The following is a 110523-nucleotide window of genomic DNA, read 5'->3' on the forward strand; positions in this document are numbered from 1 at the left end:
TATTGAAATGCCCCACTTTGCCTGTCCTGTGTCCCCTGCAGCCACTCTGCTTCAGGGCTGCAGCTCAGCTCCATGCTTCCTGCTGTCAGCCCCACAGACCCCACCCAGACCCAAGCACCTTGTCCTCTGTAACCCCTACCCCGGTGAGTCTGTTCTCAGCACCCCTGCACCCCACCCCCGCCAGGAACTGATCCACCAGGCCTGGATGATGCTTTCCCTGATGGCCTCACCAGATCATACAGTTCTGGTTTTGCTTGGTGGTCTTCAGCCCCTGAAACACAGTACAGAAAATGGTACCACACAGAAGAGGAGGCTGGCAGCTCCCACGGACTCCCCTGCCCTCCAGGCCTAGGCTCCCAGCCCAGCCTCTTCAATCCACCACACCTTACTACCCTGACATCTTTGCTCCTCACCCAGCTGGTGACATCCCTAGAAACTGTGAACCCCACCATACACAGCCTTGACTGCCAAATACCCTGACATCATCCTTCTTGGCGCGCCCAGCCTCCTGCCCGGTCCCACAGGTCCTGCGGAGCTCTGCGGCCGGCGTTCTGCTGCTGCGAACGTGCAGCTTCCTCTCCTGGCCCCCCAGGTCCACCTCACATGGCTTCCACCTTGACTAAGAAAGGGCCAGCCAGCAGCCTTCGCCCCAGGGCGGTCTGTGGCAGTCCAGGCATCCTTGCTTTGAGGTCTCTTATGTTGGCAGTGCCTAGATGCAGGGCTGTAAAGAAAATCCTGGGGGTGGGGGTTGGGGGGTGGAGAGATGGCTCAGTGGTTATGAGCACAGACTACTCTTGTGAAGGATCTGGATTCAATTCCCACCACCATCATGGTGGCTCACGATCATTACTAACTCCAGTTCCAGGTGAGCAAGAACTCTCTTCTGGTCTCTGTGGGCCCTAAGCCTGGAGGGAAGGGAATGAGGGAGGATGGACAGACAGACAGACAGCAGGGCTTGGGCTCTGTCGATGAAGAGCGGGCTAACATGCATGGAGGCCAGGATGCCAATCCCAGCACGCAAACTAAGCTTGGTGGTACATATCTAAAGAAGTTCAAGATTAACTTCAAGTACATACACAGAACAAGTTGGTGGCCAGCCTGGGCTACAGGAGACTGGAAAATACATCAAAGGGCACATATGCCAGGAATGACAAACCTTCAGGTCATAACAGTTTGTGATTACAATGTGAGCAGAATCTGGTGGACTCAGGACTGCCCACTGAGAATGTTCTGGAACCCAATCTTTATCTCACTGGTGTCTCCTGTGTGCAGTGTTCTACAGAGAAGGGGGAACCTCCCTGAGAGGCGGCTTGACAGAGACGACCACTGTCCTGGCTGGTTTAGTGTGTCAACTTGACACAGGCTGGAGTTATCACAGAGGAAGGAGCTTCAGTTGGGGAAGTGCCTCCATGAGATCCAGCTGTGGGGCATTTTCTCAATTAGTGATCAAGGGGGGAGGGCCCCTTGTGGGTGGAGCCATCCCTGGGTTGGTAGTCTTGGGTTCTATAAGAGAGTAGGCTGAGCAAGCCAGGGGAAGCAAGCCAGTAAGGAACTTCCCTCCATGGCCTCTGCATCAGCTCCTGCTTCCTGACCTGCTTGAGTTCCAGTCCTGACTTCCTTTAGTGATGAACAGCAATGCAGAAGTGAAGTGTAAGCGGAATAAACCCTTTCCTCCCCAACTTGCTTCTTGGTCATGATGTTTATGCAGGAGTAGAAACCCAGACTAAGACAACCACCAAGGTCTGGTTATTGAATATGTATTTTTTACTGAAAAAATCATTCATAAATTAACATACAAAAATGTACAAACACACGAGTGAACAATGCAATGACAAGGACTGTTTCTGTGAAAAGTGTTTTTAAAACATCTTTAGGTTTCAGTGCAAAAATGTACCCCTGGCACCTTTTAAAACAAAGAGCAAGCTCTAAACAGAGAGAGCATTGATGGGCTAAGCCAGCTGCGGCAGCCCAGTCGGTGGTGGCGGTCAGTGTATGCGCCGGGCTCTGCCGCTGTCCTCTGGGGAAGGGAAGCGATGGCAGAGCCCCCGTTTTAGCAAAATTAGTTTTGCAAATACCCCCTCCCCCAAAGAAACCGCGTGCAGAGAGGGGCCTTGTACACACCAGGCAGGCAGTCAAGGGCAGGTTGTTTACGGGTCACTCATCTGGAGCACTCTCAGCTGTCAGAGTACACCAAGCTCACACTCGATTCTCACTGTCATTTTCTTCAAGCAATGACCTCACGTGTGACCCAGTGGTATGGCTCTGGCTGTGACATTTCCCACTCAGTACGTGACTGGGTGACCAATGACCAACAGTGCCCACAGAGTCCACTCTAAAAAAACAAACTTGGACATGATTGCAATAGAACAGAAGCAACCCTACTTGAGCAGTAAAAAGACCTTTTTCTTTGTCCCCAAATCTGCATTTTCCTTCTTCAATAGGCTCCAATGGTGCCCTGTGGCCGGCGTGACTCTCAGCCTGGACACATGCCGCGTGCCACATGCCGTGTGCACCGCTGTCCCTCCAAAGGACACCACAGCTCTCCCATGGTGAAAGCATTGCCGGCCTTCGGTGTGGAAACACAACAATGGGGGAGATGGCTGGGCCCGTGACTCAGTGGCAGGGCTCGTGCCCAGCCCTCGGGCCATGGGTTTTGTTGCCAGCACTCTGAAACTAACCAAGGGAGGCAGAGGGTAGAGCCAGGCGGGCGGACCCGCCTTTATTGCTGTGTGTACCGTAACAAAGGCAAGTCAAGGCAGGGTGCTGCTCCTTGCCCAGTGCAAACAGAGGACGCGGCTCCCAGCGCTCTCAAGGGCGGCACCTGCCCTCTCATACGAGCGGGCGGGAAGCACTCCGCGATGCCATCTGTTCCCTAGATACCACACTATTCTACAAAAAGAACAAAAAACAAGGAAAAAAAAAAAACAACCAAGGCCTGGCCAATCACTCCCACAGTCTGTGGGGATCATCTGTCCTCAGAACCAACTGTGTGATGCAAACCCCTCCCCCACCCGCACATATCTACACCCCTCCCCAGCCCACCCCACCCCACCCACCCATGTAAACCATGAACATCGAGGGCTAAAGGCCAAGAGGCAAAGAGCAGAGGCCAGAGAGAGCGCCCCTCCCACAGACCCTGCCTGAGGGACAGAGGACAGGGAAGGAGGCGCCCTGCTCAGTGCACTTCATGAGCTGCTGAGGGAAGCAGGGGCCTGCTGGGCTGCCTGTCTGAGCTCTGGTGACAGCTCACTTGGCCCTGGCCACCACAGGGCCACCTGCTCTCGGGCTGAGCCCCTCCCAACCCACTGCTTCTCAGCCCAGCCCAGCAGCTTCCTAGAAACTAAAAAGGGAAAACTGAGAAATCACTGAAGCCAGCTGGTCATACACGCACAGCCCAGATAAACTGTGGCCAAGTTCCAAAGGAAAAAGGGAACAGTCACTCAGCAGCCACTGTGTGTGATGGGGTAGAGAGCTGGAGTGTGCCACAGCACAGGTTGACCTGGAACCTGTGACACAGCTCACACTGGCCTCAAATCTCTTGGTCTCCAGCCCCTGCCATCCACCCTGGAGTGACGCGCCCTGGGGCTCTGCCTCCCCTCCCCTGCACATGGCGGATGGCTCAGCAAGGTCTGTAAGAGGGGAGAGCACTGTGCCCCTAACAGCAGTTCCAGCTCAGCTGCTGAGTCTCTAGGAGGAAGATGGGGGTGGGGTGGGGGGCGGGAAAGGAGGGGCAGGGCAGACAGGAGGGGCTGTAGTGACCAGAGGTTCTTTGTTTGCCCTGCATACACTTCCTTCCTAGATGACAGGGACTTGGGAGATGACACTCAACTTCGTGGGAACTGAGCTGGGTTTGCCACCCACGGTGATCTGATATATGAAGCCCTCACTTTGAAGTGGAGCCAGCTATAAAATTAAACTTTAAAAAGGCATTTTACATGGCTTATTTACAACTGCACTTCTTCAAGAAGTGACTGTTACGTGTCTATCACCAAGTCCCTCCCCTCTACCCTCAGTCCCCACCCAAAGCAGAAAAATTTTCTTTAAAAAAACCAAAAAAAAAAAAAAAACCAAAAAAAAAAAAACCCCAAACAACCCCCCCCCCCCAACTAAGCCAAATGAAAACCAAAGAGAACTGCAGAGATGCAGAGAGGGCGCTGCAGCCATCTGCTTCAGGCCAGCGAGCTGACCGCAGGCGGCGGCCCCTGGGCCTGGCCATCCTTCTACCCAAGGGGCACCAGCCCGGCTGGCCCTGCAGTTCTACAGCTGCAGCCGAGCCAGGGCCTGGGTGGGACGGGAGAGAGCAGCAGGGCGGACGTCCGTCTGTGGAAGAGAAGCCAGTGCTGATGACAGCTGTCCTCCAGTCTCCTGTCCCCGTTGGGCCCTACAGGGAAGGCCTCTGTGCGTGTGCTCTGTGACAGTTTTCTGGAACCCTATGGTCGTCCTGTGCTGACCCTCAGGACGGCGTATCACAGCCCATCTGAGGGAGTGGTGGGTCCGCAAGTGTGGCTTCTCCAAGCATCTCAGTATTCCGTCACCTGAGCCAGCTCGGGTGTCAAGTTGACAGTTATGTTTTTATACAAGGCGTCGTATGTGACATTAGCAGAGTAGTTCAGGTTGTTGAGACCGTCTAGTCCTTGCCGCTCCTTTGACTTCCTGAGCAGAGCGTACCTGCAAAGCCAAGGACAGAGGGGATGAGAGCTGACACCCAGCTTCTCACGTCGAGGGCAGTCGCCCGGGCCAGCCTATAGCATCTCATCTAATGCCTCTTAGGCCCCAGGAAGTGTAGGCTCCTGAGACTAATCTAAGGTCAGAGCTGCAAAGCTCCAGATATTACAGAGGAGGGGCAAGAACAGTCAGGCTTAGAACCTGCCACTCCCTGGTAGATCTCCTCACAGCGCAGGGTAGAACAGAAGGTGACCCCAACTCTGTCTGCAGAGGAGATCCGAGTTATCTAAATCTCGCCAAGGGTCACCTAAAATGTCTCCCTTGGCTAATCAGAGCAGATGCACACCCAGGATGTCCAGCCACACACTGGGCAGAGGGTGGTGCAGACAGTGATCTCAGCATGGGGGAGGGGGGTCAGAGGCAGGAGGATGGGGAGCTGGAGACCAGGCCAAGCCACAGAGACACGGCCTCAGATGACAAACACAAGAGAACAGGCCCGGCTGAGAAAGGTGAGGGAAGAAATGAGCCGAAGGCACCGTGAGGACCAATAAACAGCACCAACCTGCCGAGGAACTGGACCTCGCCTCGATGGTGGTGAGGGATGGACTTGTATTTTCCTGTGTCCCCTTCTGGCCGGCTCACAGAATAGCCTGCATTTTGTACCCTGCCCAAATCCAAAGGAACAACAGTGAGACGCTGAGACCCAGAAACTAGTAAACGTTAAGACACCCAGAGACCTCTCCAGCAACACTGTCCAAACACCTCACGAAGCTAACGGATCTGATGGCTACTCAATAGTTAACATTTCATGTGTGTATGTGTGTGTGTATGCACACGTGTGTGTTTGTGAAGGTCAGAAGACAACCTTGCATGCCACCCTTCAGGCACCATGTGTCTTCTTTTTGGAGACAAGGTCCCTTTCTGGCCTCGAGCTCCCACACAGGTGGGCAGCCAAGGAGACTTGAAGTGTCCACTTCCCATTGCTGGGATCATAGGCACGTGCTGCTGTGCTGGTTTCATGACAATGTACCCATAGGCGTCACTATCTGAACCCTTAGTCCCCAGCTGACAGTGCTGTTGGGGAGGCTTAAGAGACGTGGTCTTGCTGGAAGGGGTCAGTCACCGGAAGCAGGCCAGAGCGTTTACAGCATTTCCAGTTTGTTCTCTCTGAAGATGTTTGTGTTTGAGGCTGAAGATGTGTGCTCTCAGCAGCCTGTCCCCACTACATGCCTGCTGCCTCTCCATGGCCACAGTGGACTCTAATCCTCTGCAGCCCTAAGCCCAGGTACACTCACTCCTCTCTAAGTTGCCTTGGTCTCAGTGGTCTGTCACAGGACAGAAAAGTAACTGATACAGACAGCCACCACTCTAGGTGCCTTTAAAAAACAAAAACATGGTTTCAGAGATCAAAGTCAGTACTTTAACAACTGAGCCATCACCTGGCTTTCTCTCTGTTTTTAAGAGAGAGGGAGGAAGGGAGGGAGGGGGAGAGAGAGAGAGAGAGAGAGAGAGAGAGAGAGAGAGAGAGAGAGAGAGAGAGAAGTCAGGGTCCCTGAACCATACCCCAGTACCCATCACAATGTGTTTTTGACTGTGTAGTCACATTACATATTTAATTAATCTGGAGAAATGCTTGCACACTGAGCACAGGACGGCACACTCACTCCATGGATGCTCACGGCAGACTAACTAGCATTTCTGTCTGAGGGACTGGGAAGATAGCTCAGGTGATAAAGTGCCAAGGTTGCAAGTCTGAGGACTTGACTTGGATCTCCAGGAACCATGTAAAAGTCGTCCCAGTGCTGTGTCTATAACCCCAGTACTGGGCAGGGGAGAGAGGGCCGGAGGGTGTCCGCCTGGAGTTCGGTGCTGGCTAGCCTGGTTCAATCAATGAATTCCAGGTTCACTGAAAGCTCCTGAACACTGCAGGGACACGCCTGGGCAGGTCAGTAGGCAGTCCACCCTCACTTGGGGAGGGAGGTTCCCTGACACGGCCACTTAGCTCAGAGAGCCACAGGGCACAGGGAATGTCATAGCACTGCCCAAGAGCCTTAACCACTGCATGCTGACCGACTCCACTTCTAGGGTCTTTTCCAAGGCCCAGGCAAGTGAGCCAGTCTGCTTGGCCACGCAAGCACACAGGAGAACACTAACCACACCATGAGGAAGGGGTGTATGTGTCATACGGTATTCCACACAAGTCCCCAGCAGGGACGCTCACGCTGAGACTGAGGCGCTGCCACTACAGGTTTGAGAAACTGACAAACACATCTGTCATGACCCGCTCACCATAGTTTAAAGACAAACTGAAATGGTAATGGTGCTGTTTCGGGGTGTGCAGACTGAGGACACTGATTTCTGTCCTTAGGAATTTTGCAGTAAGCATACTTCTCTCCCCTGCTCTATGGACAAGAGTCTGACTGGTAGCCTAGGCTGGCTTTGAACTCTAAGAACTCTCCTCCACAGCCTCCTAAGAGCTGAAATTATAGGTCTGAGAAAACACCATACCTGGCTGTTACCTTATTTCTTTCTAACATCTGAGTAATGAAAACATCTTTTGCTTTCTGTGCACGGGTGTTTTGTCTGCATACATGTACATGCACTTTGTGCATGCCTGGTGCCCTTGGAGGCCAGAAGAGGGCGTGGGACCCTTGGAACTGCAGTTATAACAGACAGCTGGGAGCCGCTGTGGGCGCTGGGGATTGAAGCAAGTCCTTAGCAAGAGTAGCAAGTGTTCTAAGGCACTGAGTCATCTCTCTGGCTTCGAATTAACCTTCAACGTTTTAGTTCTGTGTATGTTTATATGTGTATGTGTGGCACACGCGTGTGAGTACATGTGCACTGGCTCCTCCAAGCTCGTTACACACAGCAGGGAGGCAGACACAGGAGTTGGGGAAGCCGCATGTACTCTGGACTCGGGAGTCATTCCTCCAGGCCCCATGTTCATTACAGAAAAAAGGTGTTAAGCTATTATTTTAAGTTTATTCTTACATGTCAGAGGGGAAAATGTATAGTTGCCTTAATGGGAAATAGAAATTATGTTGTAGCTTGAGTTAGCAGGGTTTTCTGCTGTTTAATGTCATAGCTGTATAATTTTAAAACAAACTAAAAATACTCATCTGACTTCCAATGTTCATCTCCATCATGAAAGAAAATTAGGCAGCCACCCTAGAACTCAGTCAGGAAGGCTGTGCAGGTGCTGGCTGCTCACATGGGGTAGGGTGGGGTGGGGGAAGCTGGGCATGAGTGTGTGCAAAGGGGTGGGAAATATCCTTAGCCTTACACTGACTGCATGTAGAAACGTTATTCTGTGAGCTTTCCAATGTGGCTTCAAGGGTGCTAAGTGACACGTGTGGATCCTGGCCTGTGAGACTGGGCAGTGCTGGGTTGTGCTAAGGTGGGTGTGGTTCAGGGCATAGGGGTGGAGTGGTGTAGTGGGTGGTGCTCCGGTGTATACCTGTTCCACAGGTCGTCATCTTCTCCGCCCCAGCCCCAGAAGGCATTAGGAAAGCCATTGATTTTCCGAAACTGTTCTACAGTCAGACCGCTCACTCCGCCAAAAAACTCTGTGTAGGGAAGCCTGAAAAGGACAATCACCAGGTTAGAGATATAGAGCTGAGTTTCCTCATGAACTTGTCTTTGTTTTCTTGTAATGCTGGGGATGAAACTCAGAAGCTCACCAGCCAGCCGGGCAGGAGGACTGAGCACCAGCCTAGGCTGCTAACTGGTTTGCAACAAGCTCACTGCACAACGAGCACCAGCACAGAACTCACTCAATGTCCAGCTGAGGCCACAGTTACTGCACTACCACCATGGGCTGTTACTACCCGACCACTTCACACCCAGTCACAATATGACCCACTTTCCACTTCACACCCCAGTCATAATATGACCCACTTTCCACTTCACACCCAGTCACAATATGACCCAATTTCCACTTCACACCCCAGTCACAATATGACCCACTTTCCACTTCACACCCCAGTCACAATATGACCCACTTTCCACTACACACCCCAGTCACAATATGACCCACTTTCTACTTCACACTCAGTCACAATATGACCCACTTTCCACAGTGAGCAAAATGGTAACAACTGGCCCCATGCCTGCTCCCTGCTGACTCTGTATCCGGGACCACACTGTGCAGCCGCTCAGCAGCCTAGACTGGCCGCAGGGAGGAGGAGGAGGCACTTACAGGTACATGTACTTGTCCAGTTTGGTTGCAAAGTGCCTAGGCATCTGTCCACAGCCATAGTAGTTTCGGTCGCTCTCAGGTATGTGATCGACATCATGGAAGATCAGACAGTCCCAGTCCAAGTCCTTCATGGCTTCTTGAAAACCAACATTGAAAAGCATGGCTCGGTTAAAGGGCTGGGTGCCAACCTGAAAGAACAACGCGTTCCTTAAGCGAAGACCTCACTGCCTTCTCTGCACACCGCAGGGCTCCTAGGAGCCACAGGGAAAGGCCTGTGGGCCCACGGCCATCAGGAGTCTGCTGGGCTGTGCCAGCAGTCTTCAGAGAGCACTGTGGCAGCACATGCTGTAGCTGACGACGCAGCCACAGGTTATACAGGGGCCGGCCAGGCACGACTGCACTCTAGCCTGCAGACTCACACTGCCCTCTCTGTCACACACACACACACACACACACACACACGAGGCCCACCTGCTTCACAAACATTAAAGAGGGCGGGCCTCCTGCTCATCTCAGCCTGGTTATTCTGAAGCTCCCTCCACAGCAGTAACTGGGTTCTCCAGGGACAAATGTCTGAGGACTACGACCTCTGTGGCAGATAGAGATTCCTTGACACTAGTTATGGCCTAGTTGACTGCATATTAACCTTCACTCTGGCTAGTACCAGAACACAGGCTCAGGAGAGCCCCAGGATAGTGCTGGTTGGTTTTTGTTGACTTGAGTCAGGAGAGGAAAGCTGGAGGAGGGGCTCCCAGCTGAGAGTAGCCTGTGGGGGGGAATCTCATCCCAGCTGAGACCAGCCTGTGTGTGTGTGGGGAATCTCATCCCAGCTGAGACCAGCCTGTGTGTGGGGGGGGAATCTCATCCCAGCTGAGACCAGCCTGTGGGGGGTCTCAAGAGCGCTTTCTTGGTTAATGACTGCTATGGGAGGGCCCAGCTCATCTGAAGACAGAGTCACCTGCACCGGTCTAGATTTCACGCTCAGAAGACAGACAAAGGAGCTATGGCCACTCACTTGCTCAATCACATAGAAGGCGAACTGCAGGCGCTGGCGCTGAAGCATGGGCAGCAGGTGTCGCAGGAGCACTGGCAGGTGCTCATGGCGGTTCCGGAAAGGGATGAGGATGGCCACCTGCAGTGGATCACAGGGAGGAGGTCATCAGTTGGCTGCTGGCTCCAGCTCACCAGCGAGTTCTCTGCAGTGTTACAAAGTTGTGCACCCCTGGATGTGCAACTCTTGGGGAACCTAAGAGGCCCCTGATGTCCTTTAACACTGACAGTGCAGGCACGGCCACCCTGGAACTACCTGGATCCTGTCTAGACTGCAGCTCGGGAAGGCATACACACCCATGGCGACCCAGCACAAAAGTCCCTCGAGAGGCATGCAAACAACAAGTAATCAAAGCTCTCCCACTGCACACAGCAACTTCCACACTGTGTCTGTGGACACCTGCAGCCACTGCTCTGACCTTATATGCCTGGCTCCTGTCAAGACCCTTCCCTTCACAGGGCCAGCAACACACAAGCGCTCTATTAAACACTGCTCAAAGAATGTCGGTAAGTTGCTGTCTCTTTCCCAATGCAGCCATCCTGCAGAGAGAGGCCTCCGTGTCTAGCTGGAGACCTGTACCGCAGCTCACGTATCTATCCTCTAGGAAGCTGGGAGGTCAGACAGGAAGCCGTCCACAGTGTGTCAGCTGACCTGCTGGCCCTCCCTCCTGCAACTAATCCTGCCTGGGAACAAAGGGGCTCAGTGCCCCTAGACAATATCAGGGTGTCGCCAATATCTATGGCTACAGCAGTCCTTGGGGAAAGCATTTCTCTAGAATGAGAGGCAGGATGCACACGCCCTGACATCATGGTTTTCGAACCCTGGCAATCCCAGATGGGCTGGTTTCCAGCAGCTGGGTCTGATTCCACCCACCTTCCACCGAGGCACGCAGTCCGCAGGCTTCCAGTGCCCGCCGAGCTTGATGGCCGGGTCTCTGGAGAAAAGCTCGTGAACATCGTCCATTCTGATCTCACTCATGTTTATGTCTATTGGGCCCTCTGCACAGAGAGGGAGGAGAGATGATTAGCGTTTCCCAGCAGCCTGTCATCCCTCTGCCCTTTGGTGTGTCACTACCATCTGGCAAGGAAGCATATCAAAGGGATGGACCTGCTTCTGCCAAGGGGGAGACAGGAAGAAGGCTTTGAGGCTGAGTGCAGCAGCTCCCGGGCCCCCGCCCCCACAGATGCTGGTCCTTCGGAAAGCCTCTTCGGTGGGCACTGAATTCATCAGAGAAGGAATGGAAGAGCACCACAGCTGGCTTGTCAGCTCTGTCATGGGCTGGGCCGGTGCCTGCCTCGCCTCCTCTACCAGTGAGCAGGGACTCAGAGCCACACTCAGAGCATTCATCTTTGACAAACCATGATCATCAGTGCTACAGAAGTCAGGCACAGGGGCTTTAATCCCAGCACTTGGGAAGTAGAGGCAGGAGGATCTCTGTGAGTTCCAGGCTAGCCTGGTCTACACAGTGAATTCCAAGACAGCTAGGAATACTATTACTGGGATTAAAGGCATGACTACTATGCATGACTTTAATTTTTTTTTAAGATTTGTTTGTTTTATATAAGCACACTGTTGCTGTCTTCAGACACCTGAAGAGAGCATCGGATCCCCATTGCAGATGGTTGTGAGCCACCATGTGGTTGCTGGGAATTGAACCCAGGACCCCTGGAAGAGCAGCCAGTGCTTCTAACCACTGAGCCATCTCTCTTATCATTTTTTTAAAGCAGAATTTTGTTAAGAAAATGACTTCTAGGGTTGGAGAGCTGGCTCAGTGGTTAAGGGCACTTGTTGCAAGGACCCGAGTTCAGTTCCTAGCACCCCGTGGCGGCATACTACCTCAGGCACATGTGGTGCACACACATATGAAGGCAGAGCGCTTGTACCATGGGGCAACAGCAACAGGGTTAGCTAAGAGGGGCGGGGTCATAAGGAGTTCCTACGGCCCCACTCTCAGGACAAGGAGGCCCAATGGTCATGCTCTCCCTTCCCGGGTAGCAGAAACCTGCCCGGAGCAGGACGCAAGCCGGAGCTACTTACTCATGGAAGGGAGCCTCTCCGGGCAAGGGTGGTTGGCAAAGTAGGTGAAATCTTCAGGAAGAAAAGTCGTGGTTGGGGGCAAGGCTTCACTGTGGTTCAGGTCCAGATGAAAATCTAGGGAAGGAAGAGAAAGGCAGCTCGATGGGATGGGCCCGGCTGCTGGTTCCTCCCTCCAGCCCTCAGACTGCTCTGCAGCTGTGGAGGAGGTGGTTCAGCGTGGGAGCTAAGACTAAGAAGCCATCCACACGAAGGAGGAAGGAGGCAGGGGGGCAGCCTCGATGGGACTGCTAACCCAGAGCAGCAGCCTTTAGCCTCCACAGCGAAGCACGCCAGACCTGCGGACCTGCTTGGCCACCATGATTCTTGGGCTCACAGAGAGCCACACTGCGCTTCCTTTCCCAGGCCTCCGCCTTGCACCTTCCAGTCCTACAGTCTCCCAGTTACTTGTCGTAACTGGACATTAGTTAGTGTTCAGTGTTAATCTGAAGATGCCATGAACACGACTTGCTGAGGTGTGAAAGTGGTGCTGGGTTTGGTAGGACCAGTCTCATCCTCTGCTTCTTTGGTTTCACACGGAATTGTTCCTGGTTCAACACTGCCGCCCTCTACACTGCCTCCCAGAGTAGGGTGAGCACTTCCTGCTGAGGGAGCCCCCCCTAATCACCAGGGCCTCAGGACAGCCCTCACCCCACATGCAAGACTCAACCTCATTTTGAAAGTTACAGTTTCTTCTCACCATGGAGCAGGTGCTCCAATTGCTTCCTGGGGGGAGGGGATAGAGAGACAGCCCAATGGTTAGCGCACTGGCTGCTCTTACAGAAGCCTCAGTCAGTTCCCAGCACCCACAGCTCACAACCATGTGCAACTCCAGTCTCAGGAATCCAACATCTTCTTGCCTCTACGGATGCCATTAGGTTCCAAACCTTGAACCAGAGGTTGGGGTCCTATCAAACATTAAAGAGGCCCTGGCCTCCAGGACCTCCCAGCATCCCTCAGTTCCTACCTGCTACAGGTCCCTATACAGTCCAGACACTGTGGTTGGTCCCCTTCCACACCTTGGGCCTCCTGGCTGCTGTGCGTGGCTCCCCACTTCCCCTTCCCTTTCCCCACACAGCTCAGGTCAGGACCACTCAGACTCTCCAGATGTGCCTGCCTCTGGCTATGCTCACCCACACGTCTACAATAAACTTTCTCCTCCACCACACCTAGGAGCATTTATGTCCTTTCCTTTTTATTTATTTTTTGTTCATTCAAATACCAACACGAACATGGCATGCAGACACACATGCAAGCAAAAACACTCAAATATACAAAATAAACATTAAAAAAAAGTTAAAAAAAAAAAACAAAAAAACAAAAAAAAGAGGTGGAAGAACCTGATGGTAGCGCATGCCTTCAATCTCAGCACATAGGAGGCAGGAGGATCTCTGAGTTCAAGGCTAGCCTAGTCTACAAAGCGAGTTTCAGGATAGCCAAAGCTACATAGAGAAACCCTGTCTGGAAAAAAGTGAAGGGGGAGGAATATATGATTCTGAAACCTAGGGCATGTGAGAGCATCTGTTGTCACGTGGTTCATGGTACTTGGCTACACACTGCAGGCAGGCGACCTCCCGAGGCCCTTGAGACAGCGGCGTCATTCACCACTTCTCTCTGAAAGCAGAGAGCTTGCTTCTCGTTCAGGAACTGCAGATGGTTCTGCCGTGCTGGGAATCTACTTCCAACCCTACGGCCACTCATGGTCTTTCAAACCAGGAAACTCAATGCTCTCTGGTTCTGGAATGCTCACAGGTCTGCTTTTCCTTGTTAGAAGGGGAAGTCAGGCAGCTGTCAGAGTGTGGACGCGAGGTCACACGGCAGTGTGTCCTGGCAGGGTGCTGTGGCTCAGTGCCCCTACTGCCTTCTTCAGGTGTTCCACTAGATCTTCTAAGATAAGACTCGGTGGTGCACGCCTTTAATCCCGACAGAGGCAGAGGCAGGTGGATTTCCAAGTTCGAGGCCAGCCTGGTCTACAGAGTAAGTTCCAGGACAGCCAGGGCTACACAGAGAAACCCTGTTTTGAAAAACCAGAAGGAAGGAAGGAAGGAAGGAAGGAAGGAAGGAAGGAAGGAAGGAAGGAAGGAAGGAAGGTAGGTTCTCTAGAGAACTGTGTTCCAGTCCTGGGCTATAGCCGCAGTCCTGCCTTAAGCACCCAGGCACAGCGCATAAGCGAGCACACACCCTCCTGGGAACTACTTTACACGTGTGAGGTCCTCGGCAGGCTGGGCACAAGGCTCTGGGTATCAGGCTGCTTAGCCAGTTCTGGCTTTCCTAGATCTTGCTTTCTAGGCTGGTCCTCAAACTTGCTACGTGACCAAAGAAGACCCTGAACTCCTGACCCCTAGCTCTCTGAGGTGCTCTGGGGACAGACACTATGGACAGCGCGGCTCCCGTTACATTACGGCATTCTCAGCCCTTCACCCACACCTAATTTCCCTCTGCGCTCTTCTTACTCTTAAGGTTTTGCACCTGTAACACAGTCGCGCATACACCACACATGCACATGCTGTTCCCATCATTTGAGTGCGATTAGGAGCGTGTCAGCAGAGGACTCTTGTGTGGGGACTGATACTGCCACACTGGAAAAGGCCCTGCCATCTTCCTCCCACAAGGCTCAACAAAAGCACCAAGCGGAAGACTCCATCCAGGATCCAGGACTGGCCTCTGCACATCCCTGTCTTGTGAGAGTGGCCTCTTGTTCCAAGCCTGTAGATTCACACAGGTGCTACAAACACTAAAGGTGGCTCTCCTTCATTCTGTGACTAGACTGGAGAATTTTCAACTCAGGCTGTTTTTTATTGTTCTTTTTCTTTTTTCTTAAAAAACACTGAGAGGCTTCCAGTAACCTAATGGCTGATACATTTAAGTCTTTAATCCAGGGACAAAACTCAGGGAAGCGCAGCTTGAGCACTGGGCCTGTCCTGGGAACTGGAGTGAGACAGAGAGTGCTTGGCTTTATTTAAGTTTTTTTTTTTTTAATGTTTGTGGGTGTTTGCCTGCATGTGTGTCTATGCAGCACAGTGCAGATGTGCCTGATGTTTGCAGAAGTCACCAGAAAACTCTAGTTAGAGGTGGTGGTGAACTTCCACATGGGTGGGAAGTGGATCTGAGCACCACAAGAGCAGCTGGTGCCGCTCTCCCTCTGCTGCACCAGCTCGCTCACCCAACACGCCCGGCGACTGTGCCTTTGCACACCAATTTCCACACTCAACAGGAGAGCAGCATTTCTGCCTGGTGCTGGGGATAGACTTGGGGCTTTATACACAGAGAAAGCATTTCAGGTCAGTACGTCAATAACTGCCATTATTTGAAGTGATTGAGAGCTATATTATTTCTCTTTAAAAAGAAATGAAGCTGGAGAGATGGTTCAGCAGTTAAATGTGCTAGACACTCGTCCAAGTTCAGTTCCCACCCACTTGTAACTTCACAGGGACCTAACACTCTTTTTCTGGCCTTTGTGAGCAGCTAAACAAATGTGAGCTCTCGAAATAGACAGACAGATGATAGATAGATAGATAGATAGATAGATAGATAGATAGATAGACAGACAGACAGACAGACAGATAGTAAATAGATCTTGAAAGAAAGAAAGCAGCTGAGAGTAGTGAGGTGATTTAAGAAGATAAATTGCAGGCTGGCGAGATGGCTCAGCGGTTAAGAGCAGTGACTGTTCTTCCAGAGGTCCTGAGTTCAATTCCCAGCACCCACATGGTGGCTCACAACCATCTGTAATGGGATCTGATGCCCTCTTCTGGTGTGTCTGAAGACAGCAACAGTGTACTCATATAAAATAAATTCTTTTTTGTTTTTGGTTTTGGGACTTTTAAAATATGGCTTTTTGTTCATTTTGATTTTGAGACAAGGAAGGAAGGAAGGAAGGAAGGAAGGAAGGAAGGAAGGAAGGAAGGAAGGAAGGAAGGAAGGAAGGAAGGAAGGAAGGAAATGCAGTCTTCTAGTCACCTCACGCATCCTGAACAGAGCTGGGGTGCCCTCTGGACCAGCCTTGAACTCAGAAACCCGCCTGCCTCTGCCTCCCAAGTGCTGATTAAAAGCATGCACCACCACTGCCCGGCTAAATAAATAATTCTTTAAAAAAAAAAAGTCAGTTGCTGAAGGTCACAGAGTCCTCAAGGCCAAAGGGCAACCCAAAGAGATGGATCAGTCATTGTCCTGCTGACTGGTTTAGACTAGAATGTGGCTTTTTGGAGAATAAAGAGCGGAGGCTGGGCTGGGGCAGAGGCAGGGAGGAAGGCTGGGGAGATGGACCAGTCAGAGGGCACAGACTCAGGGACAGGAGAGGAAGGTGGCAGAGCCACACAGCAGGCGGTCGGGCTAAGCTAGACCACCCCAGCAAAAGGCCAGGAGCCTCATCCTGTATAAAGGTCTCTACATCTTTACTATCAAACCTTCTGCTGGGAGCAGGTCCCCCAAACGCCCTTGCAATAGCTGGGTGTAATGGTGAACACCTTTAATCCCAACACTTGGGAAGCAGAGGCAGGTGAATTTCTATGAGTTTGAAGCCAGTCTGGTCTACACAGAGGGACGTTGTCTCAAAATCAAAATGAACAAAAAGCCGTATTTTAAAAGATAATGTTGAATTCAGAATAAAAATCCCAGTATTTGGGAGGCAGAGGCAGGGAGATCTCTGAGTTTGAGGCCAGCCTGGTCTACAGAGCAAGTTCCAGGAAAACCAGTGTCACACAGAGAAACCCTGTGTTGAAAAACAAATCAAACACACAGGGAAGGAAGGAAGGAAGGAAGGAAGGAAGGAAGGAAGGAAGGAAGGAAGGAAGGAAGGAAGGAAGGAAGGAAGGAAGGAAGGAAGGAAATGCAGTCTTCTCGTCACCTCACGCATCCTGAACAGAGCTGGGGTGCCCTCTGGACCAGCCTGTCTTTCAATGCCTTCTGTGGCGATGTCTCCTGAGCCCCCGCCCCTTCCCTGGCGCCCTCTGCTGGCTCACCGGAGTCGTTCAGGCTGCTGTTCCTCTTGGCGTAGGCGCTGCGGACCACCTGCTCATACACCTGGGCACCGATGGTCCTCACATTGTCCCGAAGCAGGATACCCTGAGCCTGCACCATGAAGAGGTAGGTGTTCACTGTGGAAGAGGGTGGAGGAGAGGTGACCAATAGCACGGGCCAACGCGTCTGTCACACAATGCTGGGGCATTCTCGCCTTCTGAACCTTTAAAGCCTCTCAGCTCTAAAACCTTCCCGGTCCATCCCTGGATTCAGGGTACTCAGTTCCTGGGTGGGGTTCAGGGGACTTCCAGCCACCCCCAAGCAAGCGCAGGAAAGCTTAAACTGCAGTTCTGTCCCCCTGATCTGCAAACATTCACAGCGCCTTCCAGCACCATGCTAATCAGAACCACCTCTGCCAATCAACCAACGAACACTTTCTTTTCTTTTTTTTTTTTAAGGTTTATTTATTATTATATGTAAGTCTTCAGACACACCAGAAGAGGGCATCAGATCTCTTTGCAGACGGTTGTCAGCCACCCTGTGGTTGCTGGGATTTGAACTCAGGACCTTTGGAAGAGCAGTCAGTGCTCTTAACCGCTGAGCCACCTCTCCAGCCCCCCAACCAACACTTTCTAAGGCCTCGGCGTGCTCGTGCTCTCAGCATGCACCCACTTTACACTTGCTCATCGCTCAGAATGAAGCTACAGGCCACTCTTCCCCACCCCCACCCCAGCCCTGAAGTCTGTGCAGAATGACAGAGTAAGACGTCCTGCCCACCCCAGCACCCAAGGCAGTAAGGCGCGCACAGGCAGAGTACTCTCGGTAAGCTGGGTAAACGAAGGAAGATGTACTGTGGTAAATGGGCCTGTCACCCTCAGCGTCACCCTCACTATGAGCTAGTGTGACTGCTCAGTCAGGTTTACAGGAGGCAGCCACACCCCAGAAGTAATAGCCTCTTTCCTGGCCAGCTACTCCAAGTAACTCAGTCCCTGCCACAGGCTTCCAAGCCTCCCCTGCCAGTGTCTGAGGTGGAATCTTTACCACTTGGCTGGCCGCCAGCGTGGCCTCAGGCTGTTGTGCAGGTTTACTGTCTTGGCACTCCTCCGTGCTCAGCACACATGGCCTTGGGCTGCCAATTCTGGCTTAACAAGCTGTATCCAATTGACATGCCTTGTTATTATCACTGTGCCCCACACGTAACAGGCGGTAAGAGCCCAAGGGATGCCAGGTCGCTGCACTCAGCCAGGGTCTGATGCGACCTACCCTGGCAGTGGGAATGGCATGGGACACAGCATCTCAGTGTGGGGACCCCAGGCACTCAGCAGAAGACTGCTCCACACTGACAACGCTTCAGCATTGAGGCCACAACGTGCAATGGGCTCTGTACTGGAATACACACACACACACACACTCGCCCCAGCCTCCAAAAACAGAACAGATGCAGGGCTTGTTCTCCCGGGCTGTTGAACGTCAGGGTCGTGAGGATATAGCTGAGACACGTGCGCATAAGACCAGCGCCTCCTTTTCCCTCACCCTGCAGTGGGGGTCACGGCAGGAGGGCACACACAGCTCCTCACCCTGCAGTGGGGGTCACGGCAGGAGGGCATGCACAGTTCCTCACCCTGCAGTGGGGGTCACGGCAAGAGGGCATGCACAGTTCCTCACCCTGCAGTGGGGGTCACGGCAGGAGGGCATGCACAGTTCCTCACCCTGCAGTGGGGGTCACGGCAGGAGGGCACACACAGTTCCTCACCCTGCAGTGCAGGGTCACAGCAGGAGGGCATGCACAGTTCATCTGTTACACACAGGACTTAACCTTCCCAGGAGCTCTCACACTTGCTTCTGGGGCATTTTCTATGTTCATGCAACCCAGTCTGCCCTCATTCCAGCAACTGTTACACAGCTGTTGGAAAGTATCTTTAAAACAAGCTGTTCTTTCATGGGTGGGCCGGGGGCGTGTATGCACATGTCTGTGAAAGCTACAAGAGGACAGGCCGTGAGTGCTATCCTCGGAACATCACCTGCCTCTATTCAGACGGGGCTTCTCGCTTCTCTCTGGCCTGAAGCTCACCAACTAAGCAAGCCTGGCTGACTAGTGAGTGCTAAAGACCTCAGGTCTCCTCTGCCTCGGGCTAGGGTTAGACGCACAAGGCCTCACGCTCAGCATTTTCACATGGGCACTAATGGATGGAACTCAGGCTCTTTGGAAGCACTTTACCAGGTCTCTCTCTGGCCCTGGACACATGTTTAGGGAAGGGCAGAGTACCTGGGACTGCAGACAATCCTCTCACCTGTGCTGCAAGGGCTCTGCCAACAAGGGGCCTCCGTCCCCTGGAGTGCCATCCCCAAGGAGGGCTCAGAAAGCCAGGTTCTTGTATCCCACCCCACCCCCAGGCACTTGAACTAGGGCAGTCAGGGTTGGACCTAAAAGTTGTATCAAGCTCACAGGCAACACCAACGTGGCTGGCCCAAGGGCACACCTGGAGGAGGACACAGTGCTATGAGGTGCACATTTACTGCGCCTTCTTTGTCTCTCTTCATCTTCCTAAGGAGCGCACGCCTTTGATCCCAGCACTTGGGAGGCAGAGGCAGGCGGATTTCTGAGTTCGAGGCCAGTCTGGTCTACAGAGTGAGTTCCAGGACAGCCAGGGCTACACAGAGAAACCCTGTCTCGGGGGAAAAAAATAAAATAACCCCCCCCCAAAGAAATCTTCCTAAGGATTCAAGAAGTTGAGACATCCACCCAAAGTACAGTGACTTCCGAGCACCCTCGGCAGTGACAGAGGGAGGATAAACCACTACTCCCTACTGGCTCTGCCACTAAAAGCTTTTGTTTGGCTTGGATTTGCAGGGGACGAGTAGTGCATCTGTGGAGAGTAGTGCATCTGTGGAGGGCAGCACCATGTCTTCATCTCCCATCTCTAAGGACGCGGTCTCTAACTGGACCTAGCACTCAGCAGTTCCGTAGGCCGGCCAGCCAGTGAGCTCCGGGATCAATCCCGTCTCTGCCAGCTGAGTGCTGGGATTACAGGCCCACACCAACCACACCCAGCCTTCATGCAGGTGCTAAACTGAGGTCCTCACTCTTGCAACAGAGTGCTTTATCCAGGGAGCATCTCCCCAGGCAGCCCTGCTTTGGTTCTTTTGAGACAGGATCTCCCTAAAAACCCAGACTGACCTTAAATTGGCTGTGTAGTTCAGGCTGGCCTTGAACTCACAACCCTCCAGCCCCAGCCCTAATACTGAGACTGTGCCACCCTCAACTACAGTTTTCTATTTTTCTCTTACACGAACACCCTGCTGTTGTACTGTCACAAGGTAACCCTGCGGCTTCCATGAAACAGTTACGACCGTCAGTGTTCCCATCCTGCACAAAACTAGATGGAGCTTTCTAAACTTAGTTGTACACATCCGCTCCACTGTGGCTACAACGGATCCACAATGGTCTCCTCTCTGACACATAAATCTCGAGAAACCTTCAAACTCAGTCAGCACAGAGTTCTTGGGGAAGCCAATGCCAGCCTTCCCTTCTGGTCCCAGCTGCGTGCCTGCTGTTGTGATAAAAACCACCCTGACCAAAAAAGACAAGCTAGGGCAGAAAGGTTTCGCTCTGCTTACAAGCCCTGCTTTTACAGTCCGTTGCCTTGAGGAGGTCAGAGTGAAGCAGCTAGGAGAGAGAAGTGAGTGTGTGTGCTGGCTGGTTAGTACTCAGCCACTCTGGACTCCTCAGGGTCCCCTCTAGGCCTGGCTTTGGGGTCAAGATGACTCACTGGATAAAGGTGCTCTGGTCAGTCTTGACCAGTAGGGGACCTGACTCTGGAGAACTTCCACCCCTCATAAGTAATAAAGCCGGGCGGTGGTGGTGCACGCCTGTAATCCCAGCACTTGGGAGGCAGAGGCAGGCAGATTTCTGAGTTCGAGGCCAGCCTGGTCTACAGAGTGAGTTCCAGGACAGCCAGGACCACACAGAGAAACCCTGTCTTGAAAAAACCAAATCCAAAAAACCAAAAAAAAAAAAAAAAACAAAAAAAAAACCAACCCAAAAAAACAAACAAACAAAAAAAAAAAATTAAATTGCTTGGCAACCTGTTATATTAATAGTTTGTGAATACTGTCTCCTGAATGAGTCTTGCCATTTGACTAAGAAATTCACGTATACACACTCACTAAAGCTTTTCTGTTTAACCACAGGAACACGCACAACCCTGAAAAAAATGAAAAGAACAAGAAGGCAAATATTGCCAAACAAAGAGAAACAGTCACAGATCCAGACGCAGCCTGCCTGGGATCAGCACCATCTAACAAACACCATCCAGAAAGAGTAATTTCCAAGAAGACAGGCAATCTGTAGTACATTGCCATCTGCAAAGAAAATTCCACTTTGGACTGGGTCCAAAATGTTACCCAGTGATGTTCGACACGATTTTTTTCCTCAACTTTCCCCAGCCCTCCAGACAACCCCACTTCCATGTGTGTCCCTCCTACAGTGTCTTAGCCTCCAACTCAGCTGTGCTAAGGACAAACCCAGCTGTCCACAATGACAACACTGGAGCCCATGCTGACAGAGAGTCCAGGTGCAGAGGGCAAGCTGTTCATCTGCTACCCAAAACCTGCCAACTGAAGTGCCCCCCATCAGAAGGCTTCGCAGCAGACAGCGCACGGCTCCTGCTCCTCGCCAGTCCAGCCCCTGGCCTCGACATGTCACCAGCAACATCAGCGGATTGTCTGAGAAGCGGATGGAGGAACATCTGTTTGGGGTATTTCTAGTAATAAACCTACCATTGCTTGACTAGACTCACTAGAGATCTGTTAAATATTGGTAAAGATCAGCCATAGTGTGTTATTAATTCTTACTAAGCTTGCTGGAGGCAAAATCCCCTTAATCTTATTAGAGAAGCTAAGTACCCTCTGTCACACACAAAGTGACCAGCAGTGACAGATTATACAGCACCCTACAAGTGTCCCAGCCTTCTGTTACAAGTCACCAAAATGAACTGTATACAGAAACTTTTAAGTCATTACTAAACTTAGTCACACAAGCTAATGTCCAAGCAGACACACGACCTCCCGTTTAAACCCCTACTCAGAACTTCGCCTTTGTGAGAAAATATTGTCTTGACCCTTTTTCCATACCAGTAAATTTGAAATTTAGTTTCAAATTACTTCCGGAGCATCGGCCATGTGGTTAGTGGAGTCAGAATCTCCTAAGTACAAAGCCCAGTGCTCTGGGACATTAGAGTGAACTTCACATTGACAAGTAGTACTTTCCACCACCATGGTCCTGATCAACACTGGTTGAACTGCAGTTAAAAGCCAACTTTAGCCTGATATCCAACTGTGAGGGGCCCACTGGAGAGAGCAAATGCCTCCCATAGACTTTAGCCTTCTCTGTGGAAGCAGGCGCATGCACGGGGTTGGAGGAGGCTGAGACAGCACAGCACAGGCTCTGTGTGGGATGCCGCTGCCATGTGTGGGTCGCTAACGTGACACCCAGCACAAATCAGCCTTGCTGATGGATGACACTGTAATTATTACCCAGCCCCATGCCTACTCTGAGGAATCTCTTAGAACCATGACACAGATAAGAAAAGTAAACTCTTGCACGCAGCGCAGCTGTGGCTTACTCAGGGCATTTCCAGGCAGAGCTGGCATCTCCTCTTTCCTCCTGGGTTCTAATCCACCTGCAGTTGTCTCTTGAAAACATGGGAAAATAATCCCTCATAAAACTACCAGATTGGAAGGAAAATAATGGGACATAACGAACCCAAGAGGAAAAGAAAGATCAAGAGCAAACACACCGAGGAGGACTTGCTGTAGCCCTGGAATCGAGGCGCAGCACGGGGGGAGCTTTCTGCTACACTGGGGGTGTGAGTGCCACGCTGAAAGCCATGGCCTTGAACAAAGTGTCCAGTACTAGACTTTCAAGTGGGCCAACTAATATATACTCAGAACAAATAAATCCCCACCCCACCTAAACACCAACGTTCCATCCAAAGCCAAACCCAGGGACTTGCTTCTTCCTGCAAAGCTGCCCTTTGAAGGCTGAGGCAGGAAGAGGCCGTCCACACAACACAGTGAGTTTCTAACCACCCCTGCAGAAGCAGGAAGATGGCCTTGAGTTCAACCTGGTCTACACAGCAATAATGCTCAGTCTTGGCCTGTATGATGGGTAAATGGGTAAAAATCCCAACAACTTGTTTGATTTCCAAGGCCTATACTCTGGAAGGCACCAGGGGTGATGTCTCTGTCACCTGGGTAACACAGAGGACAAAAGCGCACATGTCGAAGACAGTAATGTGACGCCAGCGTGCTGGAATTCTTTCGAAGTGCACTGACTTCTATACCTGACATCAGCCATGGTTCTAAATAACTGAATCACACCCTAACCACCAGAGCTCACAGAGTTGTCAGGGAAGAAGGAACCCATTGATCCTGCTTCTCCATGGCTTCCTATGGAGTTCCTGCTGCACTAGTGAGTTTCCTAATGCCTGTGTGTGAGACCTCTGAGGTCACTGACTTGCAGGCTGTTGCCTTTGAGTCAGAGCAGCAGGAACAGAGTCTGCCTAAGTCATCTGACCTGGCAAAGCAAGATTTCACAACAGGGCTCTGTCTCTGGAGTCCAGATCTCCCAAGTGCCCCAAACCATCCTTGTGTCATTCCCTGATATTATCTTTTTAGTAGTAACATGCCCAACTGATTCCCAGTATTCTTCAGTGCTGGGCACCAATACAACATGCCAGGAGATTTATTTACTTATTTTTAAATGAATTTTATTTATTAATTATATATACATGAGCACACTGTAGCTGTACAGATGGTAGTGAGCCTTCATGTGGTTGCTGGGAATTGAACTCAGGACCCCTGCTCGCTCCAGGCCCATTCGCTCCAGCCCAAAGATTTATTTATTATTATAAGTACACTGTAGCTGTCTTCAGTCACACCAAAAGAGGGCGTCAGATCTCATCACACATGGTTGTGAGCCACCATGTGGTTGCTGGGATTTGAAATTCAGACCTTTGGAAGAACAGTCAATGTTCTTAACTGCTGAGCCATCTCTCCAGCCTAACCTTCAGAGATTTATAGTTTTAAAAATTTGGTGCTTGAATGAGAGTCACTGGCTTAAACATTTCAAATCTACTCACTGTACACACTGAGACAACGTAGAGATAGGTTATGACAAACATGAAGTTTCTTTTTAAACAGAAGCTATAAAGCTAGAGTGTGATGGCTTAGCAGTTAGTGCTCCCTGAACAGCCGTGAGAACCAGGATTCAGATGCCAACATCCCCGCAAGGAACCTGGCACTCCAGCTCCGTAGTGTGCAGAGACAGGGCGAGCCTTGGGGTTTGCTGGCTTTGAGTCTAGCTGTGGAAACCCAAATGCTAGGTCCCTGGAAAAGGCACAGGGGAAAGTGACAGAAGAGGATGCTTGGTGCCACCTGACACAGACGCACATGGGAGCACACAGGCCCATGTGCACTCATACACAGACACTTAGCTGGGCAGAGTGGCACACACCTTTAGTCCCAGCACTTGGTAGGTAGAATCAGGTGGATCTCTGTGAATCTGAGAACAGCAGGGGCTACATAGTGAGAGCCTGTCTGGGGGCGGGGGGAATCCTCAAACACACACAGACATTTACACATAAATAAATCTTAAAAAAAAAAAAAAAAGAAGTACTGGGGTTTGCAACCCCATAGGAAGAACAACAATAACAACCAACCAGATCCCTCAGAGCTCCCAGGGACTAAACCACCAACCAAGGAGTACACATGGCTCCAGCTGCATATGTAGCAGAGGATGGCCTTGTCAGGCATCAATGGGAGGAGAGGTCCTTGGTCCTGTGAAGGCTCAATAGATGCCCCAGTGTAGGGAAATCAAGGGCGGGGAGGTGGGAGTGGGTGGGTGGGTGGAGGAACACCCTCATAGAAGCAGGGGGAGAGAGGATGGGATGGGGGTTTCCAGGAGGTGAGAAGCCAGAAAAGGGGATAACATTTGAAATGTAAATAAAGAAAATATCCAATTAAAAAAACATTAAATATTTTATGAGTAAGAGTACACTGTTGCTGTCTTCAGACACACCAGAAGAGGGCATCAAATCCCATTACAGATAGTTGTGAGCCACCATGTGGCTGCTGGGAATTGAACTCAGATCCTCTGAAAAAGGAATCAGTGCTCTTAACTGCTGAGCCATCTCTTCAACCCCCACAAATAAATTTTTCTTTCTCTCTCTCTCTCTCTCTCTCTCTCTCTCTCTCTTTCTTTCTTTTTAAGGCTATAAGAAGCCGGGCGGTGGTGGCTCATGCCTTTCTGAGCCTTTTTGGCACTTGGTAAGTTGAGGCAGGCAGATTTCTGAGTTCAAGGCCAGCCTGGTCTACAGAGTGAGTTCCAGGACAGTCAGGGCTACACAGAGAAACCCTGTCTCGAAAACCAAAAAAGAAAAAAAGAAAAACAAAGGCTCTAAGAAGTAAGTGCAGCAGCTCATGCCTGCAATCTTAGCAGAGACCTGGGTCGAGAGGATTGGGAATTCAAGGTCAGCCTTATCTTTATAACTGTTTGAAGCTAGCCTGGGCTACAAGGGACCCTGATTTGTTTTGGTTTTGTTTTAAAGCCGAATATTCCTGTTAACCTTAGGAGGCAGCAGAATGCCAGCCAAGGCCACAGAGTGAGACCAGAATATCAAAGACAGGTAACCAAACAAACCAAGAAAAAGATTGGTTTTTAGAAAGGAAAAATAAAAAGTTACATTTCTTTCCTCTAAGATGCAAGGAGACTTTTGGCTGCAGAATATGCACGCATGCACTATTGCATCCTTTAAATGCTTTGGAGCGACAGCAAGTGTTTAAGGAAACTGGAAGAGGAATCAATCACAGAACAAAAGGCAAACAGGCTTTCATTACAGGCTGACTCCGGAGAAACTGCCTTTTGCTCTCCAAGGCCTTCCGATACCAGACATAAAAGCCACTCAGTCCATCACAGGTTATTTCCAGTCAACTTATTTCCAAATATTAAAAGATAAAATAAAGTGGTAAAAATCAACAGCCATGTAGTGTCTTGCAAACAATCCTACAAACTTGCCAGTCTTTTATTAAATGGAACTCGATTAGACATGCGCAAATCTAAACAAAGTTCACTGGGCAGCCCAGGACAGGCAGGCAAGCCACAGCTCCCACTCTTATAGATGTTGTTTATAAAAACAAGTTCTCTGCATATTTATATAGGTAGGAATATAAATTCTAACTTTAAGAATTTTAAATTCTGAGCAGCATGATACTGACCAGCCCCCAGAAGTCCCCACACCAGGCACATGCTGCAGACAGCTCAGCAAAGATGCTCGTCTCATACTACATGGCCAAGGGACCCTGGGTCACAAGAAACCGCACACATGTGTTGGCCAGCACCCAGTGTGCCCTGGAAATAAATAGGAAGATACTGTGGGAGGTGCAGGCACCTGCAAGGCTCTGTGTGTCTGGTTTTTTGCCCCAGCCTCTCTCTCTGACTACAGCCTTGGTCTGTCCTGTGGTCTCGGGTCCCTGCTGCCCCCTGTTCATAAGTTCTTACCTTTCCTGATGCCCTTCCATCCCATGGCTGGCACTGCCCACTCCTATCTCTGATCTTCCCAGCTGACATGCATACCACGACCCTGCCTGCTTCACCAAGAGGCATCTTGCCCTTGAGTAAGCTGAAGCCTGCCACAGCACATGCTGCCATGGGCACCTGCCACTGCCATACAAAAGTCAACAAGGGATGCCACCCTCAAGTCATCCCTCAAGTCACTCTCCTTGTCTTGAGACCCAGAAGAGCTTCCCAGAACCAGAACTATCTAAAAAAACCATAACTCAGTACTGACAAAGGTTCCAGCACCGCTGTCCGGAAAGTGGCACTTACACCACACAAACGGCAGACAGGAGTAGATGTCTGGCTCTGTGTGGTGAGAGAGCACACCTATAACCTTAGCACTTGGGATGTACCAGACAGTCAAGGCTACACACCAAGTTTGAGGCTAGCCTGGACTGTGTGGGACCCTGTCTCAAAAGAAAACAAAACAAAACTTCCTCCTAAGGGAAAATGAACACAGGCACAGAGAGATCTAGGCTGAGGAGACATGGCAGCCCAGCATATGCATCCTGAACAACAGAAACAGCTGCCCGGGGGCAGTGAGATGGCTCAGTGTGTGAGGCCACCTGAGTTGGATCTCTGGAACCCACCTCCATCTATGGGCCATGGTATTCACACATCCACAGATACAAGAACACACAAACAAAATGACAAGTATAATTTAAAATTAAAACGCAGCTTCTACACAAAAGAGAACAGTAGAACGGTAGAGAGAGTTCAGAGTCAAAGATGCTCTGTAGCATGCTGGTCTCTGTTGCACAGGTCACTGAAATTTTACAGATTCAGTAGCAAGAAGAGAAAGCAAAGGAGAGAGAAGGAAATATATCTATCCATTTTTCCTTTCCTTTCCCTTTCCCTTTCCCTTTCCCTTTCCTTTCTTTTCTGAGGCAGGGTCTTACTATGGAGATCTGGATTGCCTGGAACTCTCTGCTTGGACCAGACTAGTCTCAGACTCACAGAGCTCTCCCTGCCTTTGTCTCGATTGTGGGGATTAAAGGAATGTGACACCACTATTGCCTATTAAGAGAGCTGTTTTTTGTTCTTGTTGTTTGTTTTATTATTTATTTATCTGTTTGTTTTCTTTCTTTCTTTGTTAAAAGAAAAAAGGGATAAAACATTTTACCACCCCTATGGAAAACTGTTGTATAACAAAGGCTTCTATGTCAAACTTCACCAATTTTCTGCTCTCTATTATTTCTCTTAGGTGACCCATCCCCCTGCAGCCCAGGCTGGCCTTAAACTTGCATCTTCCTGCATCACCTTCTCATTAAGGTTCCAAACATCCTCCTACTCAGCTTCTGCACTGACCCTCTGTCAGAAGGCCGGCCATCCCTACTTATGTCTAGTGAGGATGATATTATAATCTTATTACCGTTAGCCTAGAGGAGCCTACAGATTAATGGGTTATCCCAATCTTTGAGAGTTTTAGTTTCTAAGAAGGCATCATCCCAGTTTATATTAACACCCAACTTGCCAAACATTTGCGATCAGAGGCAAGTTTTCATCAGAATAGCCAAAAGTCCAGAGAAAGCACCAGAAACTGCCCAGTCTGAGACATACACACAAGGCTTTCCAGAGCAGTCTGAAGGTGGAGGCTTCCCTCCAATCTAGACAAGAGGCTGCAGCTAATGCTTGCCTGCAGCCCCAGACAGCAATGCATAACATACAGAAGACAGAGGCCACCCAAGATAGGTGGCATGCCTCTCCTGTGATCTGACAGTTGATGGATGTAGTTGGTGCTTGCTTTCAATACTAGTACTTGGGAGGCAGAGCCAAGTGGATCTCTGTGAGTTCCAGGCCATCCAGGTCCACATAGTGAGACCCTGTCTCAACACACAGTTACAGGAGAAGTTTGATTTTAAATATATCTAAATTGCCAAATAAACCCAAGTCAAAATGTATTTAAACTAAGAATCCTGTTAACGAATCAAGGATCATGATTCAAGGGTATATATAGGCCCCAGTTGGCTATGTAAGAAGTTAAGGCATCCAGTGACTATCTCATGTCCCCCAAATCATTGTTTGGTTTATAGGATCTGCCATGCCATGTATTGGGCTGGAGAGAGATGGCTTAGGGCTTCAGAGCATGTATTACTCCTACAGAAGGACCCAAGCTCAGTCCCCAACACTCACTTCAGAGGGCTCTCAAACGCCTGTAACTCCAGCTCGAGAGTCTAACACCTCTGGCCTCCAGGGGTATACCCCACACATGACATACACAAACATGATTCAAAGGTAAAATAAATCTTAGGTCCACGTCCTCATGTTTGGCATGACTTAGAAGAGAGCCCATGAAACCTTTAGGTACTGTGGTACACACCCACAAGTTCAGAGTTCACAAGACTGAAGGCTCAAGATCATCCCTGGCTTTGTAGCAAGACCTTTAAGACCAGCCAGTGAGTGGGATCTTGCCCCCCCCCCCCCCACACACACACAAGTACCACACACCTGAGTGGAAAGGGAAAGCCTTGACCATTTCCATTCTTGCCACTGCAACACCTATCACAACACTCTATAAGCAGCTCTGTAAGGGTCATGACCTCAGACAATGCTCTGCTGTACCCTAGTCTTTCAGAAAGCAACACGTCTCTATAACAAAGTATTCGCTCTGGAAGCAGAGTGGGATGGGGAGGAGGGACAGCCAAAGTCACCTTTGCAGGCATACCCAAACACAAATTACTCATTCCCAAGTTAGTATTCCAGCCGCTCTCAGCAAGGCCGTTCTCACACAGCAATTACAAGAAAGAAAGGAAACACACAAGCGAGGTAGGAAATGGATGAAGGAAGAGGCTGGCAGCTGAAGCCCAGCCCATACTGACACCAGGCTGGCAATCATATCGCTCAGAAATGCAGCAAAAATTAAATTACAGTGGCTGTAATAGATTTGGCACTTTATTTTTAAATATTAACAAGACTGCCAGGGGGAGTGCATGTATCAAGGGATGGCGCTCAGCCGCAGCCCTGCTCACTCAGAGGCCAATTAGCATTTCCCATCTTGCCTGACAACAGCATCTCTGGGTGCTCAAAGCCTCTTGGGATTCTGGATTTGCAACTCTGCCCTGTGCTGTGCCAAAAGATCAGAGCACCAGGAGCTGGGCATGCAGGAAACCTGTCTGGCTTTTAGTTTCTTTTCCTGTCTGAAGATTAAAACTAGACATGCTGAACTGAGTCTGGTGGTACATGCTGGTGATCCCATCCCATAGCAGGTAGAGGTGGGAAGTTTAAGGGTTCAAGGTCCTTATCAAGGCCAGCCATGGCTACATGAAACCCTGTATCAAAATACCAATGAGGCTGGCAAGATAACTCTGCAAGTAAAGGAACTTGCCATCAAGCCTAATAATCTGAGTTTGATCCCCAGAACCCATACAGTAGGAGGGAGTCAATTCCTACAAGTTGTCCTCTGACTTCCACAAGCACACCAAGGCATATGCATGGTTATAGGAATGCTTTTGTTTTAGTCCCAGGCGCAGGCAGATGGGGCTGCTTTGGACTATCCACAGCAGCTGATTATGATTTGCCTCATGCTCCAGCAGGGGCATGATTTGGCCAGCTGAAGATCATTTCTGCAAGTGTATAATGTTTGGAATTCCGAAGACTCTCGAAAGGTTATATAAACGCTAGACAGCGCCCAGAGAGGCTGTGGCTCCTCCTGCTGCTGCCTGCAGTCGGTCAAGTTGCTCTGCACAACAAGATGAGAAGAAATGGATATCCTAGTGGCAAAGGTCAAGCTTGTCCCAAGGAACTTGTCGCCCCTAGTCAGCAGGAAGCAGTCCAAGGGCCTTGACACCCCCTTTAGCTTTCTCTCTCCTACCTAGGCTGGGGGCTGGAAGCTGGAAGGGTGGGATAGGGTGGAGAAGGGTGGTAGGAAAGGGAACCAATAAAGAAGCCAAAAGTGGAGCCTCATGCATGCATAAATAAATTAATGTAAAAACCTCCCCAGAAATAAAATAATAGACAAGGGGCTAAGGGGCTAAGGGGCTAAGAGGCAGGGAAGCATGCAAACTTTGACCTCAGTGCCAAGTGCTCACATTAAAAAGTCGGGTACTGGCGTGCACCTGCTACCGAGAGCCAGAGACTGCAGTCCCCCTCACTAGTCTACTTGGAAAATCCAGGCCAGCGAGAGGCCCCCCCCCCCTCAAAAATAGGGTGGGCGGCAACTAAGCCGAGCACATGCGCGCACACATACATAACACATGGCTACTTGATGCTTAGTTTCTCTTCTTGCCTTGTCTTTCCTTCCTGACTCATCTTTAAAGTCAGCCAGAGCTGGATCTGGAGAGATGATTCAGCAGTTAAGAGCACCGGCTGCTCCTCCAAAGTCTGAGGTTCGGCTGCCAGCACCACAAGGTTCTTACCATCTATAGCTCCAGTTCCAGGGCACCCAACATCCTCTGCTGGTCTTTGGGAACCAGAGGCCCACATGGTACACAGTCATACATGCACGCAAGATACCCTACAGAATAAAGGAGGAAGCAGGCAGGCAGGTCAGCTGAGCCTCTTGGTTCAATGTCAGGAGTTAGTGGCTGTGGGCTCCGTTCTGCCGCCTGGAAGACCTCTGAAGCTTGGGTAACCCCTCTCATATTAAGCTGCCTCGAGGCGATCCTAAATCATTCCTGAATTCAAACACCCACAGGCCGTTCCAGAGCCTTAGAGTCTGTGTCTGCTATGTTTTAAGTCAAACCCAGTTCCATACATACACTGCATACCTCTGGAATCCTCCCACAGAACAGCTGTCTACTGAAGGGCCAATGCCAAACCCTTTAGGAATTAGAACACAAACAGGTGTGCCAGTGTTTTCACACCTGTAATCCTGACACTCAGGGGCTGACAAAGGAGCTGACATGCTAAAGCCCAGCCTGAACTACACAACAGAAGTCTATCTCAACAAAACAACAGAATGTTGTGTGTTCCAACCACAACAGCCTACCCCAGACACCCCTCTAAACAAGCTTTCTAGAAGCATCTTGCTAATTTGCAGTTAGAACAAACACACTTAAGAAAATGATGTTCCCAGCAAGACACCAGTGCTCCCTGCGTGGGTGAGAACATGTCTGCATTTTGGCCCAGGAACTGGTCCTGGGAGCCACAACACAAGCAGAGATGAAGTCAGGCTACTGGCCGGAGACTGAGCTAACTCTGCCACAAGACAAGACAGCTCTAGGCAGTCGTGTCAGCCCATTCCAGCCACGAGCTTTAAGAAGATGATCAGCCCACACAGTGGCATCAGCATCACTGAGCCCAGGAGCCAGCTAGGGTTGTACAGGGCTTCCCAGACGTCCTTCCTGCGCACATCCTAGTAACAAACAAAGTTAATTAAGACTTCAGTTTTGCCTGGGGGGGGGGGGGAGGGTGGGGCAGGCACGCCTTTAATCCCAGCACTTGGGAGGCAGAGGCAGGTGGATTTCTGAGTTCGAGGCCAGCCTGGTCTACAGAGTGAGTTCCAGGACAGCCAAGGCTACACAGAGAAACCCTGTCTCAAAAACAAACAAACAAAAAAAAAAAAAACCCAAAAAAACAACAACAACAACAAAAGACTTCAGTTTTGTCTAACTTTGATAAAAGAGGCTTTTTGGAAACAGGACAAAAGCAATTATTACAGGGGCTGCTAAGACTTGGAGAGCCTTGACCACCTATCTGCCTGTCCATCTACCTCATTGTGAGCACTGCTGATGCTGTGACAATGGTAGAAAGAGTTCTGGAAGCCCGAGCAGAGCCCTTCCAATCTCCTGGACAGACTAATCTAACTCCATGCTTACTGTGCGAAGACCAAGGCTAGAGGCAGAGACAACAACGGAACAAAGGACACCTCATCTTTCTTGCCCTCCCCTTCCATAGCTACCTCAGAAATGCTGGGATGACTCAATGGATTATGGGAATTGACCAGACTGTCTCTTGGACAGTAGTCTAGGCCCAGCTCCATTTGCACTGTGTATGTGTGCACATGCATGTGCAGACAGGGTCTCACTATGCAGTCTAAGCTGTATTGTAACTCTGTAGACCAGGCTAACCTCGAACTCAAGAGGTCTGTCTGCTTCTGCTTTCCCAGTGCTGGAATTAAAGGTGTGTGGCTTGACCCAATTTCATTTTTAAAAATGATCCCTTGCCTCTAACTTTCTTTTCCACCCTTTAAAAACCTGAACGGGACTTCTGTGAAACTGCTAGTCCTGATATGAAACTGAGCATTAATCTTTACCTGCCCTGCTACTCCAACACTGCCAGGTCTTAGACAAGATGAATGCTGCCTAAACAAACAAGTGTCCTGTTCCTGTTTGTGCGTTCTGCGCTGGCTTGGACTGCAGTCAGGAGTCCCAGAGTCAAGTTTTCCATGGCACATGGTCACAATGCCACTGCCAGCAGGCAGGCAAATGGGAGACGGGGAAGATGTGGCAGGCCACTCAGTCAGGCTGCGAGGCAGCACAGCAGAGTACTTACCCGGGACCTAGGAGGCCCTGGGTTCAAACCCGAGCACTAGTGCCAAACCCAAACAAACAAACAAACAAACAAAAAACTGTGAACTAAATAAACCTTGGGTCTGAAAGGCTCAGATGTTAGAAGTAGTAACTGCCCTCAGAGGACCTGGACCCAGCCTCTGAGGGATTGCTTTTTGTATCCTGTTATTATTACTGCTGTTATTATTGTTATTGTCCTTAATATTACTGTTATTATTTATTAGGTAGGGTCTCATGTAGCCCAGGTTAGGCTGGCCTTAAACTGATATATAGGTGAGGATGAATTTCTGTTTCCCTGTCTCTTCCTCCCTTGTCCTGGGATTATAAGCATTTACCACCACATCAAGTCTATGCAGTACTGAGGACCAAGTCTATGCAGTGCCAAGGATGTAAGCCATGCATGTTTGTTTATCTGGGCTCCTCAGCAGCCCCTATCTGACTTCTTAGCATCTTTTTTAGTCATCAACATCTGAGTGTCCACTTAGGTAAGCAACAGTACTCCAAAGGCACATGCACACTTAATATGTATACAGTAAGTCTGGTCTCCAAAAGGACACCTGGACATAAACACTGGCTTTGCTTCAAGCTAATGGGGCAATCTGGCAAGTCATTTAAGCTCACTGACAATCTCCCCACCTACACAATGAAAAAAGCAATAGTCCCTTGGGTTAGTAAGGGAAATCAGCAGACATGAGCAGTACTCACACAGTCTCCATAGAGAGCTCCAGGACAGCCAGAGCTACAGAGGACAACTGTCTCAAAACAAAACAACTAAAATCACAACAGAAGTCAGACACAGACATGATGGCTTACACCTGTAATCTCAGCATTCTAGTGGCTACCGCAGGAGGACTGCCGCAAGTACAAAGCCAACCTGGGCTACAGACATCCTCCTGCCTGGAATACCAACAATGCTGAGACCCAGAGACCCTGTTTTGGATGGAGTGTTTAACTTCCTATGTTAACCTCAGCTTTTACATTAGGCCAGGCCAGCTAGAGTTGGGTAGGAAGTCTGACTCACAAGCTGTGAAGCCGAGTTCAATTCCTAGGTCCCAGGCTGAAAGAGAGTGGACTCCCCAAAGCTGTCCTCAGATTCTCACTGTGTAAGCATGAAGACCTAAGCCCAATTCCCTCCCGGGAATATATACCTATCATGCCAGCAATGGGGAGGCAGAGATCTGCTTGTCTCTCATAAGGACAGTGTGAAACAATTTGTGATTTTATTGAGCAAACTGGAAACTCAGGAAAGTCATGTTCACACCATACTAGAAAAGTCATACAATAACCGCAGCCAACTCAGAAATCACATGCAGGTCACTGTCTAGATGAAGTTTTCAGATTTACTAGAAACTGTGCATAATTTTTTAAAGCTTTTCGAGACACAGTTTCACATAATCCAGGCTGGCCTTGAACTTCAAATGTAGCCAAGAAAACAAAACAAAACAAAACCTTGGACTCTGGATGGTCCTGCTGCAGACTTAAGAAAGTAAATGAGTTTGTCTGTGACCTGAGAGCTGGGATTACAGGTGTGTACCACCAGGCTGGGCTTGTAAAGCCTCAGTCTGTTGGAAACACACACACACACACACACTCACACACACACACACACAAACCCACATGCTTCCAGTCAAAACATGCATGAAAGTGATCAGTCTGTACAGAGATCCCGGATCTCTGACTCGGCACCCGCAAGGCTCCATGGGGCCAGAGAACCACCAGGAGAGCCATGCATTACTAATGACACCTTTGGGCAAAACAGAATTTGGAACCTGGAAAAAGCTTATGGAGTAAGAGAAAGCAGCATCCGCCTGACCCATGCAGCAGCAGCACAGCATGCAGGAAGGCCTGGTGTGGTTCTGATCTCTCCCTCCCTTCCAGCCCCTCTCTCCACAGTCCCCAGACCTGTTCAAATCCTTTCTGTCTTCCAGTTCTTAATTTTAGCCCTAATTCTGACTTCTTTTTGTTGTCCCTCTTGGATTCCAATGCTATCTGTTTACCTTCTCCACACTGATCCCCGAGCCAGCGTCAGGGATCCGGTTCATGCATGAGACTGAGGTGGAGACAGAAGGCACAAAGAAGATCAATGCCAGCCCTGCCCGGAGCATGCATGCCCCCAGCACTTTGAGACTGCTAAGCTCTCAGGTCACAGACACACACTACTTCAGTCTGCAGCAGCCCAGGCATCTCCTCTTAGCTGTCAGTCCTGAACGACAGGTACGAGGGTAGCAGGCACACTAGCCAGAAAGCCAGTCAACAACTCAGGACTCAAGTCTACTTCTGGGAGTAATAGGAAGTTAGGACTGGTAACGTCTCACATGTCGCCAGCAAGTCTTAAATGGAGGTGACTTTGCTTCTCAGGGGGCAGCAAAGCAGTTCTCACAGCCATAGGAAAGAATACTACTGCTCCCCAGGAAATAAAGGCCAAGAAGGCTACCAAATGTCCTGCAACTTCCCAAGACAGACACCATCCTGCCTGGACTATCAGCAGGGCAGAGACCCAGGGACCCTGTTTTGGATGAAGCTTTAACTTCTCTGTATTAGCTCCACCTTTTAAATTAGGCCAGTCCAGAGCTACAGAGTGAGGCCCTGTCTCAAAAAGGGGGGCTCGTCTCACAAACCCGTGCAGCTGAGTTCAATCTCCCTGCCCCAGGCTGAAGGAGAGAACAGACTCCTGAAAGCGGTCGTCTCGGTCATCTCATGCTCACAGAAAGGCTGTTTTGTGGCTGCTTGGGAACCGAGCAGCTCCAGGCCAAGGACTGTGCTGATGATCTGTGTGAGGACTCGGAGGCAGCTCCCACAGTGCTGTGAACTGTCTTAATTGCGGAGGCTCTTTCCAGGTTCCACTGGGTAAAGACTTGTAGAAAGCAGCCTCTGCTTCAGGGATGACTGAGGACCTATGACAGACCAGAGACTCCTCAGAGAGCTTGACCAACCAGGAAAAACCTACGGACTCTGGAGCACTGCCAAGGCTAACACCGGCAGAGTCGGACTTCTGAAGGAGAATTGGCTGCTCTGCCCTGGGGCTTCGGCCAATTCCACAGGCTACATACCCTGGCACAGGACCAAAACCATTAATGACAGCGAAGAGCCTTGCAGACCTGTGATCGCATCTCAGGTCTGAAGAAACAGACAAAAGGGACAGGAGGTTCCATTGAAGTGCTTCAGGGACAGGCGAAGTGTCAGGGGACTGGCCAAGAGAGCATTCAGGTCCTCTGTTGGCAATCGCAGGGCCACCAGAAGGGTGCCAGCAAACCAGAACAAAAGGAGCCTTACAAAACCTCACTGTGGGGTCGTGGGGTCAGCTGGGCTGCTGCCAGTCAGCTTTCCATCCTTATAACAAACTTCTTTAGACAACTGGTTGATAAAAAAGAAAACAGTTCTCCTACAAAAGAAGTTAAGGCAGGAGAGTAGAATGTTCTAGACCAGTCTGGGCTCCAAGCAAACCAACAATGGCAGTGAGATGAACTCACTGCCCAGGCTGAAGACCCGAGTCTAGTCCCAAAGGAGAATTGCCTTCTGACCTCTGCACTTGTGGGTGGCACATCTGTGCCTGTACACACAAGCTAACTAAAAATTAATGTTAAAAGACAGTGATACCAGCCAGGTATGGTAATACAGGCCTTTAGTTCCAGCATTCAGGGGGCAGAAGCAGGAGATCTCTGTCAGTTCCAGGCCAGCACAGACCATGTTTCAGGACAACCAGAGCTACACAGAGAAACCCTGTCTCACCTTTCCCACTCCCCCAGAAGAGTGCTACTAGGAACATAAGTTAATTGGTAGCCGCCTGGCTAGCATTTTTATGAAGCCCTAAGTTCCACCTACAGGACTGTAAACTGGGCTTGGTGGCAGCACAGGAGAGGTGAGGCAGGAGGGCCAGGGTTAAAGGTCATCCTCCCAGCTGGAGGAACAGCTGAGTACTTAGGCGCAATCCCTGCTCTTATAGAGGACCCGAGTTCAGTTCCCATCACCTACATCAGAAGGCTTGAAACCATCCTGTAACTTCAGCTCCAAGGGATCTAACACATCTTCTAGCCTGTGAACACCCATGCATGCATGACATTTCCTTGGATACACACATCTAATAAAGTAAGTGTCTATCCTTGGCTACACGGTGAGATTGAGGCCAGTCTGGGATATATGATATCCTATCACAAAAATACATACATATATGCATACAATCTAGAATTCAAACTCAAATTAGAAGTAGATTTTTTTTTTATTTGTTTTTTTCAAGACAGGGTTTCTCTGTATAGCCCTGGCTGTCCTGGAACTCACTCTGTAGACCAGGCTGGCTGCGAACTCAGAAATCCACCTGCCTCTGCCTCCCAGAGTGCTGGGATTACAGTCGTGCGCCGCCACCACCCGGCTTAGATTTATTTTAATAATGGACTATATAGGGGAAAAGGATGATTTATCAAAGTAGAAGAAAAAAAATCCTCGGAGAACATACAGACTGAAGTTTGGAGAAAACCAGAAAACTGACTTAGCAAACCTGCTTTTCCTCCCCGTCTTGATACACCCAGAGATGTACCTGCTCCTTGCCATCATCAGTACAGTGTATCAGAGAAACAACCTTGTGACTTTGTAAAAACAGGGCTCCTCACTCAGCTCCCACTCTGTACCCTCAAAGCCCCCAAAGCGAACCTAACCATGGGTTTGACAAGGTTCACACACCTTCCTCTCCATCTGCAAGACTACAGCTCCGGCCTTCAAGGAACAAACTGCCAACATTAAGCCCAATACTTAGCTAGGTTGAAAGAATCTTTAGTTTTCTCTAAATGGCTAAATGGAATCCTTGGGCGCAGACCATGGCAGGCTCGGTCTCTGCCGTGACATTATTTAACATAAATCAGCTGAATGGGCCGTGGACTCCGACATAGATAACAAGAGTGTTGGAAAGGATTCAAATGACAAGCTGTCCCAGCAGGAGTTCCTTGACGTGGGTGATGTATTTATGCTGTTCACTCTTGGGACAACCTACAGATGGGAGACGTGAGTCATTCCCATGAAAGCAATCTCACAAAGAGGAGATATTACCATGCTATCACGTACACGAAGAAGCTCAAAGCTGAGCTCTAAGGTTCTGTAGATATGGGATCCTGGTCTCCTCAGATGGAATGGAGAGCTGGACAGGGTGGCTCATAAACTGAGAGGAAAATAGCCTTCAGTGCTTCCAGGAACACAGTCACACATGGGACAAAAGCCTAACTGCAATTACAGTTCTGGAAGATCACATACATTCATTGTGTGATAACTATGTGTGTAACAATGGCAGACAACAGTTAATGGACCATCTAAAATACAGATGATTTTTACTGTTTCCACAGTATGGAGGCAGCAGATGGGCCAATTATATGCCAACCACACATTGCATACACAAAATTTTAAGTAAAAAAAAAAAGTTTTAAATTTGCATACCAAAATAAAAAGAGCATCAAAATATCAATGTGTGTTTTCTAGAGTTCATGCTTTGTCTTGTTCCCAAAATTTCACAGCAGGTTATTGGCCTTGTTTTCTATTATCTTCAGTTACACTGTTATACATATAGGGGGTAAGCACCTTTGAGCCATTATAGTAGCTCTGAAAATATTGGTTTTTGTTCCAAAATAACTAATGGCTACTGCGGGGGAGGGGAAGCTGAAGTCACTAGTTGACCTGAAATAACCCCTATGTGGATGATTTTAGCACCTTCCTCTTCAGGCGCACCCATGTCCTTCCTACCCGATTTACCCAACCAGGCTCTCCCAGCCACAAATGCCCTGGCACTACAGCTAGCTGCTCCAGGAGCTGGACAGTGGCTAGCCTGTTTAAAGTTGTGCCCGACAGTTTCACTTTCTATCTTCAGTGTGTTCTCACCTGCCAAGCTTTTCTTCTGTTTGTTCACTGAAGACTGAATTCTAGATAGCGGGTATGTCCAGTGTGCTGTTTCTAGTCATGCCAAAGCCCTCTGCCTTACCCACACCCATCTGATATCACCACCGTCACCCACTGGCACTGAGGACGGACTGCCAAGTTCCTGAAGGGGGACAAAGACACAAAAGCAATCAATCCTTGTCCTGGAAAATACCCCCCAACCACAGATGGATGGATGCTTATCTAGTCACAAGGCAGTGACAGAGTGGAGCTGGAGACACTATCTGGCCCTCCAGCCATTAGGACTCTTAAAGAGCAAGCCAGGAAGTGTGCTGTAAGGTTCATTTCGGCCGTTTCCAGACACGTTAGGAAGTTCTGTTGCTCTCACTTCAAAGCCGCTTTCTCAGCACAGGAAATGGCCGTGGACAGACAGCACATGGCTATCTGGGCTCCGCTGAACGCAGCCAGGGCTTATTAGAGGGCACAGCAAGCCAGCGCCAGCGCTTCTACACACTGCAGCATCACATCTGCTTTTGTTTTTCCAGAGTTTAGACTTCTTTCTAATCAAAAGGCTCAAACCCAGCGACAAAAGCCCTGCACTGGGTTAACATCCGGTTCAAGTCTCATCAACGGAGACCGCAGAGTAGGGGTGGGAAGGGGGGTCGGACGGAGACGACCTATGAAATTCTGTAGCAGCTCTGCCCCATGCAAGTCAGAGGGGAAACCCTAGTGGGAAATTCCCTGTAACCTCTGGGACCCAGGCTGCTAGGCTTGCGGCATTTACAACCCCCGACAGATGCAAGCACTCATGAGGGTCTCACAGCAAGCAGGCATCAGGAAGGTAAACTGACAAGGAACAGCGAAGCCACAAGGCAACCTAGGTACAAACAAGACAGCTTCTCATACCTGTAAAGCTCTTTGAAAAGGCTTGGGCTAAATGGTTTCTTTGTTACTTCGAGGTGACTAAAGGTGAGCAGTCCACAGGAAGCAATCAAAACATCCAGGTCACCTAGAGACACAGGAAAGTCTACAATACTCCCAAGCATGTTCAGTCACAGTGCCTCATGCCTTAACACACCCCCAAGCATGTTCAGTCACAGTGGCTTGTGCCTTAACACACCCCCAAGCATGTTCAGTCACAGTGCCTCATGCCTTAACACAGACAGGAAGTGGAAGGAGAAGGAGCATGTGAACTCAAGGCTCACTAGAGATGTCCTGGGGAATTACTGAGGCCGGGTGACCAAAACAGAATGCCCATTTCAAGCGAGACTAGTTATGATTGCACACACCTGTTATCCCAGCTGCTGGGCGTCGGAGGCCGATTACCGTTACACTTGCACATTAATCTAACCCCAGAGCACCACGACATTCAGTGGAATCTGAAAGTCTTCTCAGTGTTTTCAATAGGAGGAATGAAATTAAGCAGACTTGACACCAAAGGGTCACACGTTTTACACAGCAGTAAAGGCAGCAGGCCTTCTCTATGGCTCCCACGCCCCTTACCAGAAACCGTCTTATATCCAGCACTGTGTTTATAATTACAAAAGACAAACACCTATCCCAGAAAAGAAAGACTACAGCAAAGATGCTGTTTTGGAGGGCAGAGCCTAGAGGATCTGGAGCTCAAGCCTTGACTTCAGAAGAAACAGACAGACACACACAGAGACACACACAGACACAGACACACACACACAAACTGTAGTATTCTCTAGAAACCCCGCCCTGCCACTCTTGCTGCCCTTCCTCACCCCTCAGCCTTCTCAAGTACCTGTGTTCATAGAAAACAGAAATTAACAAGGCAAGGTAACAGAGATGATTATGAATAAATTAGTGTCACTTCCCTTAACCACTCTTAAAAGTTGACTTAATGGTTTTAAAATTATTGTTGCAACAGAACAAGAATGGCAACATGTTAAAACCTAATCAAACATGATTCACTCCAGAATGTTCCATGTCTGATAACAGCTTACATCAACAATCTGCTGGCAAGCGTCACAATCCAATGAAAAGTCTGTTTTCCAACACACAATTCATACCTGAACCCTCAGCTCTGATCCCGCCAACTGCTTTACTGTCTTAATTAATACTAACAGGTTACCAGAGCTAAGAAAACTAAAATTAGATCTGTGTTTAACTGGTAGCCACCCGGCAAGCCACCGGGCAGAAACCACAAGGGCGGAGCCGGCGGAGCAGGTGCACTGGCAGGCCTTTCCCCTCGCAAGCCGACTTGGCCCTGCCCTAGGCTACTATAAATTAAGCGCCTCAGAAATTAGCAACAGCTTCTCAAAGAAAAGGCCAAGGGCTTGCCCGCACATAGGTGCTGTATATACTCCAAGCAGTGCCTCTCTTTAGGTGTGCCACAGCCTGGGAGACACGGCCCCTGCAGAAGCTCTACATTGCAAAGATTCAAGTGAAGGACTGCGGTGGTGAGAATTTCACTGAGATCAAGAGCTTCGGGCCCTGCATGCGCCACTCACTATAGATTCTAATCCACAGGCAGGCAGGCAGGCAGCTTTCCCCTCCCCATCCCTCTTCCCTTTGGGCATGGTAGCTAGGGCACAGGGACAGGAAGGGGACACGTGTCTGAACTGGTGTGGACTTCAAGCATCCACACACAACAGATATCTCAATCCTCCCCGTGGGCGTGCCCACTGCCTGTCATCCTTTTTCACAGACAAGCACCTGAGTGGGCAGGTCTTACAAAGCCAGGCACTCAAAAGTTCCAAAGTCCAGGTCACAGCCAAGCAGACCCCGACTTGTGCTCTGCTTTCTGCTGGGCAGAGGGGAGCTCTTCGGACCCTTCCACTTTGTTTCACGATAAGGTCCCTCATCACGTCCTGAACTACGCTACTGACTTTATTGAAGCTTTGAAGTTTTCTATAATAAAGTAATTACTAAGGAAACAAATTAGCTTGACCCCAAAGTAGCTCTTAACCTCCAATTAATCTTCCCTAGTGCCAAGTGAAATTCAAACAAATCCAAATATTCTAATTCCTACAAATCTTAATATTCCTAATACTTTAAACCAGAGTGAAAAGAAGCCAGGCTCACCAGCTTGACCACAAAACAAAGGCAAACGAATGCCAGCCAATATCTGACCCCTCCCACGTCTCACAGGCTCATCCTGGTAGCCCAGCCAGGACCTTGCAGTGAGCGGTGAGCTGATTCAGCAGCCCCTGCAGCTAACACCACAATGGGCCCTGGCCTTGCTGCAATGAAATAGAGCTCCTCTTATCTTGTGCTCATTACTATGGGGCCACGGGGCACTAGAGCCAATGAAGGGCTGGCTTCCCATGTGGCTGTGCAGCCTCCTAATGGGCTCGGTTCCTCACTCTACTCCAGAGAAGCACAATGGAGAACTCCAGAGTCTAAGCAGAAATTGTCTCCTGAAGCAAACTTTGAGCTAGGCATGTTGCGGTACATCTATAATTACATCACTCTAGATTCTGAGGCAAGAGGATTGCCATGACTTCCAGGCCAGCTTGAACCTTAACTAAAAATAAACTTAGAGGGAAGACAGGCAGCATGTCTGAGTCCCAAAGACAAGCCTGAAAACACTGAAACATGGGACATCAACTGAACTAGAAATGATGCCCACAGCAGCTGGTGGTCTAAGTCAGGGCAGACTGCTGCCCTACCTTACGTTTACCGATTATTTTACCGAAAAGACTGGAGCTTAAGGATCAAACAAAGCACTACTGCATCCACTTGAGATGTGCAGTATCACAGTTTCATACACTGAACATGCGCTGTGCTTTACTGCAATTTAAAGTATGGTTAAAACCCATCTTGAATCCTAAATTGGAAGGAGGGATACCTCCCACTTGTCAACAGCCCACAGACCTGTCCCCATAGAGCCAGCAAGCATCTGACTTCAGTGGGCATGACTCTGAAACTGTGCTATGAGTCATACTTTTGATCATAGTCAGCATTTTACTAGATCTATAATGTTCTTGTTTGAATCCCAAGTCCCTTGCCTTGAAGGTTACTAGTAGAGAAAGCATCGACGTACTTGAGCAGTAAGAGGGAATACTCAGCGTCTCAGACGGACGCCCCTTCCCTCCCCTTTCACTTGCCAGCAAGTCCTTCTAGAGTACTGGGTGTTATGGGGGCCAGGGCTACAACAGTGACCAGCAGCACCAAGGCCCAGGAACTTGATTCTGAATGAGAGCTCTGGGGACGGCACAGAGCTGGTACAGAGAAGCCATCCCGAGCGGTCTGTGCTGGAAATGTGCTGGAGGGACAGGAAACAGGTTCACGATGCAAGACAAATGCTTGACAAGTTTTCTGAACACCTACTAAGTGTTACACTTCAGGAGCTGGAGGTGGCTCAGTGGATACAAGCGTGCACTGTTGCTCCTGAGTTCAGTTCCCGTCACCCATGCAGGGTGGCTCACAACAGTTGGTAACTCCAGCTCCAGGGGATCTGATTTCCTCTTCTGCCTCTGCACACATAAATCAGACATATATATGCATACAAATAAATAAAAAGAACGAAATCTAGAGAGTGCTAGAGAGGTGACTCAGGGTTAAAGGACTTACTGTTTGGGAAGCAGGCAAACCAGTATTTTCCAAATCTCACTGTATTTGTTTAACCCAGAAACTGTACTGTCTCTCACATAAAAAATGTAGTAGGAGCCGGGCAGTGGTGGCACTCTGGGAGGCAGAAGCAGTCGGGTTTCTGAGCTCGAGGCCAGCCTGGTCTACAGAGTGAGTTACAGGACAGCCAGGGCTACACAGAGAAACCCTGTCTCAAAAAACCAAAAGAAAAAAGAAAAAAAAAAAAGATGAGTGGTCACAGATGCTTCCGACACTTGAAACACTGGATGGAACACTTTTATTTAAAAGAACACTAGATGAAGGTCAGGAGTGGTGACACTTGGCTTTAATCCCAGCATTTGGGAGGCCGAGGCAGGCAGATCTCTGTGAGTTTGAGGACATCCAGGGCTAACAACAGAAACACTGTCTCAAAAAACAAAAAACCTAAACCAACCAACGCTCAGCAATCTCAGCGTCTGGGCAAAAGGTCAAAGTCTGAGTACTGCCAGAGCAATGAGAACAGACTGGGGGACACCTGCTTGGGGGGACACCTGCTTGGGGGGACACTTACTTAGCTGCTTTTTCAAACAGGGTCTTACTCCGTAGCCCAGTTTCCTTACTCGGGCCTTGAACTGGAAATGGTTCTGCCACAGAGGTGAAGGTTGAGATCAGCAGGTATAAGTCACCGTGCACGGGTAGTAGGCTCTAGATTTAAGTCCTAACAGCAAAATAAAATTAAATTATCTTTTGTGCCTCCAAATACTCTATTAGGGAAATGACAATGGCCAGCCACAGAATAACAGGAAATATATAAAAATCTATGTCTCATAAAGGTTTAATAGGCCAGGCAGTGGTGGCACCCGCCTTTAATCCCAGCACTTGGGGGGCAGAGGCAGGCGGATTTGAGTTGGAGGCCAGCCTGGTCTACAGAGTGAGTTCCAGGATAGCCAGGGTTACACAGAGAAACCCTGTCTCAAAAAAACAACAACAAAAGGGTTTAACAGTACTCACAGCGTTACAGCGGCAGACCAGCACAGAAAATGCTGAGTGTTACCTAGGAAAAGTAAGCTAAACCAGAGCAAGATGCCACTTTACTCCTACCACTGACCTCTTCTTTTGGAGACAGGTTTCTTGTAGCCCAGGCTGGCTCTGAATCCACTATGTGCTCTTGACCTTGAACCTATGATGCTCTTGCCTCTCTCACTTCCCACCACGCCTAGTAATTCTTTTCTTAAAAAAAAAAAAAAAAAAAGGCTGGGCTCCGCGGCAAGCAATTCTAATCCTAGCTCGAGAGGCAGAAGCAGTTCAGTCTTTGTGAGCTCCAGGCCACCTTAGTACAGAGTGAGACTTCTGGGTCAGACATACCAGACCTCAAAAAAAGGATGGGTCTGTAGACGATTGGTAAAGTGTTTGTCCACCATGCATAAAGTCGTGGGTTCAATCCCCAGCAGCACATAAAAGCAGGCATGGTAACTCACGGCCACCATTCAGCACTTGGAAGGAAGGGCAGGAGAAAAAGGACACCATTAAGTCCCTATGACATTCCTGGCTGACCTAGAACTCACTACCTATCCAGGACCAGACTGCTTCACACTCAGAGCTCAGCCTGCCTCTTGCTTAGGGAGCGCTTGAATCACAGACCAGAACACCACTTGGGTACTTAACAGTGTGTTCCTTCCTCATTAACCAGGGAAATTACAAAGCAGAAAACGGCCCTATCATTACTCTGAGGGATATGGAGAAAACCGAGTGCTTATTTTAAAAATTAAATGCTTTTACATACAATTCCTAGAGGGCAGATGTGGTGGCTCCTGCCAGCTCTCAGAAGGTATAGGCAGGAGGATCAGGAGTTCAATGCCAGCCTCCACTACCCAAACTTAGAGGCCAGCCTTGGGGTCAAAAAGAAACAAACATAGGCAGTACACTGTGAATTGTGGAGTATCCTGTGGCTGTGCCTTGTGGCTCAGGAGTGGAGCTCTGGCTGCCCACTGGAGCCCTGGGTTTGATGGGGTGGGGAGGGGGGTAACCTGTCTTTTCTAGTCTTCCTCAGCCAGGAACCTTCAGTGAGTCAAGTCGGAAACGATGTAGAACTCCGCTAAGGAAAAATACAAAATGGAAATCCTAATGGAGGAACTGAAGAGATGGAGCAGGAGGGTGGACAGGGGCATGAGGTAGGGGAGGGAGGGAGGGACCGGGTGGGGTGGGATGCTTCAGTGGCTAAGAGCATGTCCTCTCTATGTGAGGGCTGAAGTTGGGCTCCTAGCACCACATCAGGTGACTCACAAATGCCTGTAACTCCAGCTCCAAAGGATCTGATGTCCATGGACACTCTTGCATAGACAACGTGTGTGTGTGTGTGTGTGTGTGTGTGTGTGTGTGTGTGTGTGTATGAGTGTATGTGTGTGTGTGTGTGTGTGTGTGTGTGTATTTTATATATAAGTTTCCATCCAAATACTTTATTTCAGAACTTTCCAAGGGCTGTGGATATAATAGGATAGTAGAACACCAGAGTGAAAAATCAGGTACTCTCAGAATAAGACAAGTTAGGCTTTTAAATTTTTATTTTATTTTATTTTAGAGACAGTTTCTGTGTAGCCCTGGCTGTTTGGGAATTCACTCTATAAACCAGGCTGGCCTCAAACTCCAGAGATCCACCTGCCTCTGCCTCTGCCTCTAGAGTGCTGAGATTAAAGGCATGTCCACCACCGCCTGGCTTAGACTTTCTTAAACCAACAATTCTGTTATTTTCCTGAATGATAATAAAGGTTTAGCTAACATAATTGTGACAACAGTGTAGAATATAAGAAGATACTATTTTCTGACCATCACAAATGGTCCACTGATCTAAAATCTAAACTGAGCAAGAAAACTCTAGACTTCATGCTTAAAGGACTTAAAAGCAGAATTCCACACCTCGATGTGGCTCTCTTCAGTCTGTCTCTCGATGGGCTTACCTCAGGAAGCCAGGGCACAGCTTCCAGGTTTGCTGTTTCACATGGGAGAATAAGAAAACAGAAGCACCAAGTGAGCAGGATGAATGGCAGTTTTATTAAGGAATCGTGAGAGAACATTCCCAGGAGTGGGAAGGGCTCCAAGGGAGGCCTGCTGTCCAGCTGCCCGCCCAGTGGGTTCTACAGGTTTTATGGTGGGAATTACTAGGAGACAGGTCATCTGCATATCAGGTACCCAAAGAGTCCACAGTTTCAGAGGTCACCTGTGTTTCATGAATAATTATTTCATCATCCTAACCCTGTCCTTACTGCCTAAGAGAAGCCAAAGCTAGTTCCTGTATAAAGCTCGAAACAGTGGTTCACACCTATAATCCCTGAAGAGATGGGAGGATCTTGAGTTCAAGGCCAGCCTGATCAACACAAGAAGAGCACATTTAAAAGGTGTGTAGTTCATTGGAACTGTGCTTGTCTAGCATGCAAAAGCCCTGGGCCAGACATGGCAGCACATACCTGCTAAGGAAAGGGCATTGAGGACTGGGAGTTCCGTCAAACTCTCCCACACAACAAACTCCAGGCCAGCTTGAGCTACACGAAACTACCTCCAAAATAATTTTTTAGAGCATAACTTCTAGGCTCAGTATGGTGACAAACACCTTTAGTTTAAACACCTGGGAGAAGAAGAGAATCGTTGAGTTCAAGGGCAGTCTGATCTACACATCTGTTTCACAAAAACAAACAAATAGCAAAGCCCTCACAATCAGCAGTTTTATAAGGTGAAAATATATTTTCTCTTTTCTCATCTTTCCAAGGTTCCACTTACTAGACACAGAATTAATAGGTTTAAAAGCCTATAAATTATAGTGTTTAGAACACCTGGAGGGTGGGAAAAAAAAGTCCTCTGTACTGATATTTATTACTACGTGTTTGAATTTTTATTAAAATAACAAAGACTTGTGTCCAGTAACATACAGAGAATAATTTACGGCCCAATTCTCTGCTTGCCTTTTTACCACTCCACACCCACAGCCAAGGCTACTCCACCCACCGTACAGCTCATCTCCATCAGGAGGCCACGCCCTACCTCAAAGAGCTGTTCCTAATTGATGCAGGTAACCAAGGCACCTGGGAACAATGTCCAGGCTCCTTCCACAGGCAGTCTGTGTCACCAGAGAGGAACAATACCCCAGGGCAACCAACTGCTTACTCTAGCTAACAAAGGGAAAGGGGGAAAGAGGGGAATTCGAGAAGGGACAGCTCTCTGAATAATTTAAGGTGCCACCTTGCTTGGGGAAACTGAATTCGTGGGAGGACCGAGAAAGCTCCTCACACAAAAGCACTGTATAAAAAGCCTGAGTCAAAAGGCAATGCTCTTCACTTCCACTCTGCAGACAGAAGCCCGAAGGACCCTGTTTGCTGCTGAGACCCTGGATGAGGGATTGGAAAAAAGCAAGACTCCTCTGCGTATTAAAACATGAAGGATGACCCCAGGGCAGAGTCCAGACAGATACCGGCTGAGGGGTGTCCAAGCCATGCTTTTCAATGCTTCCCCGCCCACACACACACACACACACACACACACACACACACAGAGGACTGAATGACTTTGCCAGTGTTTTCTAAGGCAGACGGTGTAGATTCCAAGTCTTGGATGCAGAATCAACGTCCTCAAGCAGCATCACTGTGTAATGCATGGGACCCAGACACAAACCCCTGCTCAAGCTTGCAGCACAAGTTTTACAAAAATTGCAGCAGGGCAACAAGGCTTTAAACATAGGAGTTCCGGGGCTCTCTCCCCAGCACCACAGAAAAGGGCGAAGGGCATGCAACCTCAGATCAGAAGGTGACTGTCCTGTAGTCTAGTTCCTTCAGCCCTCAGGTTGAAGACCGGGTAGTCTGGCCCCTCAGTCCATGGTGGCCAACCCCAGCAGTCTAGAGCAGGGCAAATGTAATAGCTATGGCCCAGCTTTACGCCAAGCCCTTTGTCAGTCACATTCAATTTGATTCTGCCGAGCAAACAGAGAGGCAGTTTCCTCTGAGACAGGTAGGGAAAGGGAGAACAGAGTGCCCTGTGAGTCAAGGCTGACTGGAACAAAGACATAGCTGCCACCTCGACTGGGTGCAGTCTGCCACAGCGGGGCCTGCACAGGTCCCACACTGGTCTACCACCCTCACCCATCAGGGCCCTCCATCCTAGTGTTCTAGCACTGCAAGCCCCGCCCAGGACCAATGACTGACAGTATTAGTCAGCTTTCAACAAGGCTTTCTGGTCGCCCTCAGGATCTTAAAATCCTCTCGCATGTATCCATCCCCAATCGGAACAGAAGCACAAAACCTTCCCCTAGAAGGGACCACAGGGGCGGAAATGTTCTGTCCTCCTCACTTCCAGGCTATCCCACAGCTGAACGTGCACAAGGATGCCACCTCAGGACCTGCTGACTAGTGAGTGAAGCCTCTCCATCTCCCTAGCTGAACTGCTGGGGACACGCCGGCTTAGCCCTCCAGGACAGTCTTCCCTTTCTATGTGTTTCTTCCAACTAAGTGTGCCATCATCCCTTAGCCGTGTGCCCTTGAGCCTTCACAATTCCTAACTCTGGGCAGGCAAATGGCGCAGTCTGGCTGATCCAACGTCTTTGAAAGAAAAGCTGTAGTCAGAACCGATGGCATCTGGGAACCAGACAGACATGCAAACACCAATAATTTGCTGAACCACTTTCCTAATTTTCTTTGTCTTGGTGGTCTACAAAAAAACTAAGTAAGGTGAAAGGTGGTTGCTGGGACCTGGGGACGCCGCTGACTTCTCTAACAGCTCTTGATGGGATAGCTGAGGCTCCTCTCTGCTCACACCCAGCCTGCTGGCTTCTGATTAGCCCTTATCTACCCAGCCTCACCTCCACTCCTGACCGCAGCAGCTCTCCATCTAGATGGCTATGTGGCTGTCCCTCCTGTTTACGTTTGCAGTCACAAAAGCCCAAGCCAAGGGAGCAGGTGAGTCGGTAGTCTTGTGCCTTGGCCATTGTGGCTTTGGGTTGTCACTCACTGAAAGAACTCTAGAAGACATGGCAAAAGAGCCTCTCCTTCCTGGCTGTCATGATTTCAGCTCTAGTGACCTGACCAGTCTGGGGGGAGCAGCAGATCCACCTGTTCTCAATGCCAAAGACCAGCTCAACTCCAAACCTAAGGCCTTTCCTTGACAGCAAGAACTCTCCAGAGAGGACAGAAAACATGGTCGGAACCCTGACAGCAGCAGCACTGTTTTTTCCGCAAGTCAGTCTGCCCTCTATATAGGCTCCTCCAAGGAAGGGAGGAGGGGCATTATTCAACATGTCTAGAACTTGAGACATGAAGGAAGAATGATCAAAATTCTGTTCAGTTCATCCTTGACCACATGGAGGGTTTGAGGCTAGCCTGGGCTACATGAGACCATGTCTCAACAGAACAACATCTGTGAACCTAAGATGGAAAAGGAACACTGAAGGGGAAAGTGTCCTAGCAGGAGATGTTTAATTTCCTAAAGCAATTAGATTCCCCAATCTGTATTTCCTCCAGAAAATTCATATGGTAAGGATATGGAGACATTCAGAAGGCATTTTTAAGGCAGAAACAACAAAAGGCTTGTCCTGCCTGCCATGACAAACAAAGTGTTCATGATAAAAACATCTATTTAACTATGTAGCCCGTGTATAATCTTCAGTCTAGTACTTCTTTAGAACATCAACAGACCACCAGCATTCCATATACTAAATCATTCATTATCTTGATCGAGGTGTAACTGTCTTCTGACACACAGGCCTCTCCCATAGGCTCAAGGGGCATTGGCAGAACAATTCAAAGTTCAAAGCCTGTCTAGGCTACAGAGTGAGTAAAACCTTATCTATTGTTTTTAAAGATCTGTTGATTTTATGTATATTAGTGCTCTATCTGCACGGACACCTATACGCCAGAAGAGGGCATCAGATCCCATTACAGATGGTTGTGAGCCACCATGTGGTTGTTGGGAATTGAACTCAGGACCTCTGGAAGAAAAGCCAGGGCTCTTAACCACTGAGCCATCTCTCCAGCCCTTGACACCCCCCCCCCCCTTAAATTACATTTACTTATTTGTTGTATGCCCCAGGGAGACTGTAAAAGTCAGGGTTCCTTCCACCATGCTGGATCAAACTCAGTCATGAGCTTTACTCACTAAACCAACTCAACAGGCCCTTAATTCACACCCCCCACACACACACACTCATGCACATACATACACACACGTACTCATTCAAACACGCACTCACACACACATATACACACACACATGCACTCAGACACACACACCCAAATGAGGGAAACCAAATGACTTCCTCAAAAGTTATTTGGTCAAATCAGAAGGGATTTGAACAATTGGCTCCTTCTTGTCTTTCAAACACTCGCCACAAATAAGCCCTTCCTTGGGACTAAGTGCACAGAACCGGGAAAATCACTCACTTCCTTTCTTCAGCAGTGAAAGAGGCAGAGAGAAAACCATCCGAAACGGCAAAAGCAGAACTCCAAATAGTAAACTTTCAGTAGAGAGCTAAGTTAGCCTTAACCGCAGGCAGGCAACACCACTCTCAAAGAGATCCTGCTGTGAGATCAGCAGAAGTCAGCAGCCTCTGCACATCTTGCCAAATGAAGGACCATAAAATTATTAAGATGTTTTCCCACCAGCACTTCATGCCAGCGTCTATTACCAGCTCACATCCTTTCTCCTTTAAGAGACCTGGTCAGGCTGAAAGCACTCTGAGGTCTGAAATTCCTCTAGTCAGAGGGTCATAAATAAGATCAAAGTTTTCTCCGGAAAAAAGAGGGCATGTCAATAACACAGGTAAGAGATAAGAAACAAACATTCCTCAGGCTGTGGAGAAGGGCTTCAAGGAAAAGGTAGCTCAGAATAACGTCTCCCCCTCCTCTTCTTTTTCTACTCTCAGCCCCACTCCCAACAGGGATTGCAGCTGGGACCTCACACATGCTAGATGAAAACTCAGGCACTGAAATACTGCCGTGAGCTTTTTAAAACAATTTTGTTTATGAGCAGAGATATGTCTCTGTGTATATGCATGTGCCACACATGTGAAGGAACCTAACAAGACGAGAAGTGGGCTTGAGATCCTCTAGCGCAGGGGTTCTTAACCTTCCCAATGCTGTGAGCTTTAATACTGTGGTGACCCCAACCATGAAATTATTTTTTGTTGCTACTAGTTCTGTTCCAGGACTCTACACAGTGAGTTCCAGGACAGCTATGGCTACATAGACCCTGTCTCAAAAACTTTTTTTAAAAAATTAAAAATTGAATGTGTATAGGTGTTTTGCGGACATGCCTGTCTATGCATCATGGACGTGCACACCAGTGCAGAGGACAGAAGAGAGCGGACGGGTCTCCTGGAATCAGAGTTATGGGTAAGCTGCCATGTATCTGCTGGGATTTGAACTCAGGTACTCTGAAACAACCAGTGCTCTTAACTGATGAGCCATCTCTCCAACCTTCTAGGTTTTTTGTGTTTTTTAAAGTCTTTGAGACAGGGTCTATGTAGCCTTAGCTGTCCTGGAACTCACTATGTAGACCAGGCTGGCCTCAGACTCACTGAAATCCTCTTGCTTCTGCCTCCCAAGTGCTGCGATTAGAGGCATGTACCATGATACAAAGTTTAAACTCCTTCTTAAAACCATCTCAGATAAGGTTTTTATATCCTAAGGAACAAAAACCCTTACATTATCTAGACTGCCTCAACCTTTGGGAAAGATTCACCAGGCACAGTGGAAAGCTAGACACTTGAGAAATTAAGTTCGTTAACAAGAAAGGCATGGAAGGGGCTGGTGAGATGGCTCAGCAAAGAAAAACACTTGCTGCTCTTGGGGAGGAACCAGGTTCAGTCTCTATCACCAACAGGGTGGCGCCTAACTATGTGTAACTCCAGTTCCAGAGGATCCAATGTCCTCTGTGCTGCATGCATGTGGCACACAGATACACACACATGCACAACAGACATACACATAAAATACATATCTTTTTAAAAGGCAGGATAAATGAAATAGCCGAATAGTTAAACGTAAGTGCAGTAATGTGAACTATAAAAGAAAGGTCTCCTCTTATCACTCCCCTCCACCCTCTTTTCTTGTTTGCAGTGCTAGAAATCAAACCCAGAACCTTGCATAATGCTAGGTACCACTCTACTACCCAGCCACATCCCAGCAGCCGTTGGTTCTATCCTTTGCCAACAGGCTTTGAATGACAATGGATCTGTTCCCTCAAACACTGCTAAAGTCACTAATGAAATCCCAAGAGAGTCTTGCAGTGACACAGGGTTTGGGATTCTAAATGTGGTGGTGGCACACACAGGAGCTCCACTGACCTACAATCTACCACAGAGAAATCTGGTAAGTTTCATTTCTGTTGGAGAGTCTGGTTCTATTCTTTCTCATCAAAAAAGGTTGATCACCATGGAGATACAGGAGCTACCAGACCCAGATCAGAAACACTTGTCACTTTCACAAAAGGACAAGAAATAGAGGGTCTGGCTGGAAGATGCCTGTAGGTTTAAGTTTAAACCCATCACTTCACACCCATATTATGAGAATCTAATATCCTATTCGCTAATGAGCTCTCTTCTCAATTAATTCCACTAATTAGTTATCTATTCTTGTTCAGCCAGAATTCCTGCCCTTCTACTTAGCAAGCCTAACAAGCCACAATAATTATACATCCCTAGTGGGATGCCACTCACCAAGTCAGTTAGGACAATCGCAAGTTAGCTTTTCCATTTTCCCAGTTCAGGCTGACTGCATGAAACACCAGCTTTTAACCATCAAGTGAAACAAGCTTAAAAAAAAATAACCAGGGGAGAACCTCCCACTCTCTCTCTCATTCTCCCTCTGGAAATTTCTCTGCCAGTTCAGAGTTGCCAGGTCAACAGGGAACAGCAGCATTTACTACTACGATCTCAAAGGCACTTCCCCTAAGCGGCACCCATCCCAACTATCCAGAATTCTCGCCCTCGGCCCCACCCCCAACAGCATCTTCTCATTTTCCACCAAGGACTGAAGTTTTCGCTAGCACCCCAAGACCATGCTAAAGCAGGCAAGTTGCATTCCTTAAACCTCCTTCCTTCTGCTCTCCCAAACTACCTGTAACAGCAAATATTATTTATTTGTTTATTTACTTATTTATTTACTTATTTATTTATTTATTTATTTATTTATTTCGAAGACTTTGGGCGTCCTCTATAGCGATAAAAGCTTAAAGGCCATTTACGGCCCCCTGGTCTTTAAAGGCTGGGATTCGTGCCCCCATTTTACAGAGGAGAGAAGCCAAGGAACCAAGGTCATACAGGACACCTGACCTCAGTGTCCTCTACCTTTAACCCTCCCGCTGCCTTTGCCTTCTCATCGGCGTCCAGTCTGTTCCGGGAAGGGCTCGTTTTCTCTCCAGGCAGGTCTCCCCCTCTAAAGGGCGGGCCCTGGAGAACTGCTACCCATCCCATTCGTTTCTTCTCTGAGCGACCCCCTCCCTTCCACCTGGCACTGCTTCTCCAAGGCCCCTGTCACAGCACCTCCTCCTCCAGGGCCAATTCAAACTTCCCATCGGTCCCCAGAGCTGGTCGGGTCCGCTATGAGGAGCCGCGGGCGAGGGCGGGCTCGGGGAGGAGGGGGCAGAGGGGGAGGGGAGAGGGGCGCGCAGCCCGCAGCCCCGCCGGGTCTGGGCAGCCAACGCGCGGCCGCGGGGGGCGCGGGCGGCTGCGTCAGGAAGGAGGCCGCGTGTGCGGGCGGGCTGCGGGGTGGCGCGGCAGGAAACGGCGAGTCACGGAGCGCGGGGCGGCCGGGGCGGCGGCGCGGGCCGCAGCGGGAAAAGGCGTGGGGTGGCCGCGGGGTCGCCTTCCTACCTATGCCGGGCGCCACATAGACGAAGTAGAGCAGCGAGGACGACAGCGAGAAGAAGAAGAGCGCGGCGAGCAGCGAGCGGCGCGGCAGCCGCAGCAGCCCCCGGCGGGCGCGCATGCTGAGCCGGCGGCCGCTCGAGGGCCGACCCGGGCCCCGCTCCCGCCGCTCCGGTCCGCCGCCTGGGCCTCGGCTGCCGCCTTCCGGGCTTCGCGCGCCGCCGCCTCGCCGCTTTCAGCCGCCGGCCGCCGCGGGCCGGGCCACATGAGGCGGGAGGGGGCCGGCGACCAGAGGAGCGCAGCGGCGGGGGCGAGGCGGCGGGGGCGGGACCTGTTAGGAGGGCGGGGTGAGGGGCGGGGTCTGATGCTGAGGGCGGGGCGAGGGCAAGGGCCGCAGTCCGAGGAGCAGATAGGGGTACCAGACTTGAGGCAGGCTGATGGGGACCGAATAAGGGCGGGGCCTAAGGTGGGGGCCGGACGAGGGCGGGGCCTCATGTTAAGGGTGCCGCCGCGAGCCTGAGGAGCACACCGGCAGGGACGGGCCTGAGGTCCGATGGGGAGGGGGATAAGGGCGGAGCCGCGCGCATAAGAAGCAGGCCTAAGGCCTGACCGGGAGGAGAGAAGGGCGTGGCCTGAAGCAAGGGGGCGGGAATGGGCAGGGCCTACAGTCCGGGGAGCGCATCTGTGGGGCGGGGTTTGGATATGGGGGCGGGGCGGGGTTCACGCGCGAGCTCTCTAGCCGCAAGATCCTCGAGCGGCCGCCGCCCATGCTGGCAGGAAGCATCTCGCTAAGAGTTGGTTCCCGTGCGAGCACCCCACGCGGGGATCGAGGAGTGGTGGACCATGTGTGTGATAACCAGGTAGCCCGCCGCTGCAGGAGAGCAAGGATGCAGAGGTCGGGGCACTCGTGTTCGCCCTGATTCATCCATTCATTCCAGACACCATTTATGATAAAGTGGCAGTTACGGGTCCTGGGGCCGGGGATGCTCCACGGAGCAAAGATTCCTCTGGGAGCCTGTATTAATGTGGGTAAGAAAAAACCAATATACAGATGATGATATAAGATATGAAAACAATTACACATGAAAATATTTTGGATGCATTCTGCTCTAGTCTGGGATTGAGAGAGAACCCCCCCTCCCCACTTCGTAGGTGGCACAAGAGTGAAAGTGCCCGAGGGAGAAAGAGAAGTCCCGCTAAGGGCAATGACAAATACAAAAGCTCGAAGGAAGAAGGGGCTTTTTCGGCCTTCAATGAATCCAAGGCCAACATGGATAAAAATCCCAGGAAGGAAGGAGAGATCCAAACAAGGTCACATCCTACAGGATGGAACAGTGGTGGCAACTGTCAATGTGAAGACACCGAGAGAGGGAGGGGGGCTTCTTAGCCTGTAACAGCCTCTCCAAGTCCTCAGGTGGTGGCTCTCCTCCCCCTCCTAGCTGCCACTTTGGCCCTATTGCACAGATGAGAAAACAGAAGTTTCTGTAGAGAAGCAAGTCGTCTAAGTTGTGAAGTAAGGGCTCACATCGAAACTGGCCTGCCACCCAGGCTTGACCGCTAACCCCATTTCTCTTTCTGCACTGTCATGTGTACTTCCCAGCCCCGACTTTCCCAGCATCTCTATAACCTTGCTTTGCTTTGTGTTCCTTTTGGTTTCCCAGACCCCTCAGGGCTCCACAGGACAGGGATTTCGTTTCATTTTCTGCTGTGTCTGTGCACAGAGCTCAGTGCTCCTTAACCCAAAAGAGCAGGGGAGGGGTGCAGAGCATCCGCTAACCCCAGAGGCAGTAGAGATGGCTAGTCCCAACGCAGACTCCACAGGAAAGGAAGTGGGCTCGAGGCAGGATTCCTCAGAGGGATGGCATGCTAGGAAATTCAAGAGGGAACCAGTCACAATGACACATTCGGCTGACCTCTACGCTTGCGCACCAATGTATACAAGATAAGTAAAATATTAAAAAAAAAAATTTAAGCCGGGCTCTGGTGGCGCACGCCTGTAATCCCAGCGCTTGGAAGGCAGAGGCAGGCGGATTTCTGAGTTCAAGGCCAGCCTGGTCTACAGAGTTCCAGGACAGCCAGGGCTATACAGAGAAATCCTGTCTCAAAAAACCAAAAACCAAAAGCCAAACCAAACAAAAAAAAATTAAATAAAAAAAGCATAGAAAGTCGAGGTAGGTTCAGAAGGGGTGAGATGGATCTTATCAGGAGGAAGCATCTGGTCCAGGTAAGGACAGGGGCATGACCAGGGGCTCAGCAGGACCCTAAAGACATCTAGTCTTGCTTCTCCACTTGCTTCTTGCCGTGTCCTTGTCCTGTCCTGTGACCCCCACTCAGTAAAGCAGAGACCTTTGCAAACACGAGACTTATGAAATGGTCTCTGTACAACAGAGGCTCACCATTCCTCCTCCCTGGGGTGCCACGGTGAGGACTAAGGGCAGAGGCTCTGAAAAGGGTCCAGCCTGTAATAGGTAACAAAACAATTTGAATCATCAGTGTTCTTAACATAGGGAATCCACGGTCAGCCTGGGTGAAGCGAGACCCTGTGCCTGTGTCAAAGAAAAATCACAAGTAAGGCGCCCTAACTTTTCTTCAAACACCCTGAAGGTTCCACATGCCTGCCCTGAGGGGGCCATTACACAATGCATAAATGTAGGAGTGAGATAGCATCTCTGGGCAGGACTGTCTCAATTCAAACTCCCAGAGGCAGAAAACGCCTTTGTAAAGGTCACTCAGGTCCAAGAGCGGCTGAGTGTTTCTCCAGCCTGAAACCTATGAAGGCTGAGTGTTGTTGACTGGGTGGTTCCTGTGGTCAATACACTCCCTTTCAACAGAAACGAAACTCAAGAGTGAAAAGGAGGGGTAGCACTTGAGGCAGCTGCTTTGAGAGCTGGTAAATCCTCAGGGTGACACCAGCCAGTAATGCCAACACTTGAGAAACTGAGGCCAGTCCAGGAGCTGCTGTTTACATCAGTACAGCCAGGCCTATCCTAACTGATCAGGATTAGGCTACATCGAAGTCTGATTCCTCAAGCCATTTCAAAAGAAGATTGACTTAATTATGTGTATGTTGCAGGGGCGGGGCGGAGTGGGGTATGTGCGCATAAGTGCAGGTGCCTGCCAAAGCCAGAAGAGGAAGTCAGATCCTTCTGGAACTGGAGTGACAGGCAGTCCAGAGGCAAGGGGATTGCCACAAGTTCAAGACCAGCTGGGGCTACATATAATAAGACCCTGTTTCAAAAATTGACAAGCTTAGAAAGGTTAACACATAGGCTTCAGTATAAGCCTGAGGATCTGGGTTTGAACCCCCAGAACCCACATAAAAACTGGATGCACAGACTAAGCGTTTGTTTTTTGTTTGTTTGTTTGTTTGTTTTTGTTGTTTGGTTTTTTTTGGATTTTTTTTTCAGACAGGGTTTCTCTGTATAGCCCTGGCTGTCCTGGAACTCACTCTGTAGACCAGGCTGGCCTCAAAATCAGAAATCCGCCTGCCTATGCCTCCCATAGTGCTGGGATTACAGGCATGCACCACCACCGTCTGGCAGCCTAAACATTTGTAATGTTGGTGCTACTGTGGAAAAGTGGGAGGCAAAGACAGAAAAGTCCCTAGAAGCTTACAGGCCAGCTAGCTTAGTGTGCTCAACACGCGCACGCACGTGTGCGTGTGTAGATCCCCAGGACCTACATAGAGAATCCTGCATGTTCTTTGGCCTACACACACACACACACACAGATATACACAGAGGCACACACATGGGCACACAGAGGCATGTAGTACTGTGATGGTTTGTATATGCTTGTCCCAGGGAGTGGCACTATTAGAAGGTGTTGCCTTGTTGGAGGAAGTGTCACTGTGGGGATGGACTTGGAGATCTTCCTCCTAGATGCCTGAGCATGCCCAGTCTGTTCCTGGCTTCCTTTGGAAAAAGATGCAGAACCCTCAGCTCCTCCTGCACCATGCCTGTCTGGATGCTGCCATGCTTCTGCCTTGATGACAAAGGACTGAACGCCTGAACCTGTAAGCCAGCCCCAATTAAATGTTGTCTTTTATAAAACTTGCATTGATCCTGGTGTCTGTTCACAGCATTAAAACATTAACTAAGACATGTACACACACGCATATGTATACACATACAGGCACGCATATGCATAAACATGCATACATACATGCATATACCCACAAGTATATATGGATGCACACACATGCACATATTATATACACACACATGCTTGCATATACAAATGCCAAAAAAAAACACTTATTTTGTTTAGGGTGTGGGGGGAGCACTTTTGAAATGGTCTCACGTAGACCAGGCTAGACTGAAACTCTGTTAGAGGGTGACCTTGAGAACCAGATCCTTGAGACAGATACGGCTCAGTTAGTCAGGCCTCATATCACCAAACTCACTTCCCACTTGGCGGCTGGAGAGAGCTGACTCCTGCAATCAGCTCGTGGCATGTGAAACGAATGTAACTGTTCAAGTCTTTTCACTTCTTTATGTATTTGATGTGTATGGATGTTTTACATGTATGTCTATGCATCACATGTGTGCAGTGTCCATGGAGGTCAGGAGAGGGTGTCGAATCCCTGAGAACTGGAGTTACAGGTGATTGTGAGCCACCCTCCGTGTGGGTGCTGGGAACTGAACTTGGGTCCTCTGGAAGGGAAGTTCTTAACTGCTGAGCTGTTTCCCCAGGCCCAAAGGCTGTTTCTGGGAAGTGTCACACACCCCTTCCTGAGCTGTCACTGACTAATGGAGCACAGTGTGCTGACTGGCCAGACCTTGCCAGAAGCCCATGCCAGAGGGCCCTTCGATGTCACAGGAAGCACATGGCGGAAAAATAGGAAGGGTGCCTGTCTCTAAAGAGAAACACTATTGCTCTGGTGGAAGGAACAGAGAGTAATAGCAAATGCCTGGGCCCAGGCACCTCTTTAATATTCCTTTTATGGTGCTGGAAACATGGTTTCCTTCCCTCTTCAACCTAAGATCCAGTTCAAATATTTCTTCCACCAGGCAGTGTCTCAGAACTAGAGTGCTAGATTCTATTTACTTTGTAGCACTTTATTATTCTGTCTCTCTCTCTCTCTCTCTCTCTCTCTCTCTCTCTCTGTGTGTGTGTGTGTGTGTGTGTGTGTGTGAGTGTGTGTGTGTGTCTAGGCCAAAGAACATACAGGATTCTCTATGTAGGTTCTGGGGATCAAAGTTATGAGGCTTGGCAGCAGGTACCTTTACCCCTGGGCCCAGGAGTTCCTGAATAGATGCTCCTGCACACCACCCGCTTCTCCACTAGAACAGACTCAAAAGCTTCCTAAGGTATGCCGCTGTAGGCTGCTGCCGCCACTGCCAACTCCCCTGCAACTCCAAATGAAATCTTTTGTTCTTCTGGGTTTCTGATACAGGGTCTCACACCATAGCTCCTGCTTTCTTGGAATTCACTGTGTAGCCCCAGTTGGCTGTGAACTCAGCAGTCCTGCTTCAACATCTCAGTACGCACTGTCATCCAAGTGAGGTCCAGCCAGTGAGATGGTCAGAGTGCTCGTCCTGTGTGTAAGTTGACTAGCCAGTCCTCTTAGATGGGAGAGGCACCAGACAGGCTATGGAAGCGCACGCATTTAATCCCAGCACTTGGAAGGAAGAGGCAGGGGGATCTATGTGAGTTCCAGGTCAGACTGGTCTGCAAAACAAACAGAGCAAACTCCCAGACAGCCAGGGTTACATAGAGAAACTTTATTTAAAAGGGAGGTTGGGAGGTGGGGGGGGGGGGGGGGCTGGAGAGATGGCTCAGTGGTTAAGAGCGCTGACTACTCTTCCAGAGGTCCTGAGTTCAATTTCTAGCAACTGCATGGCAGCTCACAACTGCCCACAACTCCAGTTCCAGGAATCTGACTCCCTCAAACACCAAAGACATAAATAAATTATTCGAGAAGAAGAGGAAGAGGAGGAGGAGGAAACTATCCTACCCAACAGTGGATGGAAGGAATCACCCCCATTAACAGTGGAGGGGCTGGAACACAGAAGGCTTAAGGAAGCTACCGGGGCCCACACAGTCCATTTCTCATGAACTAGAGGAAACTGAGGCTCCCGGTCCTTGTGTCTCTTTCATCCTTGCTTCCTTGGGCCTAAGTCAGCACATGGCACACCCTAGTACTTGGAAAATACTGGTTGACTGAATGAGCCAATGAATGGTCTATGAGTTCAACAGAGTCTTCTGTGAGAACACAAAATAACAATAAACAATAAAACCAAACATTAAACTACATTTTCCGGTGACTTCCTCCCCACCCCCACCCCCAGACCTTGTGGGACACAAACTTCGAAGAACAGAGAGTAAACAATCTGGTTTTACAAGCCACACAATCTCTGTGACAAGCATTCAGTTCAGCTAAACTGCCACAGAGAATACATAGCAAGCATTCCTAAGTGGGTGCCGGTACAACTTTGTTTACCGCGTGTGGTTCCTGCACTTACAATGAGTCTTTTTTTTTTTAATATTTTTATTTTCTATATTCTTTGTTTACATTCCAAATGATTTCCCCTTTACTTACAATGAGTCTTATTCCATAAAGCTGTTTACTCTAAAGACTGCACTTAGATAAATTAAAACCCCAAGCCTCTCTCTTCCTGCTGCCGGCCCATCCGGATGCAGAAGTCTCGGCTCCTTCCCCAGCACCATGTCTGCCCAACATGATGATAACGGACTAAACCTCTGAAACTGTAAGCCGGCCCCATTTAAATGCTTTCTTTGGTATGAGACGCCTTGGTCATGGTGTCTCTTCACAGCGATAGAACAGGGACCGTTATACTTCAACTCCCCGATCTGCGGGCAGGAGCCCACATTCCAGCATTCTACACAGAGGAAGGGATCCAGCAGGCATTCCTCGATTTGGCCAAGCAGAGAAAGAAGTCCTGCGAACATCCATTAGTGCTGCCCAAATGGCCCCTGAGAGCTCCTGAAAGCCTCCCAGGATGGTGTGGGATGAGTGCTGGGGTTTTTATGGGTGTGGTGTTTGTATATGCTCGGGCCAGGGAGTGGTGTGATTAGGAGGTGCGGCCCTGTTGGAGTAGGTGTGTCACCGTGGATGTGGGCTTAAGATCCTTACCCTTGCTGCCTGGAAGTCAGTCTTCCATTAGCAGCCTCCATATTAAGATGTAGAACTCTCTCAGCTCCTCCTGCACCACGCCTGTCTGGATGCTGCCATGCTCCCACCTTGATGACAATGGACTGAACCTCTGAACCTGTAAGCCAGCCCCAATTAAATGGTGTCCTATATAAGACTTGCCTTGGTCATGGTGTCTGTTCACAGGAGTAAAACCTGACTAAGACAACAACAGGCTATGGTCTCCTTGGCAGATCTTGCCCAATAAAGGAGAGCCAATGGCTGGACAGTTTCACCAATAGATGCACTAGGCAAAATGTAGTTTAAAGGACTCAGGAGATGGTGTTTGCTGGCAGGCCTCACTATATGAGTCTGATTCGGAAGACCCTCATGATGAAAGGAGAGAAACAACTTCTTAAATTTGTCCCCTGATCTTGACACACATGCTGTGACGTTTGCTCACTGCATACTCTACACACACACACACACACACACACTTTTTTTTAAATCACCATAATTTGTAAACATTATATTATAGGTGAAAAGGCTCACACACCTGTAATTCCAGCACGTGGTAGGTAGATGCAGGAGTACCCGAAATCAAAGGTCATCCTCTGACACAGCAAGTTCAAGGCCACTGTAGGATACAGGAGACCCATTTAAAAAGAAAAAAAAAAGGTGCTGGCGATCTGGTTGGAATGCACTGAAGGGACAGAGTCCTTGCCTCGCTTCCAGGAGGCCCCAAGCTTAATCCAGTGCCATAAAAAAAAAAAAAAAAAATTAAAAACAGATGCTTAGGCAAGGCACTGTGGTATGCCTTCAGTCCCAGCACTCAGGAAGTAGGAAGGCAGAGGCAGGTGGATCTCTGTGAGTTTGAAGCCAGCCTGGTCTACATAGCAAGTTTCAGGCCAGCCTGGTCTACACAGCGAAACCCTATGTCAAAAAAACAACAAAAAAACCACTGAGACTTGAGATCTAAGCAATAATACTAATTCCAAAGGAGAGAATCCAAAACTGAAGTTAGCCAGCGACCACTTAAAGTGTCTAGGGGAAAAAATGTATTAGACCAAATAGCCACTTGCCTCTGACCTCAGACGGTTCCGTCTAGAGGGGTCATCGGAGGGAAGTGATATTCTTATACTTTACTGGATATGGAAGGGGCCTTCAAAATCATGCAAGGACCCCCAGGAAGCTCCTGAAATGACTCTAAGTTGGAGACTTGCTGGAAATGCCTGTGAGAAGACTCCTGTGCAAGCTGCCTGCTGCAGCCACCTTGCCAGCCTTCTCCTGAGCAGAGTCCTGCTATGCCCACCCTGACTCCAAAGGGATGGATAGAATCCAAATGTCACTACCTGGTTTGAGGAAAGGCCCCAAGAAAAAGCCATAGACATTGTGCTGTGACGGGTGTCATGGAATCAGAGTCACAGGCTCGGGACAGAGTAGCAGCTGTGTCAGCTTCCTTCCACAACCGCAGGCAACCCAGGAGTCCCCGAAGAGGGCTCACAGGCAGTAACATCACACAACTGAGAAGACAAGAGAAGGAGCCATGGTTACCACTAAGCCCCAGGCAGGAGGAGGGAGGCTGGGTAAAGACAGGGAGAAAGACAAAAAGAATAATTCTGGGTCTTCCTTCTCCTTTTCTGCATTTATTTGTTTATTCTGTGGGCAGGAGAAAGCTATGGTAGGCCTCATAGTATTTATGGAGGTCGGATGACAATTTGTGGGTATCTGTTCTCTCCTGCTGTCCTATAGGCTCCAGTTTTTAAACCAGGATTGAACTCAAGTTGTCAAGCCCGGTGGCAAAGGTCTTGAAAAATCCTTAGTCCAAGATATATTTGTTTTCTTGGACTTACGTCTCTGTCACCCTGTGGAGACCTGTTTCTACCTACTAAACAGCTCGTGTCTTCTGTGCGTCTTGCCTCGGGCAAGAGTCTTGTCTCGACGGTATAGCGAGGTATATCTGATCAGTATCTAATCAGTACACACTGTACCTCGAGGAAGTTCTTTTAGGTGTGTGTTTTTCTTTGGTGTCCTGACAAATGTAAAGAGAGACAGGGTTTCTCTATGTAGGCCTTCCTGGCCTGGAACTCACTCTGTAGACCAGGCTGGCCTGAACTCACAGACATCTGCCTGCCTCTACCCCTGCCCCTGCCCCTGCCCCTGCCCCTGCCCCTGCCCCTGCCCCTGCCCCTACCCCTTCCCCTGCCCCTGCCCCTGCCCCTGCCCCTGCCTCTGCCAGAATGGGATTAACAGCACAAACACTCTGAGAATCCAGGGTCTTAACATCAAATAGGGATGCGTGACGGTGGCCAGGGAACATGGACGGTGGGTCTCTTTGAATGCCATGAGCCAGCCAGCATAGTGTCTCAAGCCAGCCTCTTGAGCTGTCTCCAAAAAACAGTTCCATCAAGTTTTGCGTTAGAGGAAAAAGTCCTAAATCAAGGCAGACAGGCTACAGGATGTCTGTAGAAATCCCTACTTTGGGCCTCAGATACTATTTCTTGGCGTTCTCAGCTTCTGAGTCAATGACAGATATTGGTCTGTTAAGATATTACACTCCCTAAAGTTTCACATGACAGTCACAAGGCTGTTAGGTCAGACCTGGGTGAGCAGTGAATGCTTACTGAAGTCGCAAGATAATTGGATGCTAGATTGGCAACACTGTGAGTCTTTCGATCTAAGATGTTCTAATCAGCGACCCCAGCTGCTGAAGAGTCTTCAGCTGGCTTTCCCGCTTCCTTTCTAGGAACTTCACTCCAGAGTTCCAGCCTTGATTGCTCAACTCGGGTCTGGGAGGGGTGGGGGAGTGTCTCCTGTGTTCTCAGGCTGAGGCCTTAAGAACCAGATCTGTCAAAGGCAGAGTTGCTCACAGACAGACACATCCAGCACACCGATGGGAGTTATAAGAAAGTGGTCGTGGTTGCAGGAGGGACAGTGAGCAAGGGCTGCCGAGGAAGTCTGGCTAACAGCGTGAACAATTTCCTGCCTGGACGGAAACTTCCAAGGAAAACGAGCCAGGGCATGTGGATGGGTTGGCTCCTGTGTGAGAGCGAGCACCGGAGTGTAACTTTAATCTTTTTTAAAATCTTACTTTTAGTGATGGGTTTTAAACGTTTTAAACTTTTTTGTAACTTACCACCTACCAGAGGTAGAAGAAAAGAAAGTCTGGGGAGGGGAGGGCCGAGGTTGAGGGGGTGTGGGCTCATTTAGAAAGGCTCTTTGGAGTAACTCCCGTCTGTGTTGTCTGGAAATCAGCAGTTCGGTTCACAGGTCAGCAGACAGTGGTGGCTCCATCCTTTGGCAAACATGTTATGGGTATACCAGTAGTCTAATTTGGTAGAGGGTTAGTAACAGCTGTGACACCACCTGGCCTCAGCAGAGACAGGCCTCAGTTTTGGCCGAAGTCGGCAGGAGGGACCAGCAGGAACATCAGGAAAAGGTCTCAGCTGTGCCTCTCTCAGGGAAGCGAACATCAGCGAAGACGAAGACACTAGACACTTCACACAGCTAGTTGTTCAAGTAAAGCCAAGCTACGTCTCTGTCACCTGTGGAGACCTGTTTCTACCCACTAAACAGCACGTGTCTTCGGTGCGTCTTGCCCCAGCGAGAGTCTTGTCTTAGCAGGTATATCTGATCAGTATCTAATCAGTATCCTTGGAAGCAGCAACAAACTGTACCTCGAGGAAGTTCTTTTGGGTGTGTGTTTTTCTTTGGTGTCCTGACAAATGTAGGGCATGTCACGTAAGGCAGACCAATGTATACCTGTCCTTAGTGAAGAATCTTTTTATCATGCACCTTTTTATGCCTTTGTTTTAATAGAACATCTTCTCTTTTGAGTCTGTTTTAGGGAAATGTTTCTTTCTGAGTCTGCCTTAGCCATTTACAGCTGTGTCTGTTTTAAGGCAATGTTCCTTCAAGTGTATGCCCCAGCAAAACACCAGCTAACCGACTTTCTAAAGAACCCTTAAGTTTCCATTTCACGGAGGCTTGAGGTAAGAGAGTCAGGTTCCAGACCAGCCTGGGCAACACAGTGTTTCAAGCTAACCTCTTAAGCTGTGCAGTAGGCTAGCTCAAAAAAAAAAAAAAAAACACCAGGAAGTGGGCAGTGAAGGGTGGGAGGGGTGACTCTGGCATGATATTGAGCACATGTATGAAATTCTCCAAAAATTCATAAAAAAAAACTAGTATTTCAATTTTTATCTTTATTTTTTCTTCTCTCTCTCTCTCTCTCTCTCTCTCTCTCTCTCTCTCTCTCTCTCTCTCTCTCTCTCTTTGGAAAGAGGGTTTCTTTGTATAGCCCTGGCTATACTAGACAACCCTGTAACCCATTTGAGCCTTGAACTCAGTGATTCTCCTGCCTCTGCCCTGCTGGGATCACAGGTATGCATCACGAGGCCTGGCTTTTGCTTTTGTTTTAATTAGCAAAGTTTTCTACAGCCCAGGCTAGCCTTAAACTCCGGATCCTCCTGCCTCTACCTGCTGAGCTGTAAGATTCTGGGCTTATGTTAACCTCCCACCAACCTCTTCTGCCCACTCGTATGCTCTGTGGAGCCAGTTCCCATGGCCAGGTGTTCCTCACAACACAACGCAACACACACACACACAGCTTCCCCACTATTGTTAATTTTTTGTGTATTTTTCTAGCGCATGTCCATGCCTGTATGCTCCTGATATGTGTGTTTGCGCCCATGTCTGTGTGGTCCTAATATGTGTGCATATGTGTGTGTGAGGCCATGTCCATGTGCTCCTGGATATGTGTGTGTACAATGACAGGTGTATAGAGAGGAGCACTTTTTGTGCGGTCAGTTGTTTGTCTCTTTCCTGCTTTACATGGGGCTGGACCTCAGGTCACCAGGCACGCATGACAAACATGTTTTTGGGCTGAGCACTCTCACTGGCCATGCGGTGTGTCTTCTGTCCCTGCTCCTGGAACTTTCCTGGCTCTGCACTTTAAGTTCCCTCACCCTCTCCGCCAACCATGTCTCCTCTACTCCCCATTCATGCCCCAGCTGCCTCAGGCCACTTGGCTGTAGCAAAATGCCACAGACTAGGTGGGTTATAAACAGGAAACAGTAAACTTTACTTGTCACAGCTCTGAAGTCTGGTAGACCTAGCTCAAGGTGCTGGCAGGATTCAGTGTCTATCAAGGGCCACTTTCTGATGCATAGGTGTCATCTGGCTGTGTCTCCAGTGATAGGAGAGGATAACACTCCTCTCTGAAACCTCTTATAGGATGCTAATCTCCTCCCTCATGTCCCATACTTCCCAAGATCCTCTACCCAATCAATTGCATTACCAGGATAAAGAGATTTTTTTTTTTCTGGGAGTTCAGAGCACAACCAACCAAATTCCTAAGTATACCAACCTTGATCTGAAGGAGCAGCCTCAGCTTCCCCTGGTCCTTCCCGATCCTGTCCCTCCTTCTTTCTCTCTTAAGGGCAGGAAGGGATTTGGACCAGAGTTCAAAGCTCCAGTTCCAGGACAAAAGCAATAATTAAGAAGATCTTACTGGGACTAGAGAGATGGCTCAGCGGTTAAGAGCACTGACTGCTCTTCTGAAGGTCCTGAGTTCAAATCCCAGCAATGACATGGTAGCTCATAACCATCTGTAATGGAATCTGCCCCCGCTTCTGGGGTGTCTGAAGATAGCTACACTGTACTTACATATAATAGTAAATAAATTTTGAGGAACAAAAAAGAGCTTAGTGGAGTCCGGTGGTGGCGGCGGCGGCACACACACATTTAATCCCAGTAGAGGCAGGCAGATCTCTGAGTTTGAGGCCAGCCTGGTCTACATCTGGAGTTCCAGGACAGCCAGGGCTACACACAGAGAAACCTTGTCATGAGAAATAAAAAAGGAGGAGGAGGAAGAAGAGGAAGGGGGGAAGAAAGTGGAGAAGATCTTAGTTCCCGGACAGTTGTACCAGGAAGAACATATACCCACTGGGCACTACTTCTTTAGCTTTTCTGAGGGCAGCTGGGAGATCTCTGGACATATTGTCTATAACAGCAATGGGGTCACCTTTACCCCACCACTCCAGCAGGGCGTGGCTGCCGCCCCAGGATCTCCCATTCCAGCCTCCCTGATCCAGATGCTGGTCTTCCTTACCTGTGGCTCCAGAAGCCATCTCAGCCTGCACTGCTATCTAAGGAGGCTTAGTTATGCGCAAATAAGAAGTGTGTCTTTTGCCAGTTGGTTCCAGCGAAACCCTAGAGGATGGAGGGGAAAACACCCTCCACCTCCACCGTGGAAACACGCATTTCCTCCAGATCTGTCCACTCATGCCAAGCGAGTAACCTCAAAGGTCTTAACCGTGAGTCTTAAGTACAAAATCTTTCATCTAAATGTCATGCCATGTCAAGTGGGCATAGGTGAGGCTCTGGGTATGATTCATCAGCTGCCAATGCGTTCTCCAGGTGGGAGTCTGGGGAAGTCAAACATGCCATGTGCCATGGTGCAGTGAGCACAGGCTAGACCATACAAATCCAGAAAGGGAGAAAAGTCCCCATTGAACCTCAGAACTTATGGCCAGAAAGTGTTCGGCCACAGGCCTCTGCTGTCTGGACCACAGGGCCAGTTCTGTCGCTGTAGTCTTGCTGGGCTACAGTTTGATACCTGAAGCCTAACAGCCCAGCCCCTAGCCTTGCTCACCACAGCTTGTGCCCTCAGCTCTGGGGAGCCACAGGCCTGGGCCTGTGAGTCCCAGGCTGGAACAAAGTTATGGCGGCTGGCTGCCACAGGCTGACTGGGCGCTCAGGGAGCCCGCCCCCAGCCTCTCCACTGGATACTACTCAGATGGGGGCTTGGGTCCTGCAGTAGGTTCTGTCCCAGAGTGTTGTTTAAACTCTAGGTAGAAGCCACCCTAGCTCAGAGTTTTTCTGGGCACAGCAGGGGCCACACCTAGGCTTGACCTGAATGGCTTTAGGGCAGCAGTTAGGGAGCCACAAAACTGGCAGCTGAAGTCCCAGCTGGCATTCTAGGCCTGGGATGGGCGGCACAGCCCAAGACTTGCAGATGCCTTGGGGTTGTTCCTTCTGCATTCTCTTGGACAATGACTCTCAGGAGTCAGAGCCTGGCTCCCATGGAGGAGAGGGTTTGGTACTGTCTGCTCATTCAAGGACCACACCATCATCCTTTGTCCTTCTCTGAAAAAAGCCTGGTCCCTCTCTCCCCAAATCTCTTCCTCCCTCCCTCCTTTCCTCCCTCCCTTCCTCCCTCCCTCCCTTCCTCCGTCCCTTCCTTCCCTCCTTATTTTTTCCTCCTTCCCCTGTCTGTCTCTGAAATGATTCACACTAATTCAAGGTGGTCCCAAACTCATGACAATCCTCCTGCCTCAGCCTCTCAAGTGCTAGGATTACAGGTTTGAGCCGCCACACCTGGCTAGGCTTTCTCATTTTTTTCCCCTCAGTGTAGACAGATTCAGAATCCCCTGTGTGTCTGAATTCTGCTTCCTGCTGACCCACATTTCTCTGGTCAAATCAGTTCTCCCCCCTCCCTCCCCTTTTGCTACCTACACTCAAGAGACAGGAAGTCGCACCTTCCATAACCTCCTGAGAAATAACATCAGGGCATGATTCCATCTTATTATTCACACGTTGTACCGGGAACAGAGCTTTGACTTGAACACACTCCAAGCTCAGACCCCGGGATGACTGGGATGGCTCCTGGGGCGGGGCAGTGACATGTGCGGGCCTGCTCACACAGCCGCTCATTCTGTTCCCCCACCACACAGCTGTCTTTAGGAGATGGGGCGATAGTGTTCTCTGCAGCTCAGGGGGCACATAGTAGGCCTTGTCCACAACTCATCTCTACCATTTCTGGACTCCCCCAGAATCACCCTTTGGGCTGTAGGTGGCTGTATGGATACGCAGTGGGAGCCTCAGAACCCTGGCAACCTACACTCTGACCTGTTACAAAGTTGCTTCCACGTTTCATTTCCTATTATTTTAGTCATTATTTTGATGCAGATAGGCTCTCATGTAGCCCAGGCTGGCCACACATAGCTAAAACTGGCCCTGGCTTTTATTATTATATTTTTATCTGTGCGTGGGGCTGGAGTATGTGCATGCCACGGCAGGTGTGTGGAAGTCAGAGGACGGCTTGTGGGAGCAGGTTCTCTCCTTCACCATGTGGGGGATCCCATGTGGGGATCACCATGCAGGTCTTCAGGCTTGGGGGCAAGCCCCTTTGCTCACTGCGCCATCTCACCAGGCTGGCCTTGAATTTCTGACCCTCCAGCCTCTACCTTCCTAGTGCTGGGATCACAGCTCCACACCATGTTACTGGATCTGAATTTCACGTCTGTTAGGATAACCCATATGGCTGTGAAGGCAGCTTACTGACATCAAGAACTTACCCTCTATATCCTCTGGGCAGTTGTTTGCATTTTAAAAAACATTTATGTTTATTGTATGTGTATAAGTGTTTTTGCCTGCCTATATATATATGTGCTCTACCTGTGTGCAGTTCCTGTAGGAGCCAGAAGAGGGAGACAGATCCCCCCCAGACTAGAGTTACCGCCTAGGAACGGAGCCCGGGCCCTCTGTAAGAAAGACAAGTACGCTTACCTGCTGAGGCATCTCTCCACTCTCTTGTTTAGATTTGAAACACAGAGGTTCTCATTCTCTTGTAAGACTGGCTTGAAATGCACCACGTAGCTCAGGTTGACCTTGAATTCACCACAACATTTCTACCTCAGCCACTACACCACTACAGAGCATAAAGCTGTGTTTTTACAGCACAGCTCTGCTTCACCAGTGGAGATCCGGCCCTACATTTATTTATGAAACAACAGGGTCAAGAGTCAGAACGGCTGTGGCCAAACAGGTGCTTTAGCACATGCTGAGGTTCTTCCCAGCACCGGAAGACGAGAAAGAAAGAAGCTGGCAAAGAACTGCTCAACAGGGGCTGGAGAAGTGGCTCAGTGGTTAACTGCACTGGCTGCTTGTCCAGAGGACCTGGGTTCTAGTCCCATACCACAGACAGCTGTGAGCTGCCTGTAACTCCAGTTCCAAATGATCCAACACTCAGACACACAGACATGCATGCAGGCAAAACACCAAAGAATGTGAAATGAAAACAAAGAAATAAATGGACAGCAATACAACACCAACATCTACTGTTTATTGAGCTAATACTTATTTGTGCCAGACACCACAGTAAGCTTGTCACACACACTCAGTCTACTCAATGACCCTTGCTGTCACTGCACAACCCATTTCTCTGTAAGGAGGGGTTAATGCAGATGTGCAAACGCTGTTCTCCAGGAGTTGTCACCCTTGGGTCTGTTGTTGTTGTTTTGGTTTGGTGTGTTTATTTTCTTTTTTTTTATAAGATTTATTTATTTATTTATTCTATGTAAGTACACTGTTTTTGTGTTTATTTTCAAGACAAGGTTTCTCCATGTAGTCTGGACCTCACTCTGTAGACCAGGCTGGCCTCACACTCAGATATGCTCCTGCCTCTGCCTTCCCAAGTGCTGGGATTCAGTCGCACCACTTCTGCCCAGCCATCCTTGTTTTTGGAGGCAGGGTCTCTCACTGGTCTCACTGGGATTCGGGGCTCCCTGATTAGGCTGGCGAGCCCCACGGGTCTTCCTCTCTCTGCCTCCACACTGCTGGACTTAGGGAGTGGAATTGGCCCAGTCAGGTCTGTCTTCTAGGCTTGTTGTTAGAATCCCTTCCCAGGGGGAGAGAGGCAGCATCCACCTCTTCTCCTAAAGTCCCGACAGCAAACTGAGGCACAATCCCACCAAGTTCACTCTGGGACCAATGCCTTAAAGAGCTTAAGTGCAGGCTGGAGAGATGGCTCAGTGGTTAAGAGCACTGACTGCTCTTCCAGAGGTCCTGAGTTCAATTCCCAGCAACCACATGGCTGCTCATAACCATTTGTCATGGGATCTGATGCCCTCTTCTGGTGGGTCTGAAGACATGTAAATAAAATAAATAAATCCTTAAAAAAAAAAAAAAAGCTAGGCAGTGGTGCCAAACGCTTTTAATCCCATCAATTAGGCCAGACTTGTGGACAGCAGGTGGCAGGGACTGGCTGGGAACTTCAAGCATGGTTGCCGTGACCCTCGCCAACCTTCCATTTGAGGGCAGAAACGCATGGCCATTGCATGGCCGTTGCTTGTCTGGGAAGACAGCCTCAGCCTCCCACCCTGATTTCGAGGATTACAGGTGTGTGCTGCCCCTGCGACTTCTCTTTTGCTTTATTCAGAATAAAATCCAGATGCTGGGACTATGGGGTGTGGCTCCACTGGCCGAGTACTTGCGTAGTGCGTACAAATCCCTGTCTCCAAAAAATGGAATAAAACTCAAGGAAAGAAAGAAGGAAGCGGGCTGGACAGGCCAGGGCAGTCAGGCTGGAGTTTATTACAGCAAAAGAGGATGTCAGGAAACTGCATTCAAATGTGCCCCTCCTTTGTCCCACACTCTCCCATAGCTCCCCATTACCCTCAAGAGAAAACCCTAACATCCTGCCCACGTCTGCAGGAACCAATCAGGGCTTGCCACGCAATCCTCTGAGGTTTCTCGCTGGGCTTTTTTATCTTGGAAATACCACACACTGGTTTCCGTTAGGTTAGGTCACTAAAGGACTCATGCTCTGTGTGTGTGTGTGTGTGTGTGTGTGTGTGTGTGTGTGTGTGTGAAATATTTCCCTCTGGAAACCTTCCTTCCTCTTCCACCTCTCACACCCACGCACTCACCCAGCAGGTGCACTGGCAAAAGTTACTCTCCAAGAGGGGAGGAGGGGAGGAAGCTGGGGGTGGGCAGGGGTGGGGGGTGGGGGATGTTCTGGGTGGATATGTGGTACCGACACAGGACCCCAAGGCAGACAGCAGTGTGAAGGTTGAGGGAGGAGGGACTTGGTCCTGAAGATTTGGACTTCTCCACGTGGTGTGGGAAGGAGGGGGAGGACCCGTGGACGGGCCAGGATGCTGTCTCATTGAAATCCGCTCACATTTGCTGGGAGGCTGGGAGAGGCAGAAGCAAGTCACGGTCAACTCCCTCGCGACCACCGACAGGGTTCAGCAAAGCCTGATTTCTCCTGCTCCATGCGCCGGCAGATACTCAAGCTCTGCAGTTATGACCCAGGGTTTAATGGAGTCGGTTGGCAACTTCGAGATTTCACCTGAAGAGGTTATAAACTGTTCTGACCTCTGATGAGAGGATTCCAAAGGGGACATCTGGGGAAAAGGGCTACAGGGTAGGGCGAGTCCTTAAACACCAGAGGTTAGCCCAAAATGTCTGAACGTAACTTTCTTCCAGATTGCTTTAGCCTAGGCCACATGCTGGACCTGGAGTCTCCGCTGACTGGCTATAGAAGCTTCTCCATCCTAGTCCTTCAAGAATCCTTCCTGGAGGAAGCTCTGTGGGTTTCGGGGACACATGAAAAGATTCACAGGAACATTCAACAGCCCCCTCCCGGGGAGGGCAGGACCCCTGGGCCCCGGGCTATTGAGCCTCTGAGCCAATGAGAGGTAATAGAAGTGGGGAGACCCCGGAAGCTGAAGCCATTCCGGTGCAGCAAGTGAGCCTGAGATGCGGGCAGGAACTGGGGCAGGGGTTTTGGTTTCCCTTTTTCAAGAAAGGGAAAAGTGCAAAGTTCCTAGCGCATGCAAAGTTCCTAGTGTGTGCAAAGTTCCGGACTCGGTCGAAGCACCGCATAAGGAACCTGGTGGTGCATGTCTGTGATCCCAGCACTCAGGAGGTATTAGGCAGGAGGATCATAAATCAAGGACTACCTGGAGAACTTAGCTTCTCAAAGTTAAAAAATAAAAAAGTATAAGAGCCGAGAGAGAGTTGGCTTGCTCGATTGTGTGTCACAGCCTGTCGATGGCTGTAATCGGGTCACTTGGGAGGTAGAGGCAGGAGGATCAGTTCTTTTTACTTTTAAGATGGAAGCTTGCTCTGCAGTCCTGGCTGACCTGGTATGGTTGTAGCCCAGTGCAGCCTTGAATTTGCCACAGTCTTCCAGAGAGCCCGGATTATGGGCATGGTCAGCTCGCTGTAGCTTTCTTACCATACTGATAGCTCGGTGGTGTGGCCTGACGGTACATTCTGCTCTAACCGGGTCAATGCAAAACAACTCTGGTTGGAGTGAAACCCCGCCCCCTCTGTCCCCAGTGCTGGTACACCACATGACTTGAGTCTGTGCAGGCGAGTGCCTGCTGTCACAGTCTCCTTGAAGTCACACGTGTATCAGTCTTGCTGTGTCCCTTGGAGGTGTCTGTCCATCCAGCTCTTAGAATCTTTCTACCTCCTACTGAGAAGTTATTTGCAGTGGATGCCCACTGGAAAAGGGAAAATCAGTTTTGTCCAATGGACAGTCACTGGGTTTGTGAAGTCCCTGCTGGGACAGATCCCATGCCAACACAAAATGAACTCCATTTTGTTGGTGGTGGTGGTAGTGGGGTGTGTGTGTGTGTGTGTGAATTATTGGTTTTATTTTGAGATATATTGTATTAATTTTTGTTTATTTTGATTTTCTATTGCTTCTGTGTGTGAGTGTGTGTTTGAAGAGAGAAAGAATGTGAAGCGGGTGAGTAAGAAGGTAAGGAGAATCTGAAAGAGGTGGGGATGGGAAATGATCAAAAATATACTGTATGGGGAAAATGTAATAATTTAAGAAAGAAAGAAAGAAAAAGAAAGAAAGAAAGAAACAAAGAAAGAAAGAAACAAAGAAACAAACAAAGAAACAAACAAAGAAAAGCTGAGCCAGGTATGGTGGCACATATCTTTGATCCCAGCACTCAGAAGGCAGAAGCAGGTGGATCTCTGTGGAAGTTCCAGGCCAGCCTGTTCTTCGAAGAAAGTTCCAGGACAGCCAGGGCTACACAGAGAAACCCTGTCATGAAAAGCCAAAAACCAGACCAAACCAGACCAAACCAAACAAACAAACAAAAACCAGGGGGGCATAATAGTGCATACCATTAATCTTAGCACTTGGGAGACAGAGGAAGGTAGATCTTTGTTGAAGCCAGCCTAGTCTACATAGAGAGTTCCAGAACAGCCAGGAATATATAATAGACACCCCTCTCTCGTGCGTGTGTGCGCACACGCATGCATACACACACACACACACACACACACACACACACACACCTTACCACAAAGATGAGAATTTTTCTGGAGACAAATATATATAGTCTGGCCCAAGAAAAACAGACTTAGGTCACCCCGAGCTCCATGTTTCATGGTAACCGTTTGATAAAGCTTTTATAGTTAACAGAGAAAGAAACATAAACCAAGTGTTGGTGGTGGTAACATTAAGGTGGGGGGAGGCCCTCCCCCCCCCCCCACACACACACGAATGGCAGCTGAGGAGCTGCATTGCGGGCCTCAGATGCAGTGGGCACGGGGTAGTTATTTAGGAGGCTAAAGCTAGCCCAAGATATCTGAGTAAAGTGGAGCACACCTTAAATTCCAGCTCTCCGGAGGCAGAGGCTACGGATCTCTGAGTTCAAGGCCAGCCTGGTCTACATAGAGAGTTTCAGGACAGCCAGGGGAACAAAACATAGAGAGACCCTGTCTCAAAGAAGAGAAAAGAAAGAAAGAGGGGGCGGGGGAGATAGCCCTCTGCATCACTGAAGTTCTAATGCGGCCATCGGCCATCGCCTTGCAGAAGACACACTTTCTTTCTGGAAACTCTTCTCTGCAAAGATCACCATCTCCTCCCCTGGCCAGACTCAAAGCTAGGCTACCCTAGCCCCCAGCCAAATGCATCCTGAATTATGCAACTTTAATTGATTTGCATTTAAATGTAAATAGTGGCCGTTGGGGCTGAGCTGTGCTAGCCTTTCTGGATGACCAGAGTCTGCTTAGCATTTTACCACTTTGCGTCCATTTCCATGTCCCAGGTGGTTTTTCTGATACTTGATCCCCTCTGCCCAGCCCAGAACTTTGTAGTCTGGAAGTCTTTCCAGATCAAGATCTTTCTAGATCAAGATCTTTCCAGCACTTTCCAGAGAGCTATCTTTTTTTGGGTTGTTTTTGGGTTTTTTTGTTTTTTGTTTTGTTTTCCCGAGACAGGGTTTCTCTGTACAGCCCTGGCTGTCCTGGAACTCACTCTGTAGACCAGGCTGGTCTCGAACTCAGAAATCCGCCTGTCTCTGCCTCCCAGAATGCTGGGATTACAGGCATGCGCCACCACCGCCCCATTCCAGAGAACTATCTTAATCTTTTTTTTTAATTATTTAAATTACATTTGTATATATGTTTGCTTAAGAATGCATACTGCCGCAGTGTTCTCTCTGTTCGCCCAGGGGAGTCATTAGGCTTGGTGGCAGGAGCCTCTAACTGGGCCATCTTGATCTTGTCAGCCCGTGCCTCCAGATCTTACGTCACTGCTCAGAATCAATAGTGCAGATGGGCCATAATTTGTCCAGCCATCCTCTATTGAGAGACATACAGATGCCTTTCTGTTTGCCTCCAACAGAAATATAGCTACAGCCAGGAACAATCCCAGGACCCAGGAGTCGAGGCAGAGGGATTGCTGCAAGTTGGAGGCTAGCCAGGGATATGTGGCAAGAACCTGTCTCAAAGAAAAACAAGTAATTTGTTTTCTATGCTCTGTAATTTCAGCATTATGAATGCAAGGTGTTTGATCAGAAGTTCAAGGTCATCCTTTTCTATGTAGCAAGCTTGTGGCCAGCCCGGGCTACACAAAACTCTGTCTCAAAATAAATAAATAGTAGAGAATTAGAAGGAAGGCTGCCTCCCCTGGGCATATGTGTGGTCCCTCCTCTAGATGAACACAAGTTTCAGTATGCCTCATGCTAGGTAGTAAGTAGTTCTAATTTTATGTTGGGACTTTGGAATATTCACAGACTCAACCAGTTGAACACTCCCATTCAGAAGTCTGAATGTGTGTGAATCTCGTAGACTTCAGATTTCATATTTTGGGGTTGGGGGACTCAGACTGTGCTACTTTTTTTCTGGAGGAGGACTGAAGTATGCTCCCACACACTCTGTAGTCCAGGCTGAACTCAACACTTGGCCAATCCTCCTGCCTCAGCTTCTCACAAGTTTGGATTACAGTTCTGGGCTATCATATTGTACACAGACATTGTTGATTTTGTTTAGGTTTGGTTTTAGGTGTGTGTGTGGGATGTTATGTAGCCCAGGCTGGCCTCCACGTCCATGTGTGGCCGAAGATGGCGTGAAACGTGTGATTCTCCTGCCTCTTCCCCTTGAGTTCTGGGATTACAGTTGTGTGCCATACGCTCCCATTGAGATAGTGCTGGGGATGGCACACTAGGCAGGCACTCTGCCAACTGAGCTACATGTCTCCTCCTCGTAGTTACTGTTTTAATAGAAGAACTCCTAGGAGAGACTTACCGTGTGCCAAGCATTCCTCTGAATGCCCTACCTACTGATGGCTGGTTTTGTTTTGTTTTTCTCCTGTACTAGAATAGAACCCAAGGCCTCTCTCCTGCTCAGCAATGGCTCTGCCACTGAGCTACAGCCCCATGATCAGATCCACTTACGAATGAGCAGAGCGGGGCTCGCTGTGTGGTTGTTGTTCCTCTATAGTACAGATGAAGGAAGTGGGCTACGGCAGCTTCACAAAATCACCCCATGTCACACAGCCTCTAAGTAAGAGAGGCACTTGAACCCAGAACCTCCAGAGCCTGTGCCTGCTTCCTGACCCACTAGTTCCCACCACACCTGTATGCAGAGGGGCTCCTGCCACACAGGCATGGGTCTGTGTGCCCCCTGGATACTATTACAAAGCTCCTCAGCACGGTGAGGTCCAGCTTGGCCATGCTCCTGGACCACACCCCTTCTCCCCAGTCCCCTGGCTCCCACCTTAGGCAGGGATGTACTCAGAGCACTCTGGAGTTCAGGCCAGAGAAAGGGAAGAACGTTATGTAAGCAGTGTAAAGTGAGACCCGCCCCTTTAACTGGAAGCAAGCAGGAGTCACACGGCTTCCTGGAATCCTAGGTCCCAAGCTGCCAAGAAACGGGCCTCCTTGCTTAGGAACAATTGAATGTCACTGGGTAACCCAACACTGCTGGTCAGAGAGGCCTCCTGCCCACAGGCTTACAGCACGGCCTGTGTGAGCCAGCCAGGCTGCAAAGGGAAAAAAGGACTTGGCACAGTGCCCTTTGAGGCCATCTGGGGAGATGCTGTAGAGTCCCTGACTCTATGTAGGCCACCACCTAACACACACAGATCGTAGACGCGGGGTGTACCTAGGTGGGTCACAGAGACAGTGATGGAGGGAGGAGGGCTCTAGCCTGAACTCCCAAGCCGGGACCCCCAGATCTTCTGCTGTGTGTCCATGGGCATGGCATAACCTCAAAGACTCATGGCTCTTTGGCAGAAAGCTCAATTAGGGCAGTCTTTCTCAACCTACAGTTCTCAACCCCTTTGGAGGTCACATATCAGATATCTTATCAGATCTTTATGATTTATAATGACAGCAAAATTACAGTTAGGAAGTAGCAACTAAATAATTGTATGGTTGGGGGTCGCCACAGTGTGAGGAACTGTGTTAAAGGGTTGCAGTATTAGGGGGGCGGAGAGCACTGTATTAGGGCTGTGCAGGGGTGGGTAGCCCTCCTGTCGAGCATGGGCAGGCTGCCAGGTGAGAGAACCACGCTCTAGAAGAGTCCCCCCTCACGTGATAGCAGGTTGTATTGTGGTTGATAGTGGCTGTTTTGTGCTCTGGCTGTTTTGGAACCGAGTCTGCTGTGACTCGGTTTGGCCTCCAGCCGTCTATGATCTTGAACTTGCTCATCTTATCTGCCTCTCTTTCTTTTTGTTTTTGGTTTTTTTTGGGGGGTGGGGAACGATTTGGGGTTGAGGGACAGTTTGGTGTGAGGGGCTTTGTTTTTGTTCTTTTAGGGGAGCATGGTCCCACTTCAGCCCAGCTGGCACCAGACTCAATGACCAACCACCTACGTCCTCCCTCACCCTTCCTCAACCTCCGTCCCTTCCTCTGGGACTGAAAATATGAGGTGGAACCACATGGTCAGGCCTCACGCGATAGTTCTGTTTGAATGCAGTCTCTGGAAGAACCTCCCTTTAACACAAAATAAGAAAGTAAAGTTAAAAAAAAGTCAACAGACAGCTTAACAGTTAGGATGGCTTGCTACTCCTGCGGAGAACTCATTTGATTCCCAGCGCCCACATTAGCCGCAAGTAACTCTAGAGAGTCAAAGACGACTTCTGAGCTCCAAAGGCGAGAGCAAACACACACACACACACACACCTGTGCACAAGCGAAAGCACACACACAACTGCACACACATGCACACATATACATACACACATACCTGTGTATAAGCATGAACACACACATGCATGTGCACATGCACACACACACACACACCCCTGTGCATACACATGCATGGGTCAGAGGAGATACATGAAGTTAAAATAATTTTTTGTAGGGCTGGAGATATGGCTCAGAGAGCCCCAACTGATCTTCCAGAGGTCCTGAGTTCAATCCCCAGCACCCACCTGGTGGCTCACAACCATCTGTGATGGGGTCTGACGCCCTCTTCTGGTGTGTCTGAAGAGAGCAAAGGCGTACTCATATGAATAAAATAAATAAATCTAAATAAAAATAATTTTTAAATTAAAAAACTCTAGAAGGTAGGTTAAAGAGGCTCTCTTTGCTCTCCTAACTAGGGGAGGGCGGAGTTGGCATTGGAGTGCAGATAACGCTGATTTGGGCTGGAATCTGGCACCATGTGCCATAAGAGATTTGATGCGCTCTCATTCGGGGACAAGACACCTTGGCCTTATCAGGTTTGCACATTTCCGGGGACCTCTGCTCCTTCAGATAAGCGCCTCATTCCAGGAATGAGGTCAAAGGGCGCCAGGTGGGGACCTCATCTTGTCAGCTCGTGGTTGGGTCTGAGCATGCTCTGGATGCTGAGTGGGACCCGTGGTGGATGAGAGAGAGAGATTCAGAAGACTGTCACCAGAGGATCACTGCAACTGTGTGGCCAGCCTCAGCTACAAAGTGAGTCCCAGGCCAGCCTGCTCACCTTGTTCAAAAATAAAAAAGCAAAACAGGGTATGGTGCCCAGCAGAGGCAGGGCAGAGCTCTGTGAATTCGAGCCTGTCTACAAAAGTTTCAGGACAGCCAGAGTTACACAGAGAAACCCTGTCTCAAAAAAATAAATAAATAAATAAAAATAACACAAACAAAAAACCAAACAAGCAAGCAAACAAACAAACAAAAACAACAACAAAACTCTACAAATGTAAATTCTGCGATTCCTGGGGCCAGATGAGAGGGCTCGTCAGGGAGAGGAGCTTGCTGTGAAACTCAAGTCGCTGAAAGAGAATACCAACTCCTCCATGCTACCCTCTGACCTCTGCGCATACACGTGACATGCATGCTGCCTCCCAACCCCTAAATAAATATATAAATAAATATGTGCGAAGAAGTAAAAAAAAAAAAAAAGCTGTCATGTCAACCATTGAGAAGGAGAGTTCAAAGTATAGCTGAAATTTCAAGGCCAGCCTGGTCTATTTATTGAGTTTCAATCCAGCTAGGTCTATATAGGGAGTCTCTGTCCCAAATTAATGGGCAGGGAGGGGGCAGGGAGGGGGCAGGGAGGGGGCAGGGAGGGGGCAGGGAGGGGGCAGGGAGGAGGCTTGAGCTGACTTATAAGCCCAAGTGTCACTTACACCCCTGTATCAGGAAGTTCATACTTAACACAGTCCAAACCAAACCGCTGCTTCCTCCTGGCCCCAAACCCATTTCTCCTTCCCTAGGCCCCCAGCTGCCCAGGCCATCTGGATGCTTGCTTTCTTTCAGTCACTCTTCACCTCTGTGGGCCTGCCGGTCCAGCTGTGGCCAGGTGGTTCGCACATCTGCAACCCAAGCACTAGGGAGGCAGAGACCAGAGATGAGGCTCAGGAGTTTGAGGTCATCCCTGGAGGCTTGACATGTTGGAGATCATCCTACAGCCTCACGACTCTGTCTCCAACCAAAACAAAAAGGCTCACGGCTAAGGATAACAGGAGGAGCTGTGGCGGTCTCACGTTCCCGAGGGAACCTACATCCAGACAAGTCCTGAGGACACGAGGTGCTGGGTATGAAGCCTGTACACATGCTCACCCAAAAGGGAAGGGAAGAGAGGTGGTGGGTGCTTCTGAGGACCTGGCCTAGAGGGGGCTGAGGAGTGGACTTCCTTATCCTGTGGATGTACAGACATCGACACACAAAGACACCCACAAGGACACAGACACAAACACGCACAGATGTCTACAAAGATACACACACACATACACACACACACATTTGTTGATGTTGCTAAAGACAGGATTTCACTTTGTATCGGGGTGGGGGGTAGGGGGACTGACTTCAAACTCAAAGCCATCCTCTTCCAAGTGCTGAGATTACATGCTTGCACTGCCACACCCAGTCCTTCTGGAAGCAGAGCGTCACCATATAGTCTTTGCCATTCTGGAACAAACTATGTAATCCAGGCTGGTCTTGGACTCCCAGGGTTCCACCTGCCTCTGCCTCGGGAGAGCCGGGACAAAAGGAGTTCACCACTGTGTCTAGCAGTGGATTTTAATTTGCACAAGCACACTTATTTTACACGGGGTCTTGTGTAGCCCCAAGTTGCCTTAAATTCCCAGCATAGCTGAGAACGACCTTGACTTCCTCATCCCCCTGGCGTCAGCTCCCAGGTGTTAAAATTACAGGTGTGCGTCACCATGGCCAGGTATGTGATGCTGAAGGTCAAACCCAGGCCTTCATAGATTCTGGGCAAGGGCTCTAGTGACCAGCCACACTCGTAGGCCCTATTGGTGTGTGTGTGTGTTCGTGCATGCGTGCACATGTACACACATGCATGCACACGTACACACACACACACACACACACACACACACACACATACGAACAAGTGTACAGATAAACAAGAAGCAAAGAACAAACTTGGGTGTCATTCCTCAGGAGCTGTCCAACTTACTGTTTGAGAAACAATCTCTCAGTGAGCCCTGGGCCCTGCTGTGTCTGTGTCTGTGTCTGGTTCAGAATGGTGGGCTAGCCAAGGAGCCCCAGCGATCCACCCACCTGCCTTCCCCTCCCCACTCTGGGGGGAGCTCAGTTTTTTACAAGGCTCCTGAACTCTGGTTTCCCAGTTTCCCAGCCCCACCCCCATTCCTGGATATTTTTACTGCGCTTGGGGTTTGCTAACTTGAGGTCAGTCTTTCAAGGTCCACCAAACCAAGGTAAATAACACTTCAAAGCAAGCCCACAACTGAGCTTTTACATTCCTTTGAAGTTCCTGAGATAAGCCTTTTCATTGGTGAACCTGGCCACTGCAGAAACAGTCTCCAAGAAGCTGTCCCTCAGAAAGCAAAGAAAGCTGGTAAGTTTAATGGCTGACAGGTCAGAGGTGAGGCCGCACCACATCCGAGGGACCCTCGGGCATCCTTCCTGTCTGGCTGTCTATCATCCTTCAGTTCCCTAGTCCTGCATTTCAAAGGTTTCCTCAGCTTACCCAGGCACCAACTGTCCCTCCTTGAAGTCCCTTTGAATATCAAGTTCAAATGATTCTGCTTCTGTCCTCTTCAAAGGCTGTTACAGACCTTGTGGCAGGCGGCTGAGGGGCCTCAAAGATAGATTTGTCCTTTGTTACGCAAAGACGGAGGCTGGGGTTCTGGAGAGGAAGTTCCCCCCCTCACCCCCCCCCCCCCCCCCCCGATGACACGGATTAGTTGGTGCCAAGGTTTAAACTTTCCAAGGATACCCAACAACACAATACTCTGTCAGCATGAGTCTTCTCTGCCCAGGTCCTCTGTTCCCCCACACCATCCTGCTCAAGGAATCAACAAAAACTAGCAAGGCTGGTAGTACAGCCCAGTCACTAGAGTATAGCCCTAATAGACCGTGCGTAGTGGTGCAGGGCTGTCATCTTAGCTCGGGGGATGAAGAGGCAGGAGGGTCGGGAGTTCTAAATGATCCTCTGCCACAAAGCAAGTTTGAAACTTAATCAACTAATTAATTATCTGACAACTTCTCAGGATACAGCCCAGGCTAGCCTGGAACTTCAAAACCTCTTACCTCAGGCTTTCCCACTGCTGGAATTACAGGTGTTCGCCACTGTGCCTAGCAGTTTGTTGACAAGGTGTCCTATAGCCCAGGCTAACTAGGAATTCTATAGATAACCTTGAACCTTTTGTCTGTTTGCTTGCTGGCTTGTCTGTTTGTTTGTTTGTTGGTTGGTTGGTTTTTTTTTTTTTTTTTCGAGACAGGGTTTCTCTGTATAGCCCTGGCTGTCCTGGAGCTCACGCTGTAGATCAGGCTGGCCTCGAACTCATAGATCTGTCTGCCTCTCAACTGCTGGGATTAAAGGCATGTGCCACCACCTCTCAACTGGGCATGTAGTGGTTCTAACCAAAAGCACACTGGAGGTGCACCTATGGGGGGCATAGTGGAGTGCCCAGAGAGCACACTGGCTCTCCAGTGGGGCAGCTCTTCTGGCTGTGCTCTCTGAAGGCTGGGGAGAAACTGTCGTCCGTGTTAAGTATTAACCATTCATTGAGATTCTGACACTGTGGGCTTTGTAAATGATAGAGTATCTGTGGGGACATCCTGTTTCACCTTGGATGGGCACTTCCTGGAGGGAAGGACTGCAGGAGGGAAATTCCGGCACAAGCTACAATCATCTCTGCCCCTATATAAAAGGTCACGGCCATCTTTCTTCTCTGGCAGACTGTTCAACTTCCCACGGGAGAGAGTCTGTTCCCTCACAGTCCGCTCCAGTGAGCACGCCCTAGATGCTGAGAGTGAGCTCAAGCCTCCCGGTCTCTCTGCCTCCTGCCTCCTTAAGCTGCCTCAGAAATCTAACAGTAACTGTGAGAGTTGTTTGCAGCCTTACCTTAGGCCAGCATTTTTGACACATGGGTCACAGTGGGCTGACCCATGTCCTCATACTGACCTGAGCTAAGAAAACCAAAGGGCTAGGAGCTTAGGGTGGGGCTCAGTTACAGAGACCTTGCCCAGCAGGAGGGAAAGCCCTGGGCTCAGCCTTAAGCACAAAGAATAGAGAGCTGTTTCGATGCCTACTGCCCAAACCAGAGTAGAAGAGCTTCCCTGTAATCTCTCTCAGGAGGTAGAGGCAGGAGGATCAAGTGGGTTAGAGGTCAGCCTGGTCTACAAAATACGTCCCAGGACAGCCTGTGTTATAGAGTGAGACTGTATCCTAAACAAACAAGCCAGATGGTGGTGGCACACACCTGTAATCCCAGCACTTGGGAGGCAGAGGCAGGCGGATTTCTAAGTTCGAGGCCAGCCTGGTCTACAAAGTGAGTTCCAGGACAGCCAGGGCTACACAGAGAAACCCTGTCTCGAAACAAAACAAAAAAGAAGCCTTAACTGCCAAGAACATAGAATTTTTCTTGGTATTGAAACAAACTTGTGTCAGGCTATGAGAAAAAGGGACAGGTCAGCAGTCAAGGGTTACACCCAGTGCAGCAGCATGGATGTGGATGAGAGCAACACTGATGGAGAGCAGACATACACACACATGCACACAAGCACATGTGCATACATGCATACACTGTACATACATCCATGTGTGTGCACACATGCACATATGTGCATGTACACATGTTCCTGAGTCAGTTTTGAAGCCACTTTGGGTAGACTGGAAATAGGATTTTCAGAGTGATCAAAGAGGGGAGGCTAGTGGATCCCTTGGGAGCACCAGAGCTGCCACTCATCCAGACGGACATCGGCACTGAGCCACCAATGTCTTGTCACAAGTCTTCGTTTGTCCCCAACCACAAACTAAACTCGGGCCTCTCTCATGTTGCCTAGCTCTGAAGCTTGGAGTTGATGAGGAGAGTGGCTTGGCTAATCTGAGTCCTTGGTTACAACGCACAGGCTTTCAAGAGGCACCCATACTGTCTTGTCTAAACCATTGCATACCTGGCCCCACACAGGATATGTCTTGTAGATATAGGGGACAGTATTATTAAACAACAACAACAACAACAACAACAACAACAACAACAACAATACCTCCTAAATTGGGCAGGGTGGTCCATTTACATTACATTGCCCAAAGATGGTTTCCGCCTCACCTACTTTATCTGAGTTTCAACTCTGGAGAAGCAGACTTATCAAGCAAATGCCCAAAGCCTGTGTTGTGAAGCATGCCTGTAATCAGGCACTCAGAAGGAAGACCCACGGAGAGCTAGCATTCAGGCTAGCCTGGGCTACATAGCAAGACCTTATCTCTAAGGAAAGAGACAGAAAGGGAGGAGGGGAAGGGAGCGGAAGCTAGGGAGCTGACTCAATGGGGAAAACCCTGGTTGTGCAAGTGTGCAAACCTGAGTTCAAATTCCCAGCACACAATTCAAAAGCCGGAAATGGCTATAACCTCAGTTCTGGGAAGAGCAGAGACAGGAGGATGGTAGGGTTTAGTGGCTGCCAGCCTAGGCCCAGGTTCAGTGAGAGGCTGTTTCAGAAGAGTGGCGGAGCAGGACACCCTGTGTTTTCCTCTGGCCATGCCTGGAAGTAGTCAGATGACTGCACAAACGAGCCTGCATCCACGCACATACATACACAGTCTTTTTCTTTCTTTCTTTCCTTCTTTCTTTCTTTCTTTTTTTTTTTTTTTTTTTTTTTGCTTTTGGCTTTTGGCTTTGGTTTTTTTGAGACAGGGTTTCTCTGTATAGCCCTGGCTGTCCTGGAACTCACTCTATAGACCAGGCTGGCCTCGAACTCAGAAATCCACCTGCCTCTGCCTCCCAGAGTGCTGGGATTACAGGCCTGGGATTACAGGCCTGCACCACCACCGCCCGGCGTATACATGCACATTCTACATGCATGAGCAAAGATAGATAGATAGATAGATAGATTGATAGGTAGATCGATCCATCGATCAATTGATTGATAGGTAGATTGACATAGATAGATAGATAGATAGATAGATAGATAGATAGATAGATAGATAGACAGATAAGATAATCTAAGTCCTGACCTTGGAAGGGAAGTTGAATTCTGGGTGCCGTGGTCTATGAGAGCCACCAAGAACCTTTGTCCCTTCTTCATTTCAGCACAGCCTCTGCTCTAGCCACAGGCTCACGGGCCTCTGAGATCTAGCCAACATCCTGGGCTCACTGACATCTCCCCCAAGATGTTTAGAGATGGAAACAGCCATGTTAGCAAAGTAGAAGGGAGCAGGGATGAAAGAGAGCCAGAGGGAGAAGAAAATGAAGGTGCCTTAATCCCAGCACTCGGAAGGCAGGACGCTCAAGGCCAGCCTGAAGTGCGCAGTGAGTTCCAGTCAGCCAGAGCTACACAGTGAGACCCTGTCTAAAGTAAAAAGTCCCCAGGCACCTGGAGGAACTGGAAGAAGAACAGTTAACTACATACAAAGTTGGCAAAAGAAATAATATCATACATTAGGTCATGGCAACCACAGGTCATCAGCCACACAGGAACCCAGCAGGCAGCCGCCGTCTACTAACGAACCCAGAGCACGTCGGCTTAGGCAGCAGGAGCTAACCTTCTGGTCACAGCCGACATGCTGTTCACCAAAAGCCCCATGAGTCATTCCCCAAGGTTCCTGGGGAACAAAAAAAGACATCAGATAAGGGGCCCATTCTGGGAAGAAATTAAACCTTGGCCGGTGGCCCAGATTTTCAGGGAAAGTCATTGGCCTGCTAGGTAAAGTCACCTTGAACTCTCGCCCGACATCTCTTAATCATTCCTTTACCAGCTATTTATAGGTGTAGCATAATCCAGTCATCCACCCAATGCGTGTTTCTTAGGAGGGGCAAAGTGACTTGCTTCACTTAGCAGCTCAACTCCGGCTTGCTCTGCTTTCTGTAGTCACAGCTTCCAATAGCCCGCCATCATCCAATGGTATCAAATGGAAAATCCTAGAAAGAGCCCTTGAGCTGAATTTATTTTGAGATAAAGTGTCTCACTACACAGACCTGGCTGGCTGGGAACTCAATGTCTGGACCAATCTAACCTCAGACTTACAGAGACCCACCTGCCTCTGCCTCCCAAGTGCCAGGCCAGGTGTGGTCCACACCTGTAGACCAGTAGACCTGTAGACCGCTGCCTCCCTCCCCAGTGCTGGGATTAAAGGCGTGTGCTACCACCACCTGGCTACAATTCATAGATTTTAAATGGGGTACCATTATCAAATAGCATGCAAAATTTGGATCTATCTCTCATGTCTCTGTAGGAGACTGCTCCTCCTCATGAACAGGTAGCCTGCTATACTATATATATCTGCATAACATACTATATACATGCCCGTGGTCCTGTTCTAGGGGTGACTTAGGGGCCATTTTTGATGTGGACCAACTCCTGGAGCACCTGTCTGTTTATTATGTGTAAGCTGTAGCTGTCTTTATTTATTTATTCTATGTAAGCTGTAGCTGTTCTCAGACACCCCAGAAGAGGACATCAGATCTCATTACTGATGGTTGTGAGTCACCATGTGGTTGCTGGGATTTGAACTCAGGACTTTCAGAAGAGCAGCCAGTGCTCTTACCCACTGAGCCGTCTCTCCAGGCCACCAGTGCGTTCTTACAATCATACTCAGTCAGTGCCACACATAGACAGCAAAACAGAGTGTGAGAGGGCTGAGTGCTGTCTGTGGCTTTAGTTTCCAGAGAGGATTTTGCCACATGTGTCCCTCCCCCAACCCGAGGAAAGACAGCTTGCTCATCTATATACTTTTGTGTGGTCAGCATTCATTAGTATAGTTCTCCACAAAATTATCACCGTTACCCCACCATCATCACTACCATCATCACCATCAGCAGCAACACCACATTTTTTTAGGTTTTTGTTGTTGTTGTTGTCTTGCTTCTTATGTGGTGGGTCTTGAACCCAGGGTCTTGGGCATACTAAACATATGTTTTGCCACAGCCCACTCCTTGATTATTATTAGCGTGGTGTAAGTAACTGTATGTGAAGTGACGCCCAGCGGGACACCAGAAAGACTCTGTTCAGGATTTCCTGTGTCTCCAGATAGACTGGCAGTAAAGTCTTGGGACCGATTTGTTTGCATCAGACTCTCACAGATTATATTACATCTTTTCAAAAAGAGGCCTGTAGCAAGGCTTTCGGCTACTTTGTGGGTCTTTGTCTTCCCACCCTGCTCAGGAACAGGGGCAGGTGGGGCTGGATGGCCTGTTAGTCAGTGAGTTGAGGTAGCCCCAGACTACCTACCAGCCAGGTAAATTAACAGAGTGAGGGTTTTGTTTTGTTTTTTTTTTAGGAAATCTCCCAAATAAATCTGTGTTCAGCACAACTGGATGCAGGGACTCAGCAGACCAACATCTGCTGAGAACCCAGCACTGCTCCCTGCACGGACCTAACCACCTGAGCTCACCCCAGAACTCATAGGGGAGAATGGACTCCCACGAGTGGTCCAATGACCTCTCCACACGCATCATGGCCCAAGTCTACACACACACACACACACACACACACACACACTCACAAACACACAAACACACACACAAATACACACCACACACATATACACACATAAGCACAAACACATAAACACAAACACACATACAAACACAAATATACACACATACAAACACACACATACACACATACAAGCACACACACATACACATACAAGCTCACACACAAGTACACACATACACACATATATTAGCACACACACATAAACACACACACATATACAAGCACACACACATACACACATACAAGCATACAAACATACAAACATATATACACATACATACAAGCACACACATATACAAGCATACAAACACACACACACACATATAAGCACACACACAAACATACACACAAACATACACATACAAGCACACACAAACATACAAGCACACACACAAACACACACAAGTAGACACACAAGCACACACAGAAACACACACACAAGCACACACACACATCTTAAGATCCGTCTTTCCATCTCCTCAATCACTTCCTAGCTCTGCTTTCTTCTGCTTGGATTCCTTTCCGCTCACTCAAGTTTTCTCTGCACGGTGACAGTGACTGTGATGGTGACATTATGACTAGTGCCAGGTCCAGGCTGGCTCCACTTTCCCTTCTTTGTTTATTTTTATGTTTTTTTTTTTTTTTTTTTTTGAGACAGAGTTTCTCTGTGTAGCCCTGGCTGTCCTGGAACTCACTCTGTAGACCAGGCTGGCCTCGAACTCAGAAATCCACCTGCCTCTGCCTCCCAAGTGCTGGGATTAAAGGCATGCGCCACCACCGCCCTGCCCTGCTTTCCCTTCTTGAGTGGTGGCAAGTGCCCTCTGTAAGCTCCCCCGTGGTCCAATTCAAAGGCAGGTCCTGTTTCTCGGCATATGCAGCAAAAATCCCCAAAATGGGTCTAATCGGTCCAGCTGGACCAGAAGTTGGTCCAAGAACCAATTTCAACAGCCAGGGAATTTCCCAAAACCATGACTAAGGCTTGGGGATCGGTTGGAGCTGGAGTTTAGTGGGCAGACTGCTTGTCCAGCGAGTGGGAGGCCCAAGGTTTGATTCCCAGGACCGCATATAAAGGGACGTGATTCTGCGCAACTATAACCTGGCACTCGGGAGGAAGAAGCAGCAAAGTCAGAAATTCAAGGTTGGAGGTCAGCGTCAGCAACAAAACAAATGGGGGAGGGGTGGCTGTCCTCTGAGGAGAGGGTGTGAGACCTGTCACACAAGCAAGGCAGAAGAGAAGAGAGATCCTGGAGAAGATGCCCTTCCAATGGAAAACTCCAGGGGGGCTTTGTAAGGTGGGAGATGGGGGGACCAGAGAGGACACAGTGGGGGAGGAGGGTCTTCTAGCAAATGCAAGTGCTGGGGGGGGGGGCAGCGGAGGAGAAACAGGAGGTGCAGTGGGGCAGGCAGCTTCCCATGAGTCCCCTCGCCCCTTCCCAGGGCCCTGACTCAGTCATGGGGTTTAACTCTCCTGGCCCAGGCGTGGCTCCAGGCCCAGGCAATGTCAGGCCATGTCACCCACTGATCCAGACCACAGCTCTGGAATGTCAGCTGATGCCACACACTGAGTTACCGATCTTCTGGGACTGCTCAGGGGAAGGTCTCCCAGCTTGAAATGGGGCAGACATTGCCCAAATGCTTGGCTGCACTTGTATGGTTCCCAGGTGCTCAGGTGGCTTTTGTTTCTCTGGAAGAAGGGTACCACCTCCCATCTGTCTGTGTCACTATGTCCTAGGTGAGCCCCTCCCGGGCTCGCTTCTTCTTTCCCCACAAAAGTATGAGGAACTCTTCCCTTTAAGAGAATAAAAGAATGAATTCCATTCTGTGGTTCAGGCTGATCTGAAACTTGTTTTGTAGCCCAAGCTGGACTCAATCCTCAACCTCATTCCTGAGGATGCAACCCAGGGCCTGTGCACACTAATCATGTGTTTTTCATTGAGCCACACTCCCAGCCTTGACCAACAGTGGATCCTCATGTAAGATACAGGAAAATGGAGACTCTCCGGGTCGAGGGCTTGACTCTGGCTGTTCTCCACAGCAGACAGCTCACACCCGCTGAGAGTGTCAGGAGCCAGGAGCCTGGGTTTGGGTTTTTCTTGAAACAATGAAGCACGATTTCTGAAACTTCCTTAATTTAAAGATCAAGATCCTTCCCAAGTGAGTGCTGAGGCAAGGAAGGACCTGGGTCAACTCCAAGACGTGGGTTCTGCATTGGCAAGCTGCCTCCCTTTTGGGAGCCTCAGTTTCCCCTGCATAAAAGGAGCAGACTTTCAAGGCATAAGTAAGACTTGTTGGCGCTGAAGAGATGGCTCAGTTGGTAAGGTGCTTAGCCCACAACATTAGAGGTTCGAGTCCCCATACCAAGGTAAAAAGCCAGGAGCAGTCATGCTTATCTGAAACTCAACTCTGTGGGGGAGGAGACTCTCTGGGCTTTGCTGGTTCAGTGAGAGACCCTGACTCAGGGGGGAAAAAAGATGAAGACCAGGTATCCACGCACATCTATGGGCACACAACCTAAATGTATACACCGCACAGATTTTTTTTTTGAAGGATTATGACATAAAGAGGAAACTGGCTCTACATAGTGCCTAAAACTTGTGTCCATTCAGGGGCCGTCTCTTTCTCATTTCCTCTCCTTTGTTTGACGCACAGACACTTTGAAAAAGTAGAAAAGGGTAAAAAAGACCCTCAGCACTTGGGAGGCAGAGGCAGAGGCAGATGAATCTGCAAGTTCGAGGCCAGCCTGGTCTGCAGAGTGAGCTCCAATACAGCCAAGATAAACCCTGTCTTGAACCCCAGCCCCCAAAGAGAACCCAAAACCTCTCTTTACCCCCAGTTCCTGGAGCCACCCACTTCCTCTTCTTACACAACCATGGGGGAGGGGTCAAAACCACTTCCAACTTACACAGACTCTGCAAGAGTTACTCAGAGCATTACTGAATACAGGGTGTCATCCCAGCTTTCTGGAGGAGGAAGAGGAGGCCAGCCTGGGCTACATGGGACCCCATCTCAATAAAAAGCAACAGCTTGGCCTGTTGGTACATGCCTCAGCTGCCAGCACTGGCGAGCTGGGAAGATGACAAAAACCCTAAGCAGCCTGGTCCTTGTAGCAAGTCCCAGGTCAGCCAAAGCCACCTTTTATTTAACCAGTTCCAGGGATTAAACCTAAGTCTTTTTCTTTTTTAAGATTTATTTATTTATTTTATGTATATGAGTACACTGTAGCTGTACAGATGGTTGTGAGTCATTATGTTAAACCTAAGTCTTTATACATGCTAGGCAAACCCTCCACGCCTGAGCTACAGCCCAGACCCTTGTTTCTTTTTCTTGAGATGGAAACTCATGTAGCCCAGGTTGGCCTCAAACTCACTATGTTGCCAAAGATGACCACCTTGAACTCCCAATCCTCGACCTCTCTCTATTGTGATTGCAGCCTGTAACCTGTGCTCAGCTCAGCCACCTATAATCAGTTAGCTTATTAATAACCAATAATGCTTTACTTTCAGATACATTTGGGATCTGAGCCCCTTCCTGCAATATCACACTCTAGTTCCCTCTTAACATTTCAACACATGTCCCCTAGGCACAGGATATTATTATTCACAACCACAGAACTTTTATTGAATGTGGATAAGTTACCCCATTATAAGGGATTAAAGTTGTGTGCCACACCACACCAGACTTTTTTTTTTTTTTTTTTTTTTTTTTTTTTTAGACAGGGTTTCCCATTGACCTGGAACTTGGAACTCTTTAATTAGGCTGAGCTGGCAGGGCAGTAGTGGGCTCCATGGATCTGCTTGTCTTCAGTGCCCCAGTCCTGGGGTTCCAGGCGCACACCCATGCTTATCACGTTCCCCCCCCCACCCCCTACCCCTACCCCTCCCACCCCCTACCCTCCTCACCCCCCTACCCACCCACCCCCACCCACCCCCACCCGTGGCACACGTGGTTTTGCAGAACACAGTCTGATACTTCCACAAACCGTCTTAATCAGGGTTGCTTTTGCTGTGATTAAACATTATGACTAAAGCTACTTGGAGAGGAAAGGGTTCACTTGGCTTACATATTCACAGCACTGTTCATCATCAAAGGAAGTCAGGACAGGAACCCAAGCAGGGCAGGAACCTGGAGGCAGGAGCTGAAGCAGAGGCCATGGAAGGGTGCTGCTTACTGGTTTGCTCTCCATGGCTTGCTCAGCCTGATTTCTTATGGAACTTAGGTCCAGCAGCCCAGGGATGGCCCCGCCCACAATGGGCTGGGCCATTCTCCAAAAATCACTAATTAAGAAAATGCCGGGTCAGTGTGTAGGGGTGGGGGGTGGGGGGGTGGCACACCTTTAATCCCAGCACTTGGGAGGCAGAGGCAGGTGGATTTCTGAGTTCGAGGCCAGCCTGGTCTACAGAGTGAGTTTCAGGACAGCCAAGGCTACACAGAGAAACCCTGTCTCGAAAAAACAAAACAAAACAAAACAAAAATGCCCAACAGGCTTACCTAGGGCCCAATGTTACGGAGGCATTTTCTCAATTGAGGCTCTCTCCTCTCAGGTGACTCTATCTTGTGTCAAGTTGACATAAAACAATCCAGCACCTAGGCTGTGCCACCTCTGGAAAGGTGTCACAACAACAGAAGACGCTCATCCCTGCAGGACATGAGTTCAGAGACGGCCTGCAGTGAGCGATACATGCTCTGAGATTCCCGGCCCAGGAAGGAGCATTCAGGCTTGGTCTAGTCACCTTGAAGCACCTTTGGCTGGCAGTAGATGCCAGTTGCTTACCAGGGCCAGGCTGGGTAACCTCTTTGTTCAAGAGCGGCTGCCGTGTCCTTGTGTGAGTGGAGTTATTTTAATGACCGTAGCTTCCTCTCAGTCTCCATCACAAGCTGGAACAGCCCCCTCTCTTATCTGCTTCGTTCTTGGATTTCCTGTTACCTTTTCAGGGAGATTTCATCCTAAATTACTAGAAGATTGGCTGTGGAGATGGTACTTGCCTTCAGTCCTAACATTCCGAGGCAGGTGGATGTCTGAGTTCAAAGTCAGCGGGCGCAGAGCTCCATAGCGGAATTCAGGCCAGCTAGAGCTATGTAATGAGAGCCTGTCTAGACAAACCAAACCAAACCAAACCCTGCAACCGGGGGCTGCGGAAATGGCTCAGCCAGTAAAGCCTTATAATCACAAGGATTCGAGTGTCACGGAAGAAGTCACATACAAAACCAAACATGGCAGCGCTCACTTGTAATCTAGCACGGGAAGATGCAGACAGCAGATCCCTGGGGCTCGCTAGCCAGCCAGTGGTCTCTGGCTTAGTGAGAGACCTTGTTTCAAAAATTAGAAGGAAAAAAATTAAAGATAAACAATGCCTGAGAAATGACTCCCGACATGCTCTGGCCTCCGACGCATGCGCGGCTGAGCACTCACGCTTTTCGTCTAGATGAGTATGGTTGCTTAAATCTATAATCCCAGCTCAGAAGCTGAGCTGAGGCAGGGGGCCAGCTCAGTTCAAGGCTGTGTAGACCACAGAGACCATCTTCTAAAAAAAAAGAGAGAGAGAGAGAGAGAGAGAAAGAAGGAAAGAAAGAAAAGAGAAGAAAAGAAAAGAACAGAAAAGAAAATTGGACTGGCAATATAGCTCAACGTTTAACAGGGTTTTATCTCTTCTAGAAGACCCAAGTTCAACTCCCAGCACCAACACAGCAGCTCACAAGCATCTATAACTCCAGTTCCAAATCAAATGCCCTCTCCTGATCTCTGAGGGCACCTGAGACAAAACGCCCATACACATAAACCAGTGAGGTTTTGTTTGTTTGTTTGTTATTTGGCTTTCAAGACAGAGTCTCTCTGTGTAGCCCTGGCTGTCCTGGAACTCCTTCTGTAGACCAGGCTGGCCTCAAACTCACAGAGATCAATCTACCTTGGCCTCCCGAGTGCTGGGATTAAAGGTGTGCACCACCACCACCACCACCACCACCACCACCGGCATGGATGGGAAGTCTCCTAAGCAGGTGTCAGGGCCTGTGTCCTCCACCACCTCTGCTTTCTTTTTCTTGGTGGCTCTCAGACCATCTAACTCGATTGTTTCTTGTCTGTCTTCCACCAGAAGGAATCCAGCACCAGGGAGCAAATGAATGTGTCCCGGCTCCTGGCATAGTGCCCAGTGGGCACTCAAATAACAATGCTAAACGGAATATGGCGTGTCAAATGCCCACAATCCTAACGCTGATGTGGTGGCAAGAGAGCAGAGAAAGATTTAATGTCATACTTGTCTAAAAAGTGAGTTTGAGGTCAGCCTGGCCTATGTGAGACCCTGTCTCCGAAAAGAAAAAAAGTAAGTAAAATAAAATAAATACTTGTGAAGTTAGGGGTGTAGATTACTGGTAGAGCATTTATTCCTGTATGGGGGAGGCTCTAATTTTGATCTCCAGCATGATGATAGATAGACAGACAGACAGATAGATAATAGATGATAGAGGATGGATAGATAATAGAAAGAAAGATAGGTAGATATAGACGACAGACAGACAAACAGGCAGGCAGGCAGGCAGACTGATAGATATGAAGTAGAAATTTAAGGGTTCTTTGGAAAGGTGGTTGGATGGTGTTTCGCTGGGGCAAACACGTGAAGGAACATTTAGCTGAAGCAGACACAGGAGAGAGGATGTTCTGCCAAAGCAAACATAAGAAAGGACACATGATGAAGGATTCTTCCCTAACGACACACATGTATTGGCCTGCCTTAAATTGCATAGTTGAGCTGCATTTTCGAGACTCCATAGAGAGAAACGCACCAAAAAACTTCTGGTGGCATGCTGCAGTTTCTTGCTACTTCCTCAGACTTGGGCTGACAGGCAGAGTGACATCAGCTGAGACAGACACACGTGCTGAGGCAAGATCCAAGGAGGACACATGATGTTTGGAGGATGTAACTAAGACTCAGACACAATGACAGAGGCTGACTTGTAGAGTTAGCTGTGCAATGCTTGCTGGTCTTTAAGGAGAACTTCTCCTGGTGTCCCTCTGGGTCCCTCCTGCAGACTTAAGTAGAGGCCTGGCTGTCTCTGCTAGGTAGTGCCACTGCTGCGGATCATGTTTGCTATCCCGACTCTGTTGAACTGGATGGCTGGTGTCTGTGAAGTGTCTGTGATTAGCTGTCGCTATTGACCTGTGAACTGAACTGCCAATTTCCAGACAACACAGACAGGAGTGGCTCCAAAGAACCTTTCTAAACAGGTCCACTTCCCCTGTATCCTTTCATTTCCACTACCTCTGGTAGGTGGTGGGCTAAAAGGCAGGATAAAGTATTTAAGAACCATCATTAAAAATAAGGTTTGGGCTGGGCAGTGGTGGTGCACGCCTTTGATCCCAGCACTCTGGGAGGCAGAGGCAGGCAGATTTCTGAGTTTGAGGCCACCCTGCTCTACAGAGTGAGTTCCAGGACAGCCAGGGCTACACAGAGAAACCCTGTCTCGAAAAAACCAAATCCAAAAAACCAAAAAAAACAAAAAACAACCCAACAAACAAATAAACAAACAAACAATAAATAAATAAATCTTAAAAAAATAAGGTTTCAAAGAAATTGAAGTTACATAGATAGATGATAGATAGATAACAAATATTTGTTGCATGCAAAATCAAAGACTGAGCGAGATCATCCATGTATATTGTGAATCAGAGTCTCCCCCAAAAGCCTGCTGAATGGACACATGCGCCCGTGAATGAATGAGTCACACAGCCCCACCTGGACACTCAGTCAGAGGCTCGTCGGGGGTTGCTGTCTGTCTGTCTCTGCCCACAGCAAGTACCCCCACAGCAGCAGCATTGAAGAGAGTCAGGCAGGCAGGTGCCAGACTGGACCTGGTCTTCAGGTCATTACCGGGCAGTGGATACACTGTGGCTAGAGGCAAGGGAAGCTGTTAGGAAAGATGTCCCCATTTGACCCTCAGTTCCACCCATAACCAGCTTCCAAAAGGCCACAGGTAACAGTAGGGATGGCTAGTTATTTATTTATTTATTTATTTATTTTTGGTGGCATTTTTTAAAAGATTTATTATATATAAGTACACTGTAGTTGTCTTCAGACCCACCAGAGGAGGGTGTCAGATCTCGTTACGGATGGTTGTAAGCCACCATGTGGGTGCTGGGATCTGAACTCAGGACCTTTGGAAGGGCAGTGGGTGCTCTTAACCACTGAGCCATCTCTCTAGCCCCGGCACTTTTTAAAAAAATTCTTCACTCATATATTACATCCTGATAACCATCTCCTGTCTCTTTACTCCTTCTAGTCTGTCTGTCTTCCCCTCCCCAAACCACCTCCACTGACCCCCAGATCCACTCCTCCTCTGTTTCTCTTCAGAAAAGAGCAGGCCTAAAAGGGGAGACTTTTTTTTTTCTTTCGAGACAGGGTTTCTCTGTATAGCCCTGGCTGTCCTGGAATTCACTCTGTAGACCAGGCTGGCCTCAAACTCAGAAATCCATCTGCCTCTGCCTCCCAAGTGCTGGGACCAAAGGCATGCACCACCACTGCCCAGGAATAAATACTCTTTTAAAAATATATTTTTATATTTGTCTATAGAGTGTGTTTGTGTGGTCGAGTTGGGGTGGCAGTGAACTCAGGTGGTTAGGCTTATAAGATGAGCACTTTACTGTACGGGGCCATATTGGGATGTCATGCCACTAGGTAGGAACTCAACTTTGATCAAGGTGAACTTCCTCTTTCAGCCTTTGCTGAGCAGGGATTCCTGTCATAGTCAGGATCCTGCTCCACCTAGGGTGGAGCACTCAGAGCGAAGGTGAAGTTCTTTGTTCCTCCAGGTCTACAAATTCCTGATTTAAACTGGCAACCGGCCCAGCTGCCTGAGCCAACGAACCGCCAGACCCCTTCCCCAGCAATCACCCCAGAGTCTGTGGGGAGAAGCTAGTCCAAAGTCTTAAATTGTCAGACCTCCATTAAACTTGGGCCTCGGTCAGCAATACTGTTGTCCTGGCCTCTGTACTTTTCTTCGCCGCCTCCCATCTATTCCTAGCTTCTCTTCCGGGAACCAGTTTGCAATAGCTGCTGGCAGCTACACTCTACCCACTGAGCCATCTTGCCCTCTGTCATTTCTTTTTAAAAGACAGATTCTTAGCTAAGTTGAGCAGGTTGTTGATCTTGAATTCACTTCGTAGCTGAGGCAGTTCTCAAACTCCCAGTGGCCTTTTTGCCTAAGCCTCCAGTGCTGGCTAGTTATATGTCAACGTAACACACACTAGAGGGACCTCAATTGCGAAGATGCCTCCATAAGATCCAGCTGTAAGTTGTTTTCTTAATTGGTGATCGATGGGGGAGGGCCAAGCCATTGTGGGTGGAGCCATCCCTGGGCTGCAGATCCTAGGTTCTCTAAGAAAGCAGACAGAGCAAGCCAAGCCGCAGGAAGCAAGCCAGTAGGCAGCTCCTGCGTCCAGGTTCCTGCCCTGCTTAAGTTCCTGCTCAGCCTTCCTTCAGTGATGGACGATGATGTGGAAGTGTAAACCAAATAAACCCTTCCCCCTCAACTTCTTTTGGTCACAGTGTTTCACCTCAGCAAGTGTCACCCTTCTGAGGGACGTCAGTGTGCACCCCCACGCCCTGCTAACAGTGGGTTTGACCTGTCATATCGGCTTGCCACTCCTTCACCACAACACCCTGGTGTCTGTGACACTCCTTTTCGCTGCATGCCCATGTTGAGGCCTGTGGGGTTTGCTTGAGTCTGGGGTCCAAAGACAGCTGAGCAGCCGGACAGTGGTGGCACATGCCTGTAATCCCAGCACTCGGGAGGCAGAGGCAGGCGGATTTCTGAGTTCAAGGCCAGCCTGGTCTACAGAGTGAGTTCCAGGACAGACAGGGCTACACAGAGAAACCCTGTCTTGGGAAAAAAAAAAAAAAAAAGACAGCTGAGTGCATCAAACAGGCCAACCAGCCCATCTCACTGCTGCACCCAGAGTGGACCCCGAGATGCTCCAGTGTCCAGAGCGGCCGGCCAGCCGATGAGTCAGCCTCTGGAATTTGGAAGGCGGAGGAGTAGTTTGTCTTTCTGGGAATGGGGCTCACTATGTAGTCCAGGCTGTCCTTGAACTTGTGACCCTTCTGAGTCAGCTTTCCAGATGCTGGGATTGTGTATGCACACCAACACATCTGCTTCAACCCCTGGGGTTTTGCTAGAATTATTGGGAAGGCACTGGTTTCTTTTAAACGTTTAAAAATCTCATGTCATTTACTTATTTTGTGTGCGGCATACGAGGAGGCACAGGTGCACTATGCGGAAGCCAAAGAGCAACTTGTTGGAGGCAGTTCTCACCTCCAGGGGCCGAACTCAGGTTGTCAGACTTAACAGCAATAGGTTTTTTACGCTCTGAGCCATCTCGCCAGTCAGGAAGGCCTTCTTTCTGCTGAGATGAACCAGGGAAGCCTAAAGCTCAGAGATGGCTGTGTCTGGGTCTCCACTCATGAGACACCAAGTCCTGGGAACACAGAAAGTAGCTGCACCAAAGCCAAATCATGTCTCCACGTGCCAGCTTCCTTCCTCCTTCAGTGGATGTCTGAGTCCGGGGTGATGCTGGTTCTTAGCCTATCCCCCCAGCCCCACCATCCTCAAACATGATGGCCAGGAGAGCCCAGTGCCTATGATCTTGGCTCAAGGGTTTTGTCCCCAATAGGTGTTGAGAACACATGTCTAAAATGTGAGGGGAGGCACTCCCCAGGGCGTTGGTATTCTGTCTAAGCTCCACCTCACACCTACCTGGCTAGGTATGCCCCGCCCCATAGATCTGGCCCACTATAAAAGGGGCTACTTGCCCCTCCTCTCTCTCTTTGCTCTCCTCCCTCTCCCACATTCTCTCACCTCTCTGCCCCTTGGGCTCTCCTCCTCCCCTCTCTCCACGTGGTCATGGCCGACCTCCACTCCACTTCTCTACTCTCTACTCCCTGTCTCTCTCTCTCTCTCTGCCTTTCTCCACCACTAACTCCCATCCCCTACCCTGAATAAACTCTATTCTATACCATGCCTGTGTGTGTGTGGTCCCTCAGGGGGAAGAAGTGCCTGGACAGCAGCCTGCCTGGGCACTCCCTTCCCCCATGCCACCGTGCCACACTCCCTTAACCCCCATCCTCTCTTTTTAAGCCTTCATTTGGTGCCGTGACTTCAATGAGAAACACTGTGGGTTTTGCTTAAGCCCTTTCACAGGGAGTCACACTTAACCCATGATCGACAGGAGCTAGTGGCTCTCTTGTCCTCAAGTGGACAGTTGTTCTGAGGTGTGTGCTACCCCAAGTCTCAGAGTCCCAGGAACCCAGGCTAGCCCTGCTGAGAGGCTGCCCTCAGGCTAGGCTCTCTCCTTCTCCTCTCCTTCCCTGCTCTCCTGCTGAATTTCTGGGGCTTGTTGGTCTCCCAAACAGACTGCTTTCACACAAATTCCGTCTCAGACCCATTTCCTGAGGTTGGTTTCTGACCTGCACAGCTGAACTGCTCCAACTGACACCAGTGCTTTTAAATATATTTGCCTCCTGGTGCTGGTGAGACAATCCTGATTAAAAGCACGTACTGCTCTTGTGGAAGACTGAACTCAAGTTCCCAGAAACCACTGCGCTGGGCAGCTCGTAGCCACCTGTGATTCCAGGTCCAGGGGGAATCTGACATGCCTGGCCTGTCCCAGTACTGACACCCATGAATGCCTACATACGAACACTCACTTACCCATGACTGAAAATAAAACAATAGCCGGCCACGGTAGTGCATGCCCTTAATCCCAGCACTGGGGAGGCAGAAGCAAGCAGATCTCTGTGAGTTCCAGACCAGACTGGTTTACATAAGGAGCTCCAAGATGGGCAGGACTACACAGGCCCTGCCTCAAAATCAGCACCACCACCATCATCATCATCAAAAATGTTTGGCTCATAACTGTATTTTCACCATCTGCTTTGCACCTGAGGCAGGACATGTGCTATATAAAGCCAATTGTGGCTTGCACAGCAGGAAGGCCAGGAAAAGAGGGAATCACAATGCCCTGCTCCCTCCTCAAGGCTGTTCCTGAGCAGGACCCGGATGCTGCTCCTACCCTCCTGTCTCTACCTCCTCCTGGTCCGTTCGTAACCAAGCTTGGGCAGTCACCTCAGCTGACCCCAAAGCCGCCCTCAGTCCTTCCTCCGCCCTTTCATCCAAAGGCCTCCAGGGGATAAGAGCAGCCCTGACCTTTGAAAGAACCCTGTTGAGGTAGACTTTGATGTTCCTTCACAGGACAGAGACAGTGGGAACTGAGGAGTTCCCAAAATGTTCCATTCATTCATCCATTCATTCATCCATTCATTCATTCATCCATTCATTCATTCATCCATTCATTCATTCATCCCTTCAACAGGTACTAAGCATTCATTCAGGCAGGGGGTTCTACACTGCAGACAACAGAATCAACTAGAAGACCAAGGATATCTGTGGCTCAGTTGGTAAAGCGCTTGCCTAGGAAGTCTGAAGCCCTGGGTTCCAGTCCCAGCACCCCATAAACTTAGCATGATGGTGCTTGCCTGTGATTTAGCACCTTGGAGGTAGAGCAGCAGGACCGAGCTCAAGGTCACCCTTAGCTAGAAGGGAGTTTGAGGTCAGCTTAGGCTATGTGGGACACTGGTTTAAAAACAAGGGAAAGCATCAACCAGAGCCTGCTGGGCAGAAACTAAGTCATTAAAAGCAGCGGAGGGCCTGGGAGTTGTCCCAGAGGTTATGACCACTGGCTGCTCTTGCAGGGGAAGGTATGATCACCGGCTCTCACAAGGCGATTCACAGCTGTAACCCCAGCCAGAGGACTCCATATCCTCTTCTGGCCTCTGCAAGCACCAGGCACAGAAGTGGTACCCAGGTATACAAGCAAGTGAATAACGCATCACATACATAACATATACTAAAATATTACATTAAAAGCCCTGGGGCTAGCCGAGTGGTGACAGCACATACGTTTAATCCCAGCACTTGGGAGGCAGAGGCAGGTGGATTTCTGAGTTCGAGGCCAGTCTGGTCTACAGAGTGAGTTCCAGGACAGCCAGGGCTATACAGAGAAACCCTGTCTCAAGAAAGAAAAAAAAAAAAGTCCTGGGACTGGAAAGTGAGGTGCACACCTGTGATTCCCAGCACTCCAGAGGCAGAGGGGGGCGGATCGCAGCAAGTCTGAGTCTCGCCTGGCTGCATAGTGACACCTGTCTTCAAATAAAACAAAACAAGCAAGCCTTGGTGGGTGCCTTGATGTTAAAGACACATCAGAGGCAGGAGAAGCCCTCCCACTGCTGGGCGCTCCGCAGCCCTCCCAAGGCTGTACCTGCTGCCTCCTCTGCACAGGCTGGAGCCCAAGAGACATATTAAACATTTTATTGACGGCGCCTCACTATGTAGACCAGGCTGGCCTGAAACATACAGAGATCCACCTACCTCTTCTTTCAGAGTGCTGGAATCAAAAGTGTACCCCACCATACCTATAGATGGAACGGAACACTGGAGCAGACATGAGAGTGGCCAGGTAAAGCAGAAGGCACCGGATCTGGGGGCACAACCTGTAATCCTTATGCTTGGGAAGTGGAGAGCAGAGAGGTCAGGAGGTCAAGATCCTCCTCAGGTACAGATGAGTCTCCGTCTCGAAACAAAACAAAAACTCCACACCAAACCACACCGAAACGACATTGAACAAAGCCGGAGCTGAGTGAGTCAGGCCCATTGTCCCTTCCACTCCAAATACAAATACAGGACGGGACAGACAGGGACCACGGGACCCACCCGGGACCTGAGCAAGTTCCTCATGTTTCAGAGAGCAGGGCCCTAAGCAAACAAGAGTGACTTCATGTCCAGGCAAGAGTTACCCAGGCAACGTAGTCCTCAAACAGAAGGACAAAAGCATGCAGGCCACTGGCTATCGCCATGATGCTACAGGGAGCCAGGGCGGGCTCGGCGCCACCCCCGGGTGGAATCCACTTGCCTTTCTGACCCTGAAAGTAACTTTGGCTCATTGTTATAATAGATAGTTTCTTCTGAATTTTATTTTATTATTTTTAAAGGTTTACTTATTTATTTATTTATTTATTATATGTAAGTACACTGTCGCTGTCTTCAGACACCAGAAGAGGGCGTCAGATCTCATTACTGATGGTTGTGAGCCACCATGTGGTTGCTGGGATTTGAACTCAGGATCTCCAGAAGAACAGTCAGTGCTCTTAACTGCTGAGACATCTCTCCAGCCCTTGAATTTTAGTTTTATGTCTTTGTGTATGTGTGTGTGTGTGGTGTGTATGATGGTGTGTGTGGTATGTGTGTGTGTGGTGTGTATGATGGTGTGTGTAGTATGTGTGTGTGGTATATGTATGGTGTGCGTGTGTGTAATGTGTGTGATGTGTGTGTGTGTGTGTGTGCACCTTAGGAGGCCAGAAGAGGGTACGAGGTCCCTCGGAGCTGGAGTTAGTGGTTAAGATCTACATGATCTGGGTGCTGGGAACCAAAATATGGTTTCTGCAAAAACAGGAGGTGCTTTCAGCCCCTAAAGATATTTTCAAAGCAAACACATTAGACTGCATTTGTAATCCCAACACAAGAGAAGCAGTAGCAGGACCTTCTCTGTGAGTTCAAAGCCAACCTGAACTGCATATTGAGAGCCTGTCTCAATACCAGGAACAAAAACCCAGGGCTGGATTCTGATTCTGCATTCTCATCATTTGAGAGGAAGAGAGGCAGAGGCGAGAGGGTCTGGATTCCAGGGCATCCTCTGCTACACCTGTGATTCCAAGCGATCCCGGGCTACCTATGAGCCTGTCTTGAAAACCACCACCACCGAGGGAACCAGTTAACAACAGCTTTAGACAACACAGGACATGTTAGGAAATGAAAGACCTGAGTTCAAAGCCTTTTCCAAGTTGTCTTGGGTATTGTTCACTGCTCGGATCAAATGTAAACTCAAAGGTGAGTCTGTGCTTCCGTCACACACTGCCACCAGTGGTGTCCTGAGTCCCACCCTGCACCCCCTGTCCCCTCCCTGGGCGGGGCTGATCCACCTACACGTGTGCTGTGTGCTACCATCAATGCACAACGCGGAAACCAAAGCACAAAGCAGTTGGATGAATTGCACACTGTCACAGGTGCAGGTGACCTTGCAGGGATTCCGGTGCAGGCTACGGTCTTCAGATTCTCAGTGCTCACCCACACCCCCATCCCCCATCCACACTCCCCACACCTCCCACATCCCCACCCCTAGCTACCCTACCCCCAGCCCACCAACACCCCCATCCCACACACCCCCACTCCCTACCCCCACCCCTAGTTCCCCCACCCCCATCCCCCATCCCACCTGCCACATCCCACCCCTCATCCCAGACCCCCACCCAACATCTTATCCCCACCCCACCCCTTCCACCCCTCCCACCTGTACCCCTCCATCCCCACCCCTACATCCCCCACCCCCACTCCACATACAGAGCCATGTTCTTTCCCTGCTCCTTCCCCTGGGCAGAAGGCTGCCTTGACTCCCCTATTTGTGGGAATCGGGATTTTCTACTCTTCTCCTGATAGGAAACAGAGAGAAATTTCCTTTCTGGGTCTTCAGTGAGGTAAGAAAGCTATGGCTACATATCACCGCAACCCAGGCTTCTAACCAGGACGGCACAGGCGCTCAGCCCACCTTGATCAGCTGCCCCACCACAGGCGCAGGTCAGGGCTCAGGGGAGCATCCAGACGACACACGCGTAACACACGGTTCTGAGTATGTCATGAGCTTGCTCACTGCAAATGGAGGACACTGAGGCACAGAGTCTAACTGGTCCCAGGTGACAGGGGAGACAATGCTGTGATCCGACCCTGGACATCTGGCTCTGGCCTCCCATTCTGATGGACAGCTCTGTACTCTCATTGGCTCTGGGAAGCAGGATGCCCTGGGGTCCTCCAAGCCACCATCAGCTCTGAGCAGAAGGCAGCAAGACCAATACTAAGATCCGTTCTCTGTGGGCGGTGGCGGCCAAGGCGGCAGCGCACGCCTTTAATCCCAGCACTTGGGAGGCAGAAGCAGGCGGATTTCTGAGTTTGAGGCCAGCCTGGTCTACAGAGTGAGTTCTAAGACAGCCAGGGCTATACAGAGAAACCTTGTCTCGAAAAAACAAACAAACAAAAAAACAAACAAACAAAAACAAACAGAAAAAAAAGATCTGTTGTCTCTTTTTAAAAGATTTATTTATTATATTTATATGAATACACTGTCGCTGTCTTCAGACACAGCACAAGAGAGCATCAGATCCCATTACAGATGGTTGTGAGCCACCATGTGGTTGCTGGGATTTGAACTCAGGACCTCTGAAAGAACAGTCCATGCTCTTAACCACTGAGCCATCTCCCCAGCCCTTGTTTTTGTTTTTTGAGACAGGATTTCTCTGTGTAGCCCTGGTGGTCCTGGAACTCACTCTGTAGACCAGGCTGGTGTCTTGAACTCAGGAATCCCCAAGCCTCTGCCTCCTACGTGCTGGGATCAGAAGCGTGCACCACCACCGCCATGGGCTTCGTGGGACACCGTCTAGACTCTTCTGTCTAGATGGTGTCCCACGAAGCCCATGATGGAGACAAATTCCCTATGCAACTGGGTGTGACCTTGAACTTCTGATAGGCTTGGCTCTACGTCCAGACGCTGGGATTACAGCTGTAGGTCGCCCTGTGGTACTAGGGCAGGCACCGAGGGCTTTTTCACACATGCTCAGTAAACTCACTGACTGAACTGCAGACACTCCCAGCCTGCTTTGTATGCTTTGAGACTCGGTCTCATGGAGCCCAGCTTGGCTTTGGCCCTGACCTCTTGCTTTGGAGTCTTAAATTAGAGACAACGTCAATGTTCTCAGATGTTTATGTGCATGTTGGGGGAGTGGGAGGGGGATGGGGGGGTCCTCAGGATGAAGAAGCCAGGACTTTACCGAGAAAGTCTCCAGCCCCTCCTACACCCCTTCTTTTAACGACTGCTGCTCAGCCCCGGTTCTGCGGTCTTTGGTTGTTGATGGCCTTGCCCTCTCTGCTCAGGACTCCAAAGGCAGAAGCAGACACATCACCTGCTTGAGCTCTGGTCCGGAAGATCTAGCTTGTTTGCTCTCCGATGGCTATTGGATTCAGTTCTTGTGGCTCTGGGACTGAACTCCCTGTTTCCTTATTTGGGGACTGGAGGAAGCAATTCTTTCTGTAGACAGAAATGAAAAAGCACGGAGCGAGGCAGCCTGGCCACGGTGGTGGTGGGGGGCGGAGAGCGGGGACTGAGGCTGACGCTAAAGCACTGTGAAGGAGAATCCTCAGAAACAATGTTCACCTTGCCCTGACCCTTTTGAAAAGCAACTCAGGACATCAGTAATTGTAGGGAGGTTGGAATGTTACAACTCATCTGCCTTCAAAGCCTCCTGTTGAGTCTATGAGTGAACTGACATCTGGTGTGGCTGTTGGGTAAGTTATTAAAATGCATAATCATTATGTGCTTATCATCCAAAAGGTTCAGAGTCACCATCTGGGGCCTGTAACACATATTTACCCATCTACCTAATGTTGCCACCAATGTGTTTAAAAACTGTCTTGATTTATGACTTTCTTTGTTTTGTTGCTATAACAACTTAATAATAATAACAGCTTAATAACAACTAAAACCACATCCGTGTTGGAACATAGAACGTGGGGTTATAAAGTATGCGCTCCCATGTCACAGTCCCTGGTATTTGTCTCCAGAATATATTCCGACTACTTCTGAGAAAAGAGCTGATTTGCACGGAACACACTCAAGAAAGGAGAAAGAAGGGAGTGAGCTTGGTGCCTCACTGCTTAGGGGGCGAGGACAGCTCTGGTGAGACTGTCAATGAAAGGCCCTGGCTTCCGGTGCTAAGCAGGCTCTTCAGTTTGGGAAAGAGGAGGGGCAGGTGACAGGTGTGCTAGGCATGGAGAAGGGCTCTGCTTTCCGCCTCTGTCCCTGGCTGTCCCCAGCATGCTATGCTGCAGTCTGAGGGTCCTTTTAAAATTAGATAATCGATTGTACTTTAGTCCAAGCCAGATGTAGCTCAGGCTAGCCTCAACTCTCTGTGGACCCGAGGGTAACCTTGAACTCCTGATCCTACCATCTCCTCTTTCCGAGTGTAGGATAGTGCCACTCCAGGCTCCCCTCTCACTTTTAAAATGAAAACGCCTTGCTTGAGAGAATGGCTAAGCAGGTAAGAGCCACATGGTGCTTGTGGGTGCTTGTGGGAAGGACCCACTCTGCAGCTCACAATTGTCTGGATTCCGGGTCCAGTGGGTCCAACGTCTTCTTCTGGACTCCATGAACACCAGGCAAGCACATGGTGCACAGGAGTATGTGCAGGCAAAACACTCATACACTTAAAATAATAAAATAAAATGTTTACAATCACATTTCTTTTCCCCATTCAAACTGTGTATTATCTGAGTGAAATGTATTAAGATAGAAATAAGCCAAAGAAAGAACAAAGATGGAAATCCACTGTCCCGTGAGAGGCGTCTGGGGCATCATCTCATACAGCTCCTGCCTATTTCCAATTTCTGTTTTAAGATCTTTAATCATCCTCCTCTGCTTGTAGATCATCATCATCATCATCATTAGCAGCAGCAGCATTTTGTATTGAGGTCTACAACCCAGGAGGCTACTGAACACTCAACTTTTCTAAAGACAGAGGAGAATTTTCCTCCCAAAGTCAGACATCCGTGCTTCTGGCACAGCAGTTGGGGTTGACAGTTTTTGTATTTGTGCCTCGTTTTGAAATAATGCACAGTGGCTCACACTTGCCATCCCAGAGCTTGGGAAGGGGACACAGGAATAAGGTGTTCGAGGTCTACATCAGCACAGAAGTTCCAGGCTAGTGTGGGTACAGGCGAGACCCTGGCTTTTATAATGTTACTGAACAGACTCAGCCATTGAAAGTACTGGCCTAAACAAAAACAAGAAAGAAAGAAAGAAAGAAAGAAAGAAAGAAAGAAAGAAAGAAAGAAAGAAAGAAAGAAAGAAAGAAAGAAAGAAAGAAAGAAAGAAAGAAAGAGAGAGAAAGAGAGAGAGAGAGAGAGGGAGGGAGGGAGGGAGGGAGAGAAAGAGAGAGAGAGAGAGAGAGAGAGAGAGAGGCTGGGCAGTGGTGGCACACGCCTGTAATCCCAGCACTTGGGAGGCAGAGGCAGGCAGATTTCTGAGTTCGAGGCCAGCCTGGTCTACAGAGTGAGTTCCAGGACAGCCAGGGCTACAAAGAGAAACCCTGTCTTGAAAAAACCAAATCCGAAAACAAAACAACAAAAGAAAGAAAGGAAAAAAGAAAGAAAGAAAGAAAGAAAGAAAGAAAGAAAGAAAGAAAGAAAGAAAGAAAGAAAGAAAGAAAGAAGAAAGAGAAAATACTGGCCTCTCTTCTAGAGGGCCTGGGTTCAAGTCTCGGGACCCATACTGTGTTGCTCACAGCTGTCTGGTTGCAGGGGATCTGACACTTTTTTGGCACACTCTTTTCTCTTTCCACAGAAGGAGAAAAAGAAAAAAGTCATGTGTTTTCAGACGTGGTGTAAGCCTTCCTCACTGATACTCAGGAAGCAGAGACTGGCCTGTGAATCCGAGGCCAGTCAGGGCTAGATAATGAGATCCTGTCTCAGAAGCATCAAAAAATGCTGTGTGGTAACCAGAGGACTGATCAAACTTGTAGGCCAGCCTGGTCTACACAACAAATGTTAAGCCAGCCAGAGCTACACGTAAGCTCTATACCAGAGAGGGAGAATTAACATGCTTTGACAGCCAAACCCCTCTTATTTAGAAAAATCTTTCACACAATATATTTTGGTCATGGTTTTCCTCTCCCTTAGCTTCTCTCCCCCTCCCCAGTGCTCCCTTCCCCCACAACTCCCTCCCCATGTTCTTTCTTTTCTCTTTTTTAATAAATAAAACCCCACAAAATGAAAATCCAAGCAAACAAGAAGAGATGTCCACATTTTTTTTTTAAATTTCATGCACATTGGTACTTTGTCTGATCCTCTGGAACTGGAGTTACAGACACTGAGAGCTTCAGAGTAGATGCTGGGTCCTCTGGAAGAGCAGTCGGTGCCCCTAACCACTGAGCCATCTCTCCAGTCCAGAGATGCCAAGTTGTAGTGCTCTACTTTTGTAAAATCTACTTCCAGCTCTGGGTACTGTGGGTTCTGGTGGTCTTCCTTTACACCTGTTCCTGCTGGCAACTCCGTTGCCACCACCACTACCACCACTCCTAGCTCCCTTTCCTGTGTAGTCATGTGGTGTGGTCATTTTGGAGAGAGCAATACTTCCACTGACTTGTATTGTAGCTACGTAAATGGCAGCTTCAGCTGGGCCCCAGCTGCTGCCTGTGCATATTTCTTCGTGGTCCTTAGTTAACTATTATCTTAATCCCCCACCCCACCTCCCTGCCTTGTTTTTCCGTGTGGGTTACCAGTTAGCTCCAACCTCTGGCAGTAGTCTAGACGCCCCATAACTGCTTCCCAGGGAACCAACCCCATCCACCTTCTTGATGGTGTCCTTGGATCTGCTCCCCTGAGGACTGATTCCCCCACTGGTGCCTCACCACCACCCCAGGATCTTCCCGAACCATCATCCAGGAATCTGCTGGCTTCTCATCTTCGCAGGAGTTCCCAGATCCTTGGTCTCAGGCTTCCTCGCTTGCCCCGCCCCTCTCATGTTAGCGCAGCTGCAGAACCCGGAGAAAGGATGTAAGACTTTCAGATCTGAAGACGGCTTTAAATTACATCCACTTATTTATGGATGGACTCGAGTGTCCCGCCGGGATCGTGTGTCATGCCACAAACGTGGAGGTCAGAAGACAGCCCAGTAGAGTTAGTCTTGGTGCCTGAGTCCTGTCCTTCCGTCCGTCCGTCCTGCTTCTCTCTGCCTCCTGGGTGTTGGGCTTCCAGGATCCTCCAACGTCCAGCTCACTGATCTCCCACGAGAACCTGTGTTCTCGGCTCCTCTCCTCTAGAAGGGTATAGGGTCTCCGTTCTAAGTTGAAGCCTCACAGTAAAGGGTGTTGGCTGGATTAGAAAGGCAGAACCTCAAACAGACTTAATTCTTTATTTTACATTTTGTCCTATAGGTTCCCATCCCTTCAGTTTTACTTCCACAGGTCCACGGGGCATCCTGAAGCCTTTCACAATTTTGAGGAGTTACAATTGCTTTTTGTTTTGTTTGATTTTGTTATCCTCCCGCACCCCACCCCCACCCCAGACAAAGATTGTTTATGTAGCCCTAGCTATCCAACTACTAGCTCTGTAGACCAGGTTGGCCTTGAACTCACAAAGATCTGCCCCTCTCTGCTGGGATCAAAGGCTTGCACCACCACTGCCCAGCAGATTTACAGGTTTTGAAGAGAGGCTAGGTGTCACTGCCCACAGCCACAGCAAACTGGGTCCGTGGAAGAGAAGCTGGGATAGGTGGGGCAGCAGCAAAAAAGAACCAAGGCCTGGACGACGCAATTGCTGATCGAGGCCCAAAGTTTAACAGAGGTGTCAATATATATATATATAGGCAGGGTAAGACCCTTCCCCAAATTCCAGATGGTGTTCCAGGAATTGGGTCTGGCTGTTCCTTGGGTGGTGGCTCCACTGCTCTGGCAGCTGGGTGGGTCACCAGCTTAATTCAGGAATTTGTAGGCCTGGAGGAACAATGAATTTCACCTTCACTCAGAGCTCTCCACCCTAGGTGGAGCCGGATCCTGGTTAGCCCAGGAATCCCTGCTCAACGAAGGCTGGGAGAGGGAGTTCACCTTGATCAAGGTTGAGTTCCTACCTGGTGGCATGACACCCTAATATGGCTCTGTACATCTCCTCCCTGTTTATTAGTTTGAAGATGCAGAGGTAACAACCAAGTGGATAAACATCCATCAAAAGACGGTGGGCCTATGCCGGGCAGTGGTGGCGCGCGCCTGTAATCCCAGCACTCTGGTAGGCAGAGGCAGGCAGATTTCTGAGTTCGAGGCCAGCCTGGTCTACAGAGTGAGTTCCAGGACAGCCAGGGCTATAGAGAAACCCAGTCTCGAAAAAAATCAAATCCAAAATACACACACACACACACACAAGAAACATAGAACAGCAGTCATTCAAACAACGATATACAAACAGACACAAATTGACAAATACAAATTGGTACACCAAGGACAAATACACATAGAGGGAAGCATGCTGTACAGTACTAATAATATCTCCAGTAGGGTCCACAGAGGAAACAGGACCTTTCTATATTTCCACATCTCCCTAGGAGAGTTTTAAAATCCATTTTCCTTCTGGGCTAAGAGGACTGAGGGGTGACTGTGTGGTGCAGCCCTGTGTAAGCAAACAATGGGAGAACAAAGGCAGATGAAGGCGTTCTTCCTCCAGAAGCTTGGCCCATAGAGATGGAAACTCAGACGGGAAGGAGACATGAATGGAAGGGAGAGAGAGAGCAACCGAGGGAAGAGATGTCCGATCACAAAAAGTCCTCAGAGACATGTACAAATCCGTAGGACCTAATGACAAGTATACCTATCATCGTCTGCACTGTGAGGAGACACCACAGCCATGGCAACTCTTATAAGCGAAAGCATTTAATTGGGGGATTGTTCACAGTTTCAGAGGCTTAGTCTATTATCAGCACGGCAGCGGGCATGGCGGGCACAGTGTTGGAGAAGTAGCTGAGAGCTTCATTCTGATCCATAGGCAGAGAGAAAGATGCTAGGCCTGTTATGGGCTTCTGAAACATTAAAGCCCTGCCCC

The 110523-nt window shown here is 49.3% G+C and overlaps 1 protein-coding gene and 2 long non-coding RNA genes across 5 annotated transcripts; 2 read left to right on the plus strand and 1 right to left on the minus strand.

The window, feature by feature from the left end:
* Positions 1 to 4090: 4090 nt before the first annotated feature.
* Positions 4091 to 54550, minus strand: B4galt5 (beta-1,4-galactosyltransferase 5). Of its 2 annotated transcripts, none has more exons than XM_052184344.1 (9): positions 54250 to 54550; positions 16949 to 17083; positions 11952 to 12065; positions 10788 to 10912; positions 9879 to 9995; positions 8864 to 9051; positions 8123 to 8245; positions 5228 to 5329; positions 4091 to 4668 (listed from the first exon to the last, which is right to left on the minus strand). In XM_052184344.1, the coding sequence occupies exons 1-9, from the start codon at positions 54362 to 54364 to the stop codon at positions 4521 to 4523; spliced, it is 1167 nt and encodes a 388-aa protein (XP_052040304.1). In that variant the 5' UTR covers positions 54365 to 54550; the 3' UTR covers positions 4091 to 4520. The 2 variants fall into 2 exon arrangements, with proteins under 2 accessions (XP_052040304.1, XP_052040305.1); XM_052184345.1 differs by lacking the exon at positions 54250 to 54550 and adding an exon at positions 53095 to 53263.
* Positions 48635 to 53526, plus strand: LOC127686285 (uncharacterized). Its single transcript, XR_007978066.1, has 4 exons — positions 48635 to 49339; positions 51674 to 51769; positions 52496 to 52747; positions 53262 to 53526. It is a non-coding gene; the product is annotated as an uncharacterized LOC127686285 (long non-coding RNA).
* A 3110-nt stretch (positions 54551 to 57660) lies between the features above and the next one.
* Positions 57661 to 60501, plus strand: LOC127684705 (uncharacterized). 2 transcript variants are annotated; one of them, XR_007977767.1, is made up of 3 exons: positions 57661 to 58258; positions 59642 to 59789; positions 60056 to 60501. It is a non-coding gene; the product is annotated as an uncharacterized LOC127684705 (long non-coding RNA). The 2 variants fall into 2 exon arrangements; XR_007977768.1 differs by having other exon boundaries at positions 60115 to 60501.
* The last annotated feature ends 50022 nt before the right edge of the window (positions 60502 to 110523 follow it).

This window comes from Apodemus sylvaticus, chromosome 5, assembly GCF_947179515.1.
Source record: "Apodemus sylvaticus chromosome 5, mApoSyl1.1, whole genome shotgun sequence".
NCBI classification, from domain to species: domain Eukaryota; kingdom Metazoa; phylum Chordata; class Mammalia; order Rodentia; family Muridae; genus Apodemus; species Apodemus sylvaticus.

Excerpts from the sequence above, each read along its gene's own strand:
- B4galt5 (XM_052184344.1), bottom strand. The coding sequence starts at position 54,364 with ATGCGCGCCCGCCGGGGGCTGCTGCGGCTGCCGCGCCGCTCGCTGCTC. Across the intron at positions 17,084-54,249 it reads CTATGTGGCGCCCGGCATAG|TGAACACCTACCTCTTCATG; the intron begins GTAGGAAGGCGA and ends CCTCTTCCACAG. Across the intron at positions 5,330-8,122 it reads GATGACGACCTGTGGAACAG|GGTACAAAATGCAGGCTATT; the intron begins GTATACACCGGA and ends GGATTTGGGCAG.